Raw genomic sequence first — 144179 nt, 5'->3', positions numbered from 1 at the left:
ATGGGTAAAGGGGAATACAACTGTCTCAACTACCACTCTTCCCACTCCTCCCCCTTGCTCTAGAAAGCATCCAGAATGGTCTCCTCTCTAGCAATAGAGAAAGAGGGTAGATATATGACTCACTGAAATCCGTTTATATCCCCTAGGTTGTAAACCCTTGATACAATATCTTATGTTCTTATTTCTGGGAACATCATGATTTATTATCCCTCAAGGTCAATACTTCACTGTCAGCTCCATTAATCATGATGTTCACTTCATCTTAAGTAGCCATACTGCAGGAGTATGGAGACTTTGTTTAGAGAATCCAGCGAAAAGCTTCCTGAGAGCAACTCAAACAGAAGGGTGTTCAGGAAGTAAGTGTGTCTGTGACCTCCGCTTCCACCCCATGTCCAACACACTGGCCAGCAGATTTGGCCATCCCCAATGGTAGGAGTATATGCAACAGCCTTTAAAGGGGCTGTAGCAAACTACTGCCCTACCCCAACCCCAGCAGAACAAGGAATGTTTCCTAATAGTCCACACCACATCCACCACAGGATCATCCTTTTCTAGTCCATAATATATATTTAGCTACTCCTACTTCCATTAGATGGGGAACAAATCTACTTGTAAGGGATAACATTTAGTTTGCTATCACCAGCATGGATAGAATATAAAATGCATATTCAGTATCATTATTATCTTGAAATCTATTATATCTATTATGCAGCTGAAACCATTTTTTGCCTATACCTTACATGTCTACACTGTATCTACCAAGATTGAATTGGAGTTAAAAAACCAAGGGGAAATAGGCTTTTTCAAAAAAATTCTATTCAGAGGGTTAGATTGCCAGGTTCTAATTTGTAATTCTCCTTTTTAGAATGTCAGAGGCCCTTATTGCATCTGAAAGGTTTAATTACTACTATCACCAGGGTCATCACTAACTCACTGCAGGGAAAATGAAAAGTACGGAGCTGCTAAATAAAAGATAGCTTTTGGAATTATTTTTAAAAGGAGAATTATGACAAAAGTACTACTGTTCTCTAGGGTGAAATCTTCATGTCTCATCTGAATCTCTCCTCTCATTCAGAATGAAATGTTCTATCTATTTTCTGTACTTAATGTCTTTTGAAATAGTCCCATAATTCAAAATCTTTGTTACTTGCAGCTCAGCTCTAGCTGCACTTTCTGAACTGAGAGCCTGTAAATGGGGAAATTCTATATCATTTAAAAAAAAATTAGAGCTGAATAAATAATGGGAAAACATTCCACAAATATTTAATCATATTCAGACATGAATATCAGTTTGGCCCCGTTTACAACCCTTTCCTATTTCATTTCTATGAACATCTGGATACGCAAGAATTACTAGCACATATCCTCATAAAAATTAATACAATTTTTGCCAACACTTTCACCAAAAGTAAATTTAGGCTAGTATATTCAGTTGGAGAACTCACAGTTCATGCTGTGCTGGTTATTTACATAAGTTGTCTATTCAAGGAACAGCCACAACACAACACGACTTATGTAATTAGCCCAAACAGTGCAAATTGTAACCAAATCTATAATCTGAAATTCTTATAGTGTGAGTTAGTTACAGGAATCAAGTGCAAATAGTTTATGCAAATAGCAAATAGGGCACCTTTCAAAACGTATATTTGTAACTGGAGCTGTAAGAATAATGCATTTTTTTATTTGCCTGTAATTCCAAAAAATCTAAAAAATCATTTTGGGTTTAACATATTTTAATTTAGATAATTTTTAAACATTTAAAAATTGTTTTCAATAAAACCGAAGGACATTTCAAAGTGATAAACTTAAAAAATCAAAACTTTTTTTTTGAAAATGTTGAAACAAAATGATTTATTTTTTTTCTTTCAAAACAATTCAATGAAATTGACACAAGCTCACAAAACATTTTGGACATGTCAAATCTGCATTTTTCACCTGAAAAAAGCTTCAGGTACAAACTTTTACTCCAATCTACGTGTAGTATTCGCGTTGCACTATGTCTTTTTGTTAAGGTAGCAACTATCCAGTTGGACAACTATGCCCAGGATATTGCTGCTTAGTTTGTGCACCTATATTCCTGCAGGATCACAACTAGGAAGTGGATGGCTGGGCCTAACAATCAGAGCCATAGAAATGACCAGGCCTGGAGGTTAGAACAGAGCTGAGTCAGAATACAAAATCATGGCCATGGGACAATCGGGGGGCATAGTCAAGAGCAGAGCTGAGGGTCAGAGCCAGGGATTGGAAGCAGAATGCCAGAGTCAATTTGTGAGCCAGAGATGTGGCCGGGAAGCAGAGCTGGGGGTCAGAACTACGGGTGTCAAGAATGTAAAAGGCCAGGAACTGGACCAGGCACAAGTGTAGTCTGGGCAGGAGTAGTCATGGGTTGAATGGAAGCAGGGACAGGATCAAGCACATCTGCAGTGTGAAACATGGTGAGCTGCCAGTAAGCTCTGGCTGCTGCTGGGTCAAGTACAAGCTGAGCACTGCCTCTTCACCAATCAGGAAGTTTGATAATAAGGAATAAACACGTAGATTACCAAATATAGGATACACGATACTGTGGATATACCAAGTTAGCAGCAAGTACGTAAGAGTTTATGACTGCTCCTAAGAATGAATTAAATAGAACACTTGATGTACAATCAATGCTTCAGCACAATTCAATGTTTGATGTGCCTTCTAATCAAGCAATGCAAATAATCAGCATTAAAGGATAAATGGATTAGGTTATTATATAGCACCAAGCATAAGTCAAATCACAGCTGTCAGAGCAATAATCTCAAATGTGAACGGAACAAGCTTTCTTTTTACCAGGCTAACAAGTCCCCCCTGCTGGTACATATTGTCTCCACATGCATGCCTCTTGCAGTACCTCCTGAGTGGTACCAATCGGTAACTGGATCTTTGCATGCCCAGGCAAATTCTTCAAGGGATTTTGGAGCAGCTTGGGGTCCCAGAGATTTACTGAACAGGACCAATGGTATGTGGAACATGCCCAGACACACACTAACCCATACCCTGAGTTCCCAGGTCAGTCATCAAAACCTCAGCAGTTTCAGTGGCAGAAAAGGGTGTTTCACTCCACAACAGCATAGAAAGTGGATTCCGGCATAGCAGTTATCTACTATGATAAAGGGCCTAAGGTGGGCACCAATGATACTGCCAAGAATGACCTTGAGCGGATCACTGCGGACTACGTGGCTCTGGGAAGAAGGATAAAGGAGTTGGAGGCGCAAGTGGTCTTCTCGTCCATCCTCCCCGTGGAAGGAAAAGGCCTGGGTAGGGACCGTCGAATCGTGGAAGTCAACGAATGGCTACGCAGGTGGTGTCGGAGAGAAGGCTTTGGATTCTTTGACCATGGGATGGTGTTCCATGAAGGAGGAGTGCTGGGCAGAGACGGGCTCCATCTTACGAAGAGAGGGAAGAGCATCTTTGCCAGCAGGCTGGCTAACCTAGTGAGGAGGGCTTTAAACTAGGTTCACCGGGGGAAGGAGACCAAAGCCCTGAGGTAAGTGGGAAAGCGGGATACCGGGAGGAAGCACAGGCAGGAATGTCTGTGAGGGGAGGGCTCCTGCCTCATACTGGGAATGAGGGGCGATCAACAGGTTCTCTCAAGTGCTTATATACAAATGCACAAAGCCTTGGAAACAAGCAGGGAGAACTGGAGGTCCTGGTGATGTCAAGGAACTATGACGTGATTGGAATAACAGAGACTTGGTGGGATAACTCACATGACTGGAGTACTGTCATGGATGGTTATAAACTGTTCAGGAAGGACAGGCAGGGCAGAAAAGGTGGGGGAGTAGCACTGTATGTAAGGGAGCAGTATGACTGCTCAGAGCTCCGGTACGAAACTGTGGAAAAACCTGAGTGTCTCTGGATTAAGTTTAGAAGTGTGTGCAACAAGAGTGATGTAGTGGTGGGAGTCTGCTATAGACCACCGGACCAGGGGGATGAGGTGGATGAGGCTTTCTTCCAGCAACTCATGGAAGCTACTAGATCGCATGCCCTGATTCTCATGGGTGACTTTAATTTTCCTGATATCTGCTGGGAGAGCAATACAGCGGTGCATAGACAATCCAGGAAGTTTTTGGAAAGCGTAGGGGACAATTTTCTGGCGCAAGTGCTAGGGGAGCCAACTAGGGGGGCGCTTTTCTTGACCTGCTGCTCACAAACTGGGTAGAATTAGTGGGGGAAGCAAAAGTGGATGGGAATCTGGGAGGCAGTGACCATGAGTTGGTTGAGTTCAGGATCCTGACGCAGGGAAGAAAGGTAAGCAGCAGGATACGGACCCTGGACTTCAGGAAAGCAGACTTCGACTCCCTCAGGGAACGGATGGGTAGGATCCCCTGGGGGACTATCATGAAGGGGAAGGGAGTCCAGGAGAGCTGGCTGTATTTCAAGGAATCCCTGTTGAGGTTACAGGGACAAACCATCCCGATGAGTCGAAAGAATAGTAAACATGGCAAGCGACCAGCTTGGCTTAATGGTGAAATCCTAGCGGATCTTAAACATAAAAAAGAAGCTTACAAGAAGTGGAAGGTTGGACATATGACCAGGGAAGAGTATAAAAATATTGCTCGGGCATGTAGGAAAGATATAAGGAGGGCCAAATCGCACCTGGAGCTGCAGCTAGCAAGAGATGTCAAGAGTAACAAGAAGGGTTTCTTCAGGTATGTTGGCAACAAGAAGAAAGCCAAGGAAAGTGTGGGCCCCTTACTGAATGAGGGAGGCAACCTAGTGACAGAGGATGAGGAAAAAGCTAATGTACTCAATGCTTTTTTTGCCTCTGTTTTCACTAACAAGGTCAGCTCCCAGACTGCTGCGCTGGGCATCACAGAATGGGGAAGAGATGGCCAGCCCTCTGTGGAGATAGAGGTGGTTAGGGACTATTTAGAAAAGCTGGACGTGCACAAGTCCATGGGGCCGGACGAGTTACATCCGAGAGTGCTGAAGGAATTGGCGGCTGTGATTGCAGAGCCCTTGGCCATTATCTTTGAAAACTCGTGGCGAACGGGGGAAGTCCCGGATGACTGGAAAAAGGCTAATGTAGTGCCAATCTTTAAAAAAGGGAAGAAGGAGGATCCTGGGAACTACAGGCCAGTCAGCCTCACCTCAGTCCCTGGAAAAATCATGGAGCAGGTCCTCAAAGAATCAATCCTGAAGCACTTACATGAGAGGAAAGTGATCAGGAACAGTCAGCATGGATTCACCAAGGGAAGGTCATGCCTGACTAATCTAATCGCCTTTTATGATGAGATTACTGGTTCTGTGGATGAAGGGAAAGCAGTGGATGTATTGTTTCTTGACTTTAGCAAAGCTTTTGACACGGTCTCCCACAGTATTCTTGTCAGCAAGTTAAGGAAGTATGGGCTAGATGAATGCACTATAAGGTGGGTAGAAAGCTGGCTAGATTGTCGGGCTCAACGGGTAGTGATAAATGGCTCCATGTCTAGTTGGCAGCCGGTGTCAAGTGGAGTGCCCCAGGGGTCGGTCCTGGGGCCGGTTTTGTTCAATATCTTCATAAATGATCTGGAGGATGGTGTGGATTGCACTCTCAGCAAATTTGCAGATGATACTAAACTGGGAGGAGTGGTAGATACGCTGGAGGGGAGGGATAGGATACAGAAGGACCTAGACAAATTGGAGGATTGGGCCAAAAGAAATCTGATGAGGTTCAATAAGGATAAGTGCAGGGTCCTGCACTTAGGATGGAAGAATCCAATGCACCGCTACAGACGAGGGACCGAATGGCTAGGCAGCAGTTCTGCGGAAAAGGACCTAGGGGTGACAGTGGACGAGAAGCTGGATATGAGTCAACAGTGTGCCCTTGTTGCCAAGAAGGCCAATGGCATTTTGGGATGTATAAGTAGGGGCATAGCGAGCAGATCGAGGGATGTGATCGTTCCCCTCTATTCGACACTGGTGAGGCCTCATCTGGAGTACTGTGTCCAGTTTTGGGCCCCACACTACAAGAAGGATGTGGATAAATTGGAGAGAGTCCAGCGAAGGGCAACAAAAATGATTAGGGGTCTAGAGCACATGACTTATGAGGAGAGGCTGAGGGAGCTGGGATTGTTTAGTCTGCAGAAGAGAAGAATGAGGGGGGATTTGATAGCTGCTTTCAACTACCTGAAAGGGGGTTCCAAAGAGGATGGCTCTAGACTGTTCTCAATGGTAGCAGATGACAGAACGAGGAGTAATGGTCTCAAGTTGCAATGGGGGAGGTTTAGATTGGATATTAGGAAAAACTTTTTCACGAAGAGGGTGGTGAAACACTGGAATGCGTTACCTAGGGAGGTGGTAGAATCTCCTTCCTTAGAGGTTTTTAAGGTCAGGCTTGACAAAGCCCTGGCTGGGATGATTTAACTGGGAATTGGTCCTGCTTCGAGCAGGGGGTTGGACTAGATGACCTTCTGGGGTCCCTTCCAACCCTGATATTCTATGATTCTATGAATGATTCCACATCAGCGGCCACAGACTGCACCCTAACTCCTATCAGTTGTCTTGTGAATGTGTGCCACTGGAGCACAGGTGAACAGGCAAGAGAGTGTGGATGGTGCGACACAAGCCATCACCACTAAAAAAAATTGTGTGTGTTCTAATGATGGAAAAAATTTTTTACAGTGATGGGCAAGTGGCAAAGAGACAGATGTGGTGACACTGGTTCTGAGAGTCACAGATGTGCATGTAAGCAGCTCACAACACCAATTAGTTTCATGGAATGTTAGGACTCTGTGCAACAACCCTACCACCAGCTGACCTGAGAAAGGCACAGCACTTATTGCAAGAGAACTGGCCATTTATAAGGCTGACGTTTCTTCAGTCAGTGAAACCAGACTCTCTCACAAAGGGCAACTTGCAGAGATTGGTGCAGGGTACACATTCTTCTGGCAAGGTCGCCCATCCTCATTGGATTTTGACTAGCATCTTCATTGCTTCCAAGCTCAAAAGTGTAACTAAAGGAAGAAGTTATTGTCTTATGGTTCTACGATTGCCACTGAAACATACGTGGTGTGTTACCATCGTCATTACTTATGCTCCTACCATGACAAATGTCAACAATGAGAAAGCAAAGTTCTATAGAGACTTAGACAAACTCATCATGTCTACACTGGCATTAGATAAAGTGATTCTCATGGGACTTTAATGCGAGGGTTTGGAAGTAATCGGCTAACCTGGCATCCTGCCATCAGACAGTATGGAACTGGGAAAGAGAATAGCAATGGAATTCTGTTACTTAGTGAGTATGTCAAGCAGTAATTACTGATCAAAAGTACCATTTTTTCCACCTATCAGACAAAAACAAAGCATCTTGGATGCATCTTAGATCCAACAATGGCATCTTATCAGCTGCGCTATTGTCTGGTATCTAGATCTAGAGAATGTACAAATCACTGCAGCCATGCACAAGGAAGACTTCTGGAAAAACATTGCGTGATCTGCTCCAAACTGTTAGTAGTAGTTTAACCAGTGTGCTGCAAATCATCATCTAAACCAGTTGGACAGCTCAACATAAAGGGATTACAAGATGAAGCTACATGAGAATAGCTGCGTAATAACATTACAGCTGGCTTGACTGCTAGTGCTAACGTGAACAGCAAGTGGGCAACTCTTCATAACATGGTATATCAAGTTGCTCTTGCCACCTTGGATACAGCAAAATGATGTCATTAAGACTGGTTTGGTAAGAATGATCTAGAAATTCAACAGCTACCCACTAAAAAACATGAGATGCATTGTCAAATACTTGTATCCCATGTCCCTGTTGGCACAGTTATAACATACAGGAATCTGTAACGACATCCAGTCTATGGTTGGAGACATGCAGGATCAATGGTGGAAAGCAAAAGCAGGTGAAGTCCAGGGCTATGCTGACCATCATGAAACCAAATATTTCTGTGTTGCTTTGAAAAACATATATTGTCCGACACATACCACAACAGTGCCTTTGAAGGATGCTGGCAGCCTAAAGCTGATAACAGACAAGCAAGCAATGCTTCAGAGGTGGCGACATTTCAATGATCTTTTGAACACACTATCCAGCATCACAGAAAAGGCAGTAATAAAAGTAGTGGATCAGCCAATATGTTATGACAACATGGATGCAGCCCCTTTCCTTGACAAAGGTCAGAACTGCAATAAGTGCCAGGAAGAACTTCAGGGCACCCAGGTTTGATGGTTTTCCTGCAGAACAATTCAAGTATATACCTGTTTATGTTTCTGATCCTCTGGAAAATTATTTAACTTGAATAGGCTGTGATCTTCCAAGAAGGATTTGTTTTATGCTGATGACTGTGCTCTAGAGTCACATACTCTAGAAGTCATACAATTGATTATAGACAGATTTGCAGAGTCTACAGAAAAATATGGGCTGGCAATCAATCTGAAAAAGATAGATTTCCCTGTGTCAGGGAAACCCTACCCAAAACCAAAAGTCACCATCAGCAACACATAGCTGAATGCTGTTACAGACTTCTGCTGCCTTGGCAGTATATTATCAAATGATGTTACCATAAATAAGGAGCTGACAAGTTGTATCAACCAAGCCAGTTTATCAATTGGCAGACTATCAGGCAGAGTCTGGCAGCAACATGATATTAAACTTCAAACCAAGTCTTGCCTATGCAAGTCTATAAAGCAGTTGTTCTGTCCAACCTGTATGTGTGTGAGAGCAGGACCTGCTACAAGCATCACATTAAGCTTCTAGAAAAGGTCCATTTATGACATATGCATGCCATACTCTCTATCAAAGGGCAGGATAAATGCCAGAATGCCAAAGCAGTTGCTATATGGTGAACTGAAAGTGGGCAACTGCATATGAGGCAGCCAGAAGAAATGCTTCAAAGACACACTGAAGCAGAAGTAGAAACAATGTAACATTGACATTGACTGCTGGGAGTTGTCAGTTACAGGTAGACCATGCTGGCAAGCAGTAGTCAATATTGGGGTTACCCAGTTCAAGATTAACTGTTATGTGGATCTTGAGGCACAAAGGCTGAGCCATCAAACAGTGGCAGACTCAGCAGGCACAAACTGTAATCCCTTCCATGACTTCAAGCCACCTATGCACTTCATGAAGAAAGGACTGCCACTCATGCAAGGGTCTTTTTAGCCACAACTGTACTCACAAGATGAAAAACCATCATCAGTCTCATCTTCAGTCACAGGGGACAACAACCACCATTAGCACAAAGGGGTCTTCCTAGTATCATGGGCCCTAGAATGACTTTATACCATTACCAAGCTCCTGTGAATCCAACAAAAGTGCTACAGTATGCTATAGGGAGGAAGTGATATCTGGTGAGTGAGGGGCAGGAGGGTGCAGAGTGCTATAGTGCAGGTTGCCAAACAGTCCCCTGAGGACTGTTGTAGCCATGATGTACATTAGCACAGCTCTTGTGGCTGTTCTTATTTATGTAATGGGGCAATTCAACCTTGAAATCCCCAGCATCAAGAAGGTCAGTGAAACTCAATAAGGTTGCAGTCCAGAATCAAGGCCAAATAGTAGAAATAGCTGACCTGGAATAACTCAGTTGTCTCTCTGAAGCAAACAATTGCTTTTGCTTAACTAGCTAATTAGAATTGTATTTCTCCCAGTCATGTTCCTTGGGACAGATGCAGGTAGTTAATTTTAAGCATATTGGACATTCTCCCTTATTTAATGTTGATTAATTGGCACTAATTCCTTAATTCTTGTAATGAGATTGAAAAGGGTAAGGGAATTCAACAAACAGGTAAGGGTAATTATGGATAATGGTTAAAGTAAAAGGGCTGAATATTTCAATCTGTAATCTTTCAATTTCGTAAGTCTAAGTGGAAGTATACAAAATTTCCATTCAGAAATAGTGTATTGATAAAATATTTTGATGTATTGCTATTCATATTATCAGGTACTAATTACTCTGAGGTTTTTCTCTTGGCCCAATAAAAATGGGCAAGTGCAAACACCTTGGTGGCATAGCTATAAGATTATTTGAATGAATTAATTTATTATTGTTGTTTATTATGAATCTTGCTATGTATGGTGCGGCAGAAACACATTTACTTTCACTAAAACATTAGCCCATTAGGAAAATGCTCTCTAAGATTGTTATATCTTATTTTTAAAACAAAAAATCAAGCCTTGAAATGTATAGTGTTATGGACTTACTACATGAAGGAACAGATTGTGTCTGTTCAGCACAATCCTTGTTTGGGGGGGACTGCAGCATGCACACACACACACACACGGAGACCCCCAGGGAGAGCACTGGCGCCTTCTACCTGAGAGATACAGAATGCATATTGGAATATACTGTGGGCAGCCCAGGCTTTAAGTGGTACAGACATGTCCCCTTTCCACCCTTGATGGAACACACCTCTGTATTCACACCCAACACACTATTGTAATAACCTTTGTACAAGGTATGCCTTGTGAGGTATCGTTAGAAAACTCATAATTTGCTGGTCATTGTTGTCCTGATAAAATATGCGTGGCAACATTGTTGGTGAAGTTACAGGATTTCCCTGTAGGATGTTATTAACACATGCCAAACCCCACAGCCCAGTCCAAACAGAAGTTGGCAACCATGTCTGACCTAAATAGAGGAATGTGTGCTTGACTTAATTTGCATTTAAGCAGTAAACAGAGTCATCAAGTAGGAAAGGAAACAAAGAAAGAGCAAAGAGGTACAGGACATACATTTCTGGGAGAAAATCTGGGACTGGGGTGTATTGGGACATCCTGCAGTATAAACAAAGCTGTTGAGAGCTAGGGTGTAACTGGCAGGCTGCAGTTTCACTCAGAGTGTGCCTTCATGCTAGAAGGCTGTTTTTGAGTGGCCCAGGTGGGAGCTACTTCAGCAAGGCATTGTAGGGCACCCACGTGTGCAGGGCAAGGGTGACACAGCCCCCCCCTCCCCCACACTGGTCTGAATTGTACCCCAGTATGTTACACCCATGCTGCTTCATCTGGTCATCTCTGCTAACCTGCACATAAAGGAGGAAAATCCATGCTTCTTCTTATGCCCCACTCACTTCAGGACACCATATGCCCTCAGAAAAAAGTCCCAGTAGAAACACTGCTCTCCTGGAAGTACAGGGGCTAGAGTTCAAGCCCTTATGTGGGCTGTGTAAGTAGGGAAGAGCTCCTTGCTTGCTCCTTCCCACATTCCTATGGCCCCAGTGGCCTAATGGACAAGCCAGAGATTGTGGGTTCAAATCTCACCTGGAGTGAAGAATTATTCCCACTATTTGCACATCTATGTAAAGGGCAGTAGAATTCATTCCATGATGAACAACGACACTAACCATCAAACACACCTTTTGTGGCATAAGGGAGTCATCATCTTAGGGCTGGCCACAACTACATGCAATTTAGAGGCAGAAATTGATTAAAAGTATTTTCTTGAATAAAAGCTACTGAGACTGAAAGCAATCCATTTAGAATTTAAGGCGGACACTGGAGTAACTGCTATTACTTTTGTGAAAAGTGACAGTTTGTTCGCGAATGATAAAGAGATTTAAATGTGACTACCAAAGTGTGCTCCTTTAATGTGCCTACTGTGGCCCTGAGACTTCTCACTGTGCATCACTTTAATTTTACAGTATAATAGTCAAGCACACCGTCGTCACCTGCTTCCATTTACTCCTATTGTGGCAAGGGGTTAAAAATTGGATCAGAGGCAGGATCGGACCTGGCAAATAAGGAACAACATAAGGACAGATTTTAATGGTGTTTTGGATGCAGATAGTGTCCTGTATGGATTTGTGGAAAAAAAATCTGTTCCATTTTGTATAAACCGTTTTTGGAGCAGGAGCTTGAACTTTGGCCTCCTAACTCCCAGGTGAGTTCCGTAACCAGTAGGATAGAGTCATTCCTCTCACTTTTGCGCACTCTCTCTTGCTTACTCTCTTGCTTTCTCGCTCTCTCAGCAAATATTTTAAAATTCCATACACCGTGGAACAACTTCAACAGGAGCAACTGAAAAAGACCCACTCCAGAATATTCCACAGCCCAGTAGTTAAAGCACTCACATAAGACATTGGATACCTGGTTTATATCCATCCTCCACATCAGGCAGAGAGGGGGATTTGAATGTGGTTGTGATGGGTTGTAATCACAGAAACCCCCTGGGAGCTGCCACCTGATGTGCAAAGACTACTTCTGTCCCTGCTTTTGTGCCCAGTCAGCTTAGGACTTCAGTGCTCTGCCTGGTTTGAGCCAGACACACTAGCCTGCTGCAAACCCAGACCCAGGTCTGAACCACGTCCCCTAACAACTATAGGCTTACCTGAAAGAAGCTTACAGAAGTGTGCCTGTCTTTAACACTCAGATTCCCAACTCCCAATGGGGTTCAAACCCCAAATAAATTCATTTTACCCTGTATAAAGCTTACACAGGGTAAACTCATAAATTGTTTGCCCTCTATAACACTGATAGAGAGATATGCACAGCTGTTACCCACCCCCACAAGTATTAATACATACTCTGGGTTAATTAATAAGTAAAAAGTGATTCTATTAAATATAGAAAGTAGAATTTAAGTAGTTCCAAGTAATGACAGACAGAACAAAGTGAATTACCAAGCAAAATAAAATAAAACATGCAAGTCTATGTCTAATCAAACTGAATACAGATAAAAACCTTACCAGTTCCAGTAAGCTCTCTTTTACAGACTAGCCTCCTTCTAGTCATGTCCAGCAAGCACTCACCCCCTGTAGTTACTGTCTTTTGTTCCAGTTTCTTTCAGGTATCCTTGGGGGTGGAGAGGCTATCTCCTTAGCCAGCTGAAGACAAAATGGAGGGGTCTTCCATGGGCTTAAATAGATTTTCTCTTGTGGGTGAAGACCCTCTCCTCTCTCCTATGCAAAGTCCAGCTCCAAGATGGAGTTCTGGAGTCACCTGAGCAAGTCACATGTCCATGCATGTCTCACAGTTTTTACAGGCAGAAGCCATTGCCCACATGGTATCTTGAATGTCTCCAGGAAGACTTCTTATGTGGACTGGAGCCTTCCAACATCCATTGTTCCTTAAGTGCTTCTTGACTGGGCACTTAACTTTGTGAATTCCTTTCTCCAGGAACTGACCAAATGCTCTACTAAGGTTATTTAGAAATCAAGCCAGTACATGGACAATATTCATAACTTCGAATACAAAAATGATACATGCATACAAATAGGATTAATAAGTTCAGTAGATCATAACCTTTACATAGCTATGTTACATGGCATATGTAGCATAGAACATATTCCAGTTATGTCGTATATATTCATAAGCATATTTCCATAAAGCCTTATGGGGGGCACCATCACTGTAATCTCCTCTAACTTCTGGGCTAATGGTTGTAAGGGCTATGCCTCATGTCCCCCTGCCCCCAAAATGGCTTATGTGCTATAATGGGGTGTATTTGGCCTTTGCAACTCTTTGTGAGTTGGGCCCGTGGCTGTACTGCATCCTTCACCAAGAAGCAGCAAGCTGAAAGGAAAAGAAGCAGCAAAGGTTGGTCCTCCAAGCTTCCCTAGAGAGGACTCTCAAGAGCAGCTATTTTGGAAACCATGGACATGGTTCTCCAGTGGTAATAGGGGTCAGTAACAGACAATCAGGGTCCAACAGACTCAGATAAAAGGAGCTGGAGAGGATGACCAGGTCTAGAACTGGAGAAGGGTGTTCTTCTCTGGCCAAAGGAGCCTGACAAGTAGCTACAGTTTAAGGCTGGCTGAACTTATATAGCTGGGATTGCAGAGGGAGAAGGACCTGAGGATGTTGGACCTGAGATAGGGCTGGTGATAAAAGGAACTGGTAGGAAGAGTCCTGGGGAAATAGCAGCAGAGGACTGGAGTTGAGCAGTATGTGGCTGCTGTTTATAGGGTCCTTGGGTTAGAACTTGGAGTAGGGGGCAGGCCCAATTTCCCTACTGGCCACAGGTAAAATGGTGTAAATCGCAAAATGGAGCCTGAACAAAGGACTGAATTTAAAGGGCCCAGAGCTGGACTGAAGACCCTAAGAAGGGTAAAGAGACAGTTTTATTTGCTGGACTCCATAATACCTTGGAAATGGTTCATCTGGATTTTGTGACTTGGCAGGATGGCCAAACTGCTGCAGATCCATGGAGGATGGCTGGCAGCCTTCAGGGGGAGCTGGGGACAAGAAAAGGACTGCAGTACCATACCCAGCCACTTGAGGTGCTTTATGGGTGCCTAGAAGAGTATTCACAGCTGTGAATACTGAGTGGAGGGAGGTGCCTCTTTCTGTCACAGAGTTAGGTGCCTGATTCCCTTTGAGGGGAAGGACTTAGGTCTCCCCTCTCCTCAGCATTTCCTGCTGGCTAGCTTGGCAGCTTCTCACTAAGCCTGGTAGTTTTTGTGGCTCCCATTCTTAGGCACCTAACTTCTCCCATGCATTGAATAAGGAGCCTGGGCACCTAACTGTGGACTATGGATTCCACTAGGTGGCAGAGTGCCTAAACATTAGGTATTGCAATGTTGAAAATTAATCCCCATTGTTGACCTACCCCCTCACTAGGTCCTTTTGAAAATCCCACTAGATACATACATCTATCTTTAGGTGCCTACGTATCTTTAAAAATCTGGCCCATAGTGCTTAGGCCCTTTAGAAACAATCCAGAGAAAACATGAGCCCATGCAATAAGTCACTACATGCTGCAGCCCTCAAACATTTGTGGTGCCAAATAATTATGTATCAGAAAGACTGCATCCTTCCAGGCTACCCTAGTCCAGGGGTTCTTTGTTCAGTGCAATGTATTCTAGTTATACACCCAAGCCCAGCTTCCCTGAAGGACTCCAAAAGACATAACATTTCCATTTTAGATTAAAATAGCTTGTCTCTTAAGAAATATATTTCCAGTGGAGTTTGCAGGGCAAAATTGCATGAAAATAATAGATCCTCTAAGCTGCCCATGGAAAATGAATGAAAAATGTGAGAGTTCCAACAACTGCCTACTACTTTTCATTGGCAGCCCTGTACAGGTGGATGTATTTCCTAATAATTCCTGACATTTTGCATATACTGTGTTTCAAAAACATAAGACACCTTGTCTTCCAGAAAGGGATCATTATGCTGGGTAAAACCCACCTATTTTATTAAGTTCAGGACAGCTGGTGAACTTCAGAAAGTTCCATACTAAGTCATCATTTTTATTGTATCTAAACATGTATTTTAAGTGGCATACATTTGTTGTTTTTTCTCCTTACTTAATCTGAACAAGAAATGCTTGAATGGATATTTTATAATATACACTATTTACCAAAGCAAAAATCAGATGTAAGTGAAATGCAGTTCTATGCATATAAGGTATTACCTCAAGCAATCATCTATTCTTGACTTTTTTAAAACAGTGGGGTTCTTTTTGTACATCAATGTGCTCATTGTACTGGATGAAGGAACTAGAAAATTACTATGATACGTGGTACAAAGTGTACAGAGCACTGGAAATTGAACTATGTATTAGATTACCTACTCTTCATTTATTGATAGATATAACAACATTACTTTTTCTGTCACTTTAGCCAACCTGCCAGATTATTTTTTTTAATGCATTAAATGCAAATCATTTCAAGAGGGGCATCCAAAAGTTTGGCATCAAAATTCACTAATGATACTTGAATATCTTGGCAAGTTTTACATCTCAAGAGAGCCCGTTCTTTTTCCCACCTCCTGTCCTGTTCTCCTCTGTCGCTTTATGTTTCATATGTCTGGTGCCATACTTTCTAGCTGCCTCCCAGCACCGGTATACTCTTCAGGTTTCATAAAGACTGGCATTAAGTAAAGGTGTGACCTATGCTTAATGAAGATAATAGCAATTCCTCAACTGGCACAATGCCATTCAGCAAATCTGCATGGCTTGAAATAATGCAATACTTGGACTGTGCAGAACTTCCTTAAGAGGAGTACACTAATACTACAAGTGCAACTATCATTCCACTGAGAGAAGTTAGTAGTTTGGCCTATATACATACACAGAGAGATAGTATCTAAACGTATTTTAAAAGTGCTTCTGTGATTCATGTCACTAGTTACAACCTATCATAACTCTTCCCCAATTAATCCACTGTCACAACCTCAGGGGTTCCCCTGGGGAAGGCAGATCAGCACTGCATGTTGCTAACGCTGTTGCAAGCATCACCAAGCATTTTGGGAAGGGTCGAAGGTGTGAGTGGGTAGCGGAAGATTCTTTTGCAGGCTGCAAGAGGCCAAAGGGGGAAGGAGAAAGAGAGCAGAGAACGGGTTAACTCAACACTGCAGCTAGCAAGCTCAGTCCAATGATAAGATGCTGGCCCCAGTCCAAGGTCACGGTGCTAGGCGAGAAGTTTATCTCTCACCCATCCACAGCCAGCCATGAAAAAACCAGGGCTGCAGAGATGAAAAACACAGGTGAAATGATTGGGGAGTGGGGGAAGCAGAGCTTCACGTCCCTGGAGCCGTTGTGTTTTGGAAAAGCAAAGAAGACCACAGAAAGCCGCTTTGGACTGGCACAAAGAGCACCAGGAACAGAGGTCGCAGAATGGAACACCCCCAAAGGAACCCAGGACTGATAGCTGGAGTAATTCGGAGATCACAGAGGACCCCGGACAACCTGCGCCAAGGACAGAACTCCCGTCCATCCTTCCCCCTCTTCTGTTTACGTTACACCCAGGCTTGGCCAGCCTCAGGCAGAGCGTGTGTGAGTATGAAAGTGGGTTAGGGCTTGAGGCACTAACGCTTTCTTCCTTCCTCTGAGTGACTTGGGGAGCACCCATCACTCTCCACTGTTATTTTATTATTTTATCAATAAAGCTTTAAAACTCAGTTTCGTGGTGTGTTCCGTCATCTCCTCCCTAAAGATCCTGCAGCCTCATCCTGATCACCTGACGCCTCAGGTAGATTGGTAACATAAATCTGTCACAGTTTTGGTGGGGTCCGCTGTGATCTCTAAATTACTCCAGCTCTCAGGAGGGTTTTAAATCCTGGGTTCCTTTGGGGGTATTCCATTCTGCAACCTCTGTTCCTGGTGCTCTTTGTGCCAGTCAAAAGCAGCTTTCTGTGGTCTTCTTTGCTTTTCCAAAATAGAATGGCTCCGGGGGGGGAAGCAGAGCTTCCATCCCCCATCCTCTCGCCTGTGTTTTTCATCTCTGCAGCCCTGGTTTTTTCATGGCTGGCTGTGGATGGGTGAGAGATAAACTTCTCGTCTAGCGCCGTGACCTTGGACTGGGGCCAGGTCTTATCATTGGACTGAGCTTGCTAGCTGCAGTGTTGAGTTAACCCATTCTCTGCTCTGTTTCTCCTTCCCCCTTTGGCCTCTTGCAGCCTGCAAAAGAATCTTTCACTCTTCACTCATACCTTTGACCCTCCCCAAAATGCTTTGCAATGCTTGCAACAGCGTTAGCAACATGCAGTGCCAATCTGCCTTCCCCAGGGGAACCCCTGAGGTTGTGACACCACCGCTAAAAAAGCTGCAGAGATTTGTTTTACAAGAGTTGCTTTAACACTTTGCTGTAAAGTTTATTTATATCCATAATGTTATAATTTATTCACTGATTGCTGCAGACTAACATAACATCTCTAAATACATACAAAATTCAGCATAGCTATATTTAAATCTGATTAGCTACTTCATTTACACTGTAGTATTGCATCAAAGGTTTTCTTTATTGCTAAAACTCAGCTTCATTTACACTCTCTGTGGAAGGGGACAAATCTGGTGCAACCCTAATCAGCAAGATGGAAATCAACTTTGTTTTTGATTAAAAATAATGGAAGTAATAGGAACCCATAAACCCCTCATTAATGGCCTGATCCAAGTGGAAAGACTCCCCTGACTTCAGTGGGAATTGGACCAGGCCCTGTACGTTAGAAAGAGGTCCAAAACTGAGATTGTGATTCATGTGGAAAAACTGGTCTGATAATAGAGCCCAGGCACCTGCGAGAGGGCATAAGGCAGAGCTATCATAACTAGCAACAGGAAGTATGAGAGTTAAAGGCATTAGAGGCTGTTTGCTTACTATGGCTTGGACTTGTATCAGACACAAACAGGTGATAGTGATAGTGACATAACTATTTCGCTCCTCTTACTAAACTTTATTGCTTCCCATGGTGAGAGCCCAGGAAGCATTTAATGATCTGACACTAGTAGCAAGCCACAGGAGACTGAGATGATTTTCAAAAGCCCCATACCCGTTCTATAAAGAATGGAAGGAAAACTAAGTAATTGAAATGAAATTGCTGCTGCAGTTGCTTTTATTTAGCTTTTCTTTGTTTGAAAGCTGCCTGGAGAATCTGGAGGGACTGTTTAAGGATCTTTCTGCAAGTTAACATGTTTCCTGAACTGTGTAAAGGACATAAGTACTGAAAAGATAAACAGCAGCAGGTTTTCAGAGTTTAGTTTGCAAATGGCCTTGGTGATCAGCTCAAAAGGGGTGAAAGAATTTAGCACAGAGTTACCTAGAGACAAAAAAAAACTTCCCCGAATGCCTTGCCTTTTCACACTTTACTGGGGAAAGTCTTTTTGGCTCTTTTTCTCTTTGGGAAAGACATCTCAGTTGCTAATGAATCGCTATTTGCTAGCATGACAGCAACCCTAGGAACAGCGATCAGTGTGGCATGATAGCTGCTAGCAAAGTGCACTCTGGGTAAGTTACTCCCACAGTACATTGTTTGGATTGTCACATAAATATTGTGATCTTGAATATTAAGCTGTAGTTTTCTCTTATATCTTCATCTTTTCCTGCCTCTTCCTGAAATTATAAAGCTGGTTTCTCTTTCTCCTTGGGTTTGGGGATTTTTGGTGTAATATATTCAGACAGTGTCTCACCATGGGGGCTGGAAATACTAAAGAGCAAGCTGAGTTATAGTGTGAAGATAGTGTTATTAAGGACAAACAGTTTTGTATGTCCATACAGCTCCAGTTAGAAGCCCATGAAGCTATTCAAGTGAGCCCAGCCAATATAGGAGCTATAGAGCCTGCAGGGGAAAGATTCCATAGGCAGCTAAGGTTAGAGTGTGGGCAAGAAAAGATAATTACTGTAGTAAGTGTGTTTCTTCTTTGATCATTGCCTGTCTGATTAATGAAAGCTAGACACATAGAACATCAACAATGGTTGTGTACTTCCCAGTCAGAAAAGTCATAAGTGTGCTCATCTGTTGTAGGGATGACACCATCGCAGGAGAGACATGTGGTCTCAGCCATTGTCAAAAATTCCCATATTGGAAACAGAGCTCCAAAAATATCAAAGGTGCAATAGGGACAGAAAACTGACAAATAACTGCTCACTAGCTACACTAATGAACACACAGAATGCTGTCCATAAATTACATAAATCATCTGGGGGGGGAGTCCTTATTGTTGTATGTTTGTTTCAGTTTTACAAGGGGGTGGGTGGGGCTTGAATAATCACAAAAATGCACTATGTAATTATGGACAGCCCCTAAGTGTTCTCTAGACTTTGGTCACAGTTCTTCCTGGGGTCCAAGTCTCCCCTTTAGAGTGTGCTCCTCTAGCTTGTGTTCATCTTCCAGCTCTGGTCGGTGAGACAGCTGCTTCAAGCAGATCTGGTCATTTTATCACCTTCAGTCTCTCTTTGCCAGCGACTCTCTGGTCATCCTCAAACCCCTGTTGTGTGATCAGTTGACAGATTACCATGCCCTGGGAGACCAAATTGAAAAACTGGTTTGCCTGGGGCAGTTGCAAACTCATTGTCCAAGGTGCTTTCCCGTGAATCAGAGGACCATCAAGGTTTAACCACCCTCCATTGCAAGCTCTGTGTCACAACCCCTTGCAATTGCACTCCAAGATGGTGTTAAAAAAGAAAGCTGTCAGGCAAAGGTCAGCCTTACATTCAACATGGAGGATTGCAGTTTAAGATACATATAGACTAAGGTTTATAATCTCAAATAGTTTGAGCATAAGCTTTTGTGAGCTACAGCTCACTTCATCGGATGCATCGGATGCATCCGATGAAGTGAGCTGTAGCTCACGAAAGCTTATGCTCAAATAAATTGGTTAGTCTCTAAGGTGCCACAAGTACTCCTTTTCTTTTTGTTAATCTCAAATAGAATTCATAAATTGTATATAGACTTCCCAATATAATCGCTTGCAATGATGCTACCATTACAAAGGCCACAGTAACCTGGGGAGTTGTTCCTAAAAAACTGATGGCACAATATAACCACAGTTACAGTGAAGTTATACACAGAATTTGTTTTGTCTGATGTGCAGCTGAGTTAAGGAAGAGGGTTACAGAAGCTGTCAAATCATCCCTATGTCTGAGAATTTCTTGAACTTTTAAAAGGGTTTCTTTTACATCTTTTATTTGAAATAACTTTAGATGCTAGTTTTGATATCAGATATACAAATGAATCATGCATCTTGTAAAATCTGGTATGAATTCAGTCAGGCATAACATCCAGAAACGTTCTTTAAGGACCCAATCTTGATCACAGTACTGAGGTATGTGGTACACGGATGTCAATGGGCCTACTCACATCACTAACTGCTGCACGATGGGGCCCTAAATCTTAGTATTCCTCCAATACATACTTCAGCAATTGCATCCAACATGTTAAGTATGTCTTGCATTCAAAGTGGAGGATTTTGTGCTTCAAATTGGTCTGTGACAAACCTGTGAAATGATAAAGCATTCAAAATAAGCTGAACAGTCTGAGAAAGGTCAGAACAACACTCATTTCATCTGAAGCATTTTAATACACTATAGTATTATTGTGTGTGTATATATATATATATACACACACATGACAGCAAAAAATCATATAGAAATCAGCTAGGCACATTTCTCCCCCCCCCCCCTTATTTTTCACATCATTCTGCACTATGATAATGCTGTCTCTCCCATCAAGCTAAACAATCCTGAAAAATAAATGATTTCTCAGGTTCTAAAGTTTAAAGAACAGTGAATCCAATAAATCTTGTTTGTCAGTATGTACTGCATGAATAGAACCTATTTGCCAATGCATCAGATAAGATAATCCTAGTCTTTCGTACAAATATGAGGTTGCGAAATGGTAAAGATAAAAAGAAGTAATATGGTACACAAATGTCCAGTGTCCTATTTATTTAATGAAACTTACCAATGCAACATGACAAAGATGTCTGTATCTAGCGTCTGACTTGATTTTGAATTCCCACACAGTGTGCAATGTAAATGTAAATTCTTGCAACAACTATCTGAAGAGGATAATGAAAAGAGGTGGAAAGGAGTCTTTTGCTTATTCTTTACTTGCCAATTGCCTATCATATTTGTAATTGTGAGTGGTGTATGTCCAAGACAAGCCATTGTTCTTTAGGTGAGAAAAAATCAGCAGCTCTTTTGGAAAGATGGGAATTGGTAACTGATCGGTCTGTTTTTTTCTCTTTCTAGCTTTGTTAACCTACAAATAAAGACAAAGGTATGAACAAGTGTCCCAGATACCTAACATTTCTATAAGATCCAACAAGGTATCTGAATAGAAACAAGCAATTAACGCATGATTAAGTGTTTATGTACACTAGTAAATGTTGGGATATTTTAGGGTTAAGTATAACAATAAGCTGCTAATGTGCTGACATACTATTAGGGGACAAAGGCATATGTAGGCAATATTTTTGTTTCTAAATATATAAATTACAAATTATTCAGTATTTCTTTGTCTAAAATATAAGTTGCCAGATTCTTTCCTTCTCTGTTTTGCATAAAGATTAATAAGGATTCAGCTGCAGGAGAAATGCCCTTTGTGTAAAAGAAGTTAAACGGAATGTTTTCTTCCCCTCCCACCCTCTCCCAGCTACATAAACCAGCCCTGGGTTAGAGCCCCTTTCCCCCATTCCCCTGAGAGCTGTTCACAGCCCCTTCCTCCCTCCCCTGAGAACTGCTAATGAGGAAGATTTATGGCAACAAATTGTTGCAAAGAAATGTATCTTCAAGATAACGTGTAATGCTATGAGTAATGGGTAGAGGTGGGTTTACTAACGGTGGGTGTTTCTATTACTTACTTAATAAGGGGTTTTGGGGTGTTGTAATTTAGCCAAAAAGATTGTGTTGTAATCACTTTGGTGCTTACTGGACAATTGGGTCCAGGGGAACAAGTATCACAATAAAGAAGCCTGTACTCATATCCACCTCTGGGTCAACCCACTCCTTTATCTTCTAACAGTAAAGATTCTGAATTAACTATATACTGTATACATTGTTTACTTTAGGGCAAGTGTCTTTTAACTTTAAAGCTTTAATGTAATGTTTTAAAAATCCAGGATTTTTCCCCTCATCTTTGAATTCACTGCACCATCCAAGATATTGTCTTGTGTGACGTGGGTAGATGTCATTTAAAATTGATTTTTCAGAGTATGCTTCTTCCACCCTTGTGCATGTTGAGAGTACTTACCCACAGAGTCATTGAAGTTAATGAAAGTACTTGCATGAATAAGTACTACTTATCATATGTAAGGTCTGCAGAATTAGGTTTACAGTTCATAGTTCTTCTGTGTGTGTACATGATTAATAACTCCAGTTCACTCAAAATGTATAACTACTGAGCCTTTCAGTGGATTGGAATTGCACATTTTCCATTATATGATTCATTTCAGATACCTTCTCCACTTTATACTTCAAGTGTCACTCACCACCTCTCTTAGTTACAAAAAATGAATTATCCTGTTTTTCAGGACTGCAAGCTGTAAAATGGTGAAGATTTGGGTAGCCAAAGTTGTCTTGAAAATGATAGCACTTCTAATAGCAGGTGTGACACTATGCCCCATATTCTTCATATAAATATTGTTATAATATGATTATAGTATATCTAAGATGTATTTTATGCAAGATGGGTCATGTGAGGTATCATTGGAAAGGTTATGATTTACTGAATATGATTACCCTGTTTGTATGCATGTATCATTTCTGTATCTGAAGTTAGGAGTATTGACTATGTGTCAATTACAAGTGGGTTTACACCTGGGGAATGCTCACTAGACAGAATACAATCAGTCTGGATGTGCCATTAGGAAGAACAATAGGTCTCTGAAGATGCTAATCTCCCACCTTCCTGAGAAGTTTCCTGGAATGCTACAAATGGCCTTTGACTCACGGCTGCTTTGACTCTGCAGGGTCATGTGATCATGTCACCTGGTATTGTACTCCATGAAAGAATACCAGCATTTTCCCAGTGAGAGTGGAATCGCACTGAATCACACTGAAAAGCAAAGAATTCCCACCATATGTATATCCTATTTAAGGTAGGGAAGTGAGTTAATTGGGATTCTTTCTTCATTGAATCCCCACCCAGGATGACTGCTGGAAACATCTAAGAAACAAAGACAAGGGCAGGGGAGGAGGGGGGAGGAGAGAAGGACTGAGCCCAGGCTAGAAAAGGGGTCTGGCCTGTGAAAGAAATACCTGGGGTTGTAAGCTGCAAGAGCCGCTTGTCGTCAATAACCTTTGCAATCTGCCATAAAACAACACTTAGCGTGAGCAATTACTACTTGTAATCAGTTTCTTTAGTGTATTCAGCTTAGTTTGCGTGTTTGATTTATTTGCTCAGTAATCTGCTTTGATCTGTTGGCTTTCCCTTATAATCACTTATAATCTATCTTTTGTAATTAATAAACTTGTTTTTGATTTCTCTAAACCCAATTTGTGGAATTCATAACTGCCAGGGGTGGTGGTTTGTCAGGGCGGGGTGGGGGGGAAGCTGTGCATATCTTCCTCCACATTGAGGGAGGAGGCAAAATTCAATAAGCTTCTCTGTGCAGTGCAAGATGATACAATTTTGGGTTTGCATACCAGACGGGGACTGTACTTGAGTGCTGGGTAATTCCCTGGCTGAGTCTTCCCATACAGAGCTGATTTCAGTGTCTCTGTCTTTCTGCAGCTGGGTTAGTCCCTACCTCAGTGTGTGCTGGAGGAGGCTTGAGGGCCTGACTCAGTAGGACAGTGTAAGGGAGCCCAGGCTGGTGGAACAAGTGGGCTCAGTGGTATCCCAGGACATCAGTGGCACCCCGGGGGTTGGGGGGTGGGGGGAACCTGTCACAGCAGGAAATTATGAAGAAGCTTTTTGAAGTAAGGCTCTCTCATCACATATACAATTCTGCAGCCCAATATACTTTGAAGTGTAGCAGTACATACTATAGATATAAATGCCACCCTTCTTTTTCCAGAACAAAAATTTACTGTTCTCTGAGATTTCACACCTGAGAAAAAAAACTTGAAAACAAAATAGTGCTTCAGCTGATCAAGACGTCAATTGACCTAAATCCCAGAAACCAGGCAGGCTGGAAAGTCCACAAGCTGGTGAATTATTGTCAGATGTATTGCTTTTCTGGCACACCCAACTGTTTCACTAAGGGCTTGTGTGCAGCATATGGGATGTAAATCCAGTGCAGAGCAGCATGTCATGCACTATCTGGCATTATGAACCCTGCTGGTATGCACCAAAAGTTCCCTTGTGCATTTTAATGTAGTCTGGTTTCAAACAGCTCTATTATGATTGGTGAGGATCTGAACTACGAGAGGAGAGAATGGCTATTTTCTTTCAGAAGGCTAAATTACAAGAAGTATGTGGGAATATTGAGTTTTTCTTTGACCTGTTGACTCAGCCGGATCCAAAAGAGCAGAACCTGCTCCCACTAAAGTTCCTAATGACCTATCCTTAGCCAAATCTCTGTACCAGGACTCCATCCTAATCTTCTTTGACATGTCAGTCACCTTTGGCACAGTTGGCCATGCTCTTTTTGTAATGTTGTCCTCCTTTGGCTCTGTGAGTCTGTCTTTTCCTAGTTCTCCTCCTACTTCCCTAATCTCTTCTGTAGCCTGTCCTCTTCCAGTCTCCATCTTTCGGTGGGAGTTCCACACATTTATTTTTGATCCCCTTATCTTCTCCCTCTACATCATATCCAGAAACACAAATTAAATTACTATATGTTAACAACTTTGAGGTCTATCTTTCTACTCCTGTCCTGTCTCCTTCTGTCCAGACTAAAATCTCAGCCTGTCTTTCTGACCTCTCCCTGTGAATATCTTGCTGTCAACGCAAGCTCAACATGGCTAAACCTCCTTTCTCATTCTTGGTAGACAACATCACCATCCTGTCTGTCACGATGGCCCATAACCTGGGTATCATCTTAGCCTGAATATGAGGTCCAAGTTGATGTCCAAATCTTTAAGACTCTTTCTGCATGACACCTCTCCAATGCAGTCTTTCCAATCCATCCACACAGTGAAAACTCTTGTCCGGTCATCTCACATCTCAGTTACTGCAACATCCTTTTCTCTGACCTCTGCAGTCTTCTCCAGCTTGTATCTATTCAGAAGGCTGCTGCAAAGATTATTTGCCTACCCTGTTGTTTTGACAATATCACTCTCTCTTTCAATCCCTCTACTGGCTCCCTCTTCTGTATCGTAGCAAACAAGTTGCTGGTGTTCATTTTCAATGCCCCTCATGGCCTACCTTTCATTAACCTTATCCTCTCTCATTCAGTATTAAAGGGTCAGTTCCACCTCCAATTAGCCCATGATGACAACCTCAGTCTCCCACTTGTTAAATTTTCAAGCAAGCATCTTTGTGCTTTCTCCTATACTGACACTCATGCTTGGGAGGTACTCCCCATAAACATCTATGAAACCAATTGATTTTCCTCCTTCAAGTGTCACCTTAAAAGTCTGCATCCCCATGATGCCTACAAAAAACCTTGACAATGGCTAAGCTGTTGGTGTGCTGAGATGACAGCCCATCATGTTGACCAATACTGCTTCCTTGTACTCCCTCAGCTATCTGTATCTGTCTGTTACCTCCTGTCTTATACTTAAGCTGTAAGCTTTATGGGAAAAGGACTCTAATTTTGTTCTGTTTTACAGTGCCTGACACAAAGAGGTCCTGGTCTTTGATTGGGATATCCAGGCCTTACAATAATAGAAATAATAAATAGGGGCCCCATGCAGTCACTTTATGCTTCTGCCTGAGGTCAGCCTTGTGTTGTTAAGTGCTAAAGGCTGTAATGTTGTTCCCATGATAACACTATCCATGGACTGCTTTGAATTGTTACACCTGTTTAGTGTTTCTATTCCTTCAACTCCTTAGGTATTAACACAAGAGTAGAATGTGGTTTGCTAATTCAGCAGACCTTGATGTTTATCATCAAGAATGACCACAGGTACAGTTCAGTGACAAAGGCACACAGCCATGTTTATTGCACTCAAGTCACAGTATAAGTGCCCTGGATCCATGCTTACAGGTGCACAAACACAGGAGTGCTCAGTGGCAAGGAGTGGCTCAGTCAGCAGCAGGAGTCTCTGCTGTCCCCTACGCCAGTGGTCCTCAAGGCTGGTCTGCTGCTTGTTCAGGGAAAGCCCTGGTGTGCCAGACTGGTTTGTTTACTGGCCTCGTCCGCAGGTTCAGCCAGTCGCGGCTCCTACTGGCCGCAGTTCACCACTCCAGGCCAATGGGGGCTGCAGGAGGTGGTGCAGGCCAAGGGACGTGCTGGCCCCCCTCCCCGCAGCCCCCATTGGCCTGGAGCGGCGAACCGCAGCCAGTGAGAGCTGCGATCGGCTGAACCTGCGGACAAGGCAGGTAAACAAACCGGTCCGGCGCACCAGGGGCTTTCCCTAAACCAGCAGAGGACCGGCTTTGAGAACCACTGCCCTAGGCCACACGAAGGATTAAGGTGAGTTACCCCAACATTTATAGGCTGAGACAAACAATTTACATACCACCTTATGTGTTTCATGACCTCTGGTTATTACCTCCCCTTGTACCTTGCTCCAGGTGTCTCAAGCAAAACATCCCTATTCATTATTTCTGTCAAACCCTCTTATCTTGTATTAGGTCAGGAGGTACCATGCTAATCTTTTGGAGTGTGCTCATACACATATCCCGTATCTGCTGCTTCATAGGAATGCCTGTGTTCCAGCAACACTAGCAATACCTTTGCCAAGGTCATGTATCTGACAGTAAACTTGTAAGCATCTGCTTTAATACATGGCCTGACTTTGGTTCATGGCCTATGTCAAGGTTCCTTCCCCACTCTGAATTCTAGGGCACAGATGTGAGGACCTGCATGAAAAACCTGCTAAGCTTATTTTTACCAGCTTAGGTTAGAACTTCCCCAAGGTACAAACTATTTTACCTTTTGTCCCTGGACGTTATTGCTGCCACCACCAAGCGTCTAACAAATATATAACAGGGAAAGAGCCTGCTTGGAAACATCTTTCCCCCCAAAATCCTCACAAACCCTACACCCCCTTTCCTGGGGAAGGTGTCAAGGTTCCTTCCCCACTCTGAACGCTAGGGTACAGAGTTGGGGAACTGCATGAAAAACCTCCTAAGCTTATCTTTACCAGCTTAGGTCAAAACTTCCCCACGGTACAAAATATTCCACCCTTTGTCCTTGGATTGGCCGCTACCACCACCAAACAAATACGGTTACTGGGGAAGAGCTGTTTGGAAACGTCTTTCGCCCCAAACTACTTCCCAAACCTTTGCACCCCACTTCCTGGACAAGGTTTGGTAAAAAGCCTCACCAATTTGCCTAGGTGACTACAGACCCAGACCCTTGGATCTTAAGAACGATGAACAATCCTCCCAACACTTGCACCCCCCCTTTCCAGGGAAATGTTGGATAAAAATCCTCACCAATTTGCATAGGTGACCACAGACCCAAACCCTTGGATCTGAGAACAATAAAAAAAGCATTCAGTTTTCTTACAAAAAGACTTTTAATAGAAATAGAAGTAAATAGAAATAAAAAAAAAATCCCCCCTGTAAAATCAGGATGGTAGATACCTTACAGGGTAATTAGATTCAAAACATAGAGAACCCCTCTAGGCAAAAACTTAAGTTACAAAAAAGATACACAGACAGAAATAGTTATTCTATTCAGCATAATTCTTTTCTCAGCCATTTAAAGAAATCATAATCTAACACGTACCTAGCTAGATTACTTACTAAAGGTTCTAAGACTCCATTCCTGGTCTATCCCCGGCAAAGCAGCATATAGACAGACCGAGACCCTTTGTTTCTCTCCCTCCTCCCAGGTTTTGAAAGTATCTTGTCTCCTCATTGGTCATTTTGGTCAGGTGCCAGCGAGGTTACCTTTAGCTTCTTAACCCTTTACAGGTGAGAGGAGCTTTCCCCTGGCCAGGAGGGATTTCAAAGGGGTTTACCCTTCCCTTTATATTTATGACAGAAGGCTTGATAAAAATCCTCACCAATTTGCATAGGTGAACACAGACCTAAACCCTTGTATCTTAAGAACAATGAAAAAAGCAATCAGGTTCTTAAAAGAAGAATTTTAATTGAAGAAAAAGTAAAAGAATCACCTCTGTAAAATCAGGATGGTAAATACCTTACAGTGTAATCAGATTCAAAACATAGAGAATCCCTTTAGATAAAACCTTAAGTTACAAAAAGACACAAAACCAGGAATATCCATTCCATTCAGCACAACTTATTTTATCAGCCATTTAAACAAAACAGAATCTAACTCATATCTAACTAGATTGCTTATTAAGCCTTTACAGGAGTTCTTACCTGCATTCCTGCTTTGGTCCCAGCAAAAGCAACACACAGACAGAGAGAACACTTTGTTCCACCCCCGCTCCAGCTTTGAAAGTATCTTGTCTCCTCATTGGTCATTTTGGTCAGGTGCCAGCGAGGTTATTTTTAGCTTCTTAACCCTTTACAGGTGAAAGGGTTTTTCCTCTGGCCAGGAGGGATTTAAAGGTGGTTAGCCTTCCCCTTATATTTATGACAGCCTAACTTTACTGATTATGGTTCAGGCCTCAGATCTTACACCAGGCCCAGTGGTCCAGGCTCTCTTTCTCCTACACTTCGATATGCCTTGTCCCATTCAGATCAATGCTTCTTAGCTACAGCTCTGCTGTTTAAGTAATTCTCTGTGTTGATGACCATCTCTTCCTGTAGAAAATAAAATCAAGGGTTCCTGTTTCCAAGCATGTATTCTTTGTTAGCTATAATACAGTATGTGATAAGAATCTTGTGCTATCATTATAAAACAAGATTGCTTGTATACCGACTCAGACTTAGAAAGAAGTTTTAGCATCAGACAGATTTGTGTACAGTGAAACTTTCATTATGTTTAGGCCCTTTTCATCCACAGGTTCCTTACAGTGCTGTTACCTTTTGTTGTGTTCTCTTTAAAGTCCACCGAAGACATACTGGATCCAAAAAGGCCTGTTGACTTTGATATAAGTTCAAAGATTTCTTTAATACATTAATTTTTGTGGGGAGTGGCACTGAAGTAAAAACTGAAAGCAAGAAATAATGAGTGTCTTACGGTATTCTGAATTATATAAGAAAATAAAAGCTGCCATATTTTTCAATAGGATAAAGTATTATTCAAAGACCAACAAAATCATTTATTGTTAAGAATCCAACTGCAAAGAAGGAGATCAAAGCATTGTTTCATACACAGTTATTGAATTCACAGAATAGGCTGAATACTCAAAGGGGCCTCCACTTAGCATCTATTTGTAAATGTGCAAACTTTTCATCCCATAATCCTGGAAGCACAAATTTGAGCAGCCCTAAGGCTGCTCTATCTATGCCAGCAGTAGAAAACCCTTCTACTGTTCTGACTATCCAGCCAAGCCTGCAGAACAGGCTGTACACCAAGGGTTGGCAGGAGCAGGTGGAATATAGGTGACTATGCTGGTTTTATACCCCTAGGAGCTTTCCCTATAGAAAGGGAATTCACAGCTGTCTAAGACAACTATTCATCCCCTTGTTCTGCAAAAAACAAAGCACATGGAGTGGAGCAGAGGGTTTAGATATTTATACACATAGCACATTCATGTTTGATTTTCACACAATTTGCGTGTAAATAGAGCTTATATGTGTGAAAGTTATGTGCGCAAAAATCTGTGCACACATGGTTGTATACACAAAGGTGCAAGGGAACAAACAGCAACCAGAATTTGCAGATGTGGACAATATATTTTATAATTCCCTTCTGCAAGGAAAACATGCACAAATTCATATATGTGATTTCACATACAAATTTTCATCTACAAAAATAAAGAACTTGGAAACCTTGGCCCTGTTCCACCTATAAACAAATGCTACTTCAAACGCCCCTCCCCTTCTTATTATTTTTATTTATATTACAATAACACCTAATAATGACATCAACCAGTTCACAATCCTGTACAAACATATACTAAATTACAGTCCTTGCCTAAAAGAGCTTACACTATAAAAGAGATGAATGGACATTTCTGAATTTTGTAATTAAAATGCAAAACTCTACATGGGAGGACACAAAGTTGGAAAATATGTCAATGCACATTTGTGTAAAGCAAAATTAGAAAAGGATTGGAACAAGATGTGATGAGTTTTATAACTACCGCTCCAAACTATTGTTCTGAAGTGGTTTGTAACATTCTGACACAGATTGTCGCATGCTGAAGAGGATTGTAGCATACATCTTTTTAGTGTCCTTATTGAGCTAGAATTTCAGATGCTACAAATCAGTGTAGATCCAAGAAATAATTGGATCCATACTGATTCACACCATCTAGTGTAATCTGGACCATTTTCTTCATTCATGTAGGTTTGAATTTTCAAAGGAACCTCAGGGAGATGAGTGCTCAGCTCCTGTTGAAATTGTATAGGATTTAAGTACCTAATTTTCTTAGGCTCCTTTAAAAATTCCAGCCATAATCACTCCAGCTATAAAAACTTCTTAATGTCCTTATCACAAGGTACTGTATGAGTTGTTTCTGAAGGGTACAGCATCTGAGACATGTAATTAAAATTATTAAAACATTTCAAGGAGATCTATATATTGACTAGTCAGTGCTCGGAAAACTTGTAAATTAATTTTTCACTATGATCTATATTTATTTGAAGCTTTTCATTTTTAATTCCAGCAAAATGTCTTCAACATAATATAATCAATATTCTCTTTGCTGCTGTTTTTTCAAATGTAACAACATCTGGGCCAGTCTTTACCAAACATTTTAGAAGTCATTGATTAACTCCTTACTTGATAAATTCAAAGAAACAAAGCACGTCAAAAAGAAATGTAAACAATTCTCAATCAACCATGTTCTTTTCACACCCCAATGATGGTGATGAAATGAAATTTCTGTTACATCTTTCAGCTAAGAACTGGGTTGTATATTGAGGAAGCCCAACAGACTGAAGCAAGCACATGCTTTACATTGTATGCATGATAAGCATTATGTCTCCAGGATATGTCATTTGACTGCAAAACATACTAGACTTACATTCTGAATAAGTAATTGTTATTATAATGCCCCATGCCAGTAAATTAAAAGATAGACGTTAGGATGGGAAAGAAGCAAAATAAAATTTCAGAAACAGTTTATTTCCATATTTCATACACTAAGAAAATACTTGGTCATACATAAAAAAAAAATCCTAAAGGAAAACAAAATCTATAGACACTTTTCCCCCTAAAAGACCTTCTTCTGCATAATTACATTCTGCCTGTCTGACTTCTCCTAGGCTGTTCACTTCCTTTACTTTCTACTGACCGTTCACTTCCTGTTCTAATTTACTGGTTAGTGTTGAGCTCTAAACAGCATTTGCATTCTATCCCAGCAGTAACTGTGTTTCAGTGATGGACTACATGATTCCTGAATATTTGTAAGACACTTTGGAATGCTTTGATGTGCCACCTCCTTGATAAAAAGGGAAAACATAACAGAGATACTAAACAGCAGGAAGGAAGCAAGATACTGCAAGCTGCAGTATGGCCATTGTTTTTCTGCCAGTTTAAGAGAATTAGCTGTCATAAAAGCATGCTGGAGAAGGATCCGAGAAAAGGATTCCCTACATTAAGGAGTTTCAGTAGCCCCTGGGAAACTGTAAAGAAAGATCTTTTTAGAGAAAAGTCTGAATTACCACTTCTTTTGAAAGCAAGACATTTGTTTGAAAGATAGCCTGAGATTTTCCAGATTGGAGTCAGGAATTTGAAAAAAGCTTTTAATTCCCCTCCCCCCCCATAATACGGAGGGCAATGCAATTCTGGCAGCTTGCTGCATTTAGTCCACCACCTTCAGTTTCCATTATAGGGATGAAAGGCCCTATAGAAATAAATTCCAGATTATTTATAATTGATAACAAAATGGTTTGGTGAGATGGTTTAGATTGCATTCCTCCAGCAATGAAATCCCTGACACATTATCCTAGTACAGATAAAAAGGTATGGCACAACAGAAAGTGGGCAATGCAAGATGACACAGTAAAGGAGAGAATGGGAATTAATTATAAAAGCATGTAAAGTACTGAAAATTTCCTCAGGATCTGGAGGAACTATGTTTAGAAGTGAAGCCAACTGGAGTGGAGGGCAGTCAGCACTTTACCAGATGACCTATAACAACCAGCAATTTCACCTCTTGACCTAGGCTCCAATCTTACAATGAATTGTGCATAGACAGACCTGTGCATGCACACAGAGCTCCTCTAACTTCAGTGAAGGCTCTGAGTGGGTGCAAGGGTCTGCCTGCCTCCACATAGTATGTGGCAGGATCAGGACTCCAGAGATGAAGGACTTTATAGTCAATTACCTATTCCATGATCCATCTAGTTCTACGTTCACTATTTAAGTGAATTTACATTAAAGAGGGTATCTTACCCCAGTAAAAATTTCACTTTCTTGTAACCGTGATTCCCACAACATCCATATGTGATATGAAATGAGTCTTCAACTATTGCAAAATACTGAAGGTCAACCTCAGGCTCCAATATGAGCCTAAAACTAATATATTTTGTTATTGTAGGGGATTCATTCTTAAACAATTCTTTGCAAAATGATGTTTTGCTGGCTTTCTCAGGAACCACCGAAGTGGTGAGAAAAGAAATTCATCATTCAATAACTCTTTACAATGGATTATATATTTTATTAGCTTCATAATATTTCTTAAGGTATGTTTATCAGTAAGCTGTAGCCCAGAAGCTGATGCATTTATCAGATCCCTTAACTGCAATCCAGTCATTTCAAAGAGGATAGAAAATCTATTGAAAACCACAGAAAGAAAGACTGATATATTGCATTGAAGCCACAGGCATGATATTGAAAGTGTCTGTGTATTCTGCAACTACTTCTTAGCATCAACTCACTAGTTATGCAAGGTGCCTGCTGCTATCCCAGAAATGAAGGCAGTATAGTTTAGGTTAGAAGATACAACTCTATAGATATAAGGAAACTGTTAGCGTTGCTGTTTTGAAATCCCTACTTTGAGGAATATAAAACTCAGCAATAAACATGAGCTCTTAAATTACACTTGGCATTGGAATTCTCCCTCTGCTCTCATTTGAAAAATATCTAAACTGTTTTGGCTCAATCTTAGGGGAAAGCATCCTAGAGACTAAGCCCATTTCAGCCACGTGGATGATAGTTTCGGAAAGTTATGAGTAACTGAAAATAGGGGGTTAAATGGTAAACACTTAGGCAACTTTAACAATAGTTTTCACTAAAATTAGAGTTGCAATAAAATGACAGCATTATTATTATTGTTATTACTTATTTGTATTAGAAGTAGGACCTAGGGTACCTAAGAAAAGATCAGAGCCCTGTTGGGCCAGCCCTATTCACAAGTAATGAAAAAGAAACTCCCTGCTTCAGATTGCTCACAGTCTGCAAATCTGGGTTTGGATACATTTTCTGTATTTTCTTTTGATTAATATGTACAAAAACATTAACACTTTCTGATCTTAACTGATAATTACTCAGCATCTTAAAAATGAGAAAGACAGCACTTGCAATTTATTCAAGTATTGAAAAATTAGCATTCCTATAATTTAGTATATTTCAATATATTTTCAAAATGATTTTATTTATTGTTTTATTAAGTGGTAATGTTGGAAGTTATATTAGTAATCCAGATGATTTAAGACAGTGGATGTTTTCTAAACCTATTATCTATTATTCCAGTTTTCAGATAAACGCCATACATGCTCGTGGGATATGATATTCTCTCAAGGTATATGTATAGCTTCTTGCATTAAGAGGAAAATATACCCCAAAGATTCTACAATTTCCACTGAAACACTCAAAGTAGACTCTAGTTATGTTGTTCAAAATCTTCAATTAAAAGTCCACAAATTTACCTATTCCCTGTTTATGTCAGTAGGAAATAAACTCATATTCCTTAAGTGCAAAAGTAATTTGCACACAATAAACTTTTAAGAGAACAAACTTGTTTCTCAGTAGACTTTTGAATAGAGAATTTCCAGAATAGATTTTCATATCCACTAAATCCTCCAGGGACACACAGACATGGGTCTCTGTCTAGCTCCCATTAAAATCAGTGTCAGTCTTTAGTCCAGTTGTACGTGGAGCAACTTTTTCATCTTTCTGGATGAAAAAGAAATAATGGATATCTCCTGTAGTGTACAGTGTTAATGTCTGCATTATGGTTCTTATAATGCATCTGGAGCTTTGCCACTGGCTTTTCTAGCCAATAGGAATTCACTGAACAGGGAAACACTGTTGATAATAGAACTGACCAGACCACACATAAGAAAAACTACATACTGGATAGTAGTTTAAGGGCATTAAATTCTGTATTGGATCTGATCTTACAACACCTGTGTGCAGAGAACTCCAACTGACTTTAATGGCATAGTTATTGTGTTTTTGAAAGCACTTGTAGATTTTTCAGGAAGAAATTCCCTATATAAACTTCAGCTATTATCAAGAACATCTGACTTGCCACAGTGGATCAGAGCAGTGATACAGGGTATCCATCTCCAACAACAGCTAGCTCCAAATACTTCAGTGGAAGAAATCACACAATAGGCATTAGGTTTGAAGGATAGTTTGGATAAATGGATGGGATGGATGAAAGAACATTCTGATGGTTATTCAGTCCATACAGTTTTCCCTATCACTTGACTTTAAAATAATATACAGTGATTTCCCCCTCTTGGCTCTTTCTTATCCCTGATACCAGTGGAGTTATTCCTGATTTATCTCTAGCAACTGAGAGGAGAATCAGGCCCTTTATTTATATCTATATGTCTCATATACTTCATTAATATCAGTGCGTGTGGCTGAGAGAGATTCATTTTTGATCACTAAAAAACAAAATGCATATTGTGCCAGTTGCAAATGTAGATGGCAATGGCAAGGTCTATGAAAAGGCATAGAACACAAGGGAGCACTTAGAAATTGAAGATGTTGTAATCTTCAAGAAACAAATGAAAAATCACAACATAATTCTAACGGAAGTGTCTTTAACTCAGAATGACCAGTTTGTGTTAACCTGTCTGACTTTGCACAGAAGAATTGGATGGGGAGGAGATACAGTAAATGAAAATGGGATTTGCAGCAGATATTTAGAAGAAGAAATGTGGTATGTGAAGTATGTGAAGCAAAGTGTATATGGACTAAGAAAAATGCAGTAAAAAGATAGGGTCAGATTCTGTCCTGTTGTACATCCAGTGCAACCCTGCTAAGGTGTGCAACCAAACTCGGCTCTCAGATGTATGAGTGTAAATCTGGAATAACTCCTTTAAGGTAAATGAAGTTACTCTGGATTGACACTGGTGTAACAGAGCAGAATGAAACCTATAGGCCCAGATCCTCGGGTGGTGTAAATTGGCACAATTACACTGACTTTAGTGGCACAATGCCAATGTACACCAGACAAGGATCTGGGGTCTGGTGGTGGGAAGACAGGGGTGCTATTAGAGTTGGTCAGAAAGTTTTCAACACAAATATTTTTTCATCAGAAAATGTCAGTTCATCAAAACCAAATTTTTTTTGCAGTAACGTATCAGTTTCAACAAAACTTTCTAAAGTCCAGGATGGAATTTCTGTGCTAATCACACCCCTCTCAAATAGTCAATAGCAGATTGGGTAGGATGTGTGAAAGTAGAATGAATTATATTGAAATTATAATTCATTGAAGAAATGCTACTTGAAGGGTTTGTTGAAATATAGTTGTCAGGAAGAGAAACATTAAGGAGTGTGAGACAATGGGTCCTCAAACTAATTAACTTAGAGCTCCTACTGAGCTAGGAGATTGGTAAACGTTAGTATGCAAATAAGATATGTATGTATATTTGTCAGTTTCTGCTTTCTTTTGTCTCTTATGTTAAATTGGCTTTGGCTTAGCTGTATAAATAAGTTATCTTCACCATTAGCAAAGCGCTTTGCTAATAAACAGAGTGGTCTGACAAATTATGTGAGTCCTGAATCTCACTTTGACAGATGCTCATCCAGGACACAAAGTAGGGACTCAAACCTGAGTCTCTTATGCAATAACTCTGTGCCCTCTCCAAACTATTCTGTCATGTCTCTCTTATGTTCTTGATTTTCAAGCAAAATTTTGAAAGGCCTCAGTTTCATCCCACTGTGGAACAAGACCTCAAAATTTTTCAAAAAATCAAATTAATGTTTTCCAGCCAGTCCTAGGCAATACATACATTCATTTCCCTACCCACATATGTTCCTTGGAATCCAGTGGGGAAACTGTCATAAAATTTAATAGCTTTAATTTGTATTGACTTTAAATGTCTCTGATAACATTCCAGGGATGGCTTCCAGAAAGGGAACACTTGTCAGCAGAGCTCCCCCACTGCCAAGCACTAGAAGATGAAAAAAGATGTGGTAGGCGTCCTCTAGATCTAGACCTAGTCACAAAACTGGTTAATGACCCTTATTAGCTACCATAGAGTCATTCATTTTTTGCTTAAATACATTTTACCGCTTGCCTCCATTTGAAAGAACATTCCATCTATTTACTAGTTTCTGTTAGAAAAAGGAAAAGCTCTCATTAAGTTATTATTACATATATTATGTCTATTTTACACAAATCTATGTCCCTCTGGTTTTTCTAACAACCTCAAGGATTACCTATTTTTATTTGTCACTGAGAATTATAGAATTATTTCTGCTAAAATAAATTTAAATTCAGAAATACTTATATTGGTGCTTCTAAGTGCTAAATATATAGCCTTATATTTTACAGACTTGTGTGCATATTAGCTGGCTGACGAGGATCAGAGTCTGTCAAGGTTCCTTCCTCACTCTGAACTCTAGGGTACAGATGTGGGGACCTGCATGAAAACCTCCTAAGCTTACTTTTACCAGCTTAGGTTAACACTTCCCCAAGGTACAAACTATTTTACCCTTGGACTTCCACTGCCACCACCAACTTTATCTGGGTTCCTGAGAAAACGTAGTTTGGACATGTCTTTCCCCCCAAAATCCTTCCAACCCTTGCACCCCACTTCCTGGGGAAGGTTTGGTAAAAATCCTCACCAATTTGCATAGGTGACCACAGACCCAAACCCTTGGATCTTAGAACAATGAAAAAGCATTCAGTTTCCTTACGAGAAGACTTTTAATAGAAGTAAAAAAGAATCATCTCCGTAAAATCAGGATGGTAAATACCTTACAGCGTAATTAGATTCAAAACATAGAGAATCCCTCTAGGCAAAACCTTAAGTTACAAAAAAGACACACAGACAGGAATATTCATTCTATTCAGCACAGCTATTTTCTCAGCCATTTAAAGAAATCATAATCTAACAGATACCTAGCTAGATTACTTACTAAATTCTAAGACTCCATTCCTGTTCTGTCCCCAGCAAAAGCATCACAGACAGACACAGACCCTTTATTTTTCTCCCTCCTCCCAGCTTTTGAAAGTATCTTGTCTCCTCATTGGTCATTTTGGTCAGGTGCCAGCGAGGTTACCTTTAGCTTCTTAACCCTTTACAGGTGAGAGGATTTTTCCTCTGGCCAGGAGGGATTTTAAAGGGGTTTACCCTTGTCTTTATATTTATGACAGAGTCAAAATGCCTGTTACTCAAGGCTGACTTGCAAATATTTCCAGGTAAGTGAGTAGCCGAAGCTGCATTATTTTGTACTTGAGAAGGATGATTTGGGATTTGGGGACTTCATCTATTTATATGATATGACTACTTGGTGTGTGACCATTATGTTGTAGCAGAATCAATCCTAAAAACTGTCATGACAGAATAATCATTACAAAAATTCACTTCCATATAGAATGCCCATCACTGTTTAGATTAAAGGCACAGTTCTAGGAAGGACAAGTCTTTCTTACTGTAGCCTTGACAATCACATCTAAAGCTAATACAAATCTGGTTCCTCTGGCTGTCAATACCTATTTCTTTTTTAAGTAATCACTTGATTTGCTACATATTTCTAAAGTAATTGAAGAGCTCTCTCTAAAGGATGTGGATGTTATGAGATTGTTTCATCTTTATGCCATGCTGGTAGTATGCTGTTTTCGTAATGAAGGTTATATTCCATTGGAAGAACAGATGTTTCATATATTTCAAAGAATAAGATTATAAATGAAACTGACCTTCAAAGATACATTTCAAACACAACCTTAGTGCTGTAGGTACTATATAAATAAACAAATGAAAAGAAGTGAAACTTGTCCTACTGCTGTTTGTGTTGATGTGTGTGACAGGGAACATAATTAACAAAAAAATCTCAAAAACAAAAGTTGAAGCCAAAGAGTTTCCACTAAAATAAAAGGTTTCAGAGTAACAGCCGTGTTAGTCTGTATTCGTAAAAAGAAAAAAGAAAAGGAGTACTTGTGGCACCTTAGAGACTAACCAGTTTATTTGAGCATGAGCTTTCGTGAGCTACAGCTCACTTCATCGGATGCATAGCATATCGTGGTCTTCTGCAGTTTCCACGATATGCTATGCATCCGATGAAGTGAGCTGTAGCTCACGAAAGCTCATGCTCAAATAAACTGGTTAGTCTCTAAGGTGCCACAAGTACTCCTTTTCTTTTTTCTTTTCACTAAAATAAAAGTATACTGGATTTTTTCTCCTGCAACAGTTTCTTTTTTTCTGAAAGCTCCCTATTTCTCTGTATACGAGTACATGTCCTATCTGTTCTCCAAATCTTTTAAGGAGTGCTGATGGGTTTGTGTTGATGGCATTTTTCCCTGCAAGTAACTCATAGATGCATGCAAGACCTGTGCAAGAAGTCACCTGTCATAATTCTTACCTCCACCAACAGAACACCTGGAGTGTGGCCAGCCAGTGATGCAGTTAATCAGATGACAGGAGACAAAGATAGGTGATCACAACTTTTGCAAGTAGGATGGATGATGTCCATGTGATTACTGAATCCTTTGTGATGAAACAGGGACTGGGGTGAATGGTGGTGATAACTGATGTGAAATTGAGACTACTGAAGTCAGTCAATGCACTTTGCAGGTATGTGAAATATTGCTGTGTGTGGAATGGAGACAGGATAGAACCCAGATCATACAGTAATTATTCAGATGGGAGAGGGACTCCCCCCCCCAAATAACTGTCCAATAGATCTCCATATGTGCACTTAAACTCAATTTCTTTGTATGAACATGACCAGAGAAAACTGTTTATAAATCTTGTTTTCAGTGGTTTGCATCTTTCTTTTGCAGGCAGGAAGGAATCAGGTATTTTAAATGTTGGGATCCATGGAAATAACTACATGCAATCCTCTTGTGTAATGCTCTGGCCTGCTTTCTGTTTATAACGGTTAAGTCAGAATAAAGATAACATAATGTCACCCTGGAAACCAATCAAACAGCTTGAATATTGTACTGGGAATCTAAAATAATAGAAGGAATGCTCACAGTGAGCTGCATGTGAGCAGTCTGCTGACTGAAATGTATGTATTAATCTTGAGATGAATGGCCTACAACGACTACTAGTGAAAAGTAGGTCAGCTTCAGGTTTCTTTCACTTGCATAGAACAGGTACTATTAACTATACAAATTGTAATTCAGCCTTGCATGAACACTAACTTTTGATGTCAATTAACAGGGAAAATTAAACACATACAATTAGTTCCAATGCATTGGAACAGATAGATTATTTTCACCCCTTTTCTCTCTCTCTCTCTCTCTCGTTTGCTTTTGGGTTTTCTTTTAATAGAATTTAAGAACATTTTCTAAAAGTGGAGACAACTGCCATCTATTTGCTTTTTCCTCTCTTTTCTCTAATTTGCCAGTACTGTTGTAAAGCCAAATTCTCATCTCTTAGAGTTTTGTATTTCCTCTCAACACCATTGTGTCTGAGCATCTTTCAAATAAAATTGAAAACAATCATGACGTCTGTAGTGGACTTCATGGAGTCTTTAGTATTCCTCCCTTTTCGGGGTAAAGCTGTGGTTGTTTGTATTTTGGTGGGCGTTTATTGATTAGGAATACTGTAAGTGTTGTGAGTCTCATGTGACTACACCAATCTACACTCTGTGAGGATCTTCCCCCAAATATGGATGTCCATGTCATGGCCACGGGAAAAATAGTTCTTACTGAAGGGGGGAAAATGTGAAGCTCTGTATCTATAGTGCTGAATGTGGTGAATATACTTACACTAAATATTAGGGAAGTTTGTCTAAGGACAGATTATCCACATCAAAATATAATAGCCATTACCCTGTTTTGAAAATACTTATTGACAAGCAGGAGATGACTTCAATGGGAGGTTTGACTCATTGGAAAGTACATGACAGAGCCCCTAAGCTATATTTTGGAAAAAAAGAATCCTTGCAATTAATGTCCACGAGACAGTTCGTTCCCATCTTCCATCCTCTCTGTTAGATCATGGTAGTCACCATTCTTTGTACGTGGAAAACTTCCCCAAATATTCACCAAATTCTGGGGTTAGGGGTAAATCTGTTGACACTTCAGAAGTTAAAAAATATGGTATGCATTTTTCATTGAAATTATGGTGAAATCATATGAGAGGCATGGGGTGTAAGAATGAGGAATATGCTCCCTCCTGAGCCCTCTTGAATTCTTGTGCTTATGTGTGTGTTCATTGAATAAACTTTGGGGGATACATCTTCAAGTATAGGGAATTGTCTGCTTGTGTCCATTAACACTAATAGGGGCTATGTATCTAAATCCTCTTGGTTGAACTGCATAGAAAATGCACTTCAAAAGGTGTTTCGGCTGCATGAACACTTGCCTTGTTAAAAAAATCTGATCCTTCAATTGTACAGACACTCACACACATAGAAAACACAGTAACTGCACTGGGTTTTAATACATTTCCGAGAGAGAGAGAGAGGTGGGTGTGGAGGGGAGGGGAGAGAGAGAGAGTATAAAAGGACAACCAGTTATCAAAGTTTTCAATAGTTATATGAAATGTTTTTTAGAAGTAGTCTTTCTATGTGGATTAAATAATTTCTGTTATAAATAAGATAGCTCTCCTCTAATGTTGTGAGAATGAGTTTTACTAATCCAGTTTATTAAATTTTAAAAGAGGGTGGTTACTACTTAGCTCCAAAGTTTGCCATTAGTTATCATGGGCCAGAATGCTCAAAGGCAGAGAAATCCAATTATATTATATTTAACCTAAGCAGTGAGTAAGCTTCTTACTGGTTCTTCTTCAGACATCCACTTTTCTTCCCAAGGAATACATGGCTGGATCAGAATGGTTATAATTCTTTCTGCAATTATTTTTAATTGTGTTTTTATGGAAATTGTCACACTCTTTTAATATTCTCTCTTCCTTAATCCTCCTTTAGTGCCAATCACACGCACATATGTACACGCTTGTGATTGTGTGATTTCTTTATCTTTATTCAATATAAGTATAAATTAATTTCTAAAAGAAGAAAAAATAGAAACCAGCTAATGCAGATTTATATTATATTATATTTATTATATTAATCAACAGTCACTTTTGAGATATTGATGGAAGCCATAAGAGTAAAAGATAAAGTACTCAAGGAAAGCAAGTACTCACGCCCTGAATACATTAATGCTATTGATCAAAAGAACTCTGCTACTCCTACGTAGTTTACCTTAGTTCAACCCAGAAAAGAAACTGTGTGTTGTTAGTAGGTGTCCCTTAGAGTAGTATTTTTATTTGTTGTGTTTCAATGAAATGTTACTGAGATTTCAAGTCCTAAACTAGTATTTAAAATGGACTAGAAATAAATTAGTCAGATAAATATCAAAGGTGAATGGTCATCTGAACAATGTTCAAACTACATTTGAAAGAAATAGTTCACCATGCTTAATTGTGTCAATATCAGTGTCAAATTTCTCCCTCACTTCTCTGATTCCTAAATCTTGATTCTGGAATCTCTCTCTTCCCACTCTAGCACTTCCTGATTTCCACACTCTAGATTATAGCATTTGTCAAAATACAGTGCTGTCTTATACCATCAGGATTGTGTGTTTTCTGCTGTATCAGTGCATACTGCATAAAGCTGTCTGGTGGCCGAAAAGTGCCTTCTTCATGTACGTTTTCATATTTAGTTATTTTAAATTAGGCTAACATGCACAGGTGATAACATACTAAATTACAACAGAGTACAGGTGAAAAAAATATCTGATCAACCAAGAAAAAATAAAACAGTATGGATATTGCGGGATTCAAAAGCACTCACTTTTCTCCCATTGAAATCAATGGTAAAACTTCCATTGATTTCAATAGGAGCAGAAATTGACCAACACTGAGTGCTTCTAAACATCCTATCTGTGACAAAGTTCCTCCTCTACCTTGGTGGGTCTTGCACTTATTGGCAGATTTGCTCGCCTTGGAGCTTCGCAGCAGCCCTCAGCTTGGCTGTTTTTCTGAATTCACAGTCCAGGTCGACTCCTCCTGTGTCTGACCAGGAGTTGGGAGGATTTGGGGGGAACCCGGGCCTGCCCTCTACTCTGGGTTCCAGCCCAGGGCCCTGTGGAATGCAGCTGTCTAGAGTGCCTCCTGGAACAGCTGTCCACCCCACACCTTGTCCCTCTCTACCTGACCCCAACTCTTGTTAATCACCTGCCACCGCCCCCGCTGGGGCATCAGCAATGGAGGGCACCGGGGTGACCTCCGCTGCTGCCATGCCCATCGTGTCCCCAGATTCTAGGGAAGCCCCAGCCAGCTGGCAGGAAAGGCCAGGGCAAGAAGAAGGGGAAGGGCCCCTCTAAAACCACCGGGCCCTCCATGGCAGGGGCCACCCCCACTGCTGCAGCCCCGCCACCAACCACGGTGTCCTCCCCCGCTACCCCCTCCACCAGCTCTGCGGATGTCCCTCCCTCAGCCCCCAGGATGTATGCCCAGGCGGCGGCAGCCCCCCCCCGCCTGCCGCCTCGTCATCTCTCCAGCCCACCGCCTCCGCCACCATCAATAGTGGCCGGGGCCCCTTTCCCACCATGACAAGGAAGCACCGTGTCCGATGCCTCCTGGTGCCCGCCTCGCCCCATGTGGAGACCTATGTGCGGGCGTTGGCGAGGGTGGTGGGGCCCGCGGCCATTGTGCCGGCCTCCAAAATATACGGGAAGGTCGTTTTCTTCTTAGCATCGGAGGCTGCCTCCCAGGAAGCGGTGGAGAGGGGCCTGGTGGTGGTGGTGGGGTGTTTGTCCCCCTAGAGCCGCTAGAGGACCTGAGCGTCTGCCTGGTCCTGACCTCTGTCCCTCCTTTTCTCCCCAATGCTGCCCTGCTACCCGCCTTTTCCACCCTGGAGAAACCTGTTTCTGTTATCAGCCCTCTCCCATTGGGCTGCAAGGACCCCAACCTCCGTCACATTTTTTCCTTCCGCCGGCAAGTGCAACCTTTACTGCCATCGGCGGCGCGTGATGGAGTGGCCCTCGAAGAGTCCTTCCTAGTCCCCCACCAGGGGGCCCGTTACCGGGTGTACTTTTCCACGGGGGAAGCCTGGTGCTACCTCTGCCGGGCGTCGGGGCATGTCCGGAGGGACTGCCCATTAGCCCGGCAAGGAGGGGCACCTGGGATCCCCGAGACCGGGCAGGACATCGGCCCCGTCATTGCCGACGCCCCTGGCCGCCCGGTACCCGAACCCGCCCCCCCCCCTCTTCGGACCACCGCTACTCCCGCTCAGGCCCAAGGGGCACCTCCCCTACAATCCCCTGCCCAGACAAGCGGGAGAGCCCCGCCCTCGCTGCTGACAATCTAGCGGGGCCTATGGAGGAGGGTGTGGCAGAAATACCACCAGGCATGGGAGAGAGCCTGCCCCAGGGAGAATCCTCCCTCCCTTATGCTGCCCCACCGTTCCCCCCACAAGTCCCTGAGCCATCACCTTTACCCCCTGACACGACCCCTGCTAACCAGCCCCCAGATGATGCCATGGAGGGCTGGGCCCTAGTCCAGGGGAAGCGAGGCAAGCGGAAGGCTCGAGCTCCGCCTCATCTACCCGAGGCGGAGGCCCCCCGGAAGACCAGGAAGGGGGGCACCGATGCCGAACCTTCAGCTTTGCCCACGAGTGCGTCCCATCCACCGGTGTCAGCTGGGAAAGACGTGGCAGCACTGGAGGGTAGTGTCTCCCCTCCACGGGAGACCCTCCCCTCCGAGATCCTCAAGGAAGCCCCTTCTGTCCTGACACTACCCGAAGCCCCCGTGAACCAAAAGACAACTGTCGTGGCAGGTGCTGGTGGGGAGAACCCCGGGGCGGCAGAAAGTGTCCTCTCCTCCATGTCCGAGGAGATCGAGGCCTTAGATCTGACACCGGTCGCCCAGGGGGAGGATGACCTTTTCCCAGCAAATCTTGATCTGGGTGACCTCACTCCACCCCTCTTTTCCCCATGCTCCCTCCCCTTAACTGCTGCTTCCGCTCCCACCTCCGAGGAGCCCCTGGACTCCTGCACCGACCCAGCTGCTGATGGCACCCCGCTGACGACCACTGAACCTGCTCAGGTGACAGCCAGCGCCATGCGGCTGGGACACGAGTTGCCAGGGGCACCCCCCCGTTGGTGCAGAGCAATCGACTTCCTTCCCGGGCGGGGGCCCTACAGAAGATTATCCACCTCCTTATGCTGTGGCCGCTAAATCCACCGCAGAGCGCGCGCCCAGTGTCACTGAGAGTTCCCTCCCCACCCCCTTAACCCTTGAGCCTGATCAGGAGGCGCCACCATCCAGCTGCTTGCCTCCCGAAACCCAGAAACTTCCCTCTGCCCCTGCCCCTGCCCCTACCCCTATCCAGTTTACCTCCTGCAATGTCATTGCCACCCCCGGGGCTGTCTCCTTCCCTTTCCCAACTGATGACCCCCAGGGAGCGGCCTTTGTGTTCTCCTGCCCCGACCCATTAGGAGCTGCTATTGTCCCTCCACCACACCATATCGCCCCAGAGCTTGAGGCGGGCCTAGAAGCTCCAGCCCATCAGGCACCCCATCAAGGGTCCACACCCTGCTTGTCCGTTTTAGTGGACCACAGGGCTGTACCAAGGGCCCCGCCAGGAACAACCGGGAAACCGTAACCCCACCCCCCCATTAGCTGCGAGGAGAGCTGCGGAAGTTTTTAGAGGATGTCCGTGGCTCCCGCAACAAGGTACAACTTGCTCTCCAGCGATGGGGGGACTTTTCTCAAATCCTCCGGGCCACAAGGGCCCTCGTGGGGGAAGGTAAAGGGACGGGGAAGCAGGATGCTGCGGCCTACTGGCGGGTCCGCGTCGTCCGTGAACAATTACTCACCTATGGGATGGGTCACGGACTGCTGCGTGGCCCGCTGGGAGATGCAAGCGTCCCTGCCAGTGAGGATCCCCCCGGCCCTCCCCATGACACCTCTCACCATCGCAACATTGAACACCCGGGGTTGTAGGATGGCTCTCCGCAGGTCCCAGGTGCTCTCCTTCCTTCGGGAGGGAGGGTACTCTGTGGTTTTCCTGCAGGAGACCCATACGGACCCGACCACCAAAGACAGTTGATGGCTGGAGTGGGGGGAGAGGGTCTACTTTAGCCATGCCACGGTTCGACAGGTGGGAGTGGTGACCCTGTTCTCCCCTGACCTATGGCCCAAGGTGCTAGGGGTCGCCGAGACCATGCCGGGTCGCCTGCTGCATCTCCGGGTCCGTATGGAGGGGCTCGTGGTTAACCTCGTTAACGTCTATGCCCCGACATTGGGCCCGGAACGGCTGCAATTCTACCAGCGGGTGTCCGCCTTCCTCGGCACCTTAGATTCTCACGAGTGCCTGGTCCTGGGGGGGACTTTAATACCATCCTCGAGGAACAGGACCGCTAGGGGACTGAGCAGAGCCCGGCCGTCGCGGACACCCTCCGGGAGATAGTCGAACATCACTGCCTAGCGGACATCTGGCGCGACCACCACCTGGATGACACTTCCACGTTCACCTTTGTCCGGGTGGAAGCCCATCGGTCGAGCCACTCCCGGTTGGACCGCATTTATTTATCACGCTTCCATCTCTCACGAGCCCAACTCCTCCAGCATCGGCTGGCCCCATTTTCTGACCATCATCTAGCCACCATGACAGCCTCCTTCTGTGCGGAGAGGCTGGGGCCAGCCTACTGGCATTTTAACAACAGCCTGTTGGAGGATGTGGGCTTCGTGACGTCCTTCCGGGAATTCTGGCTGGCCTGGCGAGGGCAGCGGCATGCCTTTCCCTCGGTGCGGCAATGGTGGGACCTGGGGAAGGTGCACGCCAGGCTTTTCTGCCGAGACTACACCCGGGGCAGCAGCTGACAGAGAAATGCGGCGATATAGCAGTTGGAACGGGAGGTCTTAGAGCTGGAGAGGCATCTGGCTGCCAGCCCCGAGGACCCACTCCTCTGCGGAGCGTGCCGGGAGAAGCGGGAGGAGCTCCGGGCCCTTGAGGACCATCGGGCCAGGGGCGTCTTTGTTCGATCCCGCATCCGCCTCCTTTGGGAGATGGATCGTGGCTCCCGCTTCTTCTATGCCCTGGAGAAAACGAGGAGGGCCAAGAAACAAATCACTTGCCTCCTGGCAGAAGACGGCACCCCCCTCACAGAACCGGTGGAGATGTGCGGGAGGGCCCGAGCCTTCTATGAAAGTCTTTTCTCCCCAGATCCGACCGACCCTGGTGCTTGCAGAGTGCTCTGGGAGGAGCTCCTTATGGTCAGCGCGAGCAACCGAGACCGGCTAGAGTTTCCTCTCACTCTGGCTGAGTTCTCGGAAGCCCTCCATTGTATGCCCACTTATAAGTCTCCAGGCATGGACGGGCTGACCTGGAGTTCTACCGCGTGTTTTGGGACGTCCTCGGACCAGACCTAGTCATCGTCTGGGCCGAGTCTTTGCAGAGCGGGGTTCTCCCTCTTTCGTGCAGGTGAGCTGTGCTTGCCTTACTGCCGAAGAAGGGGGACCTCCGTGATTTACGAAATTGGCGTCCCGTCTCGCTCCTCAGCACGGACTACAAAATCGTAGCAAAAGCAATCTTGCTGCGGCTAGGGTCTGTGCTGGTGGACGTGATCCACCCAGACCAGGCCTACACCATCCCGGACCGCAGTATTTTTGATAACCTATTTCTGGTTCGGGACCTTTTGGAACTTGGGCATAGAGACAGTCTGTCGTTCGCCCTCCTGTCCCTAGATCAGGAGAAGGCGTTCAGTAGGATGGACCACGGGTACCTCCTGAACACTCTGCGAGCGTTTGGCTTCGGACCCCAACTTGTGGGTTTTCTCTGGGTGCTGTACACCTCCGCAGAGTGTCTGGTTAAGCTCAAATGGACCCTGACCGAACCGGTCAGCTTCAGGCAAGGAGTATGGCAGGGGTGCCCCCTCTCGGGCCAGCTGTACGTTTTAGCGATCGAGCCCTTCCTCTGCCTCCTCCGCAGGAGGTTGACAGGGTTGGTGCTGCGGGAGCCGGAGCTGTGGCTGGTCCTGTCGGCATACGCCAATGACGTGCTCCTCGTGGTCCAGGACTCAGGCGACTTGGCGCGGGTGGAGGCTTGCCAGGCCATCTATTTGGCAGCCTCCTCTGCCCGCGTCAACTGGGTCAAGAGCTCTGGCTCGGTGGTAGGAGACTGGCGGCAGGCGAGCTCCCTCCCACCCGCGCTTCAGACCATCCGGTGGAGTGTGGGTCCGCTGCTCTACCTCGGCATTTACCTTTCTGTCACGCATCCCTCTCCACTGGAGAACTGGGAAAATTTAGAGGGCGGGGTGATAGAGCAGCTCCAGAAATGGACGGGGCTACTCCGATGTCTCTCCCTTCGTGGGAGAGCGCTGGTGATTAATCAGCTAGTCCTGTCCAAGCTCTGGTACTGGCTCAACACCCTGGTCCCGGCCCCGGGTTTCCTGACCAACCTCCGGACATCAATTCTGGGGTTCTTTTGGTCAGGAATGCACTAGGCCCCTGTAGGGGTTCTTCATCTAACCCTGAAGGAAGGAGGACAGGGCCTGAAGTGTCTGCACACTCAGGTCTGCGTCTTCCGCCTCCAGGCCCTACAGATGCTCCTTTATAGTGCAGGCAGTTCGGCATGGAGCATACTGGCGCACGCCTTCCTGCACCACATCTGAGGGCTCCAATATGACCAGCAGCTTTTTTATCTCTGTCCGGGAGGTCTTCCGCGAGACCTCTCCGGGCTGCCGGTCTTCTACCAGGACCTCCTTCAGACCTGGAAATGGTTTTTAACTACCAGGTCCGTGGCGGCCACCGAGGGGGCAGATCTCCTCGCGGAGCCCCTGCTACACAACCCCCAGCTCCGTGTGCAGGTGGTGGAGTCCCGCTCGGTGCATCAGAGCTTGATCCTGGCAGAAGTCACGAGAGTCGGAGACCTCCTGGACTACGACCGGGGAGACTGGCTGGATCCCCTGACGCTCGCTCGGCGCATGGGGCTCTTCAGATCTCGTACCCCCTGGCGCATACTTCAGGAGGTGAAGGCCACTTTGCTGCCTGCTGCTAGAGCTTACCTCGATCGGGTCCTGCTCGAGGGCACGCCCCGCCCACCCTCTACCCCAGGCCCGCTGGACATTTTACTTGGATCCCTGCCCCATAGACCCTTTACGGCGAGCCAGCTGCATGAACTGAGGTCGGTGTGCTTCCAAACCACACTAAGGAAACATCTATACACGCTTGTGCTCCATACCCTTCATGCCCTCACCCTAGTGTCCTGCCCCGACACAAAGTGGCGAGACCTTCCGCCACCTTTGGAGGGTGAGCAGCCCCGGTGGGCCAGCCTATATTCCACCTTGGTTCTGGGGCCAATCGGGGACATCAGTTGGCGGCTCCTTCATGGAGCTGTGAGCATGGGCACGTACCTGGCGCGGTTCAACCCCATCCCAGATACTTGTCCCTTTTGCGGTGTGAGGGAAACCCTGGCGCACGTATATTTGGAGTGAGCCAGGCTGCAGCCCCTGTTCCGGCTCCTCACAAATCTTTTATTACGTTTTTGGTTGCATTTTTCCCCTCACCTTTTTATTTATGCACTCCCCATCCGTCGCCTCACAAAGTCACGGGATGTCCTAGTTAACCTCCTCCTGGCCATGGCTAAAACAGCCATCTATAAAACCAGAGAGAGGAGGTTGGCCGATGGAGTTTCCTGTGACTGTGGGGCCATTTTCCGATCCTCGGTCCGTTCATGTATCCGGGCGGAGTTCCTCTGAGCGGCGTCCACTGACTCCCTTGATGCTTTTGAGGAGTGGTAGGCGCTGTCCGAGGCTCTCTGCTCAGTGTCCCCATCCGGCTCCCTTTGTTTTAACCCTTTGATTGGGGGAGAGAGTAAGGGACCCCAGCCCCAGCCATTGCTGCTGCGGACACCACCACCTTAGAGGGGTCATTTCACATGTGGGCACATGTGCCCCCCCTCCCGGTTGTCCACCCCACAGCCTGCCCCTTTTGTTGGGTACTTTCAGAGGAGGGAATTATTGGTGACACTCGGGCGTGGTGCCAGGTAACTCGAGGGGGTGGCAGACCTTGAGAGTCGATGAAGCCACCTCACTCTGGACCACCAGATAACTCGGAAGGGTGGAAGACCGCAAGAGTCGAGGAAGCCCCCTGCTCTGGGCCCAGGCAAGCTTGAACACTTCCCTCCCCTGAAGCTAATGAGAAAACAATTGTGATTGGTTGCTGTGTTACACATTGCATATGCTGTTGTTTTGTTTTGTAAGTGTGTTATGCAAATAAAAAAAGACCTTTTTTGCTTCAAAAAAAATTACTCTCCTATAGCCAGCGGGCCCGACACTGTCACATATTCTATAAAATATAAAATTATTGGATATCATTTTAAGGCAGTCTAATGGTCCTTCAGGGACATCCAGTACATCCATAGTCTTAGCTACATACATTTTGTAATGATGAGTAGTTTGTAAAAATTAGCATCCTTTTACTGAGTAATATTTTATATTCGTAAATTCATAGATTCAGATCAGAAGGGGTCATTATCATCTACTTTGACCTCCTACATATCAGAGGCCAAAGAAACTCACCCAATAATTTCTGCATCAATCCAATAAAGTCTATTTGAGCTATAGCATGTCTTTTAAAAAGAAATCCAGTGTTGATTTAAAGACTTCAAGTAATGGAGAACCTCTCTAGGTTCTATGGGTTAATTTCCCTCTTAAAAGTTTGCATCTTATTTCTAATCTGAATGTGTCTAACTTCAACTTTCAAACATTGGATCTCGTTCTTTTTTTCTTACGCTACATTAAAGAGCTGTCTACCATCAGAAATCTATTCCCTGTGTCGACCATGATCAAGTCATCACTTAACTTTCTCTTGCATAAACTAAATAGATTGAGCTTCTTTAGACTCTCACTGTAAGGCATGTTTTCTAGACCTTGTATCATACTTGTAGCATTTTTTCTGAACTCTTTCCAATTTGTCAACATCTCTTTTGAAGTATGGACATCAGAACTGGACAAAGAATTACAGTTATGATTTCACTGTACACTCTACTGAAATATCCTAGCTCCCTACTCCTGCTTGATATTCTCTTGCTTATTCATCCACATTGTCCCGATTAACTACTGCATTGCACTGGGAGCTGATGTTCAACTGATTGTCTATCATGATTCCAAACGCCTTTTCAGAATTACAGCTTTCCAGGATTCGGTCCCCATCTTACAAATGTGGTCGACATTCCTTGTTCCCAGATATACAAACTTTATATCTGGCTGTGTTAAAATGTATGCTGTTCAAATGAACTAAATTGGTCTGTATAACTGACCTGTGCCCATCGTTATTTAAATATTATTTTTTTTAATATTTCTTCCAGATCATAGATGAAGATATTGCATAGAATGGGGCCAGAGCCCTGTGCAACCCCTCTAGAAACATGACAATTCCACATTTACAACTACTTTTTCCATGTATCAGTTATCCAATTGTTAATCAATTTAATAAGGGCTACATTTATTATATATAGTGCCACTAAAAAAAAAAAAAAGATGTGAGACTAAGTGAAATGCCTCACAGAAGTCTAAGTATCTGAAGCCAGATTTATCAACCAGAATTGTGATCCCGTCAATAAAAGAATATCAGAAATATTTAACAAAACCTAAATTCCATAAAACCATACTTATTGCCATTAACCATTCTACCATCTCTAAATTCACTTGTGATTTTGTCCCATATCAGCCTTTCCATGATTTTGCCCAGGGTATATATCAGACTAACCTGCTGTAGTTATATATGCCCAGGGTATATATCAGACTAACCTGCTATAGTGAGGTGGTGTGGTTCCCTGCCGCCTCGGAGAGAGATGAGCTCCTCTGGACACCAGAGTGGACGGAGTCAGGGAGCTCTGTGCCACCCCCCAGAGGGGCAGGCGTTGCCCCGTAAGTATAAAGGCCCGAACTCAGGGCTCACTGGGGAAGCAGCTGCCGGGGAGGACAGACGCCACTGGCTTAGCTCACAAATGGGAAAGCCCAGCAGCCTGCGTAAGACCTGAGGACTGGCCCAACCTGCCCTTCGCCAACTACCTGGAGGAGTTGCCAAGCCTGCCCCACGCCAGCTACCTGGAGAAGGTGCCGAGCCTGTCCCGTGCCAGCTACCCGGAGGAGTTGCCACCCTGACCCAGGTACCTCAGGAAGGGGAGTCTGGAAGTAGCCTGGCTGCAGCACTGCCAGAACCCATGTCAGTGTGTTGCGGCCAGGATCCCCACTGACTCAGCAGCGGGTCTTTCTGCTGCTGCTAGGGCCCCGGGCTGGGACGCAGTCGAGTGAGAGGGCCTGTGTCCCCCCTGCCACCCAACTCGCGGGTGGCAGTCTCCCCCTCTCCCAAGCCCTTTGAAACCTAGGACCTGGGCCTGTTATTGTATACTGTTTCTGCCCAGCCCCTGCCTGAGGGCCTGACTCACCACTGCCCCGCCCTGACCTAGGGCCTGGGCTTCTTATCATATCCTGTTATTGCTTGGCCACTGCCTGAGGGCCTGAGCACCTGACTCACTAGGGCCTGGGCTCACTGTGTTTATTTGTACATTCGCTAAGGCCCTAGAGGAAGACTCCCACGTCTGAACTAATTCCTCGCAAGAGCTATCCCCAAGGTAATGAGGAAGTGGGTTTCCCTGCCACCCCGGAGAGAGATGAGCCCCGACTAGCCTCTTTACGCCAGCCTATAGTTTCCTGGGTAATCTTGTTTACCCTTTTTAAATAACAGCAAAGCATTAGCTATTTTCCAGTCCTCTGGAACTTCCCTAATTTTCCAAAATTTGTTTAAAATCAACATTAATGGTTCAGAGAGTACCTAGGTCAATTATTTTAATACTCTACACTGCAAGATATCCATTTTTGATGATAAAAAAATATTTAACTTCAATAGTTACTATTTAACATCCTCCCTTAATTACTGATAGAATAGAAAGTACTTCATTATCAATGTAAGATATGACTAAAGTAATCTTCTGTTTTCTGAATACAGGACAGAAATATTTATTGAATACTTTTGCCTTTTCCACACCATTATTGATAATAATGTTACCATCCTTGTCTATTATTGGACCTATGCCAGTATTAGGATTTTATTTGATCCTGGTATATTTAAAGAATTCAATATTATTCCCTTAATCCTACTGGCAGTAGATTTTGTTGATACCTTTAGAGTCACTTTTCAATTGTCTTCATTTTCTAACTGCTGAGTTGTGCTCTCTTAACAGCTTCATTATTTCTCCATGTATTTGCTTGTTTCTTTGTTCTTGCCTTAAGATCTCTTTTAGCCAGGATGCTATTTTAAACAACAAACCCTTCTTCCATGACTGCAGAATTGTGTTTCTGAGATATCTCAGAAACACATTCTTTATCACATTTTTATATTTAAATATTTCCTCCTATTCAGTTTTGCTTATGATTATTTTCAGCTTTGGGAATTAGGCCTATTTAAAGCAGCAAACATATATATTGTTGACTGGGATGGTATTCTGTTTGCACATAGCAAATGAAATTAGATCATGATCACTTGCACCTAGGCAATCATTACTTTTTAGTTCATTGATCAATTTATCTTTATTCAGCAGATTGAGGTTTAATATGACATTACACCAAGTTGATTTCAATATTTTGTATTAGAAAGTTATCATACATAACTTTTAGAAACTCCAAAGATATTTGACTAGTGACAGCATGAGACCTCCAGCATATGTCCAGTAGAATGAAATCTCCCATGAATACACAATTTTTCTCTCTACACATTATAGATAGATGTTTAAGGAGCTACATATCCAATTCCCTTGTCTGATTTGGTGGTCAGTAGGAGACCTACACCACTACCACATCTTGTGATTTACCAGATAGCACTTTATTTTATATAGTTTTTATATCAGTTTCAGTCACAGCAAGCCTTGCCCGCTGATAAGTTCTTTACAATACTAGTGCTTTTTTCTTATTCCTTTACATCATAGTTAACTGTGGGGATACAGCATTATGGAATAAAGAATAACTAAAACTCCATTGTGTTATAGAAACTTAAGGCGCCTTTGTCTTTGTTTCTTTCTCTTTAGAATATAAACTCTTTGGGTCAGGGATTGTCATTTAGAATATATTTGTACGAAACCTAGCGCAATGGAGCCCTGGCTAGTTGAGGCATTACCTCTGTCACAATGTTCAGTAATAATAATAAAATACAACCAAGTTAACTCCAGTTAAAATGTAAGTATATTTTAAATGTGAAGGTACCTTTTTATCATATATGTAAACTGTTTTAATAGATAATATCAAATACATAAAAAGCAGAATCCCAATTATACTGATTGCTTTCAGGTTTCAATATATATGACATCAGACTCCTTGCAAGTACTGCACATGGCTTTACAGCAACTTATCCAACCTCTAGGAAAAGACTGAAGTGTTCAGAATTTTAAGCTTCATTACGTCTCCATTTTGAGGCCCAGAAATATTTAGCAAAACTGTAATACATTGTCAAATGAGATGTCCGAAACAGAACAGAAAATGGTTACATTTAGGCAGTCTGTATGGGCTATATTAAAAGTGAAACTTCACTTGTATGAATAAACATTACTTCTTTGCAATTCAAATGTTTTCCTTTCTAAGCTTTCCAACTATAATGAGTGCATTTTTGTTTTCTTATTTAATCCTGCCAACAACAATGTTCCAAAAGAATGCTAATGATATGATACTGTCATAAACAGGACAGAGCAATTACTCCTCAACATTTCCTTCCATCTCCTACCACTTCAGGATTTAAGGCATGAATATGGTGATGAAAATGTCTTTGTTGAACGCAGCAACATGCTGTGACAGACAGCTAACAGGAGAAAACACTGCAGCCTGAAAAAGTCTAAAAATGTAAAACATTAGGGATAGAAAGAAAATGTGACCAGTGACAGCAGAGCAGTATAAACAGATAAGTCCTGATTCTCTTCTCATTTGCAAAGGTGCAAAGTAGGAGCAATTTCATTGAAGCCAATGGAGTTAACATTGGTTCACATGAGAGGAGAGTCAGGCCCTTAACTTTTAGACACATTGTTTATACTTGTATATAGGAAATAGACAAGTTCTTGGAAAAGGCACAAGAGAAGCCTATAAGCCCAAGCATCATGTTGAACTATATTATAAAATTTTGCCTATATTGGTAAAGACTTGAGTGAGTTATTTGTATGTGAAACTGTATGAAATCAGAGTTCACAAACTGTGTTGGAGTATTTGTGAAGTATTGGATGTGTGCATTGTGTTTGGCCATCTATCAGAATGAAAAGAGAGTCTACAAGTGTGTTTTAGTACTGTGATGATGGCTGGTTGAGGCATGTGAATTGAAGTTGCTGAGCATGTGGATGTTGTCTCAACTGGTCTTTTCCTGGATTTTTTAACGACTGTGTTGATAGGAAAGGCATTTAAGTAATCTTAACTGAAAGTTAGTGGGGGGTTTTGTGTGAAAATGGATTGTCTGGCAGCCACTGAACTCCTGAAACTAATAAATCAAACTTCATAAAATAATGAAGAAAACTATGTCAAACCTGATAAAGATCAGAGTGGCTGTTTTTTTCTGGCCATAACTGGCAGTGTAATTTTTATGGAGGAAATGTAGTGGAGATAGTCTAGCAGGGACTGAGTTATTATAGCCCTTAAGACAGGTGATTATGACTTGTAATTGACATCTTGAGCAGGTTTTTTCACTGTACATCTTATGAGCTTATAGAGCACAGAGGGGACACTGTAAATTTACAACAAAATCAATTAACAAGAAAAATAGCAGAAATGGTGAGGATTATTAGAGGAATGAAAAGTGGGGAAAACCTCCATTGGGATCAAGTATATTTGATATTAAATAGAAAATACAAATACCCGATTGTCATATTTTTTTTTATATTTGTACAGCCAGATGCTTCCAATAAAAGCTGCATTTCTTTATTCCAAGCCCCTCTCTCTCCTGTAAGCATCAGCATTTGGTAAAAAGCTTGCTGGTCTGTCTGAAGCTCTCCATTATGGAGCTTAAGTTGCTCATCTGTTTTCTTGACACTTCAATATGAAGTAGATAGGAAAAGTTAAGTCATATCATGTTATTGCCTGTCCATTTTGTACTCATTTTTACCAGGCTTGCATTTGAATTGAAACAGCTTTTTCATCTGTAAATAACAAGCTATGAGTTGACTGAAGCAGCAAAGATAAATAAACCTTGAAAGACTTTTCCCTGCCCCAGTACTGCTGAGGGCAGTTAACAAGAGGGTACAAAATTCCTTGCAGATCTACTGAAAAATTCTCTCATTTCAACATTTTGGCAAAAATAATTGTTTTCCCAGGTAGAAAGTCACTGGATTTTCATATTAGCATACAGCCATATAAAAGAGAGGAATGCTGATGGCAGGGCATTTTTGGTGACTCTGGAACTTGCTCCCTCATTTATAGCTCAATTATTCATGATGATGAGCCCTCTCTCACCAAACCAGCAAATCACTTATGCATGCACTTAATGTTAAGTATGTGATTAAGCCCACTGAATCCACATTCTTAAAGTGATGCATGTGCTTAAGTGCTTTGCTTGATAGGAGTCAAAGTCCAGAGTCCAGTCATTGGTCCATAATAGCCTGAACTTAATTCCTTTCTGGGACATGCAGCAAAACCCACTTATTGGACAGTTTGAGAAGATTGTAGATATGTCTGGGGTGGGCTGAAAGGGAACTATTCTGGTGCTGTAATTTATTGACTGGTTGTGGTTATCAGTTTCTGAGTTTTTAATGCAGCTGGTTGGCTGAGTTAGTTGGCTACCTGTAATGCTGCTGGGAAGTCATAATTATGTTTAATTAATTGTTAAGATGCTGTGACAAAGTTCCTCCTCTGCCTTGGTGTGTCCTGCGCTTATTGGCAGATTTGCTCGCCTCAGAGATTCATGGCAGCCCTCAGTTTAGCCACTTTTGCAAGTGGCTCAAACCTGCCGTTCACTCAGCTTACCTCCTCACTGGACAGCATGGGGAAAGGGAGGAGAACAATCCCTACAGTCTCTGCTGACCCAAGTAGGTAGGGCCTGAAAGTTACCTTTGCCCCAGGATCTGTAATAATGTGGTGATAGGCTTCGGTGGTCCGGCCTGGTTTGGTTGAAAACGCGTCCTGGTATTGGTTGATCATCTCAGTTACCTCCTTCTTCGGGTTTGGTGTCAGATCAGTGGATATCCTGATCTGCTCCTGCAGGTTATTTCCCTGGATCGGGGTCTCTTGGGCCACTACACATGCCTCTCACTGGTGCCAAGGCTTTAAGAGGTTAATATGATAAATCTGTTCTTGTTTCTGGCATTCTGGCTGCTGCACCTTGTAGGTTACTTCCCCCACGGGTTCAACCACCTCATAGGGCCCCTGCCATTGGACCAAAAGCTTACTCTCTGCCATGGATACCAACACTATCACCAGATCCCCGGTTGGATTTGTTGGACTTTTGCCTGGTGATTGTAATGGGTTTGCTAGGCCTCCGGCGCGTTTTCCAAATGTTCCTGTACAAGAGAGGTGACCCGGGCAATCCGGTCTTGCATCTGCAGTACATGTTCAATTATACTTCTCCCCTCATTGGGTTCCTCTTCCCAGATATCTTTGGCGATATCTAATATGCCTTGGGGGTGGTGCCATATAATCATTCAAAGGGGGAAAACCCAATTGAGGCCTGAGGTATCTCCTGGATGGTGAACATAAGGTAAGGTAGTAGGGTGTCCCGTTCCGTCCCGACTTACTACCTTCCTTATCATAGCCTTGAGGGTTCAGTTAAACCTTTCTACCAGCCTATCGGTCGGCAGATGAAAGACTGAAGTTCTCAGGGTATGTATATGGAGCAGGGTACAGAGGTCCTTCATTAGCTTCGACATAAATGGGGTTCCTTGGTCTGTTAATATCTCCTTTGGTAGCCCCACTCAGGCAAAGATCCCCACCAGCTCTTTGGCTATCGTTATAGAGGCCGTGTTCCACAGGCTTCTGGGTAGCGAGTAACATAATCCAGAATGACAAGTATATATTGGTGCCACTGGGCCATCTTCTTCAGGGGTCCCACTAAGTCCATGGCTATTCACTCGAAGGGGACCTCTATGATGGAAGGGGTACTAAAGGTGCCCTCAAATGAGGATGGGGACTGTGCAGCTGACACTCCAGGCAGCACCACCACGCTTCTTCACGTACTCCAGGCCAGAAGAACTGTCGTAGGACCCATGCAAGTGTCTTTTCTACTGCCAAATGCCCCCCCAAAAGATAACTATGGGCAAGGCTTAATACAGCGTTCTGGTGTTTTTGAGATACTAGAAGCTGCTGTGCCTTCTGCCCCTGTACTGGTGCAATCCGGTACAAGAGATTCTTTTTCATTATGAAGTAGGGTCCTGGTCCCTGGGTTTTCCCTTCCACAAGGACCCCATCTATTTCTGTCACCTCCTTCCCAATGTTGTCATACCTTGGATTTTCAGCTTGGTCCCATCCAAAATTTTCTCTCCCGGGGCTAATCTGCCCGAGCTCTAGGGGGGCAGTCACTGTTGCCTCTCCTGGTTCAGGGTGGGGGTCAGGCTTGGGCGCTTCCTCCTCTGGGGAAGCCTCCTTTCCAGCTACCCTGGTCCGCCTGCCCAAAAGGGCGACCCTCTGTGCCTGGGCCAGGATCTGGGTTCCCAAGGCCTTAGCTGCCCTTCTTTCCCTTTTTGTCTTTCTACCCTGCCTGGGAGTAGAGAACAAATCTGGGGATATTTCAGAGAAGATTGGGGCTTGACAGTTTACTGTGGATGTCTCACTAATTTCAAGGTTTCCCCCTTTCTCCAATCCCCTACTGGGAATAAGTCTCCAAATCCTGGGTAGTCCCTCCCTATGAGCACTGGGTATGGGAGTTTAGGGACTACACCTTCTGCTACCTCAGTAGTGTTCCCCTGAATCTCGATTTTTACTGGGATGGTGGGGTAATAACCAACTGTCCCATGGACGCATGCTATCCCCGTACGCTTAGCCCACAGCAGCTGACTACGCTTCATGAGCTTCCCCGAGACAAGCATGATAGCACTCCCCAAATCAACCAGTGCTGTGGTCTCTACCCCATTTAGCTTCACTGGTCTAGTGTACATATGTGGGGTTAGTGAGACCCCCACAAGGTGGATTAGGGAGCATGGTACCAGGGCAGGAGGGGCTCTATCGGGGGGTCTCAGAGGGGAGGGACTCCCGTGGAGGGGAGATACTACCTGCCGGTGCTGCCACGTCTTCCCCAGCCAGCACCAGTGGATGGAACACACCGTTGGGCCCGCACTGTGGTTGTTACCCCAGATCTGGCCAGGATCTCTGCTTTCAGCTGGGGGTAGTCTGCCGCAGCCTCTTCAGGCAAATCATAGTAGGCCTTCTGGGCCTCCCCACACAGGAATGGAGCGAGGATGCCAGACCACTGATCTCAAGGCCAAGCCTCGCATAGGGCTGTCCTCTCAAATGCCAGGAGGTATGCCTCTACATCAGTGGTTCCCAAACTTGTTCCGCCGCTTGTGCAGGGAAAGCCCCGGCCGGGCCAAGCTGGTTTGTTTACCTGCCGTGTCCGCAGGTTTGGCCAATCGCGGCTCCCACTGGCTGCGGTTCGCTGCTCCAGGCCAATAGGGGCTGCTGGAAGTGGCGGCCAGTACATCATCATTTTCTGCAGCCAATTGCTGGCCTGAATGATCTGCGTCCCATCATGACTGTGGTTCAGCTCTGTAAGGGTCTTTACCTGATTTACCAGTTCCTGCAACATAGCACGGTCTTGAGTAGCCTTGCCCATCACCAGATGATTAGACTCTTGCTGCAGCCACACTGCCTCCTGTTGGGCGGCTGCCTGGACATGGGTAGCCTCCTGCTGGGCAGCCATGGCTTGTATCAGTGCCCACACTATGTCATCCATTGTGTTAAAAAAATAAAACCTCTCCTTTCTTTTTTTTTTTTTAATATCACCCTCCTTCTTCCGCTGCACTGTGCACACCAAATCCCACCTCTAAAACCATTTGTGACAAAGTTCCTCCTCTGCCTTGGTGGGTCCTGTGCTTATTGGCAGATTTGCTCACCTCAGAGATTCACGGCAGCCCTCAGCTTGGCCACTTTTCCCCGTGGCTCAGACCTACTGTTCACTCAGCAAACGTGATCACTGGCCAGCATGGGGGAAGGGAGAAGAACAATCCCCGCAGTCTCTGCTGATCCACCTAGTGGGTCAGGGGATAGGCCAGGGACCATTCCCTCTGGTGGGACCCACAGTCCAGGTCACCTGCTCTTGTCTCAAATAGGGAGTTAAGGAGGATGGGGGGAACCCGGGCCCACCCTCTACTCCGGGTTCCAGCCCAGGGCCCTTTGGATTGTAGCTATCTATAGTGTCTCCTGTAACAGCTGCGTGATGGCTACAACTCCCTAGGCTACTTCCCCATGGCCTCCTTCCAACACCACCTTTGTCCTCACTACCGGACCTTCCTCCTGATGTCTGATAATGCTTGTACTTCTCAGTCTTCCAGCAGTGCACCTACTCACTCTCATCTTCTTGCGCTCCTCTTGCTCCTAGCTCCTCCCATGCACCTCACTAACTGAAGTGAGGTCCTTGTTAAAGCCAGGTCCCCTGAATAGCCTGCCTGTCATAATTGATTCTGGTAGCTTCTTAATTGGCTCCAGGTGTCCTAATTAGCCTGCCTTAATGGGTTCCAGCAACTTCCTCGTTGTTTGGGACATTGTCTTACTCAGGGAAAAGGGATCTGCTTAATCTGGGGCTAATATATCTACCTTCTATCACTCTTCTGTAGCCATCTGGCCTGGAGGGAGAAGGAGGAAGAGGGCTGCTGCTGCTCCCACTCCTGCTGCTGATACTGCTGCTGCTGCTAGGCCCTGGGCTCTCCCTGCTGCTGTTGCTGCTCTAGCTGCTCCCCTGGCTGGGCCAGACACCATCCCCCTTCTCTGCTACCTGCTTGCTGGCCAGCTGCTGGACCCCCCCCCCCGCTCGGGTGCTGCTACTGCTCCAACTGCTAGCCCACTCCCCAGAGTGGGGGAGTGAGGGAACCTAGCCCCAGCTGTTGCTGCTGTGGACACCACCACCACTACCTGAGAGGGGTCCTTTCTGCCTACCCGGACCACCACCTGGAGTTCCTGGAGCTGCTGCTACGGAGTTTGCTGCCTGGAGCTGCTGAAGCCCCGAGGAGGAGAAGAAGAGGACCATCTACCAGTGGGGGAGCACCTAGAGATTTTGCAGACCACCGTGGAGGGGGCCTTTTGAACTGAGTAACTTTCAAACTGTACTCTTGTGGTGGGGGTCTTGACTGTGTTTGTAGGGACACAGGGGGTGTGGCGTGGAGCCACCCCCTGATTCATCTGTTTGTCCCCCATTGCCCAACACTACCACCACCACTGCCTCCTCCACCACCCTCACTGGCTGTTTACCATCTGCCTGAGCTCTTACCTCTGGACTCAGCTGCTTGCTTGGCTTGCCATGCCCTGATCCCACCATTTGGGCCAGAAGCAGCAGCCAGCCTAAACAGACTCTTTGTGCACACGTGCCCACCCGCCCGCACAGTTTTGCCCTTTGCTACCTGCCCCATTTGCCCCTCGCAGCCTTTAGGCCCCCCCTTTTTCCTCAGCCCCCCTTAATAGCTTCTGTTTGTTTGCCTGCCCCGCCCGTTTCCCTCTGCAGCCTTTTCTTGTTTGCCCCGCCCCAGCCTCTGAAGCTAGCCCCTTGGTTTTCCTGTCCTACCTCCAGCCCACTTAGCCCCTCACTCCGTGTGCCCATGCCCCCTCCCATGTGCTTGTGCCCCTCCCCATTTTAGTTTAGACCCCTTTCACTGCACCCCCCAATACTGTTGTATCCCCCCCTCCTCTAGCGCAGGTAGAGGAGCCGGAATCCCACCCTGTGTCGGTCACTGACCCCTAGCCCCTGTTTTGCCCCACCCCCCGTCCAGCCCACCCCTTTTTGGTGCCCCCCTCCCCTGCCTGCAGCCTAGTGGGGAGGAGTGATCGACCAGCTTCCCCTTTCCCCTCCTCCTTCTGGTGTCTCCCCTTCCCTCCCTGCTCGCAATGGCGGGGGATGAGATGGGTGGGGCCCCTCCAGAAAACCCCACCGCCCCTCCCCCACCTGCCACCCCATTGCCCCCCCGAGCATCTACCTCCGCTGCTGCAGCCGAACCACCTGCTACTGCCCCCACTGGGGCACCAGCAGTGGTGTACACCAGAATGACCTCCGCTGCTGCCACGTCCCTTGCCCCCTCTGACTGTGGGGAAGCCCCCCAAGCCGGCGGGAAGGGCCAGGGTAAAAAGAAGGGTAAGGGCCCCACAAAAAAGACCAAGCCCTCCATGGCAGGGGCTTCCCACACTGCCGTGGCCCCGACATCAGTTGCAGCATCCCTCCCCACTGTTCCCTCCACCAGCTCTGCGGGTGTCCCTCCCCCGGCCCCCGCCACTACGTCATCTCTCCCGCCCACCACCTCCTCTGCTACCATCTATAGCGGCCGGGGCCCCTTCCCGACCGTGACCAGGAAGCACAGCGTCCGTTGCCTCCTGGTGCCCGCCTCGCCCCATGTGGAGACCTATGTGCGGGCGTTGGTGAGGGTAGTGGGGCCCATGGCCATTGTGGCGGCATCCAAAATGTATGGAAAGGTCATCTTCTTTTTAGCATTGGAGGCCGCCGCCCAGGAGGCAGTGGAGAAGGGCCTGATGGTGGGGGCCGTGTTCATCCCCCTAGAGCCACTAGAGAACCTGGGCGTCCATCTGGTCCTGACCTCTGTCCCTCCCTTTCTTCCCAATGTTGCTCTATTACCCACTTTCTCCACCCTGGGGAAACCCATCTCCGTTAACAGCCCTCTCCCATTAGCTGCAAAGACCCTGCCCTCCATCACATCCTCTCGTTCTGCCGACAGGTGCAGCTTCAACTGCTGCCGGCGGCATGTGGTGGAGAGGCGCTTGAGGGGTCATTCCAGGTCCCCTACCAGGGGGCCCATTACCAGGTGCACTACTCTACCGGGGAGGCCCGGTGCTACCTCTGCTGGGCGATGGGGCAGGTCCTGAGGGACTGCCAGCAAGGAGGGGCATCCGGGACCCCCGAGCCTCTGCAGAACGCCGGCCCCATCATCGCTGGCACCCCTGGCTGCTTGGCCCCCGAAGCCACCCCTCCTCCTTCCCAGTCCACCACTGCTCCCGCTTGGGCCCAAGGGGCACCTCCCCCTCTATGCCCAGATGAGCAGGAGAGCCCCACCTCCGCTGCATGCAATCCGGCAGGGCCTGTGGAGGAGGGTGCGGCAGGGATACCACTGGACAAGGGAGAGGGCCCGCTCCAGGGAGAATCTTCCCTCCCTCTGCTGCCCCACCGGTCCCCCCCACGAGTCCCTGAGCCATCGCCTTTGCCCCCTGACACGACCTTTGCTAGCCAGCCCCCAGATGATGCCATGGAGGGCTGTGCCCTAGTAGAGGGGAAGCAGCGCAAGCGAAAGGCTCAAGATCCGCTCCTTCCTTCTGATGTGGAGGCCACCTGGAAGATGAGGAAGGGGGGCACCGATGCCGAGACTTCTGCTTTGCCCATGAGTGCATTCCATCCACCGGTGCTGGCTGGGGAAGACGTGGCAGCACCAGAAGGAGTCTACGGGAGTCCCTCCCCTCCGAGGCCCCTGAGGGAGCCCCTCCTGCCCCAGTACCATGTGAAGCCTCTGTAAGCCCCGAGGCGACCGTCGCTTTGGGTGCTGGTGGGGAGAACCCCGAGGTGGTGGAAAGCAATCTCCCCTCCATATATGAGGAGACTGAGGCCCTGGGGCTGCCCCGGTCACCCAGGGGGAGGACGACCCTTTGCCAGCGGGCCTCGATATGGGTGACTTCACTCCAGCCCCCCTTTTCCCAAGCTCCCTCCCCCTAACTGTTGCTTCCGCTCCCACCTCCGAGGAGCCCCTGGACTCCTCCATCAACCTGGCCACAGAAGGCACCCTGCTGACGGCCGCCGAGCCTGTTGAGGCGATGGCCAGTGCCACGCGGCCGGGACCTGAGCCACCAGAGGCACCCCTCATTGGTGTGGAGCAATCGACCTCCTTCCCGGGTGGGGGCCCTACAGAAGATAGTCCACCTCCTGATGCCGTGGCTGCCAAACCCACCATAGAGCCTGTGCCCAGCATCACTGAGAGCCCCCTCCACACCCTCTCAACCCTTGAGCCTGACCGAGAAGTGCCACCGCCTAGTTGCTTGGCTTCCAGAGCTCAGAATCTCGCCTTTGTCCCTACCCCTGCCCCTGTTCTGGACCCCGGCCCTGCCACTGATGTTGACCCTGTCCCTATCCTGTCCACCTCCCATGATGTTATTGCCACCCCTGGGGCTGTCTCCTTCCCTTTTCACAGCAGATGAACCCCAGGGAGTGGCCTTTGTGTTTCCCTGCCCCGACCCACTAGGGGCTGCTATCTTCCCTCCACCGCCCCCTATTGCCCCAGGGTTCGAGGTGGGCTGGGTGGCGCCAGCCCATCGGTTGTCCTGTCGGAGGTCCGCACCCTGCCTGCCCGTCTCAGTGGGCCACAGGGCTGTACCAAGGGCCCCGTCAGGGGATGACTAGGAGACAGTAACCCCACCCTCGCATGCGCTGTGAGAGGAGTTGTGGGAATTTTTAGAAGACGTCCATGGCTCCCACAACAAGATACAGCTTGCTCTCCAGCTATGTGGGGACTTTCATCAGATCCTCCAGGCCGCAAGGGCCCTTATGGGGGAGGGTAAATGGACAGGTAAGCAGGCTGCTGCAGCCTACCAGCAGGTCCGCAGCTTCCATGACTCGTTGCTCACCTACGGGGTAGGTCACAGTTTGCTGCATGGCCCAATGGGGGCTGCGAGAGTCCCTGCCGACGAGGATCCCCCCCCAGCCCTCCTCATGGCACTCCTCATCTTCCCAACATTGAACACCAGGGGCTGACAGATGGGTCTCCACAGGTCCCAGGTGCTCTCCTTCCTCCGGGGGGGGGTACTCTGTGGTCTTCCTGCAGGAGACCCACACAGATCTGGCTGCCGAAGACAGCTGGCGGTTGGATTGCGGGGACAGGGTCTACTTTAGCCATCTCACAGTTCGTACGGCTGGAGTGGTGACTCTGTTCTCCCCCGACCTATGGCCCGAGGTGCTGGGGGTCGCCGAGGCTGTGCTGGGGCGCCTGCTGCACCTCCGGGTCCATATGGAGGGCCTCGTGGTTAACCTCGTTAACGTTTATGCCCCGACATTGGGCCCGGAGTGGCTGCGATTTTATCAGCAGGCGACTGCCTTCCTCGGCACCTTGGATCCTCATGAGTGCCTGGTCCTGGGTGGGAACTTTAACACCACCCTCGAGGGGTGGAACCACTCCTCCAGCATTCTGGCAGAAGACGGCACCCCCCTCACGGATCCAGTGGAGATGTGCGGGAGGGTGAGAGCCTTCTATGCAAGCCTTTTCTCCCCGGATCCAACGGATCCTAATGCTTGCAGAGTGCTCTGGGAGGAGCTCCCTACGGTTAGCGCGGGCGACCGAGACAAGCTCAAGCTACCTCTCACTCTGGCCGAGTCCTCGGAAGCCCTCCGTCGCATGCCCACCAATAAATCTCGGGGCATGGACGGGCTGACCGTGGAGTTCTACCACGTGTTTGGGACGTCTTCGGCCCAGACCTAGTCACCATCTGGGCCGAGTCTTTGCAGAGCGGGGTCCTCCCTCTTTCGTGCAGACAAGCCGTGCTCACTGTATTGCCGAAGAAGGGGGACTGCCGCGATTTATGAAATTGGAGTCCCGTCTCGCTCCTCAGCACAGACTACAAAGTCGTAGCAAAAGCCATCTTGCTGCAGCTAGGGTCCATGCTGGTGGACATGGTCCACCCAGATGAGACCTACATCATCCCAGGCTGCACCATCCTTGACAACCAGTATCTGGTCCAGAACCTCTTGGAACTCGGGTGTTGGGATGGTCTGTCATTCGCCCTCCTGTGCTTGGATCAGGAGAAGGCGTTTGACAGGGTGGACCATGGGTATCTCCTGAGCACTCTGTGAGCATTTGGATTTGGACCCCAGTTTGTGGGGTTTCTCTGGGTGCTGTACACCTCCGAAGAGTGTCTGGTCAGGCTCAACTGGACCCTGACTGAACCGTTCAGGTTTGGGCGAGGAGTACAGCAGGGGTGCCCCCTCTCGGGCCAGCTGAACGCTCTGGTGATCAAGCCCTTCCTCCATTTCCTCCACAGGAGGTTGACAGGTTGGTGCTTCGGGAGCCAGAGCTGCAGCTGGTCCTGTCGACGTACGCCGATGACGTGCTCCTCATGGTCCAGGACCCAGGCGACTTGGCGCGGGTGGAGGCTTGTCAGGCCATCTATTTGGCAGCCTCCTCCGCCTGGGTCAACTGGGTCAAGAGCTCTGGCCTGGTGGTTGGGGATGGCTGGCAGGCAAGCTCCCTCCCACCCTCACTTCACGCCATCCAGTGGAGCGCGGGTCCACTGCTCTATCTCATTTACCTTTCTGCCACGCATCCCTCTCCTCCGGAGAACTGGCACAATTTAGAGGGCAGGGTGATAGAGCAGCTCCAGAAATGGACAGGACTACTCCGGTGCCTCTCCCTTCAAGGGAGAGTGCTGGTGCTTAATCAACTAGTCCTGTCCATGCTCTGGTACCAGCTCAACACCCTGGTTCTGGACCTGGGTTTCCTTGCCAACCTCTGGACATCGATTCTGGAGTTCTTCTGCTCAGGACTGCACTGGGTCTCTGCAGGGGTTCTCCGTCTACTCCTGGAGGAGGAAGGGCAGGGCCTGAAGTGTCTACACACTCAGGTCCATGTCTTTCACCTCCAGGCCCTGCAGAGGCTCCTTTATGGTGCAGGTAGTCCGGCGTGGAGCATACTGGTGCACACTTTCCTGTGCCACTTCTGAGGACTCCAATACGACCGGCAGTTCCTTTATCTCCATCCGAGAGGTCTTCCGCAAGACCTCTCTGGCTGCCGGTCTTCTACCAGGACCTCCTCCGGACCTGGAAACTGCTTTCAACTGCCATGTCCATGGCGGCCACTGAGGGGACAGATCTCGCAGACCCCTGCTACACAACTCCCAGCTCCGCATGCAGGTGGCAGAGTTCCCCTCAGTGAGCCAAAGGTTGGTCCTGGCAGAAGTCACAAGAGTCGGAGACCTCCTGGACTATGACTGGGGAGACTAACTAGATCCCCTGATGCTCGCTCAGCGCATGGAGCTCTCCAGACCTTGTACTCCCCGGCACATACTTCAGTAGGTGAGGGCCGCTTTGCCGCCCGCTGCTCGGGTTTACCTCGACCAGGTCCTGCACAATGGCGCGCCCCGCCCACCCTCCACCCCAGGCCCACAGGACCTTTTCATTGGGACCCTGCCCCGTGGACCCAACCGACCCACCCCCCCGCACCTTCACCGTGATCCAGCTGCACAATCTGCTTCCAGACCGTGCCAAGGAAACATCTATACACGCTCGTGCTCCACACCCTTCATGTCCTCACCCTCGCGTCCCACCCCAATACAAAATGGCCGGACCTTCTGCCACCTCTGGAGGGTAAGGATCCCCGGTGGACCAGCCTATACTCCACCCTGGTCCCGAGGCCTGCTGGGGATATCAGTTGGAAGCTCCTTCATGGAGCTGTGAGCATGGGCATGTACTTGGCACAGTTTACTCCTATCCCAGACACCTGCCCCGGGAAACCCTGGAACACATATACTTGGAGTGTGCCAGGCTGCAGTCCCTACTGTGGCTCCTCACGGATATTTTGTCATGCTTTTGGTTACACTTTTCCCCTCACCTTCTTATTTATGCACTTCCTATCCATGGCCCTACAAAGTCACCGGACCTCCTGGTCAACCTCCTCTGAGCCCTGGCCAAAGTGGCCATCTATAAAACCAGGGTGAGGAGGTTGGCTGATGGAGTCTCCTGTGACTGTGGGGCCTATTTCTGATCCTCCGTCCATTCATGTATCAGGGCAGAGTTCCTCTGGGCGGCATCCACTGACTCCCTTGACTCCTTTGAGAAGCAGTGGGCTCTGTCCGGGGTTCTCTGCTCGGTGTCCCCGTCTGATTCCCTTCATTTGACCCTTTGACCACACTCCTGTCCCTGTTATTTCATTAGTTGTCCCCCCATACTCAATTGGTTTCCAGGTCCTGTGGATCCCCCTCTTATGCTGGGGGGGGATACTTTCGCACTTCCTGGATCCCAGCAGGATCACTCTCCTGTAGGCATCTGGCCTGACCCTGTCAGAGGTGCCTAGAGCTTTTTGTAGGAATTAATCATAATGTTTTTGAGATCTAAATTAATACATGTTGCAGAGAGCAGAAGCTAGTCACTTCACACAACTGTAGTTGAGACTCTAGCGGGGTGAACTCAGATCCGTTTAGAATGCATCTTTAAGCTTAGTTTTTAAGCTTAGAAGTGCTCCCAGCCCTACTCTAATTAAGGATACCCCAGCAGTTCCATTATAATACGATCTTTAAGGGGTTTATAACTTGGCTGTAAATCTCTGCTCTTAGCTGAAATTTGACACAAAGAGTATCTGTTTTAATTTTATGCCAAATTTAGCTTAAATTGGTCTGTTCTTAAAAAAGAAAAAACAATCAGTGTTTTCTAGTTTCAAAGCTTTGTTGCATTTCTATAAGTTTCAAAGTAGTTTTTTTTTAAATTTAGTGGGCATTATCAAAATGATTTGAGTGGACACAATAGTATTTTGAAATAAAATATTTTTGGAATATTGTCTGTCATCCTTTTATTTCTCCATCCCTTCATTTGTTTTCCTCTTGTAATACGTTTTCCAAATTGTTACTTTTCTTCTTCCGTGTTAGCTGGTTCCAGAACTAAAGGTTTTTGTGTCTTCACTGCAGAGTTAGCCCAGACTAGGCTAACATGGTTGGAGCATCCCCATGGAAAAGCCTTACCTATTCCAGACCTGTGTGGCTGTTTTCACAATCCAGTCTGTGTGCTTGGCTGTGTGACAGATGTGAGCCAAGGAAGTGTAAGAGTTGAAATGGCATTGAAATGTGTCAGACAGGAATGGACTTCTGGCACAATAAGTGGATTCCTGGGGAATCCATGGGGGAGTGGTTAATGCACATTCCACAATCCCGTTTTGCAAATCCCAGCCCCTTTGAACCTAACTCCTGAGGAGTGGGCCATTACCTCTTCCAGGACACTACAGATCAAAGGACCAAGATGAATAAAGAAAAAGATAAACTATCCAGTTGGGGTTTGGTTCCTAATTAAAAAACTGATATGAGCTTATAACTAAAGTGGCAAATCCAGTTGTGAGGTTTGAAAGACTGACAGCTACCAAAGGCCTATGCTGGAGTTTGGTTTGACTGTTGGTAAGCTTTAAGCATGCATCAAGGTTCTTGTATTTTTATATGTTTTCTCTGTAAACTTTTGCCCTAAGAAAAAATGCAGTTTGCTTTTTGAAGGTTGGTATGTAACTGCCATGATTTTTTATAGCCCTGGAGAGATAATTAACCACAGGTGCTGGATCTCAGTCAAACCTGGTGGGAAATCACATTGAAATGCAGAGGGACTGCAAAGAGAGAGATGTGCGTCTCTGCTTCAAGAAAGTGATGGCTTGGAGCTGGTTACCTCGCCCTCAAAGGAGACCACATCCTTTGTAATCTGACCTAGTTTCCACTTTTTGTAGGACTCTTTTTTGAGTTTTAGATCATTGAAGAGCTCCTGGTTAAGCCATGGTGATCTCTTGCCATGCTTCCTATATTTTTTGTGCAGTGGGATTGTTTGCTCCTGTGCCCTTAATAATGTCTCTTTGAAAAAACTGTCAACTCTCTTGAACTGTTTTCACCCTTAGACTTGCTTCCCATGGGATCTTTACTTACCAACTTCTTGAGTTTGCTAAAATCTGCCTTCTTGAAATTCATTAACATTATTTTGTTGTTTTCCCTCCCACCATTCCTTAGAATCATGAACTCTATCATTTCATGATCACTTTCACCTAAGCTGCCTTCCATTTTCAAATTCTCAACCAGTTCCTCCCTATTTGTCAAAATCAAATCTAGAACAGCCTCTCTGCTAGTAGCTTTCTCCACCTTCTGAAATAAAAAAAAAATTATCTGCAATACATTGCAAGAGCTTGTTGGATAATCTGTGCCATGATGTGTTATTTTCCCAACAGGTATGTGGGGAGTTGAAGTCCCCCATCTCCACCAAGTCCTGTGCTTTGGATGATTTTGTTAATTGTTTTAAAAAAAGCATCATCCACCTCTTCTTCCTGATTAGCTGGTCTGTAGTAAACCACTACCATAGCATTGCCCTTGTTTCTTTACCCATTTTGTCCTTACCAAGGGACTTTCATCAAGTCTGTCTCCTATTTCCATCTCAATCTCTGTCCAAGTGTACACATTTTTGATGTATAAGACAACATCTCCTCCCTTTTTCCCCTACCTGTCCTTCCTTAGCAAGCTATAACCAATATTCCAGCCATGTGTATTATCTTACCAGGTCTCCGTGATGCCAACTATGTCATAATTCTGTTTGTTAACTAGCATTTCTAGTTCTTCCTGATTATTCCCAAAACTTCTCACATTAGTGTACAGACATCTGAGTTACTGATTTGATTTCCCCTCTACATTTTCTCTTCTTTCTCCCTTATCCCAGCTATAATGGCCCATACTCCTCCCAGATTCCGACTCTTCTCCCAGGTCTCCATGTTTTTGACTTACCTGTGGGCTTTTGTCTCCTGCCCCCATCACACCTAGTTTAAAGCCCTTCTCTCTAGGGCAGCCAGTCTGTATCTAAATATTATCTTCCCCTTCCTTGATAGGTGGATCCCATCTTTGCTTAGCAATCCTTCCTCCCAGAGCAACATCCTGTGCTCAAGGAAGCCAAATCCCACGGTCAAGGAAGTCCAAGGATCTACACTAGTGGATAGTAAGTTTCCAGGTAGAATTCAAACTGTTACCTGTCTAACTCCTTACCCACCTACGGCATGCAGATTTCAAGTTGTCAGTGGTTTCCATTTGATATAGAATAAAAATACTGGTAAGAGGAATACCTCCAGCCAAGGGTAATTGACGTGCAAACTAGTATCCAGATAACTTGCTCCTTTTGGTAACTATGGTGCAGACAAGACCAAAAATGATTTTGAAATGCTATGCTCCAAGATAGTGAATTAACGTCCTGTGCTAGACAGGAGGATATTGAATGATCTAGGGCAGGGGTTCCCAATGTGGTGCCCGTGGGCGCAATGGTACCTGCCGGGGCAGTTGTGTGCGCCCGCAGGACACTGCGTCGCCAAAATGCTGCCGCCGGAGAACCGCCCACCAAAATGAGTTGCTGTTTCTCAGCGGCATTTCGGCAGTGGCACTTCTTGCCGCTGCCACTTCTCGGCGGCATTTCGGTGGCGAGGTGTCTGGCGCCTGCCACAGTCTTCTGGGAATAGGAATATGCTATTCCCACAGAAAGGTTGGGAACCACTGATCTAGGGGAGAATAACCATTGTACAAATCTTACTACTTTCCCCCTGCCGGAGGGTGCACCACATCAAATGTTGCATTGTTGAAATGCTGATGAAACCTTACCTGATATAATCACACATTTCTGTATGTCCTTTAGGATCAAAATGATCACAAACTATAACTGAGGATGAGACGGGGTGAAGAGAAGGGAGCTATGGGTAACTGGCTGGCCAAAGAGGTCAGAGGGGAGACAGAAAGGCTTTGTAACTTAACCTAAGTGAACTCATTTAGGTTACAAGGGTGTTAGACATTTTGAGGCTGATTTTTAATGGTAGTTAGGTGCCTCAAGATACAGCTAGATGCCTACTGAGACTATGAAAAGCACTTAGGCATTACTTCTGAAAATCTCACTCTCATTACTTTTGAAAATCTCGCTAGGCATCTAAATAACTTTAAAAATCTAGCCCGTTGCACCACCATTTATTATGTTTTAATATGTTCTTATCTTTCTGTTTTTAATAAATCTCATATTTAATGAGAACATTTGAGTTTTAGGCTTTAGGCATTTTATGCAGGATGTACTGGAGAGACAAATACCTTCAACCTGATGAAGTAAGCGTCTCTGAAATATATGCATTTGGGCTTTGTGATACAAAGGGCATAGATTTAAGAAGCCTATCTCATAATGATTGTTGCTTGCAGGGTTGTGGCCCTTTGCATATATGGGGAATGACTATTGACCGTGAATGAGAACTGGTTTAAGGTATGAAGGACTGCTAACCTTCTCACTCTGTATGGGCCTGATCCATAGCCCACTGACGACAGTGTGAGTCTTTTTATTACCTTCAATGGGAGTTAGATTACACCCTATATAGCCCCATCACTGGAGAGTCTGAGTAGCCAAATGGTTTGGGATCTGGATACCTGGAATAGTGTCTCCTAGCTGATGTCATATTGCCACAGCTGAGGTTAGCAGAAGCACTCAAGCTGAAACTCCCTTATTCTAAACAGGAAGTGTGTATGGGTGATGGCTATTGGGTATTCTTTATGACGTGTTGTCACTGTGGTGCAAACCAATAAAAAAATAAAAAGTCAGGGCCAAGTATGAGAATATAATAGACCTATGTTTACATGGAAGAAATCATACATTTGGCAATGTTTCAATGCTAGAAGAGGCCAGTATTTATAGAAATGGGTTTTCTACTCTGGTAGTATGAATTAGTGGTATCCCCAATACCTAAGGCATCAGCTATTAAAGAACGCCACTACATGCACTTGGATGTAATGCATGACAAGACTGACATGTATTGTGATGCAGTGGCCCAACAGCAGTGGTCTCACACTAAGACAATGGCTAACTAATTTTCACCCTTTATTTTGTTTTTCCATCATGGCCCTGAGGCTCCTAGATAAACTTGGCACTCACCAGAATCCCCTTTCTAACAGCTGCACTTTGATTTTACCAAATAGGGGGCTTGTTAGATTTTCAGTGCACATAGATGCATTTTCAAACTGGCCTGAAGGTACTTAGAGGTCATTCGATACTCTATTAGGTGCCTCAGGAAGTTGTCCTGGACAATAAATAAACCTTGATTAAAATTGACCACTAAGTGAAAGGTATGTTTCCTGATGTGATTGTAGTAAGAACAATACATGTATGAGCATATCTGTAGGATGCTATAAAAATTATAAAATTATAAATAAATAATTCATTTTATAGCCTAGTATTTCAGCATTCTAATCTAATAATGGACAGTCTAAAGCCTATTCTGAGGATTTGAATGATATATGTGTTTATTATTTTAAAATTTGAACACATACTAAGAGAATTAACTTACATCAAAAGAAATCTGTCTGTTAAATTAAGTATCATTTAGCATATTACAATTAAAAACAGGGAGAGGAAAAATACACAAAGGCATTTTATATTCCTTGAGCTCTGCACATAAAAGGATTATATCTTGTTTGATTTCACAACATACATTACATGCAAGAGAAGACCTCAGAAGCAAAAAAAAATGTAGGTCCTCCCTTTATGAGGGGCTCTGAACCTTGCCAAGGTACTCTGGTTAGGCCATATGCACTGTTTATTGGCTCCACAGGACTACAAATACCTACAATTGAATTGTGTGGGCTAGACACTGCAAGGACTACAGCCCCATGATGCAGTGTTTGTTGTCTTCAGAGGGATACACTTTGAACTTTGTTCTGTGATCCTGTATCTGGGCAGAAGTAGTAAGTCAGGAGATCCTACAGGGATTGTATCTAGGCTAGGGTAGCGGAGAGAGAGAAAGCTGGGCCTGGAGCTGGGTTCTGGTGCTGCCTTTCCAGGTTCAGGGTGTCCGTCAGGAAAGGAGCCAGTGGCAGTTGCCTGTGTTTGGATCTGGAAATTTGGGAGGCTCCATTGTCAAGCCATCTTTGCTGAGAGCACATGACTGGTATGAAGGCCACACTGCAAGCTTCAGCCCACTGACTCCTTCTCAGCAAATGGCCACTGAATGCTGTAGCCAGAAAGGACGGGTTGTACTGGCAGATCCTGAGACATACCCACAGGCCGTTGTAGAAAGTGTGAATGCCCAGAGGTTATCCTCATTTGGGAAGACCCTGTCAGTCCCCTTGGTGGTCTGCTGTGAACGACTTTGAGCTAGCAAGAGTGTGTCATTGCAGGCCAGCCAACGTGAATACCAGGCAGCTTGTAAAAAAATGATTGCCTGTGTAGGGTTGGTGGATGTTGTTTTATAGCCGAGATTATTACCAACTACTGCTGTGTCAATTTTAACCTACCATACACAAAAGTGTCTAAGTTGTATTATGTTGACTGTCTCTGCTGAGTCAGAGATACCTAGTGCTGCCCTTAACTCCCATCACAAGAAAGTGCCTGGAATTTTAAAACTACAGGGGAGTGCGCACTCCAGGAGGGGTTGAATTTGAATAATGTTAAACTTACACAAGAACATTAACCATTTACAATTTTTAACATGCACCTCCATTGCAGTGAGTAGTGGTTAAATTGCCTTTAATGTTTATAAGTCACCACTCTTAGATGAACTGTTGCAAAGCCACTTAGTGACTAGTCCCAGTCATTACAGAAGGTACTCTATTTTATCCTATTGCATTCTCTCTGTATTTTGCTATATTACAGGGGTGGCCAAACTTACGATCCTCCCAGCCGCATATGATAATTTTCAGAAGTTCAAGAGCCAGGTGCACCTGCTTGTGGTTTCTGCCCTGTGGCAGGATGATGTGGCTCAAGGCTTCAGCCCCATGGGGGACCCTTGTCACTGTTTGGGGCTTTATCAAGAGTGGGGCTGAAGCTCCTAGCCCGACCACCCCACCCCAGGGCAGAAGCCCCTAGATCTCCCCCCCCCCAGTCTGGTAGGTGGAGAACTGGAGGATATAAAGGGTTCTGCGAGCTGCATTTTAACTGTAGAACAGCTACATGTTGCTTGAGAGCCACAATTTGGCCACCCCTGCTATATTACTTCTAAGTAAAGCTTTCCTTGCTCCCACTTGGGTGTTCAATGTTTTCCTTAGAGCAATAAGTATCATTTGCCCTCATTTGCTAGGTCTATTGCATGATTTAGGCTGGAGTTTTTCCTGGAAGCTACCTTAAGAGCAGTATACACTACATATGCAAGTGGAAGCACTGCCAACTGTTATTCTTCCTATGAACAGAGAGGTGCTGCAGATATGTGGATAAAAGATTCCCACCTCTCCAACACCACTTCTGTGACCTCCCCAAGTTCTCTATTATCCTCAAGAACATCAGGCACCCAGGCAAGAGGTGAGCATATACCTGCTCTGGGGTGATCCAGAAAGGAAAAGAAGATTGAAAATGTGACTGCACTCTTATGAAAAATATATAAACCAGTGACTATTTTAATAGATCCAACAGTTACCATAGCATTTTGCAACCAGGAGTGGAACATTACCCCTTCATACAGTGATGCACTCTTTGTAGGCACAAAAATCACTGATATGTGAGAACTGAGCCCCAGTGAACTTCCTCTGATTGCTTTTTCAAACACATATATGCACAAATTGAGTTCAGTGTAATTGCTTTTAGAATTAGCCAGTTCTCTGCAGGCCTAATCCATTGAAGTCAATGGAAGGATTACTGTTGATCTCAGTGGATCAGATCCTTGAGAGATATAAAGTGGATGCTTCCTAGGAGTTTTGCAGGAATGAAAGTATGTTTATAGCCCGTGGGAGGAAATGAATGTGAGGCCTATCAGCTTGAGTCCCAGTTCTTCAGCAAATTGTCTGACAGTCCCATTCTTCCTCTCCTTTTCCAGCTGCATGGTTTGTAGCCTTGCTGGGTTTTATATTTACAGTAGATTCTAACTCTTCAAGGGGCTTTGGTATGGATTTTTTTCTCTTATGTTGGTTGATTATGATGCAGAAGTATAACTATTTAGTGATTGGCAAACCTGCCAGTGATGAGGTTTCATTTCATATAAGATCACCAGAGGTTCCTGCTTCTCCAACTCTTTTTAGGCTTTCTACTTCTATTTTCTAAGTTTCATCCTTAAAGCATAACTAAACAGTGGCTCTTACACTTTTCAGGCAACCATGGAGTAATTACCAGAGTAGGAACCAGATTTCAGAGTAGCAGCTGTACAGAGTAGGAACGTATCTATACCAGTCAGTGCCGACTGCTTCCCATTCACTTATGTACATTCTAAGTCACAGTGGAGCATGTGTACTTGTGGCACCTTAGAGACTAACTAATTTATCAGAGCATAAGCCTTCGTGAGCTACAGCCCACTTCATTGGATGCATAGAATGGAACATATAGTAAGAAGAAATATATATATACATACAGAGAAGTTGGAAGTTGCCATACAAACTGTGAGAGGCTAATTAGTTAAGATGAGCTATTATCAGCAGGAGAAAAAAACTTTTGTAGTGATAATCAAGATTGCCCATTTAGACAGTTGACAAGAAGGTGTGAGGATACTTAACTTTAGGGAAATAGATTGAATATGTGTAATGACCCAGCCACTCCCAGTCTCTATTCAAACCCAAGTTAATGGTGTCTAGTTTGCATATTAATTCAAGCTCAGCAGTTTCTCATTGGAGTCTGTTTCTGAAGCTTTTCTGTTGCAAAATTGCCACCCTTAAATCTTTTACTGAGTGGCCAGAGATGTTGAAGTGTTCTCCTACCGGTTTTTGAATGTTATGATTCCTGATGTCAGATTTGTGTCCATTTATTCTTTTGTGTAGAGACTGTCCGGTTTGGCCAATGTACACGGCAGAGGGGCATTGCTGGCACATGATGGCATATATCACATTGGTAGATGTGCAGGTGAACGAGCCCCTGATGGCGTGGCTAATGTGATTAGGTCTTATGATGGTGTCACTTGAATAAATATGTGGACAGAGTTGGCATCGGGCTTTGTTGCAAGGATAGGTTCCTGGGTTATATTATATATATTTCTCCGTACTATATGTTCCATTCTATGCATCCGATGAAGTGAGCTGTAGCCCACGAAAGCTTATGCTCTAATAAATTTGTTTGTCTCTAAGGTGCCACAAGTACTCCTGTTCTTTTTGAGGATACAGACTAACATGGCTGCTACTCTGAAACCTGTCATTATGCAAGACACTGAATTTAGCCGTATGGAATGGAAATCCATCAACTTAATGAAAAAAACTCGTACAGATACAGACAGACATCATCTTCCTTTCCAAATGCAAGCAGATGGACATCATACCAAAAGGACTAAAGGTAAACAATCCATTACAATCTACATATCACACAGACTATGCTGAGAGATTGTGCCACACGCTCTCAAAGAAACTGCGAAACCAGCTGATCAAATCCTATACAGCAAACAGGGAAAGATTAAGAATGAGCTTTCAAAACTGGATACTCTCATAAAAAGCCAACCTTCCACACAAACTTCCTCATGGATAGATTTTACAAAAGCTAGACAAGCCATTTACAACACAAACTTTGCTTCTCTACAAAGGAAAAAGGTCACTAAACTATCTAAACTGCTACCTGCCACAAAGAGCCACAACAGTAGTTCCCTTAACCCACCCAACAATATTGTTAATCTTTCCAGCTATACTCTTAGCCCGGCAGAAGAGTCTGTCCTATCTTGGGGCCTCTCCTTTTGTCCCTCTACCCCCATGAACATGATACAGTTCTGTGGTGACCTAGAATCCTATTTTCGACATCTCCGACTCAAGGAATATTTCCAGCACACCTCTGAACAACATAGTAATCCACAGAGACCTCCCTACCAACACTACAAAAAGAAGGATTCTAGGTGGACTCCTCCTGAAGGTCGAGACAGCAGATTGGACTTCTACATAGAGTGCTTCCGCCGACGTGCACGGGCTGAAATTGTGGAAAAGCAGCATCACTTGCCCCATTACCTCAGCCATGCTGAATGCAACACCATCAACAGCCTCAGGAACAACTCTGACATCATAATGAAAAAGGCTGACAAAAGAGATGCTGTCACCATCATGAATAAGTTGGAATATGAACAAGAGGCTGCTAGGCAGCTCTCTAACTCCACATTCTACAGGCCATTATCCTCTGATCCCACTGAGGATTACCGAAAGAAACTGCACCATCTGCTCAAGAAACTCCCTGAAAAAAGCACAGGAACAGATCCGTGCAGACACATGCCTAGAACCCTGACCAGAGGTATTCTATCTGCTTCCCAAGACCCATAAAGCTGGAAATCCTGGACGCCTCATCATCTCCGGCATTGGCACCCGATAGCAGGATTGTCTGGCTATGTGGACTCTGTCCTCAGGCCCTACACTACCAGCACTCCCACCTATCTTCAAGACACCACTGACTTCCTGAGGAAACTACAATCCATTGGTGATCTTCCAGAAAACGCCATCCTGGCCACTATGGATGTTGAAGCCCTCTACACCAACATTCCACACAAAGATGGACTACAAGCCATCAGGAACAGTATCCCCGATAATGTCACGGCAAACCTGGTGGCTGACCTTTGTGACTTTGTCCTCATCCACAACTATTTCACATTTGGGGACAATATATACCTTCAAGTCAGCGGCACTGCTATGGGTACCCGCATGGCCCCACAGTATGCCAACATTTTTATGGCTGACTTAGAACAACACTTCCTTAGCTCTCGTCCCCTAACACCCCTACTCTACTTGCTCTACATTGATGACATCTTCATCATCTGGACCCGTGGAAAAGAAGCAATTTAGGAATTCCACCATGATTTCAACAATTTCCATCCCACCATCAACCTCAGTCTAGACCAATCCACACAAGCAGTCCATTTCCTGGACACTACTGTAATAATAAGTGATGGTCACATAAACACCACCCTATACCGGAAACCTACTAACCACTATACTTACCTACATGCCTCCAGCTTCCATCCAGGACACACCACATGATCCATTGTCTACAGCCAAGCTCTAAGATACGACCACATTTGCTCCAATCCCTCAGACAGAGACAAACACCTAGAAGATCTCTATCAAGCAGTCTTAAAACTACAATACCCACCTGCTGAAGTGAAGAAACAATTGACAGAGCCAGAAGAGTACCCAGAAGTTACCTACTACAGGACAGGCCCAACAAAGAAAATAACAGAACGCCACTAGCTGTAACCTTCATCCCCCAACTAAAACCTCTCCAGCGCATCATCAAAGATTTACAACCTATCCTGAAAAATCATCCCTCACTCTCACAGATCTTGGGAGACAGACCAATTGTCGCTTACAGACAGCCCCCCAACCTGAAGCAAACCTGAAGCAAATACTCTCCAGCAACCACACACCACACAACAAAAACACTAATCCAGGAACCTATCCTTACAACAAAGCCTGATGCCAACTCCTGTTCTTTTTGTAGATACAGACTAACATGGCTACTACTCTGAAACCAGTGGACCATGTGCTGCTTCAAACCTCAATTTTGTGATCTCCACATTTCATCTACAGGTTAGGTGATTATTCACACCTGGATTGAAAGCAGGCAATTGCAAATCATAAGGACCCTGCACAGCATGAAAATATATCAGTGAAACCCACTGGTTGATCACATCTCTCAAGCTTTTCTCTGCGTAGGTGCAGAGAGTGAAAAAGTGGCAGAAATGTGAATTCCTTATTTTTCAAGTTGGTTTAACTATCTTCATGATACATGATAATTTTCAGTTTTTTCCTGAAACCTATTACAACTTAAAATATTAAATATATTAATGGCACTGTAATACTGTAACCCTTCTGCCAGTAGCATTGGACAGCAAGAAGGGCTAAGTTCAATTTCTAGGGGGTTCTTTTCAACAATATAACCAAAATTGTCTCGAGCCCCCACCCAGTAACCTGGGAAAAATTCACTCTACCCACTGGGCACCTCTAAAAGGCAATTCTTCCCCTTTCACAAGCACAGAGCCTGAGGCGGAAAGAGTTTGTTTAATAAAAGTAACCCAGCATTAATCTAAGATAACCAGCACAGGCAGTATCCACAAACATACCCTTAACACCCCACTCACCGTTGTGTCTGATAGACCCAGCGTTCATAGATACATACGCATAAATTCTCCTCTCCTTGTCAGTGTTACAAATGCCACCATGCTCACTGCTCCCACCAGCTGCCCTGCAATTTAAAAATAACAAAAAAAGGCTCCTAATAAAGCCCATTTAGCTTTATTTTTGAACAGTGGGGAGAAACAGGTTGAACCAGTCTTATACCAAACCACTGAGGGCATACAACCTGCTCATTGAGAGCCCTATTTTTCCCCTCTTACTTTCACAGGGCTCTGACATTCGAGCCCTTGTCCATCCAAGGTTCTTTAAATTGAGAGTGGCTCCCTCCTTTGGGACAGGTTAAGCACAGTCTTTCTTTTCTGTATTCCCACAATAATTACAAACGTTGGTGACCATATTTCACTACCCCTGGATTCAGTCCTATCACAATTTGAGACCCAACACCAGCCAAGTTGATTACAATGAGCAAAACACTGCTCCATCAGCTGAATATCTAGCAAATCTAAGCAAAGCAGGAGCAAACTGTATTTACATAAACACACCCAGGGTCTCTTCCCCACTCCCAATTAGCTGTCAGGGCAGCATTCATTCAGACCCTGCTTACAATACCATTATAGCAGTACATCCTCCTACAAATGCTGCCAAAACCAGTTATAAAGATAATCTTTTGAGTATAGTACTGTTTGCTTTATTTTTATTATCAAAGATCATTAGCTGTGAGTTATTATGCTTATATTCTTCAAGTATCAGAGACCTACATGCTGTCAGTGTTGACACGTGTTATCTAGTTTAACTAAAAGGAGATTTCACTAGCACAGTTGAAATGCAGGATTCATCTGGACTATGCATCTTCAAAATGATGGAAGTCAAAACACTGGCTTCCAAGAACATGTTAATACATTATCTATGGGAAGAAACAAATGTTTCAATTAAACACCTATTGAGTGAATTGAATTGGCAATTGGAGCTACATTAAAATACAGTGCTCAAATATGTTAGCTTTCTGTTTGCCACTGATGTTAGTTAAAATTAACAGTCCTACGCAACATTAATCAGAATTACCTTATGGGGAAACACACAATTTTGCTACTTTCTTATGGGATCACTCACATTTTTACAGAACAGTGTTCCTCACACATAGATGTGTTGGTATAATATGGCAAGGAAGACTATAAAATTAATCATCTGATAGACTGAAGTGTTTTCTGACCAGACATTTAAAAATGCTTGCCCTTTGAAAGTTGCCAACATAACATGATCTGTCAGATGAAGCAATGAGCAGAGTTGGAGTACAACACTTTGTTAATGGCAATGATTTTGTTCACCATTTCTTTGCAACATTGGAGAAGAGTAAGTAGGAGAAAAGAGAGGCTGCTAGGTAGTTCTTAGATTTGGTGCTTCTATTGATCAAAGTGTATTGAGTTAATTGAGCCTTGTTTCCTATTTATTTTGTATCTGTCAATGCAAAGGATTGAAAAGCATATTTGGCAACAAGAGAACAAATGATGTTTTAAAGTTATGATGCTGGGTTCCATAAGAACATTACCTCACAGAGACAATGAGATGATAAATTCATTAAAGTTGGTGACATGCTCAGATGCTTAGATAAGAAGTCCCAGTGAAAAGTCTAAAACATGAATACATGACTTTAGAAAATAGTTACAAAAACCCAGGGAGTGGCAATTGGTTAATCATCAGCATAATTTAAAAACAAGAGCTCAAGTGAATGTCAATCTTTCCAATTATACAGCTTTACTGTAGCAGTTATAAACAATATCAGAAACTAGATCCTCAGCTGATATCAATCAGCATAACTCCCCTGAGTAACAGCAATTTACACTGCCTAAGGATCTGGCTTCAGTTGTTTAGTTACCAAAATTGCATTTGTTCTGTCAGTATTTTCACACAGCTTTTTCTTCAGTTAGTTGTTGAAAACTGAATGGAGTCATGAGATAATAGCATCTTCTTAAAATCTTATTTTTAGAGGGACTGAGTGTACTTTTAGAAGAAGCCTAAATCAACATTTTGCTGGAAATGACTGCCAGGTTCAGGAGTTGCTGGAGTGCTATGCTCACAACATACACATGGAGAAGTTAGATAGAATAAATACACTTGCTGGAAGTTTGCAAAGTACCACTATTTTATTTCTTAGAATTCAGAAGAACTCTAACCACAGAGAGAAAACAGGCTGCTCCCTAAGGCACAGCAGCACAACTCTGCCTACCTTGCTTTAAGCTGGCCCTTTTCCTACTGACTCTGGTTGCATGCTTTCCTGCAGAGCCCTCCAGCCTAGAAGCATGATCAGGAAACCATCTCCCTCCCACTCTCAGGCTACACTTATGAGTACAGATACTGCACGTCCCCTTCGCATGGGTATAAATAGCAGTGCACATGGTAAAACACTGCTTAGGGGAGTAAAGACACAGCAGAACCTTAAAAGGTGTGTATCCTATACAGCTCTCTACATGCTCAAGTAATGCCTCCCATGACTACACTGCTAAAAATAGCAGTGTAGTGTCACCACCGCAGGGAGGAGCTGGAGCTTTTCTCTGCTGCCTGCCCCTTGCCAGAGCCTTTCACTGCACCAAGTAGCCACAGGTACCCTATATGCTGTCTCCAGCATAGACATGGTGTTCGAGTTAATCTACACTACAGCTGGGAGCAGTGATGAGCTGCCAGAAGCTTAAGAACCGGTTCCTTCACTCACTCCGGGTCTTCGGCGGCATGTCCTTCAGTCCCTCCGGGTCTTTGGAGGCACTGAAGGACCCGTCGCCAAAATGCCGCAGAAGACCCGGCGTGAGTGAAGGACCCGCCGAAGGCTCGGAGTGCTGCCGGGTCAGTAAAAATTCACATGGGAGCCTCCCCAGCCAAGAGCTCAGGCAGGACGGACAAGACAGTCCCACGGGCCATATCCTGTCTGTCCCGCCTGAGCTTCCCCACCCCTTTAACAACCGGTTCTAAACCGGCTTCAAAATTTATTAACCGGTTCACGTGAACCAGTGCGAACCAGCTCCAGCTCACCACTGGCTGGGAGTGAGCTTCCCAACTCGGGTAGACAGGTGCTAGCTTTGCTCATGTGGAGCTCTAAATGTAGCAGTGTAGCTGGTGTTAACACAGCCAAATGCTCAGGCTAGTCTCCTAAATCCATAGCTGGGTGGGTTGGGTCCAGTCAGGTTTGTACTCAGGTAGCTGGCCCATGCGACACCCAGCTACATGGTTATTGTTAGTAATCTAGCATAAGTAGATCCACCATATGTCTGTCTGCCCGAGCTAGGAGGCACACTCCCAGTTGCAGTGTAGATGTACCCTTAAAGTGATAGCTTGCAATGCCAACACAGTCCTCAATATATGTCATGGAAAAGATACTCTGGACCTTGTCCCTTACTCTCCTCACATGGTATTACAATAGCTGGGGGATCCCCAGTTGACGTAAGGCAGTGATTTGGCACTTGGACACAATAGGAATGGTGTAAAGGGGCCAAGTGGCAATACAGGCAGTGTCCCTTTATGTTTTGTACTAATGAGACATTTTTGTTTGTTGATTTTGTAGCTTTGGTGTTTCTCTTTGGAGTGGGATAGGCAATGCTTATTGCAGTATCCCCTTCTGCCAGCCCTACTCCAGGATCAGAAAATGACAGATGGCTGCAGCAGTTTTAGCACTTATTTGTGCTCGGGCTCAAAAGAACACTAGGTGAGGCAAGATTACTGGGCTATATCCATAGTGAATTGGACATTATTTCTAAGGCTTTGGAGCAAAATAAAAACAGGACACCTAGATAAGGGTTATGGGATGGTGGGCAATGAGGACATTCAAAGGTGCTGCCCTCAAAGACCAAAGATATGTGCAATGTCCAGGCTCTAGTTAGCCCAAATTTGTCCCTTAGGCCTACACAATCATGCAGAATGATGCCTGTTACTAATTCCTATATTACATGAGTGCTCAAGCTTCACGATACAAGGTGTTCGGCACAGTATAAAAGAAACAAATAAATGTGGAGTGTGGAATGTCTTCCTTGGCTGCCTAAGTGTTGTAAAATCAGGAAAAGAATTTAGAAAAGAAATGATAAATGCCTATGTGGCCCCAAGTTGACCTGTGGCCAGAACCTTATTTGCAATTATTCAGAGTATATTGAAAATAAATAATTAAACAAACATCACTTTTCTTTCCCTGGATTATCCTCCTTTCTCTCCTGTACAGTTTGACTATAGCCTTTAAACACAGCTGAATGTTCCATTTTCCTAACAAAATCTTGTTTGATCACTGGATTATGGGCCAAATGAGAGTACAAACGGGGGCCTAGATAAAAAATGAACAGATAAAAGATTTAAGAGGGTTTAACTTGATGCAAAAAATACCTGGAAAATGGGGATTGCAGAAAAATGGTTCGGACAATGTAATTAACATCTTCAGGATGCTAAAGGAGATGAAGTAGTTACATGTAGATAAAGTTAATTGCATTAATTATATATCTGTAGTGATTCTATGGTCATCCCTCCCTGTCAGGCTCAGAGGGAGGTTACTCTGCCTCACTGCATCACACAGCAAACAGTCAATTAACAGGCTAGGGCTTTGGCCTGGGCAGAGCAGCACACAGTATATTGCCCAGCCTCCTGGCTGAAGCAGGTGTAATGCCAACAGACCCCAGTCTGTTGGTGGCATCGAACGTGGGACCTCTGGGGCTCAGTGCATCAACCTCTACTGCATGAGCTAAAAGCCAACTGGCTGTTAGCTAAAGCTGTAGAGCAGACTCATTTTATCTCTCTCTCTAAGCAGTCTCGGTGCCACTAGGTGGGACAGAACACCACACCCAGAAGGTGTGTGGGTTACACAGGCAGTAATCTACAGTGTATAGCTCTGGCCCTCTGGGTGGGGCAGAGCAATGAGCAGTCTTTAGCCTAAGCATCTTGGCTGGGGCCAACAGCAATTGACACAGTTTGGGTGCTCTGACCTTCAGGCAGGGCAGAACAAGGGGGCAGTCTTTAGCCCAAAGGCTCCTGGCTGGGGCAGACAGCAATTTACAGTATTGCTGAGCTGGGCAGAGCCACAAGCCCTCTATATCTTCGGGCTGGAGCAGAGAGCAAACAAAGTCTGGGGTTCTGACCCTTGGGCGGGGAAGAGCAAGGAGCAATCTTTAGCTTCAGCCTTCATGCTGGAGCAGACAGCAATCACATTCTAGGGGCTTGCTGCCTCCTGGCTAGGGCAAGCAACAAACAGGGCACAGGCCTACCGGTGAGTAGGCCATCTCCCCAGGGATAAGACATGAGCACAGCCATATTAAAAACAAACAAACAAACAACAACTACCCACTAAACATACCTCCTACTCGGCTTACCTTTGTAACCATTGGTCACTTAGCCCACATCCTCAAAGACATTTAGGCACCACACTCTCATTGAAATCAACCCTCTTAAAATCAGTGGGAGTTAGGAGCCTAAATACTTTTGAGGATTTGGGCCTCTGAGCCTCAGTTTTCCAGCAGTGAAAGGGGATAATAGTATTTTTCTAAGGTACAGGCATGTTGGAGCATAAATATCTTAATGACATAAAGGTACTCAGATATTGTGGTAATGGAACCATGTAAGTAACTAAGACAACTGGATATATGGGGGTTTAATAATAAATAATGAAATGGGTTATTGGAGAAAACCATTAGTTAGCTAGGTGTATAAGAATTTCTTTTGACTTATCTCAGAAGATGAATCTAAGTCTGAGAAGTCCAATCTAGCATTCCGGCTGGCTCATTTGCAATCCTCATCTCAGAGAGAGGGTTACAAATGTAAATATAAAAATGCTTCATTTACTGTGTGTGAGAGAGAGCAATTCACATTTAACAGCTATCCAAAAATCCCTTCAGTGATAGCGACTCTGAGGGGCAAACAGGTAGCCATAATATCATTGATTTTTCATAATATTGGGGGTCACAAAATGCAGATGAAAATACTAAAAGTGTTCTTGATTTTTGAAAGATGTGACCTTTAAGGTGCTGTGTCGTGTTAATTTTTCAATAAAGTTATCAACCCTACTGCTTTAAATGTCACTTTCTCTTATCCCTTCCTATACTTCCAGAACAGCCAAGGGCCATTAGGCCAGGCATGATCACTGGAGCTGGTTGGAGAAAAAAAAAAATTGTCCTCTGCAGAAAATTAACAAAAATGATAAAAAATTCATGTTAACGAAAAAAAAAAACCAAACCAAAACATGAAAACCGAAAAGTTACGGTCCAACAATTTGTATTTATTTATTGATTTATTGGGCAGAAGAATGAAGACTTCAAATTTTTGTTTTGACACAGTCACAATTTTTCACAGAAAGCAGACACTTTCCAGGAAAACATTCATTTAGTTGAAACCCCCCAATTTCCCATCAAAAAATAGTTTCAGAGGAAAAAGTCTCAACTAGGCTCACTTAGTCTTTAATGCAGAATTCCGATTAGTAAATGAAATCATTACATGGAAAGCTAGGAATAATATGCCTTGTGAACTTTGCCCTTTATCTGTATTTTTGTTCCCCCATCCCATGTTTAATGGAAGACTTAGATTTATATTAAAAAGTTAGGATATAACATATTTGGTTTAATTTGTTAATTGATCATATGAACCTAATCTAAGAATAAATTCAGGTGAATGAAATTATACAGAACATTTTAATATGAAGTTGAATGAAATGATACAGATACATTTCTCTCTACCACATGCACTTTTTTACAATGATTATTTAATTTTTTTGTGTTTATCAGTAAGAAATTGAGACCTTATATGACTGTTTGCATCTCCCCCTGCCAACCACAGAATTGAGGCTACATCTGTACTTGGAGCTGGGATGGGATTCCCAGTTTGTGAAGACATACTCACACTAGCTCTCATCCAGCTAGTGTGCCAAAAATAATGGCATAACCATGGTAGTATAGGCAGTGGTGGTGGGTGCCATGGGCGAGCTGCTCTGAGTACAAATCACTTTTATCCCATGGGTATGTAGTCAGGGTGGCTGCACATGCCACTGCTTGCCACTGCTCATCGTACCGTGATTACACTACTATTTTTAACATGCTAGCTTGATGAGAGCTAGCACAAATATATCTCCAGGAGCTAGGAATCTCACTCTTAACTTATAGTGTAGACGTAGCCTAAGTGTCCTTGGTCCTGCTTGCAAACTAGGAAGATCTGTAGGGAAGTGTGTAATCTAGGTGCAGTCAGTTTGAGCCAGCCTAGAGCAAGGTGGGGTGTGTTGTACTTCTCTGCCTGAAGGAGCATCCTGCATTGTGTCTCTGCTTTGGTTCTTGTGTCTTTATTTCTTAAAATCCAGAACCTTAAGTAGTGTTATGTTGCAACCCTCCATTATGATTTTTATCTGTCTCTAGGTGTAAATATAACAAGTACCAAACTTGGTATTTTGCTTAATCATTGGCCAGCAGTAAAAGGAAGGGTAAGTGGTTAGAATACTAACTTAGGACTCAAGTCTAATTTTCCACCCTTTCTCAGACTTCCCAAAATGACCTTTGGTAAGTCACTTAGCTCCAGATTCACCAAGACTGTCTCCCCTTTCTCCTCAGAGGGGAGAAGGAGCAGAAAAAATTACCTGTTTCTTCCTAAAGAGAAAAAAAAATGAGTCAGAGGAAGATTTGCATCTCTTTTCAGCAGAAACAGGAGTAAGTCAAGTAATAATGCAAATCATATCTGTACCTTCTTCCCCATTGACCCACTAATAATTCTTAAATTGGTGAAGTGGTTCTGGCACCGCAGATCCTGATTCCTGAAAGCTGCGAAGGACTTGACCACAGGAGACTGTCAGAGGGACAAATATTTTGCTAGCTGAAGGGCTGTTTATTTCAAATGCTGATTGTATTTGGCTCCCCTTCTCTAGAGGTTTGCAAAATTGGGCATTGACGTTGTGAGGCAACATGCATAGACTGATTACAAAAAGAGACTTAGAAGAACCTGTAGCAAAACAGAAAAGGATATTAAAGTATGAGCTAAAAACATTGGAAATTGCTGGCCACTCTTATAAATTAGGGTATAAATTGATTTCTAACAATTTAATAATATGCTCTGATAGTCAGACACTCCCTGTCCCTTACATTTCTGGGAATCCATAAGGTCTGTAGCGTTTCTTCCTGCTACAGTTGCCCCTTCCACATCCTCAACATGCCATTAACATTCATTTTGTAAATCAATTGGTGAATGTCACATTCATTTGGGACAGATTTTGCCTGGTTGCACTTTATGAAAATGTGCAGGGGTATTAGGGAGGGCATAGATAGGACCATTCCTTATTTTTGTGTCCCATGTATGGGTGAGATGGGATCTGGTTTCTGCACAAAAAGGAGAACAGGGAAGTAGGGAGGGACCATTCATAAGCACTAGATGCACATTTTGCAAGAGGGGTGGTGGTAGGAGTCAGAGCATGGCTTCCTTCTCCTACATGCATTGATCAGGTAGGTTGTATGGTGCATTTAGCAGGTGTGTAGCTGCCGATAATTCAGAACATATTCTGTCTGCGGCAATACCTTCCCATGTTTCCCCTACAGTGCTCCAGTTCCACACTTCCACTTTCCATAGTTTATGACTAAACAGAACATCAAACCCTTTATGAGTAATTCACCCTGACTGTAGCATATGTTACTATTGAAGTGGACCTAAAATGTCAGCTAGCACTCTACGTTATGGGCCAGATAATTGAATGATGCCTGCTCTTCAGCGTCCATCCTTAGCCCTGGTCTACACTAGGACTTTAGGTTGAATTTAGCAGCGTTAAATCGATGTAAACCTGCACCCGTCCACATGATGAAGCCCTTTATTTTGACTTAAAGGGCTCTTAAAATCGATTTCCTTACTCCACCCCTGACAAGTAGATTAGCGCTTAAATCGGCCTTGCCGGGTCGAATTTGGGGTACTGTGGACACAATTCGACGGTATTGGCCTCCGGGAGCTATCCCACAGTGCTCCATTGTGACCGCTCTGGACAGCACTCTCAACTCAGATGCACTGGCCAGGTAGACAGGAAAAGAACTGCGAACTTTTGAATCTCATTTCCTGTTTGGCCAGCGTGGCAAGCTGCAGGTGACCATGCAGAGCTCATCAGCAGAGGTGACCATGATGGAGTCCCAGAATCGCAAAAGAGCTCCAGCATGGACTGAACGGGAGGTACGGGATCTGATCGCTGTATGGGGAGAGGAATCCGTGCTATCAGAACTCCGTTCCAGTTTTTGAAATGCCAAAACCTTTGTCAAAATCTCCCAGGGCATGAAGGACAGAGGCCATAACAGGGACCCGAAGCAGTGCCACGTGAAACTTAAGGAGCTGAGGCAAGCCTACCAGAAAACCAGAGAGGCGAATGGCCGCTCCGGGTCAGAGCCCCAAACATGCCGCTTCTATGATGAGCTGAATGCCCTTTTAGGGGGTTCAGCCACCACTACCCCAGCCGTGTTGTTTGACTCCTTCAACGGAGATGGAGGCAACACGGAAGCAGGTTTTGGGGACGAAGAAGATGATGATGATGATGAGGTTGTAGATAGCTCACAGCAAGCAAGCGGAGAAACCGGTTTTCCCGACAGCCAGGAACTGTTTCTCACCCTGGACCTGGAGCCAGTACCCCCCGAACCCACCCAAGGCTGCCTCCTGGACCCGGCAGGCGGAGAAGGGACCTCCGGTGAGTGTACCTTTTAAAATACTATACATGGTTTAAAAGCAAGCATGTGAAAGGATTACTTTGCCCTGGCATTCGCGGCCCTCCTGGATGTACTCCCAAAGCCTTTGCAAAAGGTTTCTGGGGAGGGCAGCCTTATTGCGTCCTTCATGGTAGGACACTTTACCACTCCAGGCCAGTAACACGTACTCGGGAATCATTGTACAACAAAGCATTGCAGTGTATGTTTGCTGGCGTTCAAACAACATCTGTTCTTTATCTCTCTGTGTTATCCTCAGGAGAGTGAGATATCATTCATGGTCACCTGGTTGAAATAGGGTGCTTTTCTTCAGGGGACACTCAGAGGAGCCCGTTCCTGCTGGGCTGTTTTCCTGTGGCTGAACAGAAATGTTCCCTGCTGTTAGCCACGGGGTGGGGGGAGGCAAAATGCGACTTTGTAATGAAAGCACATGTGCTATGTATGTAATGTTAACAGCAAGGTTCACCCTGAAAGAGTGTAGCCGCTGTTTTATAAAATGTGTCTTTTTAAATACTGCTGTCCCTTTTTTTTTCTCCACCAGCTGCATGTGTTCTAATGATCACAGGATCTTCTCCTTCCCAGAGGCTAGTGAAGATTAGAAAGAAAAAAAAACGCACTCGTGATGAAATGTTCTCTGAGCTCATGCTGTCCTCCCACACTGACAGAGCACAGACGAATGCATGTAGGCAAATAATGTCAGAGTGCAGGAAAGCACAAAATGACCGGGAGGAGAGGTGGTGGGCTGAAGTAAGAGTAAGTGGCGGGCTGAAGACAAGGCTGAAGCTCAAATGTGGCGGCAGCGTGATGAGAGGAGGCAGGATTCAATGCTGAGGCTGCTGGAGGACCAAACCAGTATGCTCCAGTGTATGGTGAGCTGCAGCAAAGGCAGCTGGAGCACAGACTGCCACTACAGCCCCTGTGTAACCAACCGCCCTCCTCCCCAAGTTCCATAGCCTCCACACCCATACGCCCAAGAACGTGGTGGGGGGGCCACCGGCCAACCAGCCACTCCGCCACAGAGTTTTGCCCCAAAAAAATAAGGCTGGCATTCAATACATTTTAAAGTTATAAACTTTTAAAGTGCTGTGTGGCATTTTCCTTCCCTCCTCCACCACCCCTCCTGGGCTACCTTGGTAGTCATCCCCCTATTTGTGTGATGAATGAATAAAGAATGCATGAATGTGAAGCAACAATGACTTTATTGCCTCTGCAAGCAATGATCAAAGAGAGGAGGGGAGGGTGGTTAGCTTACAGGGAAGTAGAGTGAACCAAGGGGCGGGGGGTTTCATCAAGGAGAAACAAACAGAACTTTCACACCATAGCCTGGCCAGTCATGAAACTGGTTTTCAAAGCTTCTCTGATGCGTGCCGCGCCCTCCTGTGCTCTTCTAACCACCCTGGTGTCTGGCTGCGCGTAACCAGCAGCCAGGCGATTTGCCTCAACCTCCCACCCCGCCATAAATGTCTCCCCCTTATTCTCACAGATATTGTGGAGCACACAGCAAGCAGTAATAACAGTGGGAATATTGGTTTCGCTGAGGTCTAAGTGAGTCAGTAAACTGCGCCAGTGCACCTCTAAACGTCCAAATGCACATTCTACCACCATTCTGCACTTGCTCAGCCTGTAGTTGAACAGCTTCTGCCTACTGTCCAGGCTACCTGTGTATGGCTTCATGAGCCATGGCATTAAAGGGTAGGCTGGGTCCCCAAGGATACATATAGGCATTTCAATGTCCCCAACAGTTATTTTCTGGTCTGGGAATAAAGTCCCTTCCTGCAGCTTTTGAAATAGACCAGAGTTCCTGAAGATGCGAGCGTCATGTACCTTTCCCGGCCATCCCACGTTGATGTTGGTGAAACGTCCCTTGTGATCCATCAGAGCTTGCAGCACTATTGAAAAGTACCCCTTGAGGTTTATGTACTCGCCGGCTTGGTGCTCCAGTGCCAACATAGGGATATGGGTTCCGTCTATGGCACCACCACAGTTGGGGAATCCCATTGCAGCAAAGCCATCCACTATGACCTGCACATTTCCCAGGGTCACTACCCTTGATATCAGCAGATCTTTGATTGCGTGGGCTACTTGCATCACAGCAGCCCCCACAGTAGATTTGCCCACTCCAAATTGATTCCCAACTGACCGGTAGCTGTCTGGCGTTGCAAGCTTCCACAGGGCTATCGCCACTCACTTCTCAACTGTGAGGGCTGCTCTCATCTTGGTATTCATGTGCTTCAGGGCAGGGGAAAGCAAGTCACAAAGTTCCATGAAAGTGCCCTTACGCATGCGAAAGTTTCGCAGCCACTGGGAATCATCCCAGATCTGCAACTCTATGCGGTCCCACCAGTCTGTGCTTGTTTCCCAAGCCCATAATCGGCGTTCCACAGCATGAACCTGCCCCATTAGCACCATGATGCATGCATTGGCAGGGCCCATGCTTTCAGAGAAATCTGTGTCCGTGTCCTGATCACTCACGTGACCGCGCTGACGTCACCTCCTCGCCCGGTATCGCTCTGCCAGGTTCTGGTGCTGCATATACTGCTGGATAATGCGTGTGGTGTTTAATGTGCTCCTAATTGCCAAAGTGAGCTGAGCGGCCTCCATGCTTGCCTTGGTATGGCGTCCGCACAGAAAAAAAGGCGTGGAACTATTGTCTGCTGTTGCTCTGACGGAGGGAGGGGCGACTGATGACACGGCTTACAGGGTTGGCTTCAGGGAGCTAAAATCAACAAAGGGGGTGGCTTTACATCAAGGAGTATTTCAGGCAGGACTTCACGGAGGGTTCCAATAAGAAATGGTGCACCTAAGTTATTGTTCTTGTTGGAACAAGGAGGTTAGTCTGGCCTCTGATTGATACATGGCTAGATTTACCTCGCTGCACCTTCTCTGTGAGTGACTGCAGTGTGACCTAGAGGAATGAGTCCCCTAGACGGGGGAGGGGGGGAAAGCAAATGAGTACAAAACAAATCTGGTCTATTTCTTGTTTTGATCCACTCCATCTATCTTTTACATCTTTGGCTGGAAGCAGACAGTGCAGAAGAACTGAATGCCATCCACATCTCATGGCTGCCCGGCAGAAGATGATGCAATAGGACTGCTAGCAATCCGTATCGCCTGCCTGCTCACCATAAGACGGTTCAATAGGACTGACTGCAGGACTAAAGAGAATGACCTGGTCAAGTCACTCCAAATTTAGTCCCTGCGCCCATGTCTGCCCAGGCGCTCCTGGCCGACGTGGCCAGGAGCACCTCGAACATGACGATGACGGCTACCAGTCGTACTGTACTGTCTGCTGCCACAAGGCAAGGGGTTGATGCTGCTGTGTAGAAATGCAGTACCATGTCTGCCAGCACCCAGGAGACATACGGTGATGGTTACCTGAGCGGGCTCCATGCTTGCCTTGGTATGGCGTCTCCACAGGTAACTCAGGAAAAAAGGTGCGAAACGATTGTCTGCCCTTGCTTTCATGGAGGGAGGGAGGGAACGGGGGCCTGACGATATGTACCCAGAACCACCCGCGACAATGTTTTAGCCCCATCAGGCATTGGGATCTCAACCCAGAATTCCAATGGGCAGCGGAGACTGTGGGAACTGTGGGATAGCCACCCACAGTGCAATGCTCCGGAAGTCGACTCTAGCCTTGGTACTGTGGAAGCACTCCGCCGAGTTAATGCACTTAATGCACTTAGAGCATTTTCTGTGGGGACGCACACACTCGAATATATAAAACCGATTTCTAAAAAAACGACTTCTATAAATTCGACCTAATTCTGTAGTGTAGACATACCCTTAGTTTGTGGATTCTAACAACTCAGGGTAGAATTTGTGTAATTTAGATTAGGTACCTAATTTTGCCTGCCAGACAGATACATACATATCTTAGTGACCTGAATGGGATCTGCAATTCTTTGCACCTGTAAAACAGCCTGTGCAAAAAGTAGTCAAGGAAGTCAGGCTGAAAACCAGTTTTACAGCACAAAAGTGAGGGTTAACGTCACAGGGAATTATTAGTCATTATTAGTTAGAAAGCCAACTTTTGTGCCAGTCACTAGTAGAGTTACAAAAGATTTTCAGAATCAGGTGAAACTTGTTCAATGGAAACCTAAAAGGGATTCTTGATGCTGAGAAAACTTCTGAGTGAGTATTGGGCAAGTTTTACTTCATGCCCTTCCCACCCTGTCATTTCAGGCGAGGGATTTATAGTTTCAACCTTAAACGAGGGAAAACTTGGTGAGTTAAATTACATTTTGCTTGGAGTTTTCAGATTTATTCAAAAACTAAAACTGGAAGTGGCTCAACTTGTGAACCCAGATGAACTGGAAGTTGAAGATAGAGGATATGACAACTGCTATGATAACCAAAAAACCTATGTTTTATACAGATCCATTAACAGACTTTCTAGGAGAAGATGGAGTGAGCAGCAATAGTGTGTCTGATTGGTGGCAAGGGTAGGAATGGTGAAAAATATGACATGGACTTAACAGACGGGTAGGTACTTCTAGTTTCCTTTCTCGTCTTGCTCTCCCACTCCCCCACACTCTTATTAACATGTATTGCTATCTTTACTAATAAGCTTCAGCAATTTCAGTGAATGAGATGTGTGCAAGATACATGTGTCCCATGTTTTTTATAAACAATGGTAAAGAAAAAATAAATACATTGAGTATCTTTTCCTACTATGTGTAACATTTAGTTTTCAATACAATTTTCCTTCAGGTCCACCACAGTAAGAAAGTACCATGTTGTCTCTGGTCCTCATTTTCTGCTCTGTTTTTTATTCTTTAAATGGTTCATGGAAAGCATGTGTTTGCTATTATATCACTAAGGGCCAGGTGCTACTACCCTTACTGATTTTGAGTAGTAACTTACTCTGCAAGTGGTTCCATTGAGGATACTAGTAGAAAAAAGGTAAATGGCAAAACCTGGCCTTTTTGTAATAGAAAATGAGAAAATACTCAGTTGATATCACCTTGTAAAAAAGACTAAAAGAGTGCAATGAACCAAACAGTGAGAGGTGCTGAGAACCTGCTGGGCAAGTGACTTTCATAAATCCAATAACAATTTAAAGCACCCATCAGGGTTTATCCCTATGTTTGCTTAAGAAAGAAATTAAGTCACTGATAACCTAAATGTAGTGTAGTTGTCTTCTTGTGAAAGTTCCAGAGGAGGTTCTCAAACCTTTCAAACAATAAATACAAAACATTATTTTCATTATCAGATTCCCCACCCCCACCCCCACCCCATATCGTGCTTTGTTAGGCTTGCTTCCAGATGTTTGCAGCAGTGTTGGCTCAATATCATAATTACTATCCTCTCTCCAAATATTGCAGGAATCAGAAGCTTTCATAGCTCTTAAAATCAAAAAGACACAAACTGAGTTCAGCTACCTAAGACACTCTTCGGCTAGAGCCTGTGACATCTCTGTAGGTAGCTCTCCATTGTACTTGAATATCTCAGCTGCAAACACAATACAAAGGGACCAGTTCAGATCTCAGGCACACGAAGAGTGGAGTTCATCTAAATTTTCATTGGTGTAGCTGAGGTCTTGGTCTCTTCTTAATTAAATAATTGTGATGTTCATAGGATACTCAAAGAAGAGTAAGATTTTATTGGGGACACAGAAGCTAGTTGTTTGCTATGCTTTCATTGATCCACAACAGCAGCAAAAGAAGAGCATCAACCAACCATAGACTTCAAAATTACCCTGCCTATTTCAAGTGGCGATAATAGTTTATTATAAGGTTTTCTTTCAGTTCCTTAGCCATGGAAGTAGCTACTACTTTCTGCATGAATAGAAGCCAGATTTTTTTTGGTTCATTTTGGTCAAAAGCTATTGTCCAATAAAAATTGTTCTAATGGAAATTTTTTGACCAGCTCTGACTTTTGGCTCTTCTCTCTTCTGCTTAACATTTTGGGAGCATCAAGAGAGAAAGCTGAGCTTTATATATTCCTTACTTTTGTGGTGACTACAAGGTATTGGGAGAGACTTCATTAAAGGGTATGCTGAGAACTTTATGGTTGTTAAATTGTTATTTTCTTTTTCTTACTGTTATGAGGCAATAAAAGTAGGACAATAAATAATAAGAGCCATAGGTCCTATCATTAAATCCATTCAAATGGAGTTGTATATAAACTATTATGAAAGTAAAAAAAAAATATCATGCCCTGGAGTTACTGCACATGGGAATCTTCCTAGCTCATCAATTTCTCTGCTTGATCCTACGGCTCTCCTACTAGGTGCTAACATCCCTTATTGTCAGGATTCATATGTATGCTTCCTGTACACTGGTCAGTGTCCTAGATGTGACACCTGCTCTGAGTAATCACTTTTTCAGATAATAGCTACAGTGAGTCAAAAAGAAAAAAAATACACTGACAAACTACAGTAGTAAATTTCAGTCCACTCTCATTTTCTGTATCTTTAAAAAGTACAAAATCGTTGTTTATGGGGCGTTAAGACATAGTACAAACTGTTGTTCTTTTGGCCTCGATCCTGGAAGGTGCAACGCACAGCACCTTACAGGTTCAGGCCCTCAGAAGGCATTATTAATTATATTACACGTACAGGTTGCTGGTAAACAGAACATGGAGTTTCACACTTCCTTTAGCTTTATTTTCCCATAGCACATTTATCAGAACTTTGTGTTAAGGGAAACTGTCAGAATGCAGGGAATAAGTCACGGAACACTATACACTAATCCGCAAACCACACTAAGAATTAGGTCTCACCTCCTCTTGAATTTAGAGGCTTCAAGAACAAAAAAAAAAAAAAAAAAAAACAACCAGGTAAGATGACAAGAAAACTTTCCCTGCAGAGAAATCTGACAGATCCTTTGAATACCTTTCCCACATGCCTTTTTTGTGCTACACTTTGGTTTCAATAAAGGAACAGGGGAGGGAGTTGCAAAAAATACAGACAGAAATAAACGGAAAGTGGCATTCAGAAAGGAGCCCTGGAACCATGATGGCGTCTTCCCTTCAGTGGAAGTTTAGCCTGGGTAAGGTATTCAGAAAAAGGCCATAAAGAAGTCTTTTCTAGCTAGCTTATTAACTTCTTTATTAAAATTTCTAATAGATTTGTGATAACCTCAATAGAAACACTGCATAACTCAGGAATGCACATAGCTGCCTACCTAAACATGAGCCGAGGAAGCGCTTACTCCCTTGTACACCTGATGCTGCTGTGGGATTATCACTTAATTGCAACTTTAGCCTTGGCAGCAGAGATGCATATAAAATAATATTGAAATTCAAAAGCTGCCATTTCTCATGGTCCTCTGCCAGTCATTTTGTAGTTGTAATTGGAAGAGTGTTTAAAATGCTTTTGTAGCCACCTTGTTGAAATAAGTGTTAAAAATCCAATATCTACAAAAAGAAATGCCAGAGAACATTAGTAACGGATGCTTCACGATCCCTCAATTTAAAGGGGGCAGCTTTAAAAGAAGTGGGCCTAATTCTATTATCATTTATACCAGTTTAAATTAGAAGTAACGCCATGGAAGTTAACAGACAGATCATCAGCTAATGTAAATCAATGCAGTGAAGTCAATGGAGCTACACTGATATATGAACTGGCCCATAAACTACACATTTGGTTCTTGGTGGTCCATAGTCCCTTAGTACTAGCCCAAGAATTCCAAGTGAACCCTAAGAGCCCACTCTTCCCAACATACCTCCATAAATCACAACCAAATCTACTTGCCAAAATATTCTGGTACCTTTCTCTATTACTATTAGGTATCTTCTGGGATTAAGGTAGAAGCGACATGCAAATTTCTTTGCAAAGACAATTCCTGATATCTGTTGAGGTGGCCAGCTTCTGCTCCTCTTATGTGCTTCCTTGGTTTGCAAAAAAGCCTGCTATCCCCCAGCAAGAACCATGGATTTTTCTTGGGGGGTGGGGGATAAACCATCCTGACCACATACAGCTGAGCAGCAGGACAGAAAACATGGTTTCAACTCCTGGTGCTTCTCCGATGCACAAGTGGAAAATCAAAGACTGCCCTTCCTGTGACTGTGGTGAAAACATCCAAACCATTGAACACATCATAATACAGAGCCCCAAACACATATTAAATGGGGAATTGGATGATATTCACAACATCACAGAGCAGGCCTTGAAATGGTTTATGGATCTACAACTGCATCTATGGAATGTTGCTCTACCAATGCCATATGTATGCAAGCCATGTCTGAATGAACTGAATGAATTCTCCCTGACAGCTAATTGGGAGGGGAATAGACTTCAGGAGCAAACTGTATTTACATGAACACACCTACCCTGCTTAGATATCCAGCAGATAGAGCATTGTTGCTCAAGGTAATCAATTTTGTCTGGTGTTGGGTTACAAATCACATTACTACTGAATGCAGGGGTAGTGAAATGCTGTTATCAATGTGTTGTTATTATTATATGAATGAAGGGGAACAGACTTGTGCTTAACCTGTCCCAAATGAGGGGGTCAACTTCAGCTCAAGGGACCTCTATAAGCCAGGGGCTTGAATGCCATAGTCCTGTGAAAATAAGAGGGAAGGGGATAGGTGTCCTAGCTAGGAAGCATGAACTCTCCCTGGACTGATTTAACCTGTTCCTCCCCACTGTTCAAAGAAAGAGCTAAATAGGTTTCATTAAGGGCCTCTTTGTTACGTTAAATGCTCAACGAGAGCTGAAATCAGTTGTGGTAGGACTGCGTTTCTGCCCAGCCTGCTAAGAGGTAAAAATTGCTGAGAGCTTAAATCACATGAGATGGGGCAGTGTTTCTGCCCAGCCTGAAAAGAACTGAAAATTACTAAGAGACTAGTGTGCAGTGATCACAGCAGAGAGGAAGGTGGCAGCAGAAGGTGGCTGATGGTCAGCTGGCTAACGAGTGGCTGGTGAGGCAACAAGGAACCAGCTGGTGGGATGGCCAGGTGGTGAGGAGCAGTGGCTGGCTGGGTGGCTAGGTGGCGAGAAGCAGCAGCTGGCAGGGTGGCCAGCCAGAGCAAGTGCTCAGATGGTGGAGCAAGCAAAGTGCCTTCTTCCCCAGGCAGGAGGTGAACTCACACAGATGCGCCTCTGAATTCTGGGTTCTCTCTCTGACCAAGGGCAACCACTGTGAGTGGGGTATGGTAAGGGAGCAGAGAGGGACACAGAAAAGGAACTTTTGGTTGTAGGACTCAAGAAGATGAGGTGGAAGGCACTGCCCCACGCACTCTGGAGTGGGTGTTCTGCTCACAGTTTTATGATTATGAATCCCGCTTCTGGCATTTTCCCTAATTAATGTTGTGTGACTTCCCTCCTTTCATTAACAGTTTCTTTTCTACACTCAGACTCTGTGCTTGCGAGTGGGGAAATATTTCAGGGGTGGTGTATATTTTTTCCAGGTTGCCTGGTGGGGGCTCAAGCTGGTTCTGTGTTATATTGTTGAAAGGAACTCCTAGATATTAAACCCAGCCCTGGTTGCTGCTGGCTGCACCTGGCAGAAAGGTTACATGAGAGAGAGAGAGAGACATTACATTTTGGGGACTGAGACTTCTCAGAGGGCTCAAGCAGTAACTAAAGGACCCCTAAAGTTCTGATTCTGGTCTATACATTGATAGACTGAAAATAAGGTATAAATTTTTGACAGTGAAGGTAATCAACCATTGGAATAGTTTACGAAGAGTCATGGTTGACAACTTTTAAATAAAGATTGGATGTTTTTCTAAAGGACGTGCTCTAGGAATTATTTGGGGAAGTTCAATGGCCTGTGTTATATAGGAGGTCAGACTAGATGATCGCAATGGTCCCTTCTGGCCTTTGAATCTATCAGGGTATGAATAAACCTATCCTGACATTGCAAATGGATATAACATACCAGAGTATAGACAAGCAGCAGGTTATTTTAGTTGAGGTGTCTTCTCTGAATTTTGGCATTTTTTGTAGAAAGTTTTGCAAACTTTGTCACCTGCTAAAATAGAATTATGTTATAAAACAATAAATACTGAATCTATTGTATATTTCCCTTTTCTACAACAGATTCCATGTTCCTTTTTAAATCAATAGGAGTTGCAGATACTCAGCATGTCTAAGGATTTAGTCTCAAGTGTGCAATGTAAACTAATAATTCATAAGCTTTAAAAGCTAGTGCTAAACATGGATAGGTCTGATTGTCTACTGTACTGGCACCGGGTATAGTCATTTGCATGTAAAATGCTGCCAATTCTATTTTGGTTGCATTTTATACCCACATTGCACCACTGTAATTGACTAAAAAGGGCAAGACAGTGGAGAATCAAGACAAACATCTAACCTCAGATGTTAATTCAATGTACAACTTGAAATTAATATCCAGGTAGGCTGGAAAAGGGGAAACTTTGCAAACTGTGACTTCTTCCTTTTTTTTTTCCAGTTAGAAATGCTTGAGAAAAGTTACAGTTCCTAGCAGTGCCTTTCTAATATCTTTCTATTATTTTGCTTCACTTTATTTCACTTTAACATGTTACAACTTAAATTGTATAAAAGTATAATTAGACAAAGCATAATTGTTTATTATACAATAGCTAGATTTTATTACATACTGTCCATTTTTCAAATGCTGTATAAAAATTAATGAATTGTCACAGCACCCCTGAGTTACTGAAGTACTAGTAGAAATGGATCCTGAGCGTTCTGAAGTTTGGAAGTGTTTGGATCCAGGGTTTTGGTTAAGAGAACTATTAGGATGCTGTAATTTCACTCTCTGGTGATTAATGGCACTAGTGTTGAGGTAAGTGTAAAAAATGTGATTGTGCTTATCTCCTTAGACCCTGCTTCTAACTTGGACACCTGTGCAGGGAAATAGTACAACATATCATTTATTTGTATTACCACCGTGCTTTGGAGGCCTAATTAAAGACCAGAACCTCATTGTGATAGGTACTATACAAACCAAACAGAGAGTTTACCCCAGAGAGTTTACAATGTAAGCAAGAGACAAGAAACAAAAGATGGAGACAAAGACAGATAGGGAAGTAAAAGGAAACGATGAGACAATATGGGTCAGCATGATGGCTTTGTTCTCTGCACACCAACAGCTTAACAAGTTTTTTGTAGGTACTATGCATGTAAAGAACTCCAGTTTTTTTAGATGAGGTACTCTACAGTAGACAAGAAGACAGCGAATAGGCTTCTGTTCAAGGTATTGGGTTGGGACTCAGGAGATGTGGACTCAGTTCTCTGTTGTGCAACAGAATTCCAACATAACCTTGGGCAAGCCACTTAATCTCTGTGACTCATTTTCCAATCAATAAAATCATGATAATATTTTCCTACCTCATACACATGTTGAAAAATTACATTCATTAATGCTTTTGGAATGCTTATGCATGTGTTTAGAGGGCGCAAGAGAAAGATCTTCAGCTGGTGTAAATCAGCATCAATCCACTGAAGTCAGTGCTATTAGATTTGGTTGAAGATCAATGGTTTTAGAATAATTCATGTCGGCAAAAAGAGCCTAGTGTAAAAGAGTGCAACTCCACCAAAGTAAATGGAGTTACATGGGTGCTGAATTTAGATCATAGGACCTAACCCAGTGCCATTAGGTCAGGCCCTTAATGCATATGCCAGCAAAGACACAAAAGTGCTCCTTTGATTGGCATATATTACATATAGAATCATAGAAGATTAGGGTTGGAAGTGATCTCAGGAAGTCCTCTAGTCCAACCCCCTGCTTAAAGCAGGACCAACCCCAACTAAATCATCCCAGCCAGGGCTTTGTCAAGCCGGGCCTTAAAAACCATTAAGGATGGAGATTCCATCACCTCCCTAGGTAACCCATTTCAGTGCTTCACCACCCTCCTTGTGAAATAGTGTTTCCTAATATCCAACCTAGACCTCTCCCATTGCAACTTGAGAGCGTTGCTCCTTGTTCTCTCATCTTCCACCACTGAGAACAGCCTAGCTCCATCGTCTCTGGAACTCCTTCTTCAGGTAGTTGAAGGCTGCTATCAAATCCCCCCTCACTCTTCTCTTCTGCAGACTAAATAAGGCCAGTTCCCTCAGCTTCTCCTCATAACTCATGTGCTCCAGCCCCCTAGTCATTTCCTCTGGACTCTCCAATTTGTCCACATCCTTTCTGTAGTGGGGGGGCCCAAAACTGGATGCAATACTCAATATGTGGCCTCACAACAAGCCAGTGCTGAATAGAGGGGAATAATCACTTCCTTTAATCTGCTGGCAATGCTCCTACTAATGCACCCCAATATGAGTTAGCCTTCTTGGCAACAAGAACACGCTGTTGACTCATATCCAGCTTCTCGTCCATTGTAATCCCCAGGTCCTTTTCTGATGAACTGTTGCTTAGCCAGTCGGTCCCCAACCTGTAGCAGTGCATGGGATTCTTCCATCCTAAGTGCAGAAATCTGCACTTGTCCTTGTTGAACCTCATCAGATTTCTTTTGGCCCAATCCTCCAATTTATCTACGTCGCTCTGGGCCCTATCCCTACCCTCCAGAGTATCTATGACTCCCCCAACTTGGTGTCACCCGTGAACTTGGTGAGGGTATAATCCATTCCCTCATCCAGATCATTAATGAAGATGTTGAACAAAACCGGCCCTAGGACCGACCCCTGGGGCACTCCACTTCATACCAGCTGCCAACTAGACATCAAGCCGTACATCACTACCCATTGAGCCCAATGATCTAGCCAGCTTTCTATCCACTGTATAGTCCATTCATCCAATCCATACTTTTTTAACTTGCTGGCAAGGATACTGTGGGAGTGATGCCACATGGGGTGATTCTAATGTCCTGTAGCAGAAGTTAATAACTTTAAGCAAGTAATAAAGTAATTTTATTTTAAATTAGATTCTTATTAATATGCCTTTAGTCCAAGAACAGCTTTGTTTTTGTCACTCAGAGCTAAACCTTGCCATCACATAATCTTCGGCTATCTCTCAATGCAAGGATGGTTGCTGAGGAGCCAAATTAATGCCCTGAAGATTTTCCCACAGAAGTGATGGGTGTGATCTTGGAAGAGACATAGTTGTTGGGTGGACTGTTGTGCCCTTTCCTTCCTCCTTTTTTGCTTCTCTTTCTCATGAGCACAGCTGATCTCCTCAAAGTGAGCTGTTGCTTGGTGTATGGTGTGGTGCCACTGTGTTCTGTTTGTGCCAAAGTCCTCCCAGTTTGTTGGGTTGATGCCGCCCTTTTTAAGGTGTGTTTTCAGTGCGACTTGGAAGCACTTCCACTGCCCTCTGTGAGCTCTTCTTCCCCGACTTAACTGAGAGAAGAGTACTTGCTCTGGGAGGTGAGTATCAGGCATACGTAGACAGTGGTCAGCCCAGCAGAGTTGGTGTTTCATGACCGGCACTTCTATACTGCTGATGTTGGCTGCAGAAAGAATGCTGATGTTAGTGCATTGGTCTTTCCAGTGGATCCTGAGAATCTTTCTGAGGCGTGCTGCTGGAACCACTCCAGCCACTTGAGATGTCGTCTGTAGGTTATCCAAGTCTCACACCCATACAGATGGGTGGGGATGACAACCGCCCTGTAAACCAAGATCCTGGTGCCTGTTTGCAGATCCCTATCATTGAAGACTCATTTGAATAGTCTTCCAAAGGATGTGTTGGCACAGTGGATCCTGTACACCACATAATATAATTAATATTAATACATTTTGGACTTAGCTGTGCTATACATATAATTCATTTATGATTAATCATCTCAGAATAACACCCATCAAACATCCTTAAGTGAAATCACGGCCCACTAAAGTCAATGGGAGTTTTCTGATTGACCTCAATGGGTGCAGCATGTCACCGCTTGTATCTGTTGTAGAAAATATATTCATAATTTATCACTTTTCAGCCACAATTTTTCCCTGTTGCAGAGCAGGGAAGTAAGTCCATATCTCATGAGTCCCAACCCAATACCAGAAACAGTAATGATCCAAGTTTATTTATAGCAAGGCTATAGAATGATAATATTGTTGTGTTGACAGATTCTAAATCACTACCAAGATCTTTAACAATAAGACAGTCATACATGGTCTTGCTGGCCATGATCCAAAACCCTTTGAAGTCAATAGAAAAACTCCCAATAATTGCTTAAAATAACCCTAGAGTAAAATAATTAGAGATAACAAGTTACTTTGTTTAGTATCTATGCAACTTCATATTGAAAAGATGAGAAGCTTCCAGTTTGACTTGATATAGGGGCAAAACTGTATTGAACCATTAACAGTGATGTTTCCTAAAATCTACACATTGGTTTCAATTTAACCATCTACTATCAACTGCAGGAAAAAAAACACCCTAGAATTCCCATTTGTCAAGGAACATTTTATATAATTAAGTTTATAATACTGAATATCTTTGTTCTCTGACATAATTTCAGCAGTCTCAAAGAAAGAAATAAGACTCAAGAAAATGTCACACACTCACATTTATTCATATGAGACAGCAACGTTCACATCACACAATCTTCATCATGTGCTTGGCCAGTGGTTGACCTTGAAGATGTGAAACACAAAATGAAGCAATTAGTATACACAATAGACAGTTATATCATTCAAGTGCTATAGGTTAGAGAGAGAAAAAAATCTGCACGAGAAATCATTATGATGAAAGAACATTGCCAAGGATAGTGGTCTGCTACAATATAAATATTGTGTTGAAAATAAGTGTGAAAACAGCTGTTGCTCTTGATACAATGCTTGGAAATTCTGTATATACTACATGACATTCCTTTAAGTTGTTGTTCATGTGTAGTATCAGTTCTGAAGACATTCTGTTCCAGCCTTGTACTACTATATCTTCTACAGATATCAAACTCCTTTTGATCCTGCGATATATAAACATTCTGTGCATTACAATGGGAAGGCATATTTCATTTTTTTTCTCTTACACTGTCTTGTGTATACTAATCGTGTTTTTATCTCTATTTCCAATATTTTGTCCTCTCTGGAGGAATACAGAAAAATGTCACTATAAAGTAAAAGCCACAATCTATTGTAGTTCAGGAACAAAGAATATCAATGAACTTCCTGAAGGCAAACTGTGATATATAAAAGGGCAACAATAATAATCTATAATGTTCTACTCTGGGGGCATACACCCTTCATTAAAGGAGGAATTCATCTATCTCTGTCATGGTTCAGCTTGTTCGAAACACCCACATAAAGGTCAAATAATGCAACCCTTGTACATATCAGTAATGTTTGCTCTTAAGAGTAGAACCATCAATTTCAATGCCTAAAGATTACTCATTTAAGTAAGCATTATGAGATGGGCTCTAAACTTCAACTATGTCTCATAACTTTTCCCAATGGCAGTTCAGGAACACTCTACAACATAACAATAAACTATACGCATATATACTTAATACAACTGGTCAAAAATGGGATTTTTAAATTTTTTCGTAAAACATTCATCTGGATTTTTTCAAAAACATTTTATTTTTTGATGTCCTTTAATTGAAATCTGATTTTCAACTATGAGGACTCTCAGTGCTGCCATAATATTGTAATGGGTTGTGTTAGACCTTGTTATTGGTTGGGAATAAGTGTGAAGTAACGAAATAATAGTCTCCAAAACCAAAACACAGGCACATCTCTCTACCTCAAACAAATCTAAATGCAAGGTTGCCCTGGAATTTGAATGCCCTGAGTATTGTTTGACATGTGTCTGTGTGTGTGTGTGTGTGTTTGTGAGAGGAGTCAACATCACAGGGAAAGACATAACTTCTACAAACATTATGTATGGCCTTGAGAGAAGCTTACAGATGGAGCTTCTGGGTTCAGTGCTGGCTGAAGAGGCTTGGGGCTGTAAACGAAGAAACTATTCTCTATTGTTAGGTTCCTCCTGTGTTCAGGGAAACAGGATTTTGTATTGTATTGCTCATTGGAAATAAACACAATTTTGTCAAAGAAAATACCTATCATCATCAGCCTCTCCTCCTCAAAAAAGAACTAGATAAATTCATGGAGGATAGGTCCATCAATGGCTATTAGCCAGGTTGGGCAGAGATGGTGTCCCAACCTCTGTTTGCCAGAAACTGGGAATGGGTGACAGGGGATGGATAATTTGAAGATTACCTGTTCTGTTCATTCCCTCTGGGGCATCTGGCATTGGCCACTGTCGGAAGAGAGGATACTGGGCTAGATGGACCTTTGGTCTGATCCAGTATGGGCGTTCTTATGTTCCTAACTGGAAAAACCTGCAAGACATCAACTTTACCTAATTGCTTGGGTCAAAAGGGGGAACAATACAAATTGTAAATAATATATCTAATAAGATTCCAGGATTGTCACCTGTCTGTATACCCTCGGAAACCTAGAATGTCCACTGAGTCAGTGTGAAGTGATCGAAACAGCTACAAGCATGGTTAAGAGCTCTTTTTGTTCAGAATATCACCAGGTAGGATCCTCACTGGGATATGTGGGCTGTTGCCATCCAATTTTTAAGTTCTCATAAATTTTGACTTTACAAATTATAGTTGTGCGGTATACAGCTACAATAAGGCACATACCTATGTTACGCCAAGAGTTGAGAACATTGTAATATTAGAGGTATCAACTAATCACCACCATTATTCTACAGCTAATTAGCATGCAACAATTTAATTGGGTGTATGTAGGAAGCTGGACAGATTGGTGATTTACTTCACCCAATTGTCACTCCTCTGCAACAGCATGGGCTTTCTGATGCTAGTGATAATAAAATTATTAATAATACATAGTCTGCCATCACTCCCAACCCTAAATTAAATAGGGACCAGCCATGGGAAGAATTTGTTAAGGACAGCTACAGGGATGTATGGCATCCTCTCTCCAATGACAGCTGCATGAGCATACAATATAGCTCATGTTTTCATGAGCTTCCTATGCTTCCAGTGTTATGTTTCCCATATTCAGACCATAATTATCTTCAAAACAACTTTAAAAAATCCTCTATTTGATCTCTACTTATCATTTGGGACAGAGAAGATTAACAGGACTTGACTTATATTCCTTGATCTGTCCTGGCATCCATTTATATGTTTCTGATCATCTCTGGAGTAAATATTCATAACTAAATGATTTAGTCAGCAGAAAAGTTCCAGTAGTTTCATATCTATGGGTGTTTTGTCTGTAATTTTTCTTTACTAAATTTTTTGGATCTGGACTAAGGTAATGTGGCCTTAACATAGCTCCTAAATATGTGGCAGCTGGCTCATTGCTAATTACCCTTCAGTACTGCATGCTGCATAATAGTATGGATGTCAAGGGAATTTCCTAACTATGTTACATGAAGTCCTTCAGTAATCATTACTAGTTTCCATATGCCTCAGATGGCCATTAGAGAGGCATACTAAAAAGATATATATGAGTGAGGAAAAAGCATGGTACAGGATGCCCAAACCAATCATGCGCTCATTTAAAAAGCTGCCTGGTAATTGGGATCAAGTTTTATGGATGTCATGGAAAACCAAGGATCATTCAGATAACTTAATATTGATGACCTTAACCTTGATCTTAAGAGATCTGTGGTCATAAGTTGACTTTGAGCTCCGTAAGTCAAAATTATTTGTGAATAGTTCCATTCTTTACTTGCAAGACAAAGCTGTTGAAAAAGTTTGGTAGTTCAATTTGGATAAACACCAAAAAATCTGAACTTGTGCATATATATATATATATATATATATATATATATATATATATATATATATATATATATATATTCAGGGGTTAAAAACCTCAGGAACAAGGTGCTAAATCCACAAGGCAACTCAGGTGTTGCAATGCTCACCAATGCTAAGCAAATACAAGCAGCAAGAGGTACACAGCTAATTCCCCAATATGTTGATGTTTTTGGAACTAACACCTCCCATAACAGATGCTTTCAGACCTCCATCTTTGCTTTTAGTGTGTCCAACAGGTAGAACAATAAAAAGATTTTGTTGCGGGGTAAAAAAATCTAAACAAAGTTTGACTGCCAAACTCTAGAATCAGCAATCCATGGTTTGAAGTCACAAAATCCCTCCCCCATATTATTTTAAAAGCACTCTGATGTGAACAGAATAATATGTTTGTGCTTTCTACTGATAACTAATAATACAGTCACTTCCTGGCGCTGTTTACAGGAGTTCTGCTGGTCTGTATTGTGTGCGTATAAAAGTTGCTTATTCTTTATTCACAAAGTCTGATTTAACCTCATTATTATTATTTCTTGTGTTATGGCTTATGAATTGCAATATATCATTGGATCTCTACTGAATACATAATGTCAAAAATAGCCTTGTGTTGAGTCCCATTGAAGACCATTACATTCAACAGAGAAAATGGCTGTTTCATATTTTCTGTGCATTGTTTATCAACTTGTACTTTTCCATTTCAGATTCTGCAGAGTGAAATTAAATGGAATCTCATTTATATATTATGAAGCAATTAAAACATAGAGACTAATGCCAAGGTTTGATTTTGCCAAAAACAAAAGTACATTTTAATCTCCCAGGACTGAGAATAAAAACAATTCATTTTTCAGTAGTCCCTTTTGACTAGTCTGTTCACTCTAACGCCAATCTCTGACATCTGTGCATTTTCAGTTGAGGTTCATGTTAGTATTCCACATGTTTCCTAACTGCTTCTTCATTCCCGTCAAAACATATTTTTTAAAGAAGAGATTTCTGGACCACCCTTTCTCTGAATATTGATTGTTTTATGTCACTGGCCTTGATTTTCCTTTGGGATGTAGCCTTTTTACATCACCCTGACAAGGAGATGTAAATTAACCCTTTCCCAATTCACTCAAAACCCCAATAGATGTCGTGGGTTGTCTGGATGGTGTGATGCTGGCCTAATGAGTCTGTATTAGACCTCCTCTCTGCCCCTGCTATAGCTAGGGTTGCCAACTTTTGTGCCAACTCGCACAAAACCGAACACCTTGCCCCGCCCTCTGCCCCACTCCTCTTCTGAGGCCCTGCCCCTTATCTGAGGTCTCACCCCCTGCTCATTCCATCCCCCCTCCCTCTGTCGCTCGCTCTCCCCACCTTCACTCACTCGCTCATTTTCACTGAGCTGGGGCAAGGTGTTGGAGTGGAGTTGGGGGTGAGGGATTGTGGTGCAGGAGCGGGCTCCAGAATGGGGCTGAGGGGTTCGGAGTGCGGGAGGGGCTCTGGGCTTGGGTTGGGGGTTGAGGTTCAGGGGGGGTGAGGGCTCTGGCTCAGAGTGCGGGCTCTGGGGTTGGGCTGGGGATGAGGGGTTTGGGATGCAGAAGGGTGCTCTGGAATGGGATCGAAGGGTTTGGAGTGCTGGAGGGGGATCAGGGATGGTGCATGGGGTTGGGGCATTGGTGGGGGTCGGGGTGCAGGCTCTGGGCGGCGTTTACCTCAGGCAGCTCCTGGCAGCAGTGGCATGTCCCCCCTCTGCCTCCTATGCAGCGGCATGGCCAGGCAGCTCTTCAGGCTGCCCTGTGTGCAGGTGCCACCCCTCAGCTCCCATTGGCCACGGTTTGGTTCCCAGCCAATGGGAGCTGTGGAGCCGGCGCTTGGGGTGGAGGCAGTGTGCAGAGCCCCCTTGATGCCCCTACATGTAGGATCCAGAGAGGGGGACATGCTGCTGCTTCCAGGAGCTGCGCATTGCCAAGGCAGGCAGAGAGACTATCTTAGCCCCACTGTGCCGCTGACCGGATTTTTAATGCTGACTGGAGCTGCCAGGGTCCCTTTTCGACTGGGCGTTCCCTGGCAACCCTACCCTAACCATAGCAGATTTGTTGGAGGAACTAGTTTTGTGATGAATGCAACTGTACTGAGGCCAGAATTATGAAGGTAAACAGGTGTCTTATTGTGGGTGCAGGAACAAACCATCCCATGTGCAGAACGAATAGCAAATATGGCAAGCAACCATCTTGGCTTAACAGAGAAATCTTCAGTGAGCTTAAACTCAGAAAGGAAGCTTACAAGAATTGGAAACTTGGACAGATGACTAGGGAGGAGTATAAAGATATTGCTCAAGCAAGTAGGGGTGTAATCAGGAAGGCCAAAGCACAATTGGAGTTGCAGCTAACAAGGGATGTGAAGGGAAAAAAAGAAGGGTTTCCTCAGGTATGTTAGCAACAAGAAGAAGGACAGGGAAAGTGTGGGACCCTTACTGAATTGGGGAGACAACCTAGTGGCAGATGATGTGGAAAAAGGTTTTTTTTGCCTCATTCTTCACAGACAAGGTCAGCTCCCAGACTGCTGCATTGGGCAGCAGAGTATGGGGAGGAGATGAGCAGCCCTCAGTCGTCAAAGAACAGATTAAGGACTATTTAGAAAATCTGGACATGCACAAGTCCATGGGGCCGGATACAATGCATCCTAGGGTGCTGAGGGAGTTGGCTGATGTGATTTCAGAGCCATTGGCCATTATCTTTGAAAACTCGTGGCGATCAGGGGAATGTCCCTGACTACTGGAAAAAGGCAAATATAGTGCCCATCTTTAAAAAAGAGAAGAAGAAGAATCCGGGGAACCACAGACCAGTCAGCCTCACCTCAGACCCTGGAAAAATCATGGAGCAGGTCCTCAAGGAATCCATTTTGAAGCACTTGGAGGAGAGGAAGGTGGTCAGGAACAGTCAATATGGATTCACCAAGGACATGTCACACCTGACCAACCTGATTGCCTTCTATGATGAGATAACTGGCTCTGTAGGTATGGGGAAAGCAGAGCATGTGATATATCTTGACTTCAGTAAAGGTTTTTTACGGTCTCCCACAGTATTCTTGCCAGCAAGTTAAAAAAGTACGGATTGGATGAATGGACTATAAGGTGGATAGAAAGCTGGCTAGATCGTCAGGCTCAATGGGTAGTGATCAATGGCTCAATATCTAGTTGGCAGCCGGTATCAAGTGGAGTGCCCCAGGGGTCGGTCCTAGGACTGCTTTTTTCAACATCTTCATTAATGATATGGATGATGGGATGGATTGCACCCTCAGCAAGTCATGGATGACACCAACTTTTGGGGAGAGGTAGATAGGGTCCAGAGTGACACAGACAAATTGGAGGATTGGGACAAAATAAATCTGATGAGGTTCAATAAGAACAAGCTTTTAGCAAAGCTTTTGACACGGTCTCCCACAGTATTCTTGTCAGCAAGTTAAGGAAGTATGGGCTGGATGAATGCACTATAAGGTGGGTAGAAAGCTGGCTAGATTGTCGGGCTCAACAGGTAGTGATCAATGGCTCCATGTCTAGTTGGCAGCCGGTGTCAAGTGGAGTGCCCCAGGGGTCGGTCCTGGGGCCGGTTTTGTTCAATATCTTCATAAATGATCTGGAGGATGGTGTGGATTGCACTCTCAGCAAATTTGCGGATGATACTAAACTGGGAGGAGTGGTAGATACGCTGGAGGGGAGGGATAGGATACAGAAGGACCTAGACAAATTGGAGGATTGGGCCAAAAGAAATCTGATGAGGTTCAATAAGGATAAGTGCAGGGTCCTGCACTTAGGATGGAAGAATCCAATGCACCGCTACAGACTAGGGACCGAATGGCTAGGCAGCAGTTCTGCGGAAAAGGACCTAGGGGTGACAGTGGACGAGAAGCTGGATATGAGTCAACAGTGTGCCCTTGTTGCCAAGAAGGCCAATGGCATTTTGGGATGTATAAGTAGGAGCATAGCGAGCAGATCGAGGGACGTGATCGTTCCCCTCTATTCGACACTGGTGAGGCCTCATCTGGAGTACTGTGTCCAGTTTTGGGCCCCACACTACAAGAAGGATGTGGATAAATTGGAGAGAGTCCAGCGAAGGGCAACAAAAATGATTAGGGGTCTAGAGCACATGACTTATGAAGAGAGGCTGAGGGAGCTGGGATTGTTTAGTCTGCAGAAGAGAAGAATGAGGGGGGATTTGATAGCTGCTTTCAACTACCTGAAAGGGGGTTCCAAAGAGGATGGCTCTAGACTGTTCTCAATGGTAGCAGATGACAGAACGAGGAGTAATGGTCTCAAGTTGCAATGGGGGAGGTTTAGATTGGATATTAGGAAAAACTTTTTCACTAAGAGGGTGGTGAAACACTGGAATGCGTTACCTAGGGAGGTGGTAGAATCTCCTTCCTTAGAGGTTTTTAAGGTCAGGCTTGACAAAGCCCTGGCTGGGATGATTTAACTGGGAATTGGTCCTGCTTCAAGCAGGGGGTTGGACTAGATGACCTTCTGGGGTCCCTTCCAACCCTGATATTCTATGATTCTAAGTGCAGATTCCTGCACTTAGGATAGAAGAATCCGAGGCACTGCTACAGGCTTGGGACTGACTGGCAAAGCAGCAGTTCTGCAGAAAAGGATCTGGGGATTAGAGTGGATGAGAAGCTGGATTTGAATCAGCACTGTGCCCTTGTTGCCAAGAAAGCTAACGGCATATTGACCTGCATTAGTAGGAGAGTTGCCAGCAGATCAAAGGAAGTGATTACTCCCCTCTATTCAGCACTGATGAGGCCACATCTGGAGTTCTGTGTTGAGTTTTGAGCCTCCCACTACAGAAAGAATGTGGACAAATTGGAGAGAGTCTAGCAGAGGGCAGCAAAAATGATTAGGGGGCTGGGGCACATGATTTATGAGGAGAGGCTGAGGGAACTGAGGTTATTTAATCTGCATAAGAGAAGAGTGAGGGGGGATTTGACAGCAGCCTTCAACTACCTGAAGGGGGTTCCAAAGAGGATGGAGCTAAGCTGTTCTCAGTGGTGGCAGATGACAGAACAAAGAGCAATGGTCTCAAGTTGCAGTGGAGGAGCTCTAGGTTGGATATTAAGAAACACTAATTCACTAGGAGTGCGGTGAAGCACTGGAATGGGTTACCTAGGGAGGTGGTGGAATCTCCATCCTTAGAGGTTTTGAAGGCAGGGCTTGACAAAGTCCTGGCTGGGATGATTTAGTGGGGATTGGTCCTGCTTTGAGCAGGGGGTTGGACTAGATGACCTCGTGAGGTCTCTTCCAACCCTAATCTTCTATGATTCTTAAAGCCACAGATACCCCTCTCCCGCATTTTTCTGCACTTAGCACAGAAAAAGAGGAATGGAGCATCTGGTCCCATTTCTCATGAGATGACATAGAAGAAACATAACATCACTGATAAGGTTTGCAGATGACACAAAAATTGGAGGCATGATAAAGAGGAGAGATCACTGATTCATAGTGATCTAGATTGCTTGTTAGACTGGGCTCTAGGAAACTATGTGTTTTAATATGTTTAAATGTAAATGTATATATCTGGGAACAAAGAATGCCAGGCACACTTACGGGATAGGGCACTCTATCCCAGGAAGCAGTGACTGTGAAAAATATGTTGGGGTTATTGTGAATAATCAGTTTAATATGAGCTCCCAGTGTGATGCTTTGACCAAAAGAGCTAATGCAATTCTGGGATGCAGAAACAGGGGAACCGCAAGTAATAGTAGAGAAGTTATTTTACCTCTGTATTTGACACTGGTGCAATCACTGCTAAAATACTGTGTCCAGTTCTGGTCCACAATTCAGGAAGAATATTGATAAATTGGAGTGGATTCAGAGCCGGGGGAATGATTAAAAGATTAGATAACATGCCTTATAGTGATAGATTCAATAAGCTCAATCTATTTAGTTTAACAAAAAGAGTAGGTTACAGGATGACTTGATTATAGTCTATAAGTATCTACTTGGGGAACAAATATTTGACAGTGGGCTCTTCAATCAAGCAGAGAAACATGTAATATGATCCAATGGCTGGAAGTTGAAACCAGACAAATTCAGACTGGAAATAAGGCATAAATGTTTTAGTGTAATTAGCCAGGGGAACAATTTACAAAGGGTCATGGTGGATTATCCATCACAGACAACTTTTAAATCAAGATTGGACTTTTTTTCCCTTTAAAGATATGCTGCAGGAGTCTAGGAGTTATTTTGGGGAAGTTCTACACCCTGTGCTGTCAGACTAGATGATCACAATGTTCCTTTCTGGCATTGGAATGTGTGAATGTATGAGTGAAAAAGTACTTTTGAAAAAAGTGGATTAAAATAGTCTGGTGTTTTAAAGAACAATGTCCACTTTATAAACTGGAAGTCACCTCTTCACATTAGAACTCTGATTTTCAGTAGGTGTGCAGTAACAATTCTGTGGGTGTGCAGTAACCTCCAGTGCTGAATCATTAGTTTCAACACTAATATGAGTGTAACCCACCTAACATTGCTAGTATTTGACTTTAAAATATTCAGAAATCACAGGCTCTGTGTTCAGGCTCAGACATATTAAATTAAATGATGGGACATTGGTTTAAATTAAAACTACATAGCCATGATATAAGGAGGTGGAATGGGGCAAAAAGGTTGAGTATCTTTTATATCTGAAGCACGTAAGAGGATGCTGGCAAGTTTTCACATTCAGCTGCATTTTGATAGTAAATATCTCCAGGACACTCCAAATTCTTTTTCATAAAATTCTATTGCATGTAATCCAGAACGCTTTGGGCTTCCAATCAATTTTTACTGAGAAATGTAGGAAAGGAGTTTTAAATGGTGCAGTCACAACAAAAGTAGCAATATTCCCACTTCATAAAATGGTATGCCACACCAGTACATCAACTATATTTAGGTAAGTGCCCTAGGCTTGGTAGAATGTTTATCAAAGTTTTAACATTTGAATTGATGGATTCATTTTCTTTGCCACACAAAAATCAAAGATTTTCTGTATCTTCACAAAAGAATCACTACCACCAGAAGGATGTTGTGATTTTGTTCTTTCCCCAGAATCTTACTTTATATTACCGTATGAGAATATTACTGAAGCAACTATAAATACAAACTGTCATTCAAATAGATTTAGTCAAATAGTTCATTTAGAACAATATGTGTGATGAAATTAGCATTATTTCATTAGCATTATTAACAATTTTTTTTGTGAACATGATTATTTTCATCATCTCTCCAGATCCAGAAATAAAGGACCATATTGTCTGCTGGTATAAGTTAGCATGACTGTTTACTTTAATGGAACTATATTGACTCACAGAAGCTGAAGATATTACCCAAAATAATATGCATTTTTCTGATTATACAAACAGTTGTTAAAATTATATTCAATAAAGGTTTTAAAGTCTTGTACGGCTTTTGTTCTTTTTTTGTTTTGTTTTTTTGGCAGAAGGAAGTAGCTTTGTAGACTTTAAATTTTCTTGTCAGCTGTAATGCTAGTAATCTCTCATGTATTACTTCTATCACTTCTTCCCATAACAAATTCCTTTGATGTATTTACTTTATGATGTGTGTTTATAAATCTTGCCTGATTTAAGATGAAACTAAACTAATCATTACTAATTCCAGGAGTCTAATGCTAGACATCTTTATATTTTCTAAATGTATACTCCCGTCTTTGTAACTCCTTGCCAAAATATAAAATGCTAGCATCCTTTTTTTTTTCTTTTCAATTTTCTGTAATTATGTCATCTAATTATCAAAACTGATTTTGGCTTTCACTGGATCTGATAAAAATACCCACAACTTGCTGAGAACTGGGAAACATCTATATTATTTTATATAAATATCATATGCATTTCAGTTTATTTGCGTGATAATAAGTCACCTGAATGTACAGAGTTAAGTCAAAGGAAACTGTAAAAGGGATAGGGTTGCCAACTTTCTACTCGCACAATACAGAACACCCTTGCTCAAGCCTCCTGCCCCGCCACTCCTCTGAGGCCCTGCCCCTTCTCTGAGGCCCCACCCCTGCTCACTCCACCCTCCCTCCCTCTGTTGCTTACTCTCCCCATCCTCACTCACTCACCCATTTTCACCAGGCTGGGGCAGGGGGTTGGGGTGGGGGGGTGGTGTGAGGGCTCCGGCTGGGGGTGCGGACTCTGGTGTGCGTCTGGGGCTGATGGATTTGGAGTGCAGGAGAGGGTTCCATGCTGGGGTAGGGGGTTGGGGCCTAGGTGGGCAGTGAGGGCTCCTACTGGGGGTGCAGGCTCTGGGGTGGTGCTGGGGATGAGGGGTTTGGGGTGTAGGAGGGTGCTCTGGGTGGGACCAAGGGGTTCGGAGGATAGGAGGGGGATCAGGGCCGGAGCAGGGAGTTGGGGCGGGGGGCGGTTGGGGCACAGGGAGGGGATGAGGGTTCCAGTTGGGGGTGTGGGCTCTGGGTGGAGCTGAGGATTAGGGTTTTGGGGTACAGGAGGGTGCTCCGGGCTGGGACCGAGGGGTCCAGAGGGCAGGAGGGGGATCAGGGCTGGGGCAGGGGATTGGGGCCTGGGTGTGCAGTGAAGGCTCTGGCTGGGGTGCAGGCTCTGGGGTGGGGCAGGGGATGAGGGGTTTGGAGTGAAGGAGGGGGCTTCGGGCTGGGGCAGGTGGTTGTGCTGTGTGGGGGGGTCAGAACTCCGGCTGGGAGTGCAGGCTCTGGGGTGGGGCTGGGGATGAGGGTTTTGGGGTGGAGGAGGGGGCTCCAGGGTGGGACCAAGGAGTTTGGAGGGAGGGAGGGGAATCAGGGCTGGGGAAGGGGGTTGGGGCATGGGGGGGATCAGGAGTGTAGACTTCGGGTGGCGCTTACCTCAAGAAGCTCCTGGAATCAGTGGCATGTCTTCCCTCCGGCTCTGAAGCATATGGGCAGCCAGGAGGCTCTGCACACTGTTCCATCTGCAGCCAGTTCCTGGCCAATGGGAGCTGCAGAGGCGATACTTGCAGAGGGGGCAGTCCCCCTGCCCCTTGGCTGCCCCTATGTGTAGGAGCTAGATGGGGGACATGCCACTGTTTCCGGGAGCCATGGCAGGCAGGGAGCCTTCCTTGTGCTGCTGCGCCACTGACTGGATGTTTAAGTTTAACGGCCCGGTCAGCGGTGCTGACTGAAGCCGCTAGGGTCCCTTTTCGACAGGGAATTCTGGTAAAAAACTGGACACATGGCAACCCTAAAAAGGGAAAACACAGAAAATGTAATAATGGCAAAGATAAGGCATCTGGGGAAGAAACTCCCTGTCTGGCTCTATCCAAGCTAAAAAAGTTTGCTCTTCCCCAGGCTGAAGCCTGGGATAAAAGTGCAACCTAAACCTGAAAGACCATTGAAAAAGGAAGGAGTTTTGTCTAGCTTGGAGAGGCTGCTTAGGGTGTTTCAGTGAAAAGGTTACAGGCTGGCAAACACATACAGAAGGAGCAAGGCTTGCTTTCCCTTGCCAGTGATGGAGTTAGGGGGGTTGTGGACTATATACGAAAGCTGGCAAGGAAAATGGTAAATAAGAGCCAGGCATATCGGTCTTTTATTGTTTTACCCTTTGCTCTCTAAGCTTTGTATCTCTGATAAATGAATAAATAATGCTTTGTTTTGAAGATGCTTTCTGTGTCATTGCTAACATTGCTGTCAGTCTCCCAAAGAGAAACTGTTCCAGTTGCCAGAACCAAATTGGGCTATATCATTAACAGGGTTTGGAGTCAGGGGGGCTGCAGCCAAGAGATCTAGTCCAGCGATCAGCAACCTTTGGCATGTGGCCAGCCAAGGTAAGCCCCCTGGCATGCCGGGCCAGTTTGTTTACCTGCCGCGTCCGCAGGTTCGGCAGATCGCGGCTCCCACTGGCCACGGTTCACCGCTCCAGGCCAATGGGGGCTGCGGGAAGCAGCGGCCAGTATGTCCCTCGGCCTGTGCCTGTGCCGTTTAGTAGTTTCCTTCTAACAGGAGTATTTTAAGTACACTTGTGGGTACAATGCTGGTCATGCTGCCTCACTTTTCACTGGTCAGACAGTGCAATAGTCAAAGAGATAGCCACATCTCCCTAGCTGGGTATCCCACCCAGCCTAGGTAACTTCCCAGAAAGAGGAGGGCCAGTGTAGTGCATGCAGGAGACATGTCAGGAAAGGGAGGAGCAGGGAGGAGTTATGGCTATAAGATTATAACAGAGTTCAGAAAAGAACCAGATAAGTTCATGAAGGATAGAGAGGATGGGGGCAGAGATTCAAAACCATGCTCTGAAGTGTGTCCCTAGCCTCTGTTTGCCAGAAGCTGGGAATGGGTGACAGGGAATGGGTCACTTGATGATTACCTGTTCTGTTCATTCCCTCTGAAGCACTGGCCACTGTTGGGAGACAGGATACTGGGCTAGGTGAACGATTGGTCCAACCCAGTATGGCCGTTCTTATGGCTGGAGTATGATGTGCTTATCTCCAAGATGATCACAGAAAAAGCTTGTTCAAGCAACTGGAAGATTATATTCTGAAGCAGCGGGTTCAAATTTACACCATATTCTGTACACAAAACAAGGTCTTTAGCTGTACAAAGCCTTATGTACATGCTTCACTGCAAAATAACAAGCAAACAATCCGGGGGGGCAGGGGAGAAAGCGGGATTGGGGAGGTTGCAGTGGATCATAGAACTAGGGAAAAGATTTTTAAAACTCAAATTGGAGGGGTCACTGAGGGACACAGAGCTTCTATCAGAACTGGTGCCTTATACAGTCCGTAGGCCCCTGATGCTGCCTTATACAGCTCTCAGGGATTCTCTCCACTCCCCCATCAGCAAGCACCACTCACTCCTTGGCCTGTCAGTCAGTCATGCTTACAAGGGGGCTGTGTCCCTAGGGGACAGGAGAGGAGCCCAGGAAGTGGCAGGTAGAGCAGCTCTGTGGGGCCCTAGCCCCATGTCAGCTCAGAAGAGAGGAAGGATCCAGAAGAAGCTGCAGGGGACATAGACTTTGACTCATTGGTCTCCCAGCACTTTATAGGGACAGGCTCAGAACCAGGCCAGCAGGGACGGTCAGGGACAGCAGGCTCTCCTCCTTTGAAACCAGCTATTTGCAGCTACTGCAGCGATCTGCTTCATCATGCAACACAGCTCTCCTGCTGGGTCCCATATTGTTCCACCCTTTCCACGGTGGACCAAGAATCTAACAAAAAATAGTTTGCCCACCTCACTTGAGGCTTTTAGCCCAAGTCCAGACTCACTAGTGCTTAACCCTTGAATAAGAGGATTCTCATTCCACTTTCCTCAGAGGGGAACCCAGACTATCCTTCTCCATTGAGTCCAGATCCAGGGACCCTTTTAATAATCAAGATCCTTTTAGTAAACAATTTACTACTCAAGGCTTAACCACACAGACCCCTTGCTTCCTCCCTGGACCAATTCCTACCTCCCTATCTTAGTTCTTTTCCACAGCCTCATTCTAGGGTCAGAATGTGTCAGTGTCACTCTCTCTGAGCCTCTTCTCCAGCCTCACTGCAGAGTTCCTTAGCCCTTTCTACCACCCCACTGATTCTGCTGTAAGGGAGAGTTTTCTTCACTACCCTGGCAGGACAGTCCCTGACTCATCAGGAATCTTCCTGTTCCCTGCAGGTCCCTCCACTAGTGCAGAGAATCCTGGTTGGACTCACTTCCTACAGCTTTCCTTCCCAGCTTCCTGGGTATGTTTGATCACCTTCCTTCATAGGGGGCTCTGTCTGACAAAAGGCCATCTCAGTTCCCTAATTCCAGCCAGGTTTCTCACAGTGAGAATTTGCTCTCCTTCCTAATCACTATTCCCCCCAGCCCAAGTCAGCTGGCTTCAGCCCTTTGAACTCTTCCCTCTAGCATAGGCACCAACTTCATGGGTGCTCTGGGACTCAAGCACCCACAGCTAGAAAACAGGGGGTGCTCATCACCCACCAGCTGCAGGGCTTCTGTGGCCTCTGGGGCTGGCTGCGGATCAGCTGTTCAGTGGGGCCTCCGGGCTGGCAGAAAGTACCCCAGGGGTTGGGGGAAGAAAGGAGTGAGAGAGGGTTGGGGGGGAGACATTGGGGGAGGGGGCAGAGCAGGGATGGGAAGAAGCAGAGTGAGGGTTAGGCCTTGGGGTGGAGCAGGGGTGGAGCATCCACCAAGAAAAAAAAAGTCAGCTTCTGTGCCTGTGAGTCATTTTGTGCAAGCTCATCTATTGAGTCCAAATCTCCTAGGCAAGCTCACACTTTCCAGATTGGGTTCCCTAGGCGAGTTAGGTGGAAGAATGTCTATCTTCCCCAGTTCATGCATTGCTCTGGGGCTTAGGCCTGATTTGAGGCAGCAGTGTACATATACAGAGGCAGAAACATTCAAGCCTAGGGAACTTTTATTGCAAAAAATTGGGCACAAAGTGAGTTTTGGTACCTATAGGGTATGGTGGCAACTGAGCAGGGGCTTTGTGAATCACAGTGGAGTCTGATTCTGGAATTTAGGTGCATAAAGTGGCAGTTAGACAGGTAAGTCCTTTTGTGAATCTCGCCCCAAGTGTATAAACCAGACTGATGTTGTTGTGTGAGCAAGATGAGATAAATAGACAGCAGGTTTAAAACAAACAAAAGGAGGTATGTTTTCACACAATGCACAGTCAACCTGTGGAACTCCTTGCCAGAGGATGTTTGAAGGTGAAGACTATAACAGGGTTCAAAAAAGAACTAGATAAGTTCATGGAGGATAGGTCCATCAATGGCTATTAGCAAGGATAGGCAGGATTGTGTCCCTAGCCTCTGTTTGCCAGAGGCTGGGAATAGACCACAGGGGATGTATCACTAGATGATTACCTGTTCTGTTTATTCCCTCTGGGGAACCTGGCATTTGCCACTGTCTGAAGACAGGATACTGGGCTAGATGGATCTTTGGTCTGACCCAAATGACTGTTCTTATGTCCTTATTTTTGTTCCTTACTTTGTTTTTCACACTAGTGTGTATGGAGAGGACTGGCAGCATGATCTTTATGTTCTATTCTTTATCAATTTGTAGTTGTCTGATTTTGTCTATATTCCTGCAGAATACTTATTTATTCCTGCATAAATACTTAACATAAATATTTATACTTAACATAAATATTTATGTTAAGTATATATGTGTAAATTTTCAAAGCAGCATGTAGTTGTGTTGATTCCATTAATATTAGTGGAAGTTGTGTGGCTAAATTCCATCAAAGACAAGGAAGGGAATTTTATCCGTACTTTATTTCCTTGCACGGCGAACTGAAAAGTTGCATTTGTGGTTTCGGAGATCCATGTCAGACTTCTTGTTTACCTTAACTAGGAATAAGCTCTGCAAATATTTTGAGAATCCAAGTTTTTTACTGTACTACTTTAATATAAATGGTTTATTGTAACATTTCCTAAACTTTTTTAAATTCAGTGGAGTTCAGATTATACAATTTTGCTCCCAAAACAAATAGTTCATGTTGCCCACAATGACCTGGCACACACACAGTCAGTCTTCTTTATAAACTTACTTAAACCCTTTTATTCTTTTATGAATGCATAACAAATTATTTAAACAGAATATCTCTTAGCTGACTAACAGATGCTCATGGTATTTTACATAATCTAGCCTAGGGAATCATGAATCTTAAATTATTGTGACTTGTTTTACTTTTAGTTAAAAAATTCAGTGAAGAGGATAACGTTACTAAAAATATTCTATTTCTAGTTACATTTCAAAACCCCCATGCTAATGGTTGGAAACATAATAAATGGATAGACCTTGCTGTGGAATCTTTGCTGTCAGTTCACTCTATGCACTCTCCATAATCACCTTGCCAGTTCTAAGGAAAGGTACATTTTATGCATACTCTTCTGCCTTAGTTAAAGTTACATTGTGATTTCAATTATTAACTCTGATTGTCTTAGCTTAATGTCTTTATAAGTGAGGGTGGATTTGATAGCAGCCTTTAACTACCTGAAGGGGGGTTTCAAAGAGTATGGAGCTAGGCTGTTCTCAGTGGTGGCAGACGACAGAACAAGGAGCAATGGTCTCAAGTTGCAGTGGAGGAGGTCTAGGTTGGATATTAGCAAAAACTATTTGACTAGGAGCCATCAGTGGTTGTGTCGATCCAGAGAATGACGTTTGGATTTAAAGACTTACCAGTGGAGATGGATCATTTAGGCAGAGATCTGGTAGGAGATTACTCTGCTTTATCTTCCTCCATCTCCTCCTCAGTGGTGACTGAGGTACTGGCTAGGTCACAAGCAAAGTTTTACCCAGTTCCTCCTTGCAAACCATCGTGACAAGTCTACAGGAGCCACTCACTATTAAGGCCATTCACACAGAACAAAAACGAACTCTGACTGAGACTAGGGGGATATTTTTGCAGCAAGAAGACTCTACCTCCTGGCCCTTGAAAATTATTTCCTATTCTTCTTTTTCTGGATGTAAATCTACTGCAGGCAAGCTGTGCACATGCAGTTGCATTAGCTGATTCTCACTACTGAAGCAGGATACAACTGTTAACCTGCAACAGGGGCTGTCTAGAAAGCTCACTAGTGAGTCTGATGTATCTCTGTTGGGACTAACTATTACCTACCTCATTGACAAACATGAGAACACACCTCTTATCTATACTGGGAATAGGCTGAATCATGCAGCAAAATATTGTATATCAGTGGTTCTTGACCTTCTCTATTCTGGGAGTCCCAACAGGACATCCCTCCCATGTAATGGGGATGAAGCTCAGACTCACCTCCTGTTTAGCAGTATGGGAAGCACAGGGTGGTTGTGACATATTTACACCTTCAGGGATTTCTCAAGCAGACACAACCTGCAGGTTCAGAACCCCATTATATTAAAACAACTGTTATGGAGACCCAAACTTAGAAAAGCAAGGAAATAATGAGTTAAGATAATAAGGTCATCTGCAATTTATGCCTAGATATTTTAGCAAATATAGCCCCCTGAGGTGGCTGCTATTACCAGGAAGAAGGAAGAGTTCTTGAAACGGTTGGTGCCTATCCTCAGTTTGACTCTGATCAGAGTTTCCCCAGGATAAATCAGGAGTAAATCCATTGACTTCAATGTATGCACACTGGTTTAAAAGCAGTGTGAGACTAGAATCATGCCCAGTATATGCTTCATTATGCACAAGAAGATAAAGGTACAAGGTGGGAGTCTTAACTTTCTTACATGCATTTGTTTGTGCTATACCCTTAAAAAGTATAAAGGCAGTTTGTTTTAACTACATTTTTGTCCAGTCGGTCTCGCCAGTGGATTATCCTGAGACTTTTTATTGCTTTCAGCACTTTTATTTAAGGCCTTGGCTCTTAGTTTCCATCTGACCGTTTTACCTCTTGGGTTGTTAGTCATGAATGGTTTGTATTTTTAATGGATTCTCTTCATGCTTGACCTCCTTTATATGCCTCAGCTTTTTCCCCCCTCAAGGTACGTAGTTATTGGTTTCAGTGCCCCATGTTTCCTTGGCTTTTACCAATTAGTAAAATAATTAATCTGCTTTGTAGGGTCTATAGGCAGCCTAACGGCAGCTTGTTGCTACAGCAGCAGCATAGGTGGAGGACTCCAGTGTAATAAATGTATAGGTTTGCACAGTACTATAGCACACACATAGCACCAATTCAGCACGGTACTGAAGTATGTGTATGGTTTTATTTGCATGAGTAATCCCTCTGTCATGAATGGGACTAATTTTTTTTTCTTCAAAACTCATATATGTGCTTCAATAGGGGACATAATAAATATGCAATAGTTCCCCAAATAGGAGTAGTTATATATCGTTGATGTAAAGTGATGTAGCTTTAATTCCTTGGCCTATAAATAATCCACCAAACATTTTGAGCTTGATGTTCAGTGTCCAAAGAAAAGATAATTTGGTTATTATTACAAGGTAATTGTCCATCCATTTCAGGATGCAGATGAGAGATCAAGACTGGCAGACAAACTTAGGAGCAAATTTTCAAAAAATGAATACCTTCAAAAGTTCTCCCAATGTGCCTGCAAACCCCGACAGTAACACACACAAATGGCATTTTTTGCCTTTTGCCTTATGCATTATCACCAAATGGTTAACTAAGCTCTAATTACAATATTTTCTTTATGGGGTATAATGTAAGTGGCTTAAACAGAACACAGATCCCACTTGAATTTTCAGTGTCAGCAGTTAGAAAGGTCATTTTTTCTCTTACAAATGGAGCACTCTAAATATGGGAATATTTAAGAGAGAAATATAGACTCATATGTGATAGCACTCTTCTAACTGCATTTTAATAACTTTTATTATCTTTACTGAGTGTCAATGGTATGCTTACTGTGTAAAAAATGTGACAAAAACAACAATTCCTTCTCCAGACTTCAACAAGGATCCTGATTTTGTTCATTGCCAGCAGCTAGATCCCAGCCCCTTTAAGTATAGGCAAATAAGATAAGATGTGTCTTATTTCTCAGATGTCTTTAACTGTAGGGAATTCTATGCTTTAACTGACCTAAAGAGAATATTTGATAGTGAAGTGTTATCAGTGCATCTGATTAGGAAGGAAGGCTGAAAAAAGAAGTTTGGACAAAGCAAAATGAGCAACTTTTTTTTTTTTTTTGATCCTATAACACAGAAGTGGTTGATAAGCAGCCAAATATCCATTTATCATCAATGGAGTTTCTGCATACAAAACAATGGCAGGATCAGGCCCTATTTTCTTATTTGAAGTATACTTTCTATTCTTCTCTGTTGACTATTACCCTTGTGTATGGTACATATGGTTTTACTAGTTTAATCCCAATTTTGTCTGGGGTCATTATGACATTAGGATTCATTTAATATGAATTAGTGATTTATATAGAGTTATATATATTTATTTATTGCTTTTGACCTGAAGGCAGCATTCCACAAAGTTTTATGTCTTTCAGGCCATAAATTCTAGTTTGCCTTTTGTTTTTTGTTGCAGTTGTTGTGTTTCATTGAACTATTATTTCCCCATGTCATTGCTATTCACATGCAAACCACTTTATTGCCTGACAGTGTTAATGGTGGATGGCAGCTTATCTACAAACAAAACAATGCTGCATTTTTAAAAGTATTTGTCTATTTGTCTATTGAGGTTCAATAAGGATAAGTGCAGGGTCCTACACTTAGGATGGAAGAATCCAATGCACCGCTACAGACTAGGGACCGAATGGCTAGGCAGCAGTTCTGTGGAAAAGGACCTAGGGGTGACAGTGGACGAGAAGCTGGATATGAGTCAGCAGTGTGCCCTTGTTGCCAAGAAGGCCAATGGCATTTTGGGATGTATAAGTAGGGGCATAGCGAGCAGATCGAGGGACATGATCGTTCCCCTCTATTCGACACTGGTGAGGCCTCATCTGGAGTACTGTGTCCAGTTTTGGGCCCCACACTACAAGAAGGATGTGGATAAATTGGAGAGAGTCCAGCGAAGGGCAACAAAAATGATTAGGGGTCTAGAGCACATGACTTATGAGGAGAGGCTGAGGGAGCTGGGATTGTTTAGTCTGCAGAAGAGAAGAATGAGGGGGGATTTGATAGCTGCTTTCAACTACCTGAAAGGGGGTTCCAAAGAGGATGGCTCTAGACTGTTCTCAATGGTAGCAGATGACAGAACGAGGAGTAATGGTCTCAAGTTGCAGTGGGGGAGGTTTAGATTGGATATTAGGAAAAACTTTTTCACTAAGAGGGTGGTGAAACACTGGAATGCGTTACCTAGGGAGGTGGTAGAATCTCCTTCCTTAGAGGTTTTTAAGGTCAGGCTTGACAAAGCCCTGGCTGGGATGATTTAACTGGGAATTGGTCCTGCTTCGAGCAGGGGGTTGGACTAGATGACCTTCTGGGGTCCCTTCCAACCCTGATATTCTATGATTCTATGATTCTATGATTATGTCTGTAATATTAAGGTAAATATCATTAAAATTATAATGCAGGATCTCAAATTTATGAAATTAGACTTACTTGATTTGTGCTTCACCGCATGATATTTCTATTTCTGTGAAGTCCCATTTTAATTGTTTTCAGTAGTTTTTACTTTAAGAGGTCACAACTAATGAATCCCTGCAGTTTTTTTTGTTTGTTTGTTTGTTTCCAGGTTTAATTCCCATCATGTGGATCATATTAGGGTCAGATCTGACATCTTTTCCTTATTTAATCTGAAATGTTTTATTTTAATATAAATAATAATATAAACCTTCCTAACCCATATGTAATGAAACTACAATTTCTGTAAGTATCATAAACCAGGAAAATAAGCCTTAGTGGTTTGTTCATGTTTGAGAACTTCAAAGTAGAACTGTAGTTTAATATCTAGTATCTAGTCTGGTAATACATTATTTAATAGAACACAAATTATAACTAAAATGTCTACTACATATGTTTAATAACTTTACTTTCCTCTCTCTTTTGTTTATTTAATTGCATGGTATTTTTCTGTTCCCACATAGTCATTGTTCAGTTTAGCTTGGCTCTCATTGCAACCTTGTCTTGACAATTTAATGGAGAAAGATTATTTATCCTTGGAAAAATTACAAAATCAAACTAGTATTATAACCTATAGAACTCCAAGTATCAAATCTCATGCACCTATATGATAATTGCCTCATTTTACATTAATCTAAGGCAGGTTTTAAAAAGTTTTCCTCTTTGTGTGGCTAAGCAGCAAATGTGCTATGGCTGCTGTTTATCATGGTAAACAGTATTCCAATATTTTCTTGCACTGCCCTTCTTACATCAAACTGTTGTCTCTTATCTTAGAGTGTACACTGTTTTGTTTGTGTAGAAAGCCCTCCAAAATGGGGCTCTGATCCATTACTGGGGCTTCTTGGCATTCATAGAATATCAGGGTTGGAAAGGACCTCAGGGAAGTCATCTAGTCCAACCCTCTGCTCAAAGCAGGACCAATCCCCAATTTTTGCCCAAGATCCCTAAATGGCCCCCTCAAGGATTGAACTCATGAGCCTGGATTTAGCAGGCCAATGCTCAAACCCCTGAGCTATCCCTCCCCCCATATTTGTATTTGCCATAATACAAATTATAGATGATAATTGTAATGGCTCTGTTGTGTGTTTCACATAGGTATTCAAACTCTTACATACTCAGTTTGAGATTTCTCACATTCAGATTGTCAGGGCTAGAAAGTCGTAGTCTGAGAACCACAAGTTTTGAAAGGGTTCAGAAACTGAGCCTATATTTAGAATGATACTTTTCAACTTCATAATGGATTAACTGAAACTAAACCCTTAGATTCAAACTACCAAATTTCATGGTGCTCAAAATATAGACAGAAATGTTGTAGCTCAGGCCCCTCTGTAAGCACAGCTTGACTGCCCTAAGTTTATGTGTATTTTCATAGTTCCATGTGTGATACTATGACAGGCCACTATTAGTAGCATCCTGCTCACTGATGTTGCTGCAGAATGAAGAGGCTGCAGGCTCACCTATGGAGCAACTAAACACTTTCTGTTGGGGGATCATGAGCACCTGCTCATCACTGTGCTAATGATGTAACTGGGAGCATAAAAGTGGAAAGAAGAGGAAGCAAAGGGAAACTCAGAAGGGGTGGCTGAGGAGTGAAGGTTGCAAGTAAGCCTTGCCTTGCAGTAAGACTGTGTTATGCTGTGCTACTTTGTAAGAAAATAATAAATACATACATGGTGGAAGGCTAACAGCCTGGTGGTCTGTGTGTTTGTGTCTGTGAGACCACACAAGCTGACCAGGCAATGAGGTATACAGGGGAATGACAAAGGCTCCCTGTGACAAATACCATAAGAAAGTAACATCAGAAAATCTGATTACAAAAATTGCTTCTTAAAAATATGAAATATTAACTCATTTTCCTTCAAAATTTTATAGCAGCTCAAATTTTTTTGTTGAATTTTTTTCCTGGTTAAAAATGGCTTTTGGACAACATGGACATTTTCATTTTTTTTATTTTTCAACAAAGTGAAAACTATTTCTATTCAGTTTAAGAAAATAAATGTTTTAGCTATTTGTAGCTGTCCCATTTTTCTTCCCCCACCTCCCGTTTAAATTGGGTCCAATGAAAAGTTTCATTTTGATTTCAACCTTTTAAATTTTAAAAAGTTTTTTTGAGTATAAATTCATTAAAACTTAGAAACAAAAAGTCATTCAGCAAAAGTCAAAATGGGACATTCTGACAATGTTGAAATTTTTCATTTTGTTTTTAATTTATTGAATCAGGAGATTTGTTGAAACTAGCCCTTCCCCGAAAAGATTTGGTTTCAACAAATTGACATTTTCTGATGGAAAAATGTTTTATGGGAAAATTCTCAAACAGCTCTATTTCTGGTACTTGTGATTTCAGCTGACTTGGATGTAAAGGAAATCATTCAATTTCTAATTATCTGATGTATCAAGTCACAACAAATCATACTTTGGGTGGGGATATTGGCAAAGGTGACATGTCATGCCATAAATGATTATTATTTATAAATTAAAGTAACATCTAGAGCACCAGCCACAACCGGGACTTCATTTTGAAAGCACTGTGCAAACATACAGCAAAAGAATCCCTTCCTCCAAGAGCTTCCAATGTAAATGGAAAAGACAGAGAAAATTTGAGAGGGGGAAAAAAGGCACATGAAGGTACAGCAATTGCCCAAGGGAACAAAACCTGCATCCACTGACTCCCAGTCCAGCTCCCTATCCACCTATTGATACCCTGACACCACCCCCCTTCCAACAAAGAAAATTGCCAGTCAAACCCTTTGTTCACTTGTGGCAGTGATCTATTACATATACCTGACCTGTTATACATGTACTGATGCTTTGCCTGATAACATAGACTGAGTTCTGTATTACAATACATTACTTCTCCTTTTAATCACCAATGTTGCAGTGTCAATCAACAACATGTTGGGCCAATTGGCCTTTAGATATGGATGTACAACTCCCATTGACTTCAGTGGGAGTCACATACATGTATCTCAGAGCACAATTAGAGCCTTTGCTATTTTTTGTTTCAGACTCGGGGTTACTGAGCCTACCAGCTACCTTCTCATTCTTGTTATATTTTATAAAGGGAAAAACTTGCTTTTCTTAAGAGTTGGCTTCTCTTCCATGCCCACTACTACTAAGGTTGTCTGTACATATTTATAGAAATTAGGTGCAACCCTAGAGGTCCCAGAAGGGGATCAATGTGGTTTCATGAAATATGGAGTAGTCCTGAATTCTCCCCACTCCCATGTGCATTCAGCAGACCATAAAGTAACACAGGTGCAGCAAAACCAGAGGAAAAGTACTGAGTAATAGTGAAAGGTTCACAAATGTGAATGCAAAGTATATTGAACAATATAAACTACACATCAGTGTCAGCATGCTTGACTGCCCTGCTGAAATACATCAGAGTCTGCAATGCAGGGAAATGCCACATGTGAATTTTGACATCCGCAAAATAAATTTTAAAAGAGAGAAAGGAGAAGATACATTATTTTGCTTATAATTCATTATCAACTCAAAACCTTGAAAAAGAAAGGCAAACATAGTAGAACTAATATAACAAGAATTAGGGCTTACAACTTTTGAAGTTAACTTAAATGTGAATCACAAATGTGAAATTAAAATTGAGCTTAGCCTACAAATGCATACTGACCATTAACTATACAGTTTGGGGCATTCAGCAAAGACATACATTTTAACATTCTTTATAAAAGTATATTCTCCTATGTGCAATCTTCTAGCAATACCTTATTTGATAATGACATCCTGATATGTGCCCTGCTATGATAAGAGATTTGATGTGGACACAGAAGGGTGAAACACGTGCCATGGTTAAATGTGGAGGCCATTACTTTATTAAAAACTCTTAACCAACAGGGAACCATTTCCCCAACCTCACAGCAGGGATGTTCTAGTGAGGACTTTAACTGGGCACCAATAGCCCCAGGTTCTACAAACCTGAGTGAAGGTATGAGATCAATGTCCCCTCTACACCCGCAGGCCTGTCCAGGGACCATGGCTGGAAGCTCTAGAGTTCCAACCTGGTCTCAGGGTGCATGCATAAGCAGCCCACTGGGTTACAGGGACCTCATATTGGACACTTTTTAACCCACCAACACATTGGGATCCACCAAAGTGTATGACAACAAAGTGGTATAAGGATTAGGACCTAGCCATCATAGAATTGTCCTGCAGTAATCAGTTGCTGAGTCCACAGGGCTGTCTTTAATGCCTATATTTAACTGGAACTGGTGCAGAGAAGGGCTACTAGGATGATAAGAAGAATGGAGAACCTGCCTTATGAGAGAAGATTCAAGGAACTTGGCTTGTTTTAGCCTAACAAAACAAAGGCTGTGGGGAAATATGATTGCTCTCTATAAATGCATGAGAGGGATAAATACCAGGAAGGGAAAGGAGTTATTTAAGTTACTTGTCAATGTTAACACAAGAACAAATGGTTACAACCTGCCCATTGACAAGTTTAGGCTTGTTTCTATCCATCAAAGAAGTGAAGTTCTGGAAGAACTTTACATGGGGAGCAGTGGGGGGCAAAAAATCCAAATGATTTCTAGACTGAGCTTGATAAGTTTATGGAGGGGATGGTATGATGAGATTGCCTGCAATGGCATGTGGCCTATCTGCGACTATCAGTATCAAATATACCGAATGGTTGTAGATGGGATACTAGATGGGGAGGCATGTGAGTTACTACAGTGAATTCTTTCCTAGGTCTGGCTGGTGGGTCTTGCCAACATGCTCAGGTCTAACTGATCATCATGTTTGTGTTCAGGAATGAATTTCCCCCCAGGTCAGATTGACAGAGACCCTGTTGTTTTGTTTTTGCCTTTCTCTGCAGCATGGGTCATGGGTCACTTGCAGGCAGTGCTTAATTTGTAATGAAAGAGATTCTGAGATTCAAGCAATTAGTTGCTGGGGCTCAAGCAATTTTTTTACTGTCATAATTGAGATGGCAAGCCCAGAGGTGCTGGGGATATGAACTGCCAAGCCTAGAGATGCCAGGGCTCAGTCCTGGCACAAATTAAGCACTGCTTGCAGGTTTAAACTAGATTAAATGGTGGACTGCCTGTAACTTGGAGTCTTTAAAATTAGTAATTCAGCCGAGGTTATGGGTCTGTTATTGGAGTGGATGGGTGAGGTTCTGTGGCCTGCAACATGCAGAATGTCAGACTAGATGATCATGATGGTCCCTTCTAGCCTTAAAATCTGTGAGTATATGAGACATCCACTCTGCCAGGTAATTAGAAAGGGTTACACCCACCGCCTGGGAACCTCCAAAAAATATCTGTCCCCATCTGGCTAGATCGTCAGGCTCAACGAATAGTGATCAATGGCTCGATGTCTAGTTGGCAGCCGTATCAAGCGGAGTACCCCAGGGGTCAGTCCTGGGGCTAGTTTTGTTCAACATCTTTATTAATGATCTGGATGATGGGATGGATTGCACCCTCAGCAAGTTCGCAGATGACACGAAGCTGGGGGGAGAGGTAGATACAGTGGAGGGTAGGGATAGGGTCCAGAGTGACCTAGACAAATTAGAGGTTTGGACCAAAAGAAATCTGATGTGGTTCAAAAAGGACAAGTACAGAGTCCTGCACTTAGGACGGAAGAATCCCATGCACCGCTACAGGCTGGGGACTGACTGGCTAAGCAGCAGGTCTGCAGAAAAAGACCTGGGGATTACAGTGGATGAGATGCTGGATATGAGTCAGCAGCGTGCCCTAGTTGCCAAGAAGGATGACAGCATATTGGGCTGCATTAGTATGAGCATTGCCAGCAGATCAAAGGAAGTGATTATTCCCCTCTATTCCCCCTGATGAGGCCACATCTGGAGTATTGTGTCCAGTTTTGGGCCCCCCACTACAGAAAGGATGTGGACAAATTGGAGTGAGTCCAGCGGAGGGCAACAAAAATAATCAGGGGGATGGAGCAGATGACTTATGAGGAGAGGCTGAGGGAACTGAGCTTATTTTGTCTGTAGAAGAGAAGAGTAAGGGGGGATTTGATAGCAGCCTTCAACTACCCAGAGGGGCGTTCCAAAGAGGATGGAGCTAGGCTGTTCTCAGTGGTGGCAGATGACAGAACAAGGAGCAATGGTCTCAAGTTGCTGTGGGAAGCTCTAGGTTGGATATTAGGAAACACTATTTCACAAGAAGGGTGGTGAAGCACTGGAATGGGTTACCTAAGGAAGTGGTGGACTCTCCATCCTTGAAGGTTTTTAAGGCCCGGCTTGACAAAGCCCTGGCTGGGATGATTTAGTTGGTGTTGGTCCTGCTTTGAGCAGGGGGTTGGACTTGATGACCTCCTGTGGTCTCTACCAACCCTAATCTTCTATGATACTATGATTCTATGTCTGATAGATGTACTCTATCCTCCCTGAACAGCTCTGGGGAGGTAAACTTAATCTCCATGTGTGAAATCACTGTACCCCTTATTGTTATCATATACATATCAATTTCCTGGTTCACTTCCTTCCAATTGATTTTGGCAGGTCTAGTGATTCCTTGCCATGCTTGTGTTAAAAGCATACTCAGCCAGACCAACAACTCTCAATTGAAAAAAGCTGATGTCCCTTGTGATGGGGCATTCACCCCACCGTGGCCCAGACAGGCCAGTTAGCCATAGGCTGCGCCTGGAAGGGAGCTAGGATGCAATGAGGGATGAAGCTCACCTAGGCAGAAACAGAGAGCTAGTAGCAGAGAAGGAGGGCCTGGAGTTACACTCCCTGATGCAAGGGGAGGAAGAGTAGAAACCTGTAAGAAGCAATCCAGGGAAGGAGCAGTAAGGTCTGGGAAGATAAAGACCTGAGCTGCTGAGTTGAGAGTCCCTGGATTGGAATCCGGTGCAGAGAGTGCACCCAGGTTCCCCTAAAAGTCACTGTAGGAGTAGCATGCTGGGGCAGCGTATTTGGGGTTTTCCAGGGATAGTATGGAAAGAGACTTTGATAATACAGCAGATGGGTGGAGCTTCAATGTGACTTGACTGGAGGATTAAGCCATGAAGAGGAAAATGCTGCAGCGCCTGGAGAATGAGAGAAGCTGTGGAGTGGGTGGGCAGGCTGATCAACCTCAGGAAGGGGCATCAGACCATGTGGTGAGGTAATCCTCAGGTGGTCTCCTAGGAGGGGCTGGAGATGTAAGAAAATGGGCCCAATCCCATCCCTCTTTATTCTTACGCCAATCCCCAGAAGGGGAGGGGTGGGGCAGGAAGTACAAAGAGCGGGGCCCTTTGCCCAGTGAGGGCAGCACCAGGGAGGGAGACAGACACAGGCTGCTCCCTCCAGACCCTGCTGCCGACCCAGGGGAGGCCCTGGGCCAGGAGGAACCTGACCGGGAGGAAGGCCTGTGGCGACCAGGACTGCCAGCCGCTGAGTACCCGGAGGACCTGGAGGGGCCAGGCTGTAACCCGGGCCAGCGTGAGCCCGACACAGAGGGGGAGCTGGAGCTGCCAGCAGTGGAATACCCGGACGAGCTGGAGGGACCGGAGAGGCCCGCTTGAGAGACATGGGGCAGAACTGCACCGTGGGGTGGGTGTGTTTGGTCAGCGGGGCGCGGATGGCCCCCTGCTGACCCAGTGGTGGGACCTTCATCTCCTGCCACTGTCAGGGCCCTGGGCTGGAACGCAGTGGAGTCGGGGCCTGCGTTCCCCTACCCCGGCCAACCCGCCTTGGGTAGCAGAATTGCGCGCTGCAGACTCGTACCGGCGCGCTGCCGACTCGTGCCGGCGCTTGGAGGGCGCGCTGCCGACTCGTGCCGGCACACCTTTTCTGCTAATTCCCCAGTGCCCGAAAGGTGTGACTAAGGCCTGCCCATGGGACCATAGCTCTCCATCACCCCCAGGGGCTTGGTGGACCGATTGAAACCTGTCACATACATATACCCAGATAAGTCAGGCAAGAATTTACAGACCTTCACCTAATGGAGTTCTACCCTGTTCACTTTAACTGAGACAGAATTCCAGTTTAAAGTGGATAGTTAAATATAAACTCCATAGAATATGTAGCCTCCACAAGTAACAAAAGCTCCCTTCCAACTGCTCTCTCTGTATGTCCATAAAACACACGATCCACGGTGGACCAAACCTTATCCTAATGGAAGGTTTCCCGAGTACATAGAGCTGAATAACACTAACTAGTATCCAAAGTTATACAGATAGCTGTCATAGCAGCCATATCTCTTGGTCCTGCATCACTCAGCTGCTGATTCCACAGGTCTGTCTTTAACTCCCATATTTATAACCTTTCCCACCCATCCCAGCTTATGCTCTGGTTGGCTCAGCTCTCATAGGGTGACTAGGATGTAGCCTGCCAAGTGGATTGCCCACAATAAAAACTTTGTATAAAACCTCAGAGCAGCTATTGAGCATGTCAGATAACTATGCACCCTACACCTGGATGTTTCTAGGTCTTTCTAGCTGTGTTGTGCAGATAAACAGATTGTTCCAACTAGAATTCACATCTCCTCCCCACTGCTTCTCTCCCTTTCTTTAAGCCAAAGAAAGTCACATGTTAAGAACATAAGAATGGCCATACTTGGTCAGACCAAAAGGTCCATCTAGCCCAGTATCCTGTCTTCCGACAGTGGCAAATGCCAGGTGCACCAGAGGGAATGAACAGAACAGGTAATCATCAAGTGATCCATCCCCTGTAGCCCATTCCCAGCTTCTGGCAAACAGAGGCTAGGGACACCATCCCTGCCCATCCTGGCTAATAGCCATTCATGGACCTATCCTCCATGAATTTATGTAGTTCTTTTTTGAACCCTGTTATAGTTCTGGCCTTCACAACATCTTCTGGCAATGAGTTCCACAGGTTGATGTGTGTTATGTGAAAAAAATACTTCCTTTTGTTTGTTTTAAACCTGCTGTCTATTACCTTCATTTGGTGGCCCCTAGCTCTTGTGTTATGAGAAGGAATAAATAACATTTCCTTATTTAATTTCTGCACACCAGTCATGATTTTAGAGACCTCTATCATATCCCCCCTTAGTCATCTCTTTTCCAAGCTGAAAAGTCCCAGTCTTATTAATTTCTCCTCATATGATAGCCGTTCCATACTCCTAATTATTTTGTTGCCGTTTTCTGAACATTTTCCAATTCCAATATATATATTTTTGAGATGGGGCGACCACATCTGCATGCAGTATTCAAGACATGGGTGTACCATGGATTTATATAGCAGCAACATGATATTTTCTGTCTTATTATCTATCCCTTTCTTAATGATTCCCAACATTCTGTTCGTTTTTTTGACTGCCACTGCACATTGAGTGGATGTTTTCAGAGAAGTATCCACAATGACTCCAAGATTTCTTTCTTGAGTGGTAACAGCTAATTTAGACCCCATCATTTTATATGTATAGTTGGGATTATGTTTTCCAATGTGTATTACTTTGCATTTATCAACACTGAATTTCATCTGCCATTTTGTTGCCCAGTCACCCAGTTTTGAGAGATCCTTTTGTAGTTCTTTGCAGTCTGCCTGGGACTTAACTATCTTGAGGACTTTTGTATCATCTGCAAATTTTGTCACCTCACTGTTTACCCCTTTTTCCAGATCATTTATGAATATGTTAAATAGGACTGGACCCAGTATAGACCCCTGAGGGACACCACTATTTACCTCTCTCCATTATGAAACCTGACCATTTATTCCTATCCTTTGTTTCCTATCTTTTAACCAGATACCGATCCATGAGGGAACCTTCCCTCTTATCCCATGACTGCTTACTTTAAGGATTTCTGAAAATCTAAATACACTATATCCACTGGATCCCCCTTGTCCAAAGAACAATCATGTGGGTTTCACTTGTGCAGCAGAAATGCCCACTTCCACACTCATTCAGCAAAATCTCGATATAGTGACAGAGTTGATCTGGCTACTAACCAGAAGCAACAGCAAGCAGAAACCCACCCCGCAATCCTCACCACAATTGATGAGAGCCAATCCATTGGCTCACCATGACCGATTATGGCAACAAGAATAGGGGGACATTGTCAAGTAACTGAATGCCATGGGAGTTAGCCTGCCCTGCAACTTGCACCGCAACATGGGCAGGCGGGGTAGTAGTGGTGGGGTGGGCGGCTGTGTGGGGTGGAGGGAATGGAAAAAAAGAAGCAGGACCCTTGCCCTCTACTATATAAATATACAGCAGGCCACTGTGGTGGGGAACCAAGTAGAGTACAGGTAGTGCTGCTTCCAGTTGCTCCTGCTTGAGATTTCTCCCTGTCTCACCACACAGAGGGCAGTGGGGGGTCCGCTTTGCTCCTGGACCCATCAAAGATGCTGGATGAGCAATTAAAAGTATCTTGATGCCCTTATATCAGAGTAAGCTGGGATGATTTTAGAGAACTAGGAAATCTCAGAGGATTGTACAGGGATCAAAAATACTTTTCTACAGATAAATTAAAATCTATTTCTATGCTGATTTCCTCTCACATCATGAGTTGGGTAATTCAGCACATTTCTGTGCTTCTATGGGTTGGGCCTTTCAGCTGGATTTCATTCCCCATGATGTACCATGGCCCCCTAGGCACACTCATGATACAACTATCTTCCCTAACTATAAGGTGAGCCTGTGAAGAATCATGGGAAATGTAGTCTGACAAGGGAGCCTGGCCTATAGAGGAGAATGGCAGTATGATACACCCAAACAAGAGCTCCCATGAGGCACCATGTCAGCATTTCTGAACTGGAAAAAAAAAAAGGCCCAAAAATTCAGTTTTACATTTTTCATCAAAAACTTTAAATTTTCCACCGAAAAGAGCCCTTTTCCTACCAGCTATTTAAATTATAAATTGACGCATAAGGAAGTGTACACCTACTTATAACCACTCTGCCACTGTATAAGCTAATGTAACTTACCTGCTGAGGAGCTAGAACAAAAAAATTGAAATATGGCTTGAGTTACTTTATTTATGCCATTTTACACCATATTCCAGTTCTTTAATGTGTATGTTATCTCTTAGACACACTTATACATTAGCAGAGCAGGTGTAAAGTACATCTAAAGGCATCAATGCTGTAGGTTGGTCTAACACACTACCCTGTTTCACTTTTTTTAATTTCGTCCATCAAGTCTATGATTCTGTGGTAGACTATCCATTATTAATAATTACACACACTAACATTTTCAAATTACAGCTCAATAAAAAGAAGGCCACTCACTCAAAATGGGTCTGTTCAATGATGATCCCCTCACAAGAGAAACCTTGTAACCAAGATTTTCACAGGAGATAGATCAATAAAGGCTAAGAATACTCAAGCAAGTATTGAGAAACAGAATACCAGAACACTCATCACAGAGGTATTATTTATGGATGCACATATGTTGCAGTCAGCTGCTAGTAATGCTTTGGGAAGAACCAAAATTCCTGGGAAGTACCTCCAATCCAAATGACAACAAAGAAAAGAACCTTGGAACAGAACTAATGCAAAGAAGAAAAAGTGTCAAGTTACAGATTTCACCTAAAAGTTCGTACCTTTGTATAACAAAAGGTCATTTTACAAATATAAATCTGGTGCTTGTTTTTTTTACTTTGCTGATAATGAATAAAAGATAATATTAAAAATACAATTTGTTCTTTACATTTGAACTTACAAAAAAGATACAAATAAAGACTGTTCTCTGTAATATGATGTTTGAATTTTTTTTTTTTTTGAGAAACTGGAAACTGAATGTTAAATGGATGCATGAGTTTCGAACCCTGGGAGCAGGTGTATTAAGTTTGCATAGCGAGAACTTTCTGTTTGGTCAAGGTTTTGATACATTCTTTCAATAATTTCTTCTCAAATAAAGAAAAGGTAAGCAATAAAATGGAAACCAAAACATGCATATTTACCCATTTGAGGGTCAGAAAAAAATAGTTGGGGACAGTAGTGGCTGTGATGCAAAGCATATCTGCTTAGGTTAATAAAAAGGGCAAGTTTTGCTGTTTTACTGCATCCTTCTGGAAGCTAATTGCCACTGGGAGGCTGAGCTGATTCCCACACCATCAACAGAACTGCGAACTAAATTCCTATTGAAGGGCCCTATGTGAAACTCCATTGTCTTCAGATAATGCCCTCAATTAAGGCTGTGTGTCCTGTCTGAAGGCACTAGGATTGCACAGGTGTAACAGAGGGCATAATTTGAAGACGAGAGGGTCACACAGGGGTAACTGAGGGCAACATTTGATCCACAGAATTGTTGAAACTGGTGATGATGCAAAAACTTGATATTCACATACCAGGCTGAGTTTGTGTGACTACCAACTAGAAAAAATATTTGAGGAGTAAAATGAGCAAATTTGTTATGGAATAATTGAAATTGAATAAATGTGCTCCCCTTGCCTTTTAATAAGTCACCTTCCAAAATTCTCCATATTCCTATAAGCCATAAATACAAAACCTTCTTACCTTCTCCCACCTCTGATATCCATGCACCAGAGCAAGGGTTGTATTTGCTTGATCCTTTATAAATCATCTTTGTATGAGTGGCTAAGACCCCACTTTTTCTTTTCATTCCCATTACTTTAATTTTATACATTACACATTTGGTCTATCACTGAAAGTTGTGTTTTCTGAAATGCTCGGGCTACCCTGTTGTGAAGGAGCCTGCTTTTGCTGCTACTGCAGCTTCTCTTTCTTAATATTATTTTATTATACTTTTGTGTTAATTTTTAGTCCTATGACTGATAACCTGCTTGCAAGCAAATCTGTGAGGTCCATCTAACTCTACCTATGCAGCTGGCCTTACGACTTTGTCCTAGGTAAGCGCATCTACAATAGGGGCTTGATGAAGTATGTAACTAGGCATCCATATACATGGCAAAGTACCACTATTGGTGGGTGGGTATCAGGTGCATTTGTGTTTTTGTAGACCCTATGCATGGCCCAGGACCATGGCCATTCTCATTTCCATATTCTATTCAGTTCGGATATCCTCACATGCCCAATTCCTCACGCAAGTTTAAATATCCCCAAACTTTGTGCACTCTGCCCCTTCTCTTCCAGTGTCAGTTACATCCATAGCCTCTTTTCAATTCAGCTTCTTCCTCCTACTCACCAACACAAACTAATGTGTGTGTAAATCTCTGAAACCTGTGTAGATTAGTGACCAAATTCATTCCTTATTCCATTAAAGCCATGGAGTTGTGCCTGCTTAAGCTACAGGTGAATTTAACCCAACATGTGTTCTACGCTATTTCCATCCCCACCCTTTTATCTCACAAAATAAAAGTTCTGAAGAGTGGTTCACGCTCGTGGTTCATCCTAGTTAGTTGGTTCAACATTTTTTCAGCACAAAGTTTCATGCCAAAGTGACTTTTCAGTGTTTTTCCTGATGTAATAATAATAGCCATTAGCTCAACATTTCATGGAAAAACTAAAAAGATTTGGGAGGAGTGGGGGGAGGAGGTGATAGTGGAAAAAATGTGGAAGGATTGCCAGAAACTGAATTTGGGTGTGAAATTTATTTTGAAAAAAACAAACAGGTATATTTATGCATAGCTCTCACCAAAACAATTCCCTTTTGGTTCCTCAACAATGAAAAATGCAGAAGATTGAATTTTTTAAAAAAAATCTAAAATAAAAGAAAAATAATAATTGAGATTTGAACTACAGAGACATCTATTCTCATAAATTCAGGTGTAGCCACAGTGTGGTGGTTCCTACACATGATGGCAGTCTGTAGATTCACATGTTTTTGTCTGACTCTAAAGTGTAGGTTACACAGAGGCAGATCCATCTACAAGATCTCACCTACGGGTTATCAGTTGCCAAGTGTTTGGCCATAGCAATGGAATCTTCTCTAATTGGTCATTTTTTCATATGTGTCAGAAAATGTTGGATTTTTTTTCTTCAATCTTTTTGCAAATAGTTTCATTGAAATTTTGAATGTTTGAACATTTTCAGCCAGCTCTACTCTTTCTGTTTATTTAACATGTGATGTTGTTTTTTCTTTGAGACTCAGGGTGGGGTTTTTGTTTTGTTTTAGGGGTTTTTGGTACTTGATATTATGCTTTTTCTTCTTGTAATTAAATAGTGTTCTAATAAGACCCTGGTGAATCATGGAAAATATAGGAACATAAAGAAGTCCATTCCACATCAGAAGTTCATGTAGTCCAGCATTCTGCTTCTTATACCGGTTAGCAGCAGATGCTTCAGAAGAAGGTGCAAGAATCCACAGTGCACAATAATGTAGTAATCTGCCCACAGGGACATTTTCTTCCTCCGTTGGTTTAAGTGCTGAAGAAAGAGGTTTATATCTCTTCGACAACTTAATGTAAAAAAACAGGCAAACAATTTTATTTGCCTGTAATGATGAGATTGTAACTATTGCATTGAACCGAAGGCTCTTTTTTCCCTGGCTTTTATTTTGTTTTAAATTTCCCTGGAAGTTATCAGTAAAAATGGGTGAAAATCGGTGCAAAAATTAACTTCACAGTATTGTGAGTAAATATTGGGATTAATACTGGGAGACAGGAGGACAGAAAAAAAGCAACAAATACAGAAAAGTAAGAGTATTGAAAGTTAAACCAGTTTAATGCTATGGTTTATTTTATGAAGTGTATATTAGCACTACAAACATCTACACACACACGTATGTGGTGTGGGTGTGTGTATCTATCACAACATTACATTGCTTTAACAGGCACTTCTCATTTACACTTAGACTAATTTATTATTAATATAATCACATCTGCCTAATGTAATGATTAGATTTTCTTAACATATTAGTATTTTCATGTACATAAGTGGTCCAATATTTGGATGAAAACTGGTAAAAAAATTAATAGCTTCTGTAAAATCTTGGGAAATTTCAGAAAAATCGGTAAAATCTGAAAATAAAGGGCCCTATTTGTACCCTGCTTGCAATATTATGAATAGCCTTCATTCAAGTTTGAAGCTGGCCCACTTAGCACAGCTTTGTTCAGAATCCAACAGCTCTTGCTTATTTTTCTTGTTATTGTACAAAGTCAATGGAGAAACCATACAAATGTATATAGGAAGACTGATATAACACATGCTGCCCACACATGATATCGTTTAGATGTTTTAATCAAATTGAAAGGATATTATTTATATTGTGTGATGTATACATAAACAGCCATTAATTCCTTTTTAAGCTTTTGAGCTTTTCTAGCCTTTCATCTAGCTACAGTATTTGCTTATCTTTTTTAATGGCATTTGAATCGGCAACATATTAGCTTTCAGTTGTTTGAAAGTGTTAAACATTTACCCTCAGATTTGTAAGCATGGGAAGTGGGTGAATACCATTTTTCTCCTCAGAAGCTGTTTTCTTTCAAGTAGGATGTTGCATAGTAGCAGTACTAACTTGAAACACTGAGTTATGAAGCATATTTGTATGTGTACAAAGCGTGGCTGTATGAACTATCTGAAGTGAAGGATGAAAGGATGGCAATGGAGATGCAGCTACTGGAGGATATAACTCTCACTGCTGAACATCATCAGGTAAATAGCTTGCTTCGACTACTGAAGCACTGACTGCATTTATAAAACTCTGCCAGCAGGGGTCTCCCTTGCATTATAATTGAGCTGAGTAAGGATACTTTCCGTTTACATATATTCTCTTTTTTTAAAAAAAACAGTGTTCACTCTGAAACTATAAACACTTCTACAAATTATGGAGCCTGGTAGTGATAGGATTAGTATTTTTTGATGATTCAGATGTACATTGTCCAATTCTTTAATGAAGAGCTTATTAAAGAATATTCAGATACAAAATGCACACAATTCACAAACTGTTCTGTGTGTTTCTATGCATTCTTTTGAGTCAGAAAAAAAACAACATAGTGTGAATATTATCTGTGGGGTGTATTTTCCAAGGCACAAATGGCAGTTAGACCCCAGTTCCTCATTGGCTTTCAGTCTGAGTTAGGTCCTAGCTGCCCTTTGTGTCTCTGAAAATCTCCCTCTCTAAATCCAGATATTTATATACTCCCCCATCACTGTAGTATCTGAGCCCTTCAGAAACATTATTGAGGTTGCCCTCACAAAACTCATGTGAGGTAGGGAAGTTTGATTATTCATTAATTATTATTTATTTTATTGTTATGTTTTATTAATTAAGAATTAATATGGTTTTAAAACAGGTGGTGAAATGAGTCACAGAGTAGCTCACTGATACCAATGGAGCTACACCAGTTTGCAGCAGCTAAGGATCTGGGACACATTGCCTTCTTTGTCTCCAGATTTTAGAAGACACCCACGGGTATTTTGTTTGCAAGCTTACCTGACCTGCCTGCGTCTCTAGTGTTGTAATTTGGGGAAATCTTTCCTAGGAATGTGGTAGTTAAATAAATAAAAATATTCTGAATTTTCAAAGATATTAATTTCTAAACTACTCCCTTTCAAAGCCATCTGTTTTGTTTTTTTTGTTTTTTTTTGTTTTGTTTTGTTTTGTTTTTTAGTGGTTATGTACCACTCAAGTATATCTCAACACCCTTAAACTGTGGTGTCTACTGGAACTAGTGGAAAATCTTAAGAATGGGTCCAACATATTCAAACCTGGATGTCTAAATTAGGCTCCCCAACCCATATTCAGTGTCCAGATAGGGGCCCTATTTTCAAAATAGTGGGGTACCCAGCATCTCCTACTGATTTAATCACTTCTGAAAATCAGGCTACTTATTTAGGTGCCTACATATGGATTTAAGCAGGTATCTTTGAGAATCTTCTCCTGCAACTTAACAAAGTGTGCTAGACATGCCTCACAAGATTAAGTTACAGCATAGTACATCTACAAACAAGAAAGTTCTGTGATGATTTTTTCCCCCTAAATACTGGTTATGTGAAAAAGGAAATAGGAAAACAAGGGACAGGTGAACTGGTTTGATATGAAACAGTCCTGAACTCTTGCCAGTTTTGTAGACTCTAAATTGTTTCAATGTGCTTTTTATTTCCTATTGTGGTTTCTATCTGGGACCAGATCCAGAAGTGACAAAATTATCATCAGAAAAGCTGTTCTTCAGGTATTTCCGGCCACAACTAGAAATAAAACTGCTAGAAAATTTAAAATATAAAAAAAATCACATCACATACCCAGCCTTATTTTGGTGGGAGATGTTGGAGTTCTGGTAAACTTTGGATAAACGTTCAAACATTAGGATGTTTACTGTAAGCAAATGGATATGTGATACATTCTGCATCACAATCTGCTAGCTTAAAATATTGCACATGAGCAGAGTACCATTGACTTCAGTGGGACTGTGCATGGACACAGGGGTCCTGATTGTGCTTCCATTATCTCTAGCTCAATGTGTGAACCAAGGGCTGGCAGGCTTTCTTAATCCTCTCCCTGCTTTAACTGATGCATTTTACAAATCCAAGACTCAGATCAGTTCTCTTAGTTTTCAGGGTCTAATACAAGGTGTCATAAATATAAAGGGAACGGTAACCACCTTTCTGTATACAGTGCTGTAAAATCCCTCCTGGCCAGAGGCGCAATCTTTTCACCTGTAAAGGGTTAAGAAGCTAAGGTAACCCCACTGGCACCTGACCCAAAATGGCCAATGAGGGGACAAGATTCTTTCAAATCTGGAGGGGGGGACAAAGGCTTTTGTCTGTCTGTGTGATACCTTTGCCGGGAACAGATCAAGGATGCAAGCCTTCCAACTCCTGTAAAGTTAGTAAGTAATCTAGCTAGAAAATGTGAGATTTTCTTTTGTTTAATGGCTTGTAAAATTCGCTGTGCTGGAGGGAATGTGTATTCCTGTTTTTGTGTCTTTTTGTAACTTAAGGTTTTGCCTAGAGGGATTCTCTATGTTTTGAATCTGATTACCCTGTAAAGTATTTACCATCCTGATTTTACAAAGGTGATTCTTTTACCTTTTCTTTTAATAGAATTCTTCTTTTAAGCACCTGATTGATTTTTCATTGTTTTTAAGATCCAAGGGTTTGAGTCTGTGTTCACCTGTACCAGTCGGTGAGGATATTATTATCAAGCCTTCCCCAGGAAAGGGGGTATAGGGCTTGGGGGGATATTTTGGGGGAAGATGACTACAAGTGGTCTCTTTCCCTGTTCTTTGTTTAAATCGCTTGGTGGTGGTAGCATACAGTTCAAGGACAAGGCAAAGTTTGTACCTTGGGCAAGTTTTTAACCTAAGCTAGTAAGAATAAGCTTAGGGGGTCTTTCATACAGGTCCCCACATCTGTACCCTACAGTTCAGAGTGGGGAAGTAACCTTGACACAAGGTCTATTATTTCTTTCAAGAGCAATGTGACATATTAAAACAAATCCAAAATGAGCACACTTTTAAGATGAGTTTTGGTTGCTAAAGGATTGTCTTCATGGGGAAACAAATTGGATGCATAAAAATAACTGCAGGGTGGATAAAAATCAATGTTTTTTAAAATAAAAAATATATTTTTTAAATTTAAAACTGATATTTATATAACTTAAATACAGGAGGGTTTGTTTTTTTTAAAAAAAACTATTTAAAATTAAAATTGAAATTGATCTATGTTCAGGTCTAAATTTATGATCTATTAAAATAACTGAAATTAAATAAAAAAAGTAATATAAAGTAGTACATATTTGTTACCAAGTTTTAAAGAAAGACAAATCACTGAACTGGTGGAAGTCATTAGTTAAGAACCTGGAACCAGGTTTGGTTGAAGTGCTAAGACAGCTGTTGACATTAGTAGCCTCTTCTGCAGGTAAGGAGAGAGGTTTTTTTTTTTTCATTTCAGTTTATTCAACCATTTCAGCTCAATGACTGGTTCATTAAAAAGTTAAGAAACTGATTGGAGTTGAAAAAGCAGGAAAGTTGTTTTTCTCTACTAATCTGTGAATAAATATGTTTTGTGAAAGGATGAAACTGACTAATTCTAAAATACCAAAGGACACGTTGATCAGAATTAATCATTTAAATTCAGTAACTACAGATAATAATTCCTTTGTTTAATAAATCAGTTAGTTTTAAATGCAAAACCTGTTTTGATAAAATCTTTTTTCTTATGTATCCAGCACATTTAAAGTAGTTTCATTACAAAAATAAGCTACTTTTGTAAGTTTTAATTCAATTTAACTTTTAATCCAGATAGAGCTTGACACAAATCACAAGGGAAAAAATTATAATCTCGTAAATAAGAAATGCATCATTCACTGTTTTCTAGCATAATACAAAATTTAAAATAGAAGCATCTGAATAAATGTATGTTTAAGTGATATAATTACTTACATTATGTTTATAAACATGTATTTATCATCCTGGTTAACAAAAAAAGCACCAAATTTAGTGTAAAGTCTATATTTAGTTCCACATCAACATGCTTTAATTGTTACCAACCAATCAGAATCAACCTTTATTTAGGAAAATAATTAAAAAGTACAAATGCAATACACGATTAAAAACAATGATTTAAACCAAGGTTTCCTGCTTGCTGATTTAACATTGATTATTTAAATCAATTCACCCAGCTATTCTCCAATAGCTGCTCCTTTTGAACCCTCTCATTCTGCAGAGAGAATGCTTTGTCTGGGGTAGCTCAATCCACTTTGGAAGTGGATTAAGCTAAACTACAGAAAGGACACGCTTAGGGCAAGTCTACACTACCTCTTAAAT

This window comes from Natator depressus, chromosome 1 (genome assembly GCF_965152275.1).
Source record: "Natator depressus isolate rNatDep1 chromosome 1, rNatDep2.hap1, whole genome shotgun sequence".
Classification (NCBI taxonomy): domain Eukaryota; kingdom Metazoa; phylum Chordata; order Testudines; family Cheloniidae; genus Natator; species Natator depressus.
Note: the sequence above shows the minus strand (reverse complement) of the source record.